The sequence below is a fragment of the Phyllobates terribilis genome, unplaced genomic scaffold (assembly GCF_046119375.1).
Source record: "Phyllobates terribilis strain yellow unplaced genomic scaffold, ASM4611937v1 Scaffold_8__6_contigs__length_399053987, whole genome shotgun sequence".
NCBI lineage: Eukaryota > Metazoa > Chordata > Amphibia > Anura > Dendrobatidae > Phyllobates > Phyllobates terribilis.
In genome coordinates this window covers 42377298-42521476 of record NW_027362768.1, presented here as the reverse complement: position 1 = coordinate 42521476, position 144179 = coordinate 42377298, and positions in this window count along the sequence as shown.

Here is a 144179-nt window from a genome sequence, read left to right as displayed (position 1 = left end):
CCAAATGCTGTGAAAAAAACTTGCACAGCACTGGCACAGACCTGCCTGGCAAAAACTGATAGGAACTCATGTAACCTAGTCCTGAAAAGGACTCCAATTACAATTAGTCTTTACTCCCACAACCTATCTATTTAAGAGCACAGACCTCCCTGATAAAAGTCGTAGGAAATGCTGTAACCTAGTCCTTAAAAGGACTGCAATCACAACTATTCCCTACTCCCAAGCTATCTGTATATTTGTGCGAAAATTGGCTTGAAATTAACAAGGTATAGCACACACAGCAACAGCGGTGCCGTCTAACACACAGCTGCAGCAGTGAGAAAATGGTGGCGACGGGGAAAATGGCTTGGTCTTATAGGGCAAGGACATGTGACATACACTGCCAATCACACATGCCCTTGCTTGTGTGAAAAAAAGCACTTTGCTCCGTGTGTGCGCTGCTGATAGGCTGACAGATTGCACCTCCCCACTGCAAATGCGGGAAAGAGAAAAAAAAATGGAGATCTTCATTGTTCCTGCAGAGATCCATCCCCTGCCCCTCCCCCCGCCCCGCTGTACACTCAAACTGCGTATTAACATTAATTTTCATCATTACTGAGAAAAAATCCAGTTATGATTTTGGTGCACGAACAGTAATCGAACATAACCTCGAACAGCCGAATTTTTCTCAAATTGTTCGTGTTCGCCGACCGGCTCGAACACCGCCCAAAACAGCTCGAATTTGAGATTGGCGAACAGTTCGAGTAGAACAACGCTCATCTCTAGTCAGTATAGATGGACTAATAGAACAAGTCCCACACACTGCTAGAAGCCCAAATATTTTTTCAGAGGTACTGTAGATGCAGATAAAAATTAGTTTTAATTTGCAACCTGATGGAGGTCAGTATAGATGGACTAATAGAGAAAGTCCGACACACTACTAGAAGGCCAAATATTTTTTCAGAGGTAGATGCAGAAAAAAATATATTCAGTTTGCAACCTGATGGAGGTCAGTATAGATGGACTAATAGAACAAGTCCCACACACTGCTAGAAGCCCAAATATTTTTTCAGAGGTTCTGTAGATGCAGATAAAAATTAGTTTTAATTTGCAACCTGATGGAGGTCAGTATAGATGGACTAATAGAGAAAGTCCGACACACTACTAGAAGGCCAAATATTTTTTCAGAGGTAGATGCAGAAAAAAATATATTCAGTTTGCAACCTGATGGAGGTCAGTATAGATGGACTAATACAACAAGTCCCGCACACAGCTAGAAGCCCAAATATTTTTTCAGAGGTACTGTAGATGCAGATAAAAATTATTTTTAATTTGCAAACTGATGGAGGTCAGTATAGATGGACTAATAGAGAAAGTCCGACACACTACTAGAAGGCCAAATATTTTTTCAGAGGTAGATGCAGAAAAAAATATATTCAGTTTGCAACCTGATGGAGGTCAGTATAGATGGACTAATACAACAAGTCCCACACACAGCTAGAAGCCCAAATATTTTTTCAGAGGTACTGTAGATGCAGATAAAAATTAGTTTTAATTTGCAACCTGATGGAGGTCAGTATAGATGGACTAATAGAGAAAGTCCGACACACTACTAGAAGGCCAAATATTTTTTCAGAGCTAGATGCAGAAAAAAATTATATTCAGTTTGCAACCTGATGGAGGTCAGTATAGATGGATTAATAGAACAAGACCCACACACAGCTAGAAGCCCAATATTTTTTCAGAGGTAGATGCAGAAAAAAATATATTCAGTTTGCAACCTGATGGAGGTCAGTATAGATGGACTAATAGAACAAGTCCCACACACTGCTAGAAGCCCAAATATTTTTTCAGAGGTACTGTAGATGCAGATAAAAATTAGTTTTAATTTGCAACCTGATGGAGGTCAGTATAGATGGACTAATAGAATGATGCTATGCCCAAAAGATTTTACTTCACTAGGTGCAGTAAAAAAATTGGTATTCTATACACAGGTGGTATATCTTGCAACACAGATAGGCTACTCCACTGACTAACACACTCTGCAATAGGCCAAAAAGGATTAGCTTTGCTAGATTCAGCCAAATGCTGTGAAAAAAACTTGCACAGCACTGGCACAGACCTGCCTGGCAAAAACTGATAGGAACTCATGTAACCTAGTCCTGAAAAGGACTCCAATTACAATTAGTCTTTACTCCCACAACCTATCTATTTAAGAGCACAGACCTCCCTGATAAAAGTCGTAGGAAATGCTGTAACCTAGTCCTTAAAAGGACTGCAATCACAACTATTCCCTACTCCCAAGCTATCTGTATATTTGTGCGAAAATTGGCTTGAAATTAACAAGGTATAGCGCACACAGCAACAGCGGTGCCGTCTAACACGCAGCTGCAGCAGTGAGAAAATGGTGGCGACGGGGAAAATGGCTTGGTCTTATAGGCAAGGACATGTGACATACACTGCCAATGACACATGCCCTTGCTTGTGTGAAAAAAAGCACTTCGCTCCGTGTGTGCGCTGCTGATAGGCTGACAGATTGCACCTCCCCACTGTAAATGCGGGAAAGAGAAAAAAAAATGGAGATCTTCATTGTTCCTGCAGAGATCCATCCCCTGCCCCTCCCCCCACCCCGCTGTACACTCAAACTGCGTATTAACATTAATTTTCATCATTACTGAGAAAAAATCCAGTTATGATTTTGGTGCACGAACAGTTATCGAACATAACCTCGAACAGCCGAATTTTTCTCAAATTGTTCGTGTTCGCCGAACGGCTCGAACACCGCCCAAAACAGCTCGAATTTGAGATTGGCGAACAGTTCGAGTAGAACAACGCTCATCTCTACTTAAATCGTACCCCGGGTTGCCAGATCTGCTCGTCAAAGTACGCCGCCAGTCAGCTCATTTTCGCAAGTCGGCTACAGCTTCCGCCGCCCTTGCTGTGTTGCAGCAGAGTTTGCCACTTCCGGCACACCGACTGGTGTGTGATGTCCCCTCACGTTGGAACTCTACCGTCCACATGTTGCAAAGGATTTGTGAGCACAAGAGATCAGTTGTGGAGTACCAGCTGAACAAGGCCGTCGATATTCAGGTCAGACTCCACAAATAAGACCTCAGGAGTGGACCTGGATGTCTGATATATGTACCATCCTGAAAAAATTTGAGGAGTCCACCAAGATGGTGAGTGGCGATGACGCCATCATTAACGTCAGCATCCCACTTGACTGTCTTTTGCAACGCTCTCTGCAGAGAATTAAAGAGGAGCCATTGCAGCCAGAGTATGATGAGATAGATCAAGAAGCCATAGCGGGCGATTACACACAGCCCTGCCTCATCTCATCCCAACGTGCATTGGGGGACAATGAGGGAGAGGCGGAGGAGGAGGAGGAAGAACAGGAGCTGGTATCAGTCGCTGTAGATGGTAGTAACTGTACAACTGTAATACCGTAAGTTCAGTGTGGGTGGCCTGAGGACAGGGGGGAGGAGGAGGAGGAGGAGGAGAGCATGGTCAGTCGTCATCTGGGTGAGGACACGGAAGTCTTGCCCATTACCAGTCTGGCACACATGGCTGACTTTATGTTACGCTGCCTTAAACGTGACCCTCGCGTTGTCAAATGTTAGGTGACAGTCATTACTGGTTGGTGACACTTTTAGACCCCTGCTACAAGGAGAACTTTCACTCTCTTATTCCTGAGGTGGAGAGGTCTACAAAAATGGGGCAGTACCAGAAGGCCCTTGCTGCTGAACTGTTAAAAAACTTCCCATCTGAACACGCTAGCGGCAGAGGTCACAGTTCGTTGACCAACCAAGGCGTACAGGTGAGAGAGACACAACTCCAATCCATCAGAGGCAGGGGAACACTGTCAATGTTCTGGGACAGTTTTCTGAGACCCACCCAGCTTATAGACCCTGAGGTGCGGGATACTCTCCCAAGGTGTGGAAAGTTTCAAAAGATGGTTAGGGAGTACCTTTCCGACTGTACCAGCGTCCTCCGTGATTCCTCTGTGCCTTTTAATTTTTGGGTATCCAAGCTGGACACTTGGAATGAACTCGCGATGTTCGCCTTGGAGGTCCTGGCCTGCCCTGCCGCTAGCGTGTTGTCGGAGCGTGTTTTTATTGCCGCTGGGGGAATTATAACTGATAAGCACACTTGCCTGTCAACTGATAATGCTGACAAGCTGACCCTAAACAAAATAAACAAGGGTTTGTACAAGGGCTGTATTGGGCCAGACTTCTCATCACCACCAAATAACAGCAGAGTAACATAAAGTCAAACCGTCTTGTTAAGCTACTGCGACCTCCACCACTCTACCAAGGGGCATTGAAATTGTATTTTTATTCCACTGTGACCTCCACGTCTCTTCCAAGGGGCATTTAAACCATCTTGTTAAGCTACTGTGACCTCCACGTCTCTTCCAAGGGGCATTTAACCACTTCGCGCCAGATCCTGTTTTTGCCTTCCTGACCAGGCCAATTTTTTCAATTCTGACCACTGTCACTTTATGAAGTAATTAATCTGGAACGCTTCAACACATTCCCCTGATTCTGAGAATATTTTTTCGTGACATATTGTCCTTCATTATGCTGTTAAAATTTCTTCAATATCACTTGCGTTTATTTGTGAAAAAATTGGAAATTTGGCAAAAATGTTGAAAATTTTGCAATTTTCAAACTTTGAATTTTCATGTCCTTAAATCAGAGAGATATGTCACACAAAATAGCTAAAAAATAACATTTCCCACATGTCTACTTTACATCAGCACAATTTTGGAACCAAAATTTTTTTTTGTTAGGAAGCTATAAGGGTTAAAAGTTGACCAGCGATTTCTCATTTTTCCAACAAAATTTACAAAAACATTTTTTTAGGGACCACATCTTATTTGAAGTGACTTTGAGGGGCCTTTATGACAGAAAATACCCAAAAGTGACACCATTCTAAAAACTGCACCCCTCAAGGTGCTCAAAACCACATTCAAGAAGTTTATTAACCCTTCAGGTGTTTCACTGGAATTTTTGGAATGTGGAAGAAAACAATGAACATTTAACTTTTTTTCACAAAAATGTTACTTTAGACCCAATATTTTTATTTTCACAAGGGTAACAGGAAAAAATGGAATACACAATTTGTAGTGCAATTTCTCATTAGCGCGCTGATAACCCATATATGAGGGAAAATCACTGTTTGGGCGCGGTGCAGGGTTCAGAAGAGAAGGAGCGCCATTTGACGTTTTGAATGTAAAATTTGCTTGAATAATTAGCGGACGCCATGTTGCATTTGGGGAGCCCCTGATGTGCCTAAACAGTGGAAACCCCCCACAAATTACACCATTTTGGAAACTAGACACCTTAGGGAACTTATCTAGATGTGTGGTGAGCACCTTGTACCCCCAGATGCTTCACAGAAGTTTATAATATTGAGCCATAAAAATAAAATTTTCACATTTTTCCAACAAAAAATGTTTTTCATCCCCTAATTTTGCATTATCATAAGGGTAACAGGAGAAATTGCACCATGAACTTTGCTGTGCAATTTCTCCTAAGTATGCCGATACCCCATATGTGGGGGAAAACCACTGTTTGGGTACACTACAGGGTTCGGAACGGAAGGAGCGCCATTTGACTTTTTGAATGTAAAATTTGCTTGAATAATTAGCAGACGCCATGTCGCATTTGGGGAGCCCCTAATGTGCCTAAACAGTGGAAACCCCCCACAAGTGACACCATTTTGGAAACTAGACCCCTTAGGGAACTTATCTAGATGTATGGTGACCACCTTGTACCCCCAGGTGCTTCACAGAAGTTTATAATATTGAGCCGTAAAAATAAAATTTTCACATTTTTCCCACAAAAATTTTTTTCATCCCCTAATTTTGCATTATAATAAGAATAACAGGAGAAATTGCAACATGAAATTTGTTGTGCAATTTCTCCTGAGTACGCCGATACCCCATATGTGGGGGAAAACCACTGCTTAGGTGTACGGCAGGGTTCGGAAGAGAAAGGAGCGCTATGTTTGCTGGGATAGGTTGCAGACACCATGTCACATTTGAAGAGTCGCTGACATGCCGAAACAGCAGAAACCCCCACAAATGACCCCATTTTTTTAGCTACACCTCTCAAGGAATTCATCTAGGAAAGTAGTGAATATTTTTTAATTTTTTAATTTATGCCTTTAGGCAGTGAAGAAAACATAATTTTATTTTTACTACAAAAAAAAGCTTTACCCTCAGATTTTACATTTTCACACAGGGCAATGGATAAAATGGTGCCGAAATGTCACGCAATTTCTTCTAAAAGTGGCAACACCCCATACGTGGCTGAATTGTACCGCTTAGCCATACGGCGAGATCTGGGAGGGACGGAGCGCTATTTGACAATTGGAGAACAAATTATTGTAGAATAGGCATTTGGATTTGGGAGCACAAAATATTCTGAATTTCTTTTGGGGGGCAAGGGCCACTTCGCTTTTCCAGAGCCTTTATGCTACCAGTAACTTGGAAGTCTCTTATATTTTTAACAGATGACGGACCTGAGTGGGGACTAGCTTTTTTTGAGGACTGAGTTGAAGCTTTTTTTGGGAACATTTTACATAACATTTACCCGGCGCTCTAGGCTGAGCACCTACATCGGGGTTTCCATCTAAATTTCCAAGTAATGTAATTCAGATGAAACCCCTGCGGGATCCATTCAATGTAATGAGGCAGCAGAGTTACTCTGGACTCCGTCTGGCCTCTGTTTAGCGGTGTCCTTTTATTCAGATGTGCACAATACTGTGGCCAACAGCACTTTTATGCACGCCTAAAAAAACTGACACCGTGGGATCACAGGCCAGATGGCATCCACAGAGGCCTATATCTGCCTCATTACAGGGAATTTTTGGTAGGCATTGCACTCACTGTATGCCCTAAAACTGTGTAGCCGAACCGCTCCTTTTGGTACAGAAATATATCCTACAAGACATGTGTGGTTGACTGGCCTGATATTGATGTGAATGGTCCCTGTTCCTTCTGCTCTTTCTCCTTTGCCAACACCTCATCCATCATTCATCACCTGAAGCTTTGTTTTAATGGGAGTCATAGAACTGGGATAGTAGCAGGAAAACATCCAAAAATCCTCGGAGGAGGTAGGATATGCGCCAAAATGCTGACCACCTCAGGCCTAGCCGCTGCTACATACATGCGCTTGCATTCCAGGGAACAGAAAGCTAAGGAGATGGATGGCCTCATGATCAGGAATAATTAACTCGTTATGTAGGAGGCCGACCACTGCTGCTGTCTACCTTCTGAACTTTGTGTTGAAGCCTGATTGACCCAGGAACCACAATCCTCTATGTCTGGAGGACATGTTGCATCCCAGTGTCCCACTGTGTCCCAGCTTCCAGAATATTAACCCAGTATGATGGCATCAGTGAGATGGACTATCCCTGGCCATATTCACTTGTCCACATGTCTGTGGTTAGGCTGTCCTTCAAATAGGGGTAGCTGGGGACCGTTTATGGACACCCGGCCACCCCCTGGCGGCTGGGGACCGAGTGCGTACACCCGGCCGCGGGGTGGCTGGGGACCGAGTATGGATACCAGGCCGCCGACACAGCCATGACGTGGTGGCCAGCGTCTGCCTCCACAAGCCTAAAAGGCCTCATTTCAAGTGCAAGCAAGCTATCAGTATGGTATTGCAGCCTGGGGGTGGGTGGGCGACAGGCTTCACCCTTAAGCTTGCATTCCCAGAAAACAAAGCAGGTGCTAACTTCTATCATCATCATCATGATCCTCACCTTGGCACTGTCAACTCCCCTGATGGAGAAGCCAGGGCCCACCGGAGCAGTCTGGATTTCTTGTGGGCTCAGCCAATGCTGCCCTAAAGCAGACTAGGCTAAGAAAAGTGTGGGGAAGGTTACCGGGACAAATAGGGGCGGCTGGGGACCGAGAGTGGACACCCGGCAGTGGGGTGGCTGGGGACAGAGTATGGACAACCGGCCGCCCCCTGGCGGCTGGGGACCAAGCGTGGACACCCAGCCGCCGGGCGGCTGGTGACTGAGTATGGATACCAGGCCGCCGACGCAGCCATGATGTGGTGGCCAGATTCCGCCTCCACATGCCTAAAAGGCCCAATTTCAAGTGCAACCAAGCTAGAAGTATGGTATTGCAGCCTGGGGGTGGGTGGGTGGCAGGCTTCACACTTACTCTTGCATTCCAAGAAAACAAAGCAGATGCTAACTTCTATCATCATCATCATGCTCCTCACCTTGGCACTCTCAACTCCCCTGATGGAGAAGCCAGGGCCCACCAGAGGAGTGTGGTTGTCTGGTGGGCTCGGCCAATGCTGCCCTAAAGCAGGCTAGGCTAAGAAAAGTGTGGGGAAGGTTACTGGGAGAAATAGGGGCGGCTGGGGACCGAGTATGGATACCAGGCCACCGACGCAGCCAGGACATGGTGGCTGGCGTCTGCCTCCACAAGGCTAAAAGGCCCCATTTCAAGTGCAAGTTAGCTAGCAGTAAGGTATTGCAGCCTGGGGGTGGGTGGGTGGCAGGCTGCATACTTGCGCATGCATTGCAAGGAATAGGGGAATGGGGGAGGTACAATTGAGCACTGCCCTGGGACAAGGACTTGCACGGGGATAGCTGCAAGTCTGCATCTTCTGATGCGGCAAGGATCACTTCTGATGGGCACACTTTTAGGCAGTGACCTGGGTGTCAGAGATGGTTCTAGGGGTCTTCCCCGTGCTGTTCCCATGTCTTTTCAGCACTGTATGCATGTGTCACACACCATATGGCCAGATAAGGTTGTAAAATGATAAAATGACATTTCCCGGTGAATGCTTTTGTCATGGTTGAAAGCAATACAAAAGTGCAAAAGCGCATAAAAAATGCTACTTGTGAACATAGCCCAAGGTGTGGAGAAGTATTTGTGTTTTTGGTTATTTATTTTACCTTATACACATGTCTTTACCCTGGAAAGGATGTTCCTTAACATATTTCACAGGAAAGCACTTTTAGTTTCGTTTTTGAATGTTTAATTGTGAGCCCGTAAAAGTGGCTTAATACCGCTGACCACATTGTTGACAGCAGTGACCTGGGGGTCAGAAATACTTACTGGGGCGATCCCCATGCTGTCCCCATGTCATTTGAGCACTATCACTATCGTTTTGGGCACTTGTTAGGCTTTTAAAACACTGCCGGGGGTGCCGCTGCAAAAATGCTCGGGTCTCCCATAGACTAACATTGGGCTCGTTACTCGGGTCGAGCACCTGAGTATCACGGTGAACTCGGCCCGAGCTTCGAGCACCCGAGCATTTTAGTGCTCGCTCAACACTAGTACACATAATAAAATTAAAATTGGTTTTCTTACTACCCTGCTATACAATGCTGGCTGTTAGGAATGTCTATTTCTTACACATTCCTCATATGTATTAAAGCTGTCAAATAGTTGCAAATCATGCGCGTGGGAGTGATACGAACATTTCACGGAGCAGCTGTAACTACTCGGTGCTCGGCCGAGCATACTCGGTGTTATGCACATGTAGCACCCTGAGGATTCGGCTGCTACAGGGGTATTGCACCTCAACCAGAGGTGTGATATTCCACTCCCGGGTAAGGATGGAGTGTGGACCTGAGCTCGGTAGGCTGCATGCACTACACACATCCCATTTCCGAGGAACAGGCCGACGGTACTCCCACTTAGAAATGTGCAGGTACGACCGAGTCTGTTCCTGGCTGGAGTGGGAGGGGGGTGGTACATCCCAAGTAGTGTAGGGGCAGATAGGGGGAGCAGCCTGGGTAAAGATAGGAGCTCATTGGGTGCTGGTCACCTGAGCTCACACATAGAGGGTGTATATAAGGTGGGCACCAACTAAGAACAGGGTCAGTTGCAGAGAGAAAGTCAGCGAGCGGAGGAGAAGAGAGACCCAGAGTGAGAGAGGAGAGAGAGAGACCCAGAGGGGGAAACAGAAGAAAGGACTCTAAGACCCCAAATTAAATCCCCGGGTGAAGAGTCGGCGCAGGGTACCGGAACCCAAGCTGGTGGGGGCAAAAACACACCCCAGCCAGAGACCGGAGGCCGTGGGCAGCGTTTGCCACGGCCACCCACCACATCCACCACGAAGGCACACCACGTGGAGGGTCAGGGAACCCAAGGCCAAGGGTCTCCCAACAGAAGGCCCGAGGGAGCTGGACCTGGGTGGATCTCTGGTGGGGACGGCCAGAGGAAAGGACAGAAGGAGAGCTCAGGGTCACGCTCCGGACTTATTTGGGGGTTGGCTGGATCCAGAACCTGGTGGACGCAGCACGGCTCGGGAGGTCACTCGAAGCTGGAGTGACCGGAACATCAGCAGTGAGTAAACATCCTAAACTGCATAACCCGACTCTGTCTCTGATTGCCGTCTACACTGCATCACCACAACCCCCATCCTCTGCACCTGATCCCCCTGAGGCTATACCCCACCCGTTGGGGGTTATACCACCAAAAGCTGCACCTACACCATCAGCCTCAGCGGACCCTGCTGCAGCGGCGGCCATAGTGACCGCAATACAACGGGTGGCGTAGTCGACAATAAAGAACTTATAACATCTGTAGGACTGCCACATACAACTGAGTTTGACACCCTGGGCACGGACCGGGTCACAGCCACTCGGAAGACTACAACCCCCATCTGATCCGGCTCCGGATATTCCCACTAAAGAATATGGCCCAGGGGGCGCGTCACACACGCCCGGACTGACTGGCGTGTGCGGGTGTTGTGGTTCCACTGGACCATGAACCGGAGAGTGCCTGGAGGGGCGTGACTAAGTATCTGGCCGATCCGACCAAGATGGCACGACGGCATACGACGCCAGTGCACCAGGGAGAAACCGGGCAGAGGGACCAGGTGCTACTCCAGGTCAAACTCCGGACACGGGGGTTGACCCACACAGGGATTACTGGAACAGGCTGGTTAGGCTGGCGCACAGACTGGAGGGTATAGGCAGGCACGACTGGTATGCAGGCAGGCGGGTAAAGGCAAGCGCAGCTAGAGTGCAGACAGGGAGGCACTAGCAGGTAGGAACACAGGCGGGATAGGACCCAGTACACACTGGGACTCAGGAACAATACAGGCAGAGGGGTACAGGCCGAAAGGACGGGCTGGAGCACAGAAAAGTTAAGACCCAGTACAGACTGGGTCACAGAACCGCAGATGCGGTAGACAACCACAGCAGAGAGGGAACGCCCGAAGCGGTGGGCAAGAACAGAGCAGGACGGGGCTGCAGGAGCAGCGGGCACAAGCAGGGCAGGACAGGACTGCCGGAGCAGCGGGCAGAAGCAGGGCAGGACAGGACTGCCGGAGCAGCGGGCAGAAGCAGGGCAGGACAGGACTGCCGGAGCAGCGGGCAGAAGCAGGGCAGGACAGGACTGCCGGAGCAGCGGGCAGAAGCAGGGCAGGACAGGACTGCCGGAGCAGCGGGCAGAAGCAGGGCAGGACAGGACTGCCGGAGCAGCGGGCAGAAGCAGGGCAGGACAGGACTGCCGGAGCAGTGAGCAAAAAGGGTCAGAGCGGAGCAAGGCTGCCGGAGCAGTGAGCAAAAGAGTCAGAGCAGACTAGAACCGCCGGAGCGGTGAGCAAAGGAGTCAGAGCAGGCTAGAACCGCCGGAGCGGTGAGCAAAGGAGTCAGAGCAGGCTAGAACCGCCGGAGCGGTGAGCAAAGGAGTCAGAGCAGGCTAGAACCGCCGGAGTGGTGAGCAAAGGAGTCAGAGCAGGCTAGAACTGCCGGAGCGGTGAGCAAAGGAGTCAGAGCAGGCTAGAACCGCCGGAGCGGTGAGCAAAGGAGTCAGAGCAGGCTAGAACCGCCGGAGCGGTGAGCAAAGGAGTCAGAGCAGGCTAGAACCGCCGGAGCGGTGAGCAAAGGAGTCAGAGCAGGCAAGGCTGAGTAGGGGGGACAGGGCTCTGTTCACACGGAACAGACAGGAAGGGAAAGGCAGAGCCAGACACCCACAGGGTACTAGCAGAGAAGTAGCGAGTGGACCACAAACTCACAAACGGGAGTACAGAGACAACAAGCAGGAGTTAGGTACGAGTTCAGACTCTGCAGAAAAAGGAAGGGAACGGACATAGAGGCAAAACAGGTAAAGGATAGGAGAGAGTTCAGACTGGAACTGAGTGTACGGAGGAGACCGACACTGCAGCGGAATACAGGAGCGGGTCTGGGAATACGGCCCCCAGAGAGGCAGGACGAACAGGCTAGGAGCGTGTTCAGACAGGACAGACAAGATACAGGAGCGGGTCTAGGTAATTGGCCCCTAGAAGGCAGGAGGAACAGGCTAGGAGCGTGTTCAGACAGGCCTGGAAATACAGCCTCCAGGATAGGCAGACAAGAGAACACAGAACGGGACCTGGCACCTTCAGAGTGCAAGCACACACTGAATGAAACACTATGCTCAGGCAGGGATAGATGGGAGCAGCTGATCTATATACCAGGTGACAGACAGCAATAGGCTGAGGACGCACAAGGGGTGTGACCCACAGCAGGTACAAAAAGCAGGAAGTGGTCGGGCGCCGCCCTTAAGCAGCAGAAACAGACACAAACAGACAGCATGGAGGGAAGCCAGAGAGACATTCTGGACTGGAGATCAAGTGCGCGCTCTTGCACAGTGGGAGATGGACCACCATGCAAGGACGCCGCCAGGTATGTTACACTCGGCGAAAGGGTTAACAGAAAATGCTCGCTCATCATTAGTTATAATTCTTTAGCGCTGAGATTCTGCTGTATCCAAGGCTCATCTGACGCGCCCCCTGGGCCTAGTGTGGACTTGTGTGGGTTACCCGGAGCCGGGTCTCTGGGGGGTTGTAGTCTCCGTGGTGGTGACCTGGTCCCGTGGCTAAGGGTGGTCAGGCCGATGGCAGTCTTTTATGGGGGGTTTTAGGTTAATTGTCCGACTACGCCACCCGTGGATTGCGGTCAGTGCGGACCGCCGCTGCAAGGCAGACCGCTGGGGCTGATGGTGTATGCAGCTGAGGTAGTGTGACTCCCCACGGGAAGAGTGCAGCCCCAGGGCAGTGTTGTTTATGGTGGGGGTGATAGTGCATGGGAGTCCCAGCACTAGTAGTGCTGGTGCGGCGATGAAGCAGGAACGACTCAGAGTCTTTGCAGTGCAGTTCAGGGTCTTTACTGGTGATATGAAGGCAGACCCTCCCGGGAGTACTGGCTAGCATAAGGGGCCTGGTCAGTCTGCGAGCAAGCAGGAGTTTCCCTGGCCAGGTGGAGTTGTAGGCCTCCCCGTCTATCTGCACTCTTTCTGGCTACCTTGCTGTAAGCGGGTAGAAGTAGCCCACGTCCCTGAGTATACCGTGTGGTGCTCACCCGTATGGCTGGTGACTTGAGGCCTTCTGTTAGCCTCCGCTCCTGGATGGCGGTGCTGGTCCCTTCCTTGTGACTGAGCCTCCGGGCTTCTATGGCCAGAGGACCTGGAATCCCCTGCCGGCTGGTTTCTGCTGCTGGGCGAATATCCGTCCCCACAGCCTCGGACTCCGGTGTCCGGTTATCAGATTCTTCTACCAGGGCGAGCTATATCTCTGCTTAGCGTCCATCCCCTGGTCTTCTGATCCTAGCTCCTACAGAGCTCCTGCTGTAACTTTCCCTCTCCTGGCTCTGACTCTACTAATCCTGCCCCAGACCCAGTTTATAAGGGCAGATTCCTCCCCTCCCAGGTCTGGGCAGAAAGTGTTGCATGCTTAAGGGCTCCTGGCCAGAGAAACCTCCCACTTGCTCTCAGACGTAATATTTCCATTACTGTGGCAACCAGACCCCTGGGGTGCCACATTCCCCCCTAGTAAATTTTAGTACTCCGGGACTAAACACATTTTTAAGAAAACACAAATACAGGGTATAAGCAATAATACAACAACATATATACAAGAAGCTTTAGTCTTTAGAGGTCACGGCGTGTCCGTAACCGTGTGTCCATGTCATCCAACAAGGTGAAGCTTTGGCACAGAGTAGGGGACCTGTCCAAAGCAAACCCCAAGCGCTGGCCCTGGGCGTGGCTGCAAGGCTAAGGCTAGCTACTTTGGGCCACAAGGAGGCCACGCCAGACAGGTTTTCTCTTCAGCGGCCATCTGCGCAAGAGGCACCGAGGTGCAACTATCTACAATGTAGTTCCGGTTACTCAGCATCCATAACCTGTCAGTCCAAATAAACCTGCAGGGTAACTAGAGAAACATAATTAGTAACCAGGTAACAAAAACATAAACCTTTTTCAACATTGGTAATTTACACGCAAATTCACATTACATTTAGATTCTCCAGCGAGCGGGCATTTGTCCTCTAGTGCTCCTGGTGGACTTACGTAACCCACTATCTGGTTCTGCACTACAGGGTGTAGGAGGTGTTACAGGCAGGCCTGGCAGCTTTCTGCGCACTCTTTGGCTTACTAGGGGCACGGCAGGCTCACTACTAGCAGAGGGTTGATTCTCCTGGTCTGCTGGTATGGATTCTTCTGCCTCCTGGGCCGGCTGCTCTTCTGACACTACCTGTTCTGTAGGTCCTTGATGGGCTGGCTGGAGAAAGGTGAGGACGGGTACCACGACTGCGTTGTTGATTTCAGTCCAGGACCGGGGAAAGTCTCTGAGTACGGTACTGATCATTTCTTCCCTTTCCTCTGCGGGTTGAGGGTTCTCTTGATCTTCATCAGGGCTTTGCAGCTGCTCGGGACATTTCTTCAGGTGGTCTCTGGAGACAATGGTTGTGGTCTCTCTTCCATCCTTACTGATGACACAGATTTTTGGGTTCTCATGGCTTGAGGGCAGTACGGTGTATGGGTCCTTCTCCCACTGGTCGTCCAACTTGTGGAGCAGCCTCTTTCTCTTCAAGACCTGCTCTCCAGGTACCAGGGAACAGCGGTAGCATACTGGATATAAGCCTTCTCTTGCCTTTCTCTTGCTTGAGACAGACTTTGCTCGACGCTCTCCTGTACTTTCCAATACTGCTGCTGCCGTTCTGTATCCCAGTCTGCCTCTGGCGAGGTGACCTCAGGTGTCAGGACTCCCATATCCAGGTCAATAGGCAGCTTACCAGGTCTTGCTCTCATTATGTAAGCCGGGGTACAGTTGGTGGAACATACAGGGATGTGATTATATAAGTCCACCAGATCAGGCAGTTTTTCAGGCCACAGACTGCGTTCTTCCAGGGGCAACGTTTTTAGCAAGTCTATCACCACCTGGTTCATTTTCTCACATAGTCCGTTGGTCTGAGCATAATAGGGCACTGTTCTTATCTTCTTGCAGCCATACAGGTTACAGAACTCCTGGAAGACCTCCGCTTCGAAGGCTGGTCCTTGGTCCGTCAACACTTGCTCCGGATACCCATGTGGATGGCAGAAGTTCAGCTGGAAGGCTCTGGCTGCTGTCTGAGCCATTAGGTCTTTGACAGGGACCACCACCAGGAACCGGGAGTAGTGATCTACGATGGTGAGGGCGTAAACGTATCCGGATTTTCTTGGAGCCAGTTTCACTTGGTCCAGGGCTACCAGTTCCAGTGGCTGCCTGGTGATGATGGGCTGCAGGGGACTCTTCTGGCTGGCACGGTCCTTTCTTCTTAGGTTGCATGGGCCACAGTCTCTGCACCACCTCTCGATGGCTCCTCTCATGCCTACCCAGTAGAACCGTTCACGCAACAAGAACTCCAGCTTTTTCTATCCGAAGAGTCCTGCTCCGTCGTGGTATGCCTCCAGAACCATAGCCGCGTCTCGTCTTGGAACCACTACCTGCCAGGTCAGCTCATGTGTTCGAGAGTTGACCATTCTCCGGCACAGCTTCTCCCTGTAGAGAAACAGCTTACTTTTCTCCTTCCACAGTTGCTTGGTCTCCTCCGGAGCGTCTGGGTCAAGATGGGCATCAGCCTGTGTCAGCATTTCCTTCACCAGACGGACTGCGGGATCACTGTCTTGTGTCTCCGCCCAGCTGTAGTGGGGTAAGGGATTGAATGTAGCAGAGCGCCTGTCCTTCACACAGTGGGAATACAGGGTAATCCCATGACGGTGGAACACAGGGAGTTCGACTTCTTCCAGATCTTCTGGATCTTCCCCTACGTCCGGTAAGTTTGGCATTCTGGACAGGGCATTAGCGTTGGCATTTGAGCGTCCCGTCCGGTATTTGATGGTGAATTCATAGTTGGACAGGCGGGCCATCCATCTCTGCTCCAGGGCACCAAGCCTTGCAGTGTCCAGGTGTGTCAACGGGTTGTTATCCGTGTACACGGTGAACTTGGAAGAGGCAAGGTAATGCTTGAAATGTTTGGTCACTGCCCACACCACTGCCAGGAACTCTAGCTTGAATGAGCTATAATTCTCAGGGTTTCTCTCCGTGGGCCATAGTTTTCGGCTGGCGTAAGCGATTACCCGTTCTTTCCCCTGCTGGATCTGGTACAGTACAGCTCCTAGACCGATGTTGCTTGCGTCAGTGTGGAAGATAAAGGGCTGGCTGTAGTCAGGGTATGCCAGGATTTCATCCCCCGTGAGGGCCATCTTCAGCTGGCAGAAGGACTCCTCTTCCAGCTTTTCCCACCTGAAGGGCGGCTTCTGGTTTTTGGCCTTCCTGGATTGACCTATCAGGAGGTCCTGCATAGGGGCTGCCATTTTGGTGAAACCGGGAATGAATCTTCGGTAGTAGCCTACCAACTCGAGGAACTGCCGAACTTCCTTTATGCTGGAGGGTCTTGGCCAGTCTTTAATCACGGTGATCTTATCGGGGTCGGGAGCCACTCCGTCAGCACTCACCACGTGTCCCAGGTACTGCACCTTTGGTTTCAGGAGGTGACACTTGGAGGGTTTCACCTTTAGGCCGTAGCTTGCCAGGGCGTCAAACACTTCTGCCAGGTGTTTCAGATGGTCCTCATAGGTTTTGGAATAGACGATGACATCATCCAGGTATAACAGGACCGTCTCGAAATTCCGGTGTCCCAGACAGCATTCCATCAACCGTTGGAAGGTTCCTGGTGCGTTGCAGAGCCCGAACGGCATACAGTTGAATTCGCTGCGACCCATCGGGGTGGTGAATGCGGTCTTCTCCTTGTCTGCCTCTGCTAAAGGAACCTGCCAGTACCCGCTAGTAAGATCCAAAGTGGAGAAGAAGTTAGCAGATTTTAATGTAGCTAAAGATTCTTCTATTCTAGGTAACGGGTAAGCATTTTTGTGTGTGATACGGTTGACCTTTCTGTAGTCTACACACATTCTCATTGTGCTGTCCTTCTTTTTCACTAGAACTAGTGGAGCTGCCCAGGGGCTACAGCTGTCCCTGATTACCCCAGCCTCCTTCATGTCCCGCAACATCCCCTTTGCATGCTGATAGTGTGCAGGGGGCACAGGTCGGTATCTTTCCTTTATGGGTGGATGGTCTCCTGTGGGGATGTGATGTTCTACCCCCTTTACTTGCCCGAAGTCTAGCGGGTGTTTACTAAAGACTCTTTCGTACTCCTGAACCACCCGGTAGACTCCCTGTTTTTGGTGTGAGGGAGTGGAGTCAGTACCCAAATGCAGTTGCTGACACCAGTCCTCCATTTGTTTCTTAGAGCCGTTACCTTCCTCTGGTTGAGATGGAGGCAAGGGTTCTACGGCCTTTACTGAATTTTGGTTTATGGTGAACAATTTGGCTAGCGCGGCATACCGGGGCTGGTATACTTCTCTCTCCCCGATATTTATGATGCCGACGGGCACCCTCCCATGGCGTACATCGACCACCCCCCGTGCTGTCAAAATGGTGGGCCTACTGTCTGAGTAGACGGGTTCTACCATTGCTTGGTAGTCTCTACCTCTTAGACCAGTAGCTGCCCGGCACCAGATCATCATCTCACTTTTCGGGGGCATGGCAATAGGGAACGGGTCACACATTCTCACGCTACCTATGTCACCACCAGATAGTTCCACTTGTTGCCGCTACATCAGTGCCCGGATCTCTTTTTGGAGCACACACTGCTGGCAGGAACTCGCGTTCTTGGCAACCTGCTGTAAAATGAGAATCACCTCTGCAAGACAATTTTCAATCACGTTAGTCCCTAAGGTTATTTTAGGGTGACTCTCATGACGGTCAATGTCCTCAATGATCAGTCCTTGTGCCGCCAGTTCGACCTTACTGACCTTAATGGTCACCTCTTTGAACCCCACCTGCGGCACGGGCTGACCATTGCTGGTGATGATACTCAGGTCGTCATCTGGGTAGCGGGTTATGTCCGAGTCATTCCAGTACCGCTTAAAGAGCACGTACGGGATGGTAGTCACTTGTGACCCAGTGTCCAGTAGGGCACTCATAGGAATGCCATCCAGTACCACAGGCAAGACCGGACATCCCCCTACGTATTTATCACGCCAGTTCGATGGGCCTGATGATCTTATGCCTGGGGGTTGGCCCTCTACCCCAAGTTGTGCCAGTTTAAATGACAGTACCTTGCCATATGTCCGGGTTGATTGCAGCGGTGGCAGATGGGTCGTACGTCCTCGTTGTATCTGTCGCTGGGTCTTCCTCTCTACGTTGGGATCCACGGGACATCCTCCGGTCCGGATGCCAGCTGGATCTTCCCTGGAGGAGAGACCTGTAAAGACTGCACAGTTCTGGTTAGCGCGGCTACACTTTTGGTTAGCTCTTGGACCTGATGGTGCAAGTCTGTAGCCGGGTCTCTATCCAAAGCCTGCGCATCAGCTCCCACAGGCTCTGCAGACAAGGGCGCCGCCTCCTGGTGATAGGTAATAGCAGGGCGCCGGTGGGTTACAGCGCTACCCGGTGCCGGTTCTCGGAGCACCCGGATGGCCCTGTCTTTGAATTTTGCATAGTCTAAACCAGGGTTCTGCAAGGCCATTGCACGTAACTGGGTTCGGTGGGCATTGGACAGCAGACCCTCAATGAATTGCTCAGTTAACAGTTCATCTGCATTCCGCACACTGTCAGGGTCTGCCTGTTTAATGGCTCCCAGGGCCTCTTGCCAGTTCAAAACATAGTCTCTTATACTGTTTTGGGCCCGCTGCTTGCACCCATAAAATTTCATTTTGATCTCTGCTGAGGTGCGGGTATCAAAAGTGTCTCTCAGACAGGTTAAGATCTCTTTTACAGTCTCCTTGTCCCGGACTGACCAGGACTTTACTTCACATTGGGCTGCCCCGGTTAGCTGGCCTACCAGTATGCTCACTTTTTGTCCCTCTGTCAGGGGGTACACTTTAAACAGGCTGTACAGTCTCTCTTTAAAGTCGCTTAGGGTATGCGACTCCCCTGAGTACTGGGGCAGCCAGGCCGCTCCGGGGATATAGGGCATTGTAAATGGCATTACTGCGGCAGCGGCCGTGCTGGTGGTAGAGGGTCCCTCCTTATCCGTCATCTTCCTCCCCCCTAGTTAAGTGTGGCCTACCTTCTGCTGCTTCTTCTCTGTAGGCCGCGGCTCCGCAGACGATCGTCAGGGTGGAGGACCTTGCGTCGCGCTCTGGTGACATCAGCGTCGCTCTCTCTTCCTTCCAGGACCTTGCGCAGCGTCGATGCATGGGGCGGAGCTTTGGGTCTCGCGCGCTTTCGGCATCCACGCCCCTCTTCTTCCCGCGCGGTGTCCCGAAGATGGCGTTTCGATGGCGGGAAAATGACTGCGGATGGCGGGAAACTTTTGAAGATGGCGGGAAAAGGGTCCGGATGGTGGGAACCTTCACCACGGCAGGTAGGACAGTCTTTTGAAGGCACGCAGTACCCGGTGGTTGCGAGCATGAAATCCTGCCGACTACGCCAAAGCTGACGCGCCCCCTGGGCCTAGTGTGGACTTGTGTGGGTTACCCGGAGCCGGGTCTCTTGGGGGATGTAGTCTCAGTGGCGGTGACCCGGTCCCGTGGCCCAGGGTGGTCAGGCCGATGGCAGTCTTTTATGGGGGGTTTTAGGTTAATTGTCCGACTACGCCACCCGTGGATTGCGGTCAGTGCGGACCGCCGCTGCAAGGCAGACCGCTGGGGCTGATGGTGTATGCAGCTGAGGTAGTGTGACTCCCCACGGGAACAGTGCAGCCCCAGGGCAGTGTTGTTGATGGTGGGGGTGATAGTGCACGGGAGTCCCAGCACTAGTAGTGCTGGTGCGGCGATGAAACAGGAACGACTCAGAGTCTTTGCAGTGAAGTTCAGGGTCTTTACTGGTGATATTAAGGCAGATCCTCCCGGGAGTACTGGCTAGCATAAGGGGCCTGGTCAGTCTGCGAGCAAGCAGGAGTTCCCCTGGCCAGGTGGAGTTGTAGGCCTCCCCGTCTATCTGCACTCTTTCTGGCTACCTTGCTGTAAGCGGGTAGAAGTAGCCCACGTCCCTGAGTATACCGTGTGGTGCTCACCCGTATGGCTGGTGACTTGGGGCCTTCTGTTAGCCTCTGCTCCTGGATGGCGGTGCTCGTCCCTTCCTTGTGACTGAGCCTCCGGGCTTCTATGGCCAGAGGACCTGGAATCCCCTGCCGGCTGGTTTCTGCTGCTGGGCGAATATCCATCCCCACAGCCTCGGACTCCGGTGTCCGGTTATCAGATTCTTCTGCCAGAGCGAGCTATATCTCTGCTTAGCTTCCAGCCCCTGGTCTTCTGCTCCTAGCTCCTGCTGTAACTTTCCCTCTCCAGGCTCTGACTCTACTAATCCCACCCCAGACCCAGTTTATAAGGGCAGATTCCTCCCCTCCCAGGTCTGGGCAGAAAGTATTGCATGCTTAAGGGCTCCTGGCCAGAGAAACCTCCCACTTGCTCTCAGAAGTAATATTTCTATTACTGTGGCAACCAGACCCCTGGGGTGCCACACATCCACTGTAAAAAATCTATTTTTTTCTGTTACTGCCGTGCTGCATAAAGCAGGCCACCTTTCATTTTTTAATTATTTTGTACAAGTATTGGGCTCTAGACAGGAGTCCACATATCACAATATAAATTCTTTGTGCTAATGAAACCATTTCAGATTTAAGCATTGGACAGGGCTTGGAGCAGTATTTCTAGCTTAAATTTTGATCAGTAACTGGTGGATGAGTGACAGGTGTAGGCCTTGTGCTCTGAGAGGGGAAATGCAAATGACAAAATTTACTTTTGCACCGTGGTTCGAACAGACTGGCAACCCAGTATTCAGCATTATTTCGAATCCTAACAATATGGGCAACAATCATGTTGCAGATAGTGCAGCAAAAAGGCGCTTATGGGTCGGTCTCTTTCATGATGTCCAAGTCCATAGTCTGTTGGTGGTGGGATAACCCTCAAACTTGCTTCCTCCATCTCCTCCTGGCAACCACAGACAACAGAGAGGGAATCATTATCCTTTTCATCATCTAACTGCTGCTTGTTCATCACCTCTTACTCTTCGTCCTTCACCATTTGTTCCTCCCATGGCAACTGCCTATGATACGACAGACTGGAACGTAGAGATATTGTTAACCCTTTTGCATCCTCCTCTGCATCCTCCTCTTCTCCTGGGAACACTACCACCTCCTCCCACAGACTATTCAAAGTGTTCTCCAGCATGCAAATGATTGGAATAGTGATGCTGATGATGGCATCGTCAGAGCTAACCATCTTAGTAGCCATTTAAACAATGTGCAGAAGGTTTCCACTCTGCACATCCAGGCGGTGATAGAGGCAGAGAAATTGCTGTACCATCAGGATGAGGATGCGAGCCATGCAAGGCACGTGTGTGAGGTTGTTCCAGCATAGGGCCGCCACCAGGTTTGCACTGTTATCACACATGGTTTTCCCTGGCCCCAGATTCAGTGGAGACAGCCATTGCTCAAACTCAGCATGAATACCTGTCCACAATTCTTGATCTGTATGACTGCGATATCCAAGGCATATTAATTTAAACACTGTCTGATTGTGGAGAGCCCTGGCTGTATGGAGGTGTAGGGGGGGATTCTTTCTGCAGTGTTGAAATGTGTGTCTCATTAACGCAGAGGATGAGTGTGCAGGTGGATGCCCTAGAGGATGTGAAGGAAGCAGAAGCACTGGAAGAAGTGTTAGACACAGAGGTTTGTCCCGCAAGCTATGGGGATTCCAAGACAAAAACAGCAGAAATGTCCACTTCCGTAGCATCTGACGGGCTCTCACTCACCCTGACTGTAGCAGGTAAACAAGTGGAGGTTCTGCGGCCGGAGACCTGTGTTAGAACACTTGCCACGGTAATGGAGGAGTAAGAAGCAGAAGATGCTGTTGATGGGGCGGCCAGTGGTTGGTGAGGTCCACTAGTCTGCATTTTAGCACAGTGAGATTCACAGATTAAGTCATGTTGATTACGCATGTGCCAGTTCATGCATGCAGTAGTCAAATGATTGCATTTTTTTTTACTTTACTTTGTCCTTTTTAACAAAGCTGGCAGATAACGTGAGTTGTGTCATTTTTTGTGGTTTCAAAAAAGACCCATGCTAGGCAACTGCAGACCAGCGAACGCTGCTGGCCACTGCCAGAGTTGGGGCTGAGGATGCAGTGCTTGTCGTGGTTGCTTAACTCTGTGTCAGTGTGGGAAGTCGCAATGTAACCTCCTCGTCTTCCTCCTTCTCCACCTCCTCTGCTGAGCTACTCAGCTGCATGCCTCTGGGTTCACACCAATTGGGATCTACAACCTCATCGTCATCCTCTCTGTTCTCCCACTCCTCACACTGAAAGTCACCCTCCTCCTCCTCCTGCCCTGACAGCACAGTACAGTCCACTTGTGCATCAAGTATCTGAGTCTAATCAGGATCTCCTCTACCCCCAGGGGTTAACGTCTGGTGACGAGGGTTTGGATTCTGCTCGGACGCTACTTTGTCCAGTCCCGGATCAAACTGAAAAAAATTTTGGATATTCCTGCACAAGCTTTCCCCTCTTGAATCTGTGAAGCTTTGGATCAGACCTCTGATGCCCCAGAATAGAATTTATGAATAGTGTTGAGCCACCCCCGTAGTGTTCGGGTTCGGATCGGTTCGTCGAACATCGGCATGTTCGCCAAACGGTTCGTCGAACACCATCGAACACTGTTAAAACAAATAGCAGGCAAACAAAAACACATAGAAACACATAGAAAACACATAGAAAACACCTTCAAAGGTGTCCAAAAGCTGACAAACTACTCAGAAGACACAACTAACACATGGAAAAGTGACAAGTACATATAGTCATGCGAAAAGAAAAGAGGTGGAGGAGTAAAAGGAGGAGGAGACACAGATATAGGCATGTCTTGCCCTTCTAAAATCAAGAAAGGCTGGAGTAAAAATTTAAAATCAGTCTACCAACACCCAGATGTCGTGAAAAGAAAATTAAAAAAATTAATATCTTTAGGTAGAATGGCGGTTCCATTCAGAACACTTTCCTTACAAGACGTAGTGGTATCCCCGTTTAGAGTCGTGCCAAAAATGGAACCCAACACATTCGGACTAATCTACCATTTGTCATATACAAGGGGCAGGTCAGTAAATGACAACATCGACGCGTAACCAAGTGCAGTAGTATATACTGTACCTCCTTTGACAAGGCAATCAGGCGGGTCAAGAAGTTTGGAAGTAGCACCCTAATGGCAAAAACAGACATTGAGGGGGTGTTTCGGTTACTTACTACTAGAGGTGAGCGATGTTCGACTCGAACTGTTCGCCAATCTCAAATTCGAGCTGTTTTTGGCAGTGTTCGAGTCGTTTGACGAACTCGAACGATTTGCAAAAAATTTGGCTGTTCGAGGTTATGTTCGATAACTGTTCATGCACCAAAAGCGTAACAGGATTTTTTCACAGTAATACTGTTAATTAGTAATGAGTGAGCATGCTCGCCACTACTCGGTACTCGCCCGTGCATCTCAGTACTCGAGATGCTCGGAGCTCGCCGAGTACTTTCGAGATGCTCGGGCGGGAGTTCGGGTCCCCATACTGCATGTCTGGCGCTATTTAGAGCACCAATCATGGAGGGATTGTCTGCCACTCACTGTAATGCCACAGTCATGGTGGTTGTGGCATTACAGTGGTTGCCCAAATCGATGGGAACAGTGCTCACAGTGAAACATGAAAAGCCGGCAATTCAGCAGCGGCATGCACCGGTACCGACAATTTAGAACAGAAAGAATAGAGCATCACACATATATTAGATAGATAGAAACATGTCAGTCACATATATAATAAGTACAGTGACAGTGTTGGTTACTGTACTTGTCATTTAGTGTTAAAATAAAGGATTTATTAAAAAAAAAAATTGGCGTGGGGTTCCCCGTAATTTTAGTCTCTAGCGGAGGTTAAGCAGACGACTGGGGCAGTTGTTTGAAGCCTGGGAAGAGGGTAATACCCATGGAGCTTCCCAGGCTACTAATATCAGCCCCTAGCTGAATACCTAGCCTTTACTAGCTATTAAAATGGGGGACCCCAAAAAAAAATTACGTGGGGTCCCCCCTATTTTAATAGCTAACAAAGGCTAGGCAGACAGCTGAGGGCTGATATTAATAGCCCAGGAAGGGTGCCATGAATATTGGCCCCCTCCCTGGCTCGAAACACCAGCCGTCAGCTGCCCCAGAAATGGCGCATCCATAGGATGTGCCAATTCTGGCACTTAGCCTTGCTCTTCCCACTGCCCTGTAGCGGTGGCAGTGGGGTAATAGGGTTAGGTTTGATATCAGCTTATAATGCCAGCTGATATCAAGCCCAGGATAGCACTGGAGAGGCGTCTATAAGACGCCCCCATTACTAACCCCATAGTGAAAGTAAAAAAAAAAACAAACACCCAGAATAAAGTCCTTTAATTGAAATAAAGACACATTCCTTTAAAGTTCTAAATTAAACTCATTCCAGATGAAGCCAACTATCTCCTGCAATAAAAGCAAAATAAATATATAATAAACCAACCTCATCCTTACCATTCCATGGTTCCAAGGACAGCTTCAGCTCTGCTACATTGACATGACAGGCTGGAGCGCAGCAGAACACTGCCATCCAGCTTGCCATGCCGCAGACACTGAAAAGCTCCTCAGTGAAGCTCCTCAGTATCTGGCTGTGACTGCATGCAGATGAGCCGAGTTCATGTCCAATGAACTCAGCTCACCTCATGCTCGTCACTAACAGCGTGGGATTATTCTCCTGCGCATGCAATGCCGGCAAATGACGTCACCGCTTGAGCAAGAGAATTCTCGCACGCTCAGATAGCATTGAGATGACAGGCTGGATCGCAGGAGAGTGCTACCATCCAGCTTGTCATCCTTCAGATACACTGCAGAGCGCAGGCATGCTTGCGCTCTGCAGTGTCTCTGAAGCGCTGGATAGCAGCAGAGCGCTACCATCTAGCTTGTCATCCTTCTGAGACACTGCAGAGCGCAAGGTTGAAAGGGGCAGTAATAGCCAATAAATCAGCAAGCGCTCTGCAGTGTCTCTGAAGGATGACAAGCTGGATGGTAGCACTCTGTTGCAATCCAGCACTTCAAAGACACTGCAGGTAGTGCTTCTGAGACTCTGCAGAGCGCAAGCATGCTTGCGCTCTGCAGTGTCTCTGAAGGATGACAAGCTGGATGGTAGCGCTCTTCTGCGATCCAGCCTGTCATCTCAATGCCATCCCAGCATGGGAGAATTCTCCGGCTCAAGCGGTGAGCGCAGGAGAATTCTCCCACGCTGTCAGTGACATGCATGAGGTGATCTGAGTTCATTGGACATGAACTTCGCTCATCTGGATGCCGTCACAGCCAGACACTGAGGAGCTTCACTGAGGAGCTTCTCAGTGTCTGCGGCATGTCAAGCTGGATGGCAGTGTTCTGCTGCGCTCCAGCCTGTCATGTCAATGTAGCAGAGCTGAAGCTGTCCTGGGAACCATGGAAAGGTAAGGATGAGGTTGGTTTATAATTTTATTTTTATTGCAGGAGATTGTTGGATTCAGCTCGAATGGGCGATACGGTAAGTAGGGTTTAATTTAGAACATTAAAGGAATGTGTCTTTATTTCAATTAAAGGACTTTATTCTGGGTGTTTGTTTTTTAACTTTGACTATGGGGTTAGTAATGGGGGTGTCTTATAGATGCCTCTTCATTACTCTCCTGGGCATGATGTCAGCTGGCATTATAAGCTGACATCAACCCCAACCCTATTACCCCACTGCCACCGCTACAGGGCAGTGGGAAGAGCAAGGCTAAGTGCCAGAATTGGCACATCCTGTGGATGCGCCATTTCTAGGACTGCTGATGGCTGGTGTTTCTAGCCCTGGAGGGAGCCAATATTCATGGCACCCTTCCTGGGCTATTAATATCAGCCCCCAGCTGTCTGCCTAGCCTTTGCTAGCTGTTAAAATAGGGGGGACCCCATGTCATTTTTTTTTGGGTCCCCCATTTTAATAGCTAGTAAAAGCTAGGTATTCAGCTAGGGGCTGATATTAGTAGCCTGGGAAGCTCCGTGGGTATTACCCTCTGCCCAGGCTTCAAACATCTGCCCCGCCGTCTTCTTAATCTCCGCTTGAGACTAAAATTACGGGGAACCCCACGCCAATTTTTTTTTTATTAAATCCATTATTTTAACACTAAATGACAAGTACAGTAACCAACACTGTCACTGTACTTATATATGTGACTGGCATGTTTCTATCTATCTAATCTATGTGTGATGCTCTATTCTTTCTGTTCTAAATTGTCGGTACTGGTGTATGCCGCTGCTGAGTTGTCTGCATTTTATGTTTCACTGTGAGCACTGTTCCCATTGATTTGGGCAACCACTGTAATGCCACAACCACGATGGCTGTGGCATTATAGTGAGTGGCAGACAATCCCTCCATGATTGGTGCTCTTAATAGCGCCAGACATGCAGGACGGGGACCCGAACTCACGCCCGAGCATCTCGAAAGTACTCGGCGAGCTCCGAGCATCTCGAGTACTGAGATGCTCGAATGAGTACCGAGCAGTGGCAAGCATGCTCGCTCATCACTATTTAACAGTATTACTGTGAAAAAATCCAGTTACGCTTTTGGTGCATGAACAGTTATCGAACATAACCTCGAACAGCCGAATTTTTTGCAAATCGGTCGAGTTCGTCAAACGACTCGAACACCGCCCAAAACAGCTCAAATTTATGAACAGCTCTGCAGACTCGCCCATCTGCGGCTCCCCACAGTCAATTGGGCGGTTGGAGTGTTGTGACGCGGGGGAAAACAAGGGTAATTGGAGTGCCACCTTGGAGGAGCGTACTGTGTGTGATGTTAAAGTGGAGGAAGAGGAACAGAGGCCACTTGATGCAGTGCTTGCCATCTTCTGGAGCTCATGTTCTTTCTGGCCCTCATCTACAAAGCGTACCGCTGTGCGGCTGCCAAAGAAAGGGAGTGAAGTAGCGCATCCAGTAACAGAAGTTGTCAAAATGCTGTGCAATTGCTCACTGCAGTAAAACAAACCTATTTCTCATCTCTTGTATCATACCTGTGTCACAATCCTAAACAGCTATTCAGTACTTTCAATTCTCTACTCTGTCCTCCAGCTCCCCCTTCCTCTCCTCTCATCTCAGCTGAAGACTTTGCCTTATTCTTCAAGCAGAAGATTGACAATGTAAGGCAAAGTTTTTGCTTAATGTCCCCACAGACCCACCTCATAACTACTCAACTCCCCTCCTCCAAAACCAGCTTCTCCGCCATCACAGAAGATCATCTTTACTCTCCAAATCACTTCTCACCACCTGTGAAATGGACCCAATACCATCCCACCTCATTCAAAACCTTACCACAGCCTTCATCCCAAGCCTAACCCACCTCTTAAACCTGTTACTAACAACTAATGTCTTCCCTTCATGATTCAAACATACCTCGATCACACCCATCCTCAAAAAACCCTCCCTGGACCCATCCTGTGTCTAGCTATTGCCCCATCTCACTTCTCGCCTATGCCTCCAAAATACTGTAAAAACATGTCCATTTTTAACTGTCCTCCCACCTCTCCTCCTGCTCCCTCTTTGAACGCTTACAATTTGGCTTCTGATTGCACCATTCCACTGAAACTTCCCTGACTAAAGTCACCATCGACATACTAACCACTAAATCAAAGCAATGCTAGTTTGTCCTCATCCTCCTGCATCTGGCATCTGCCTTTCACACAGTGGACCATTCCCTCTTACTACACACTTTCTGATCTCTTGGCATTACAGACTTGGCCCTTTGTTGGATCTCCTTGTACCTAACAGATAGGACATTCAGTGTCTCCCACTCACACAAAACCTCCTCATCTCACCCTCTTTGGGTCAGTGTCCCCCAAGGTTCACTTCTAGGGTCCCTGCTCTTCTGCATCTACACCTTCAGCCTAGGACAGCTCATAGAGTCTAACGGCTTTCAGTATCACCTCTATGTTGATAACACACAGATCTTCCTTTTAGGACCTGATATCACCTACATACTAACCAGAATCGCACAATCTGTGTCCGCTATTTCATCTATCTTCTATGCTAGATTTGTAAAACTTAACATGGATAAACCAGAATTCATCATCTTTCCACCATCTCCTTCATCCCCCCACCTGACCTATTCATCAATGTCAAAGGCTGCCCACTCTCTTCAGTCCTGCAAGCTTGACTTTTATCTCTCCTTCAAACGTTAGATCCAAGCCCTTTCCACTTTTTGCTCACTCCAACTCCAAAATATCTCCAGGATACGCACGTTCCTTAACTATGAATCTACAAAAACACCAGTGCATGCCCTCATCATCTCCCGCCTGAACTACTGCAGCCTCCTGCTCTGTTGGCTCCCTTCTACCAATCTTGCACCTCTTCAATCTATCTTAAACTGTGCTGGCCGAATAATCCACCTGTCACCCCACTATTCCCTGGCTTCTCCCCTCTGTCAATTCAATCCCTCCGCTGGCTCCCCATTGCTCAGAGACTCCAGTTGAAAAACCTAACTTTGGCATACAAAGCCATCCAAAACCTGTCTCCTCCATACTTCTGTGACCTAGTCTCCCTGGACTTACGTGCACGCAACCTCCTATCCTTACAAGATCTCCTTCTCTACTTCCCTCTTATCTCTTCTTGCCACAATCGCATACAAGATTTTTTCCCATGCATCTCTCCTACTGTGGAACTCTGTACCCCAACACATCAGACTCTCGACTACAGTGGAAACCTTCGAAAGGAAGCTGAAGACCCACTTCTTCCAACAAGTGTACAACCTGCAGTAACCCTCGCTCCACCATACCACTGCACGACCAGCCCTGCCCTCACCCATCCCTTGTAGACTGTTTGTGCGCCCTCGTGGGCAGGGTCCTCTCTCCTCTTGTACCAATCAGTGACCCCTTTTCAGAAATAAAGCGCCACGGAATAAATGGCGCTATAATAATAATTATACTACTTGTACTCTGGGTCAATTGATGCCACTTTCCTGGTGTCTGCCCCTAATTTTTTCTGGTTTGGCAGCTTTTGTGCCCATTTGAAGGTGTTGTGTAAGTGTTTGGTTTTGCCTTCCATTGAATCCAATGGTGTTCAGATATGTTCGTCGAATTAATCAGTGAAAATTGCAAATTTGGCGATCTGAAACCGAACCAAACATTGAAAATTGTTCCCACCTCGCTAGATGACCTGGTGTCAATGGCTACCCAGATCAAGCTCAGGTTTCAGGAGTGTTCCAATGAGGTGAAACAAAAGAGAAGATCTATGTGCTTTGCTCCCACTTTCCCAAGGCCTATATTGCTGCTGGCCTCAATTTTGACACCCTTCTTTTAATCCATGCAAAATCCACTGCTTGAAGCTGGCCAAGTATCGTCAGGAGGTACGTCATGCCAAGGGGAAGTGTTTCTACTATGGCAATCCCAAACATTTAATTCACTCCTGTTCTGAAAAAAAACAGGAAACTCCAAAGCCTAGGGTCTGTAGGATAGACTACCCTGGGCGAAGACTACACCTTTGCCCCACTGATTCTGTAAGTGTCCGTTTCCTGTGCTAACATTTTTTTCATTGAATTAGTCTCTCTGGACTCTGGTTTCGCAGGAAATTTCATTCAACAGGCCATTGTGGAGCGGTATCAGATACTCATCCAACGTCTACAGAGTCCTTTGGTGGTATCATCCATGGATTAGAAACCTCTATCCGAGGCCGTTCTTTTCATTTCCTAGCCTGTAGAACTTCAGGTCGGAGTTTTTCCCTCGGAGGAAATCCCTCTTTATGTACTATTGGGTCTGTCGCATCCTCTGCTCCTGCCATGGCTGCGTACAAACGAGCCTGTCTTGGATTAGAGATCTGGAAAAATACTTTGTTGGGGCCAGGCCTGTCACGAGGAATGTCTGTCCCCATTTGTCCTGCTCAACCTCAGCCTACTCCATCAAACTTACCTGGCTTGACTTCCGCTTATTGGACCTACACGAATGTTTTTGACAAAACAGAGACGGAGACATTACCACCACACAGGTTACACAACTGTCTTATAGACCTCCTCCCTGGCTCTTATCCTCCACAAGGCTGTATATACCAACTGTTCCAGGTTGAGACCCAAGCCGTGTCTGAATATATCAAAGAGAACCTAGCCAGGGGATTTATCACCGGCTGGAGCAGAATTATTCTTTGTAAAGATAAAGGACAGCTCACTTCATCCCTGAACAGACTATAAGGACCTCAACCAGATCAAGAATAAATATCCTCTGCGTCTCTTATAAGAGTTGTTTGATCGTCTCAAAATCTCCAGAGTCTTTACTAAACTGGATGGGGGACATATAACCTAATCCGTATACACCAGGGGGATGAGTGAAAGACTGCTTTTATCACCTGGCATGGCCGTTATGAGTGTCACCTAATGCCGTTTGGGCTCTGTAATGCCCCAGTAGTCTTCCATAAACTGGTGAACGATATCTTCCAGGTCCTTCTCTACTCATGTGTGTTGGTTTACCTGGATGACAGATTGGTGTTCTCTCCTGATATGCTCACACACAGGAGGAATGTCTGCCAGGTTCTACAGAGATTGAGGAAGAACCATTTGTACGTCAAGTTTTAAAAGTGCATCTTTGAACAAACCTCTCTTCCATTCTTAGGGTACATTCTGAGACTGAACTGAGGATGGATTCCGAGAAGGTGTCCGCCGTCCTGAAGTGTCCCCATCCTGACGGTCTGAAAACAATCCTGCAGTTTCTCGGATACACTTATCTCTAACACCAGTTCATTCCGCATTTCTCCTCTCTGACAGCCTCAATTTCAGCCCTGACCTGCAAAGGAGCTAAACATAGGGTGTGGACTCCAGGGGCTGAAAGCACCTTTGTCTCCTTAAAACAGATCTTCTCCTCCACTCCATTGCTGCATCAACCTGACTATAATAAGCAACTATTTTTAGAGGTGGATGCTTCTTCCTCTTGGGCAGCAGCCATCCCCACCCAGAAGTCTCCTTCCAGCCACATGGCAACCTGCAGTTTATTCTCCCAAGTGTTCTCGGCTCCAGAACGCAACTACTTCAAAGGCAATCAAGAACTGTTGGTGATTAAACTGGCTCTGGAGTAGTTGTGCTTTTTGCATTAAGGAGCAATCTATCGTATAATTGTTTACACTGACCACAAGAACTTAGCTTATCTGCAGTCCATACAGTGGCTAAATCCGCGTCAAGCCGGGTGATCTCTGTTCTCTGCCTGTTTTATTTTATTCTTCATTTTCGGCCGGCGAACAAGAATGTCACGGTGGATGCATTTTCTAGGTCTTTTCTGTCTTCTGACCAACAGAGAGAGTCTCAACACATCATTGAGTACTCCAAAATGGTTACTGTTGCTCTGGTGTATTTGTCCCTGGGTCGCTGGACCAGACAGGAAGTGGGTCATTCAGTGGGGTCACTCATCTAAATTGGCTGGTCATGCTGGACAGAAGAAAACATCTCTCCTCATTTTACGGCATTATTGGTAGCCATCCCTGCGCAAATATATTGTATATTTTGTCTCGGCTTGTCACTCCTATGCTCAGAATAAGACTCCGAAACAGCTTCCTTCCTCTGCCAGTACCATCAGCTCCCTGGCAGCACATTATGATGGACTTCATTACCAACCTCCCAGTGTTGGCCGGATGTACCTTTATTTGGGTAGTTGTGGATTGCTTTTCTAAGATGGCCCATTTTACTCCATTGTCTGGTGTCTAGTCTGCTCCTGTGTTTGCTGAGAAGTTCATCCAACATATCTTCCACTTTCATGGATTACACAGGTTTGCGACTAAAAAGCTGTTTGATTATTTTCATATAATTTCCATGTATTTTGGCGTTTTGATAACGAAAAAAATATTGAAAAAAATCCTAAACGTCAGGACTTGCCACAAACCTAGAGGTTCTTCTGCAAACTCTGGTGTGAATCATCGGCAGGCAGCTTATTTTCTTTCCCCATTAACATAAATAGGAACTGCGTGATTGGCTGTTGGCAGTCAGGTGGTTAGTGACATAATGAGAGGTCCTTATGCTTTCAAGAAACTTGCATTGGAATTTTATTCATCAACCGTGTTTTCCCAAATTAGCGTTATGGCTTTTCGGAAGTGTATTAATTCGCCTGACCATTTCTGTTTCATTTGTGGTGAATAGACAGGGTTGACCCAACAGCTGAATATTACAAAATTTGTGAAAAAATGTACTTTGCATACTTCGGACTAAAACTTGGAGATCAAGTTAAAGCTTAGGCGCCTCATAAAGTGTGCAAACGGTGTGTTGAGGACATCCAAAATTGGTTCAAGGGTAAGAAAAAAGCTTTCCATTATGGGATTCCTATGGTATGGCGAGAGTTAAGGGACCATAGTGACGACTGTTACTTTTGTTCATGCAATATGAAAGGGTATAATTCCAAATGGAAGCATTCCATTTCATTCCCCAATCTTCACTCAGCAATTTGTCCCATCCCCCATGGCACAGATATACCAGTACCCAACGCCCCTGCTACCTTGGAAGAGATACCTAGCAAATATGAAGGTGGAATCATACCTGAACCAGATGACAAATCAAGTTCTGACTTTGAAGATGATACAAGACCAAAATTTTTTTCCCAGGAGGAGATAAAGAATTTAGTAAGAGACTTGAATCTTCCCAAAGAAGCCGCTGGGTTACTCGGATCAAGGCTCAAAGGCAGGAATTTATTTTTACCAGAAGTATCTTTTTCATGGTTCAGACATCGTGAAAATGAGTTCCTTACTTTGCCCAGGAAGACAAGTTGGTTTATTGCATCAATGTCGAAGGTTTGATGGGTCAATTTAAAATCAAATATGATTCAGCGTAATGGCGTCTATTTATAGATTCTTCAAAAACATGTCTCAAAGCAGTTTTATTCCACAACGGCAGTTCTTACACTTCCATCCCTATAGGTCATTCTGTACACTTCAAGGAAATATACGAGAACTTGGAATTGGTTCTTCATAGACTTAAATATGAAGACCACGGTTGGCAAGTGTGTGGGATTTGAAGGTCTTGTGCATGCTGCTCAGGCAACAAGATGGGTATACCAAATAGCCTTGTTTTCTGTGTCTGTGGGAAAGTCGAGACCGACAAAATCACTGGACCAAGAAGAGTTGGCAGCCGAGGGTGCTCACAGTCGGTGAAAAAAAATGTCCTCTGAGAAACTTGGGAACCTGCCTATAAAATTCTTCTACCACCTCTCCACATAAAATTGGGCTTGATGAAGCAATTATTAAAATCACTTCCAAGAGATGGGAAATGTTTCAAATACTACAAGTTTCCAAGCCTCTCAGAGTCAAAATTGAAGGAAAGTGTGTTTGTCGGACCAGACATTAGAAGGCTTATAGCTGATAAAGAGTTTATCAATACCATGACAGATCCTCAAAAAGAAGGGTGGATTGCATTTAAGGAGGTCGTAGAGAAATTTTTAGGCAATAAAAAAGATCCTGACTACAAAAAGTTCGTCGGACGAATGCTGAAAGCATTTCAAGCTTTAGGTTGCCTGGTGAATTTGAAAGTGCATTTCCTTCATTCCCACATTGACTACTTTCCTGAAAATTTGAGAGCTGTGAGTGAAGAGCAAGGTAAACGATTCCACCAGGACATTAAACTGAAGGAAAGAAGATACCAGGGAAAATGGAGCATTACATTGATGGCAGACTACTATTGGATGCTTCAGAGAGACATTCCAGATGCTACTCACAAGCGTAAATGTACCAAGAGGAGCCTAACAGGGAAAAAAAATCAATTTTAGTAAGTGCTAGTGAGCTCATTTCTGTTCAAAAATGATTTTCATGAAAAATTTGTAATAAAAAATGTTATAAGTCTATTTTCATTTATTTTGCAGTATTGCCTTATTTAACATAGTTCCCTAAATTGTCAGAAAATGTGATGCCCTATGACAAAATGGAGGTCATTTTTGGATTCAGCGCACAAAAAAATATAAGGATTATGTAACCAAAACAGCTCTTGAAATTTTATTTTTTGCAGACCAGTGTTACCCTGCCATATAGTTTCTGATAGAGGTGTCCAGTTCACATCTCGCTTCTGGAGGGCTACCCGCAAAATACTAAATGTCACCTTGGACTTTTCTCAGCCTACCATTCACAATCCAATGGCCAGGTAGAGTGGGTCAATCAAATCCTAACCAACTTCCTACGGCATTTCATCAATTTCCACCACAGTGACTGGGCCGACCTCCTAACTTGGGCCGAATTCTCCTATAATAACCATGTGAGTCCTCAGCTAAATCTCCATTTTTCATTGTGTATGGTCAACTCCTCAATATTCCTCAATATTCCGTTCCCTGTGTCTATTACCACTGATATTCCTGTGGCTGAAAATCTCAGCAAGAGCTTCTCTAGAATCTAGGACACCAAGACCACATTAAAAATCTTCAGAACGGATGAAGAGACACACGGACAAGAGATGATTAGACTCACCTCTGTTCTGTCCTGGGGATAAAGTTTGGCTTTCTGCAAAGTTTGTTTGTCTTAAGCTACATTCGTACAAGTTGGATCATCACTTTATCTCTCCATTTGAGGCTCTCAAACAGATAAATGCCGTAGCTTACAAGCTCAAACTCCCAGCCTCTTTATGAATACCCAATTTATTCCACGTGTCTCTCCTTATGCCTGCCGTGTTCCACTGCTTCTTCAAGGACCCGGGTACCACTCCTGCTCCAGTCAGCTCTGAAGATGCTTTCGAGGGAGAGAATATTCTATATTACAATACAGCACATATTAGCTCAAAAAAACCTTGGATTTCATGGTTGGACAACATCTTTAAATTTGCTGATGCGCTGCTAATTATAGCTATGTTTTCAGTCAATCTAGCCTCAACATATTTTAAAACTTTTGCTATCTAGTAAATTTTAGAAAAATGTTTGCGAAGGCAAGCTTGTAATTGTATTCATTCAAGGGTACCATTTCATCCTATATTAATATAATAATAATCTTTTTATTTATATAGCGCCAACATATTCTGCAGCGCTTTACAATTCAGACAGTTTACAGACATTAGTTGGCACTGTCCCCATTGGGGCTCACAATCTACATTCCATATCAGTATGTCTTTGGAGTGTGAGAGGAAACTGGAGGAAACCCATGCAAACACGGGAAGAACATTAAATTTCATTGCAAATGTCCTTGGTGGGATTTGAATCCAGGACCCCAGAGCTGCAAGGCTGCAAGTGCTATCCACTGAGCCACCGTGCTGCCCTTAATATGCAATTCATGCTTTCTCGAAATGACCACCCTCTAACTACAATATATCTGAAAAAATATATTATGCAAATACTTACAATGAAAAAAAGAAAGGTCTTAGGATATAGAAGGGTAAACGCAATAAAAACATAATGCAATCCATTATTATAGGCCAGAATGCAAGCAGCATAATAGCAGTACATGAAATGATTTATGGGCTGACCCATTTTATGAATATTTAAGTTACCTTCCTTTTTTCTTAATCCAGCTCAAAGCTAGATTAAGAATTCTTTCACACATGAATCACCCAGTAGAATTTGGTACCAAGAAATATTTAAATGTTTGCTTCTGCAACTTGTTTTTAATATCTGTAATATTACAAACTCATCTTCTTATACCACTTTTCATCATGCTATTCTACCCTCACAATATTGGGTCTGCATTTATCCTCAACACTGTGTCATGCTATGGCTGATTGAAATTGTGTATTATTCTGCCAATCCAAAAATAATAATTCAAATGAAATAGGCAAATAGTCCCCCTACCACATATTGGTGCTTACAGTTAGCACCACATATAATTCCTTAAAAAATCCTTAAAACCATGATGCTGTTTGACCCCAATTTTTCTCAAACAAACCTCTGAGGCCTTCACAGAACAGCTGCAGTTATCTTGAGAATAAATGACATGCAGGTGGACTCAGTTTACTAATTATGTGACTTCTGAGCGCAATTTGTCACTCAGGCTTTTATTTAGGGATATCAGACAGCAGAGGTGTGAAGACACGAGGGTTAGTGGATGCTCACATCTGCTAGCCTGGCTGTCTTTAGAAATACCACATGGACCAGAGCTCATGCCACTGAATGCCCCTTCTCCTTCCCCGTGGGCAAAATACTACTCAGCCAACACAATGCGGTGATACTTTATTGGATCACTAACAGTCAATAACATAAAGTACAGTCCAAGCAAGTACATGAGATGGTGCAAATTACAGAGCCTCACCTTTCCACTGTCTTGCCGGGAAATAGAACATCTACAACTTCGGGGCTTCCTGGGCCAACTACCCCAACCAGCAGCACCTCGCTTTTGGTGGGCACCCACAGGGAGGAGGTAGCGGCAAGCTTAGGAAGCTAACAGAGCTCATTAAGGTACGTGTCCATGTGACCAATTGTCCCAACCTAGGTCCTCCAAACGTCTCCATTGGTTTAGTGATGGGCAGTGGATCAAATCTGTATTCCTCCAGTTGGAGCCATGATGCCTTGGCTGCTGTCCTCTGAAGACTCACTGTAGAAGAAGAAAGGTCCCTTTTTATAAACACAGCTGTCCTTCAGGCAATTATTCAAAAGTTTGGGGGAAGGTGGGAGGAGGTCATCTCTCACTGTTTGAGTGTTCAATTATTCTGCATATTTTGTTCTTCAATATTTTCAGATCGACAAGCTGCATGGACAGATAAAATAGGTAGTCAGCAGGTATTCACCAAATTAACAAACATCGATAGTTCAATTAACCAATTATCCTTGTTTCTCAAGAATAGCAGAACAATAGGCTGCAAGGACTGATACAATAGGTAGTCAGTAACCATTCAACAAGTCAACAAACATCAATTAAACCTTCAACATGTCAAAGCTCAGACTCATATGACAAATAGCTCATGTCCCTAGGCCAACTCAATAATTCGTTTACAAGAGAGCTGAATTCAAATGTACGTCACAATTTTCAGATTTATATTTTTAAAATAATTAGGAAACCATGTAGCATTTCCTTTACACTTAACAAATACTTAGTGTTGGTATATCGCATAAAATCTCCATAAAATATATGTAATTTTGTAGGTGTAATGTGAAAAATAGAGAAAAGTTCACAGGGTATGAATATTTTTTCAAGGCACAGTATACTTGGAACTCCAAATATTAGCTCAAGTAAAATATTTATAAAGAGTATCATATTAATAGTGTTTTAAATATTAGTGTCACAACTACCAAGTAGTCAGCTTTTCTAACATCACATTCAGTTATGCATGCAGAACTTTCATCCCAGATGTCTATGGAAGGATACAGGTGGACTCAATCTCATTAGCTGGTCCTTGTCAGTCTGTGTTAGAAACTAGGACTCTCTTGTGGTCCTCTTCTCAGCCAGAAGGCTAGAATGGTCTGTCTGCTGATACAGCTCTAGCAGTATAACAAGGATGAGGTTCTGTAAGTCTCAAAACAGAAGAAATGCTCACTATATTGATTTTTAAACCTCAGTAGTTTAACACAAAGTTTATTACAGCAGCAGCGCCAATAAACAATTAACTCCTTAGATTTTAGATTAGATGTTGTGGTCACTTTTGACAACTTATATCAATGCATCAATGTTCCTGATCTTGGGGACTGATGGATTGCCATTGCACTGCCACTCTCATGGCAGGTGTAAGACACATAAGTAGTTAAGAATATAATGTAAATTTGGTATAGTAATAATTGTACTACTTCTTAGGATAAAGTTATTATGTCATTTTTACTTCATGGCTCCTCACAACAAGACTTACATTGCGTAATCTGCAGATACTCAAATGTATAAAGAAAAGAATAATATTTATTACACATTGTGTCTCTTAATTGGTTTTAACTCCTTATTTGTATTTATGTAATAAAGATTATTAATTTTTTTTTCATAAATTTGAGTGTGCAAAAGCTTAAAGGGTTGCTTTCTAGGTATCATCTGAGCTGCTCATAGTCTCCTAACTCCCAGGTTCTTGGGGTGGTGGGCCCTCAACTTGAGTGACAGTTCTTGTCAGTTTCATGCTGCTTCTGTCATTGTTCTGAAGTTTACATTGTTATAGCTATGCTTACTTATAAAGTTAAATGTGCATTTGAACAAGTACACAGTTGAGAAAATGGAGAACAATAATTAGAACTGCTTTGGAAACTACTGATACAGTGGGCTGATTGTGATTATACTGGACTAATAAGAGCAGCTCAGTTGGAAACTGAGATAGTTGAGCAGATAACAGCTGTATAGAATTAATGGGATGACTGTGATCATAGGTGTTAAACCCTCTTTTGAAATGTAACTACTCCGAATATGCAAATTATCTCTTCAGAGAGGAGGAGGACCAGAACTCCAGTGCCACCTACAAGAAGTAGCAATCCTAAAAGTTAATAGTGACCCTTTAAGGAGCCTTATCAAATGATTTAGGATATAAGCCAGAACCAGAAACTCAATTTGCAGACAGTGTGTTTTGGGGTACTGCCCCTCGTCAGTGCAAAGTGTGAGTTCTGGTTTGGCTGGGTGAGAGGCATCAGACCGGTATCTAAGGGGTAACATTTCTACTTGCGAAGAGAGACATGTTAAGTATGTCACGGTGAGGAGACTTTTAAAGCCGAAATGCTCCTCTGGGAAATATGAAAATTGTTTCTTCAGAGGGGAAGAGGACCAGAACTCCAGTGCCGCCTACAGGAAGTAGCAATCCTAAAAGTCAATAGTGACGCTTTAAGGAGCCTTTTCACATGATTTAGGATATAAGCCAGAACCAGAAACTTAATTTGCAGATATTGTGTTTCGGGGTACTGCCCCTCGTCAGTGCAAAGTGTGAGTTCTGGTTTGGCGGCGCGTGGGGATCATCACCTATGTACACTATGCAATATAAAAGCTCAAACAGCAGGACAACAAAAGCATATAGCAAAGGTAAGTCAATTGCATACTTGCTTATTTCCATGCTAACTAAGTAATTTAATAAAATCAGAATCCTCTTTAATTAATGAAGCCTTATTGTCGGATCTCATTGTATTATTAGGTATTAGATTTTTGTTGCACTCCACGGGCTATATCTGTTTTTCTAGATTGTCTAAGTTTATACTGCATGGTTAACTCAGAAAAACAAAACACCCAAAACAATGTTGGCTCATTTCCACAGATCGAGACCCAAACCTTTGTCTGTCCTTATTCACACAGTTGTCAACTTTGACACATGGTAATGTTTTTAATGCTAGACAGAGTAGGACTATCCAGAACGGGTTCACCTTGTTGCTGGTGGGATAGCTTTCATAATATTTTTGATCAAAAACAGTGTTACTAAGAATCCTATTTTATTTTAATGCACTTGCTTTTTGTTTATTTACTGCAGAATTTATGTTCGTTTTGCTTCTTGTAGGTTTTTCTGATTCATGGCCATTGTGAAACATGCATTTATGTACTGTATGTATACAAACTTAAGCCAAGCTCGAATTTTGTGTTTTTTCACTCCCTAAATAGTTAAGTGTATAATGTAAATTTGGTATTGTAATAATCGTACTGATTCTCAGGAAAAAGTTAGTCATTTTTACTTCATGGCTCCTCACAACAAGACTTACACTACGTAACTCTGCAGATGCCCAAATGTATAAAGAACATAATAATATTTATTACACATTGTGTTTCTTAATTGGTTTTAAGTCATTATTTGTATTTATGAAATTAAGATTATTACATTTTTTTCATAAATTTGAATGTACAAAAGCTTAAACGGTTGCTCTCAAATTATCTTCTGAGCTGCACATATCTCTTCAGTCTCCTTACTTCCAGGTTCTTGGGGTGGGCCCTTGCCTTGAGTGACAGTTCTTGTCAGTTTCATTATGCTTCTGCCATTGTTCTGAAGTTTACATTGTTATGGCTATGTTTATTTATAAAGTTAAATGTGCATTTGAACATGTACACAGTTGAGAAAATGGAGAACCATAATTAGGAGAACTGCTCTGGAAACTACTGATACTGTGGGTTGATTGTGATTATGCTGGACAAATAAGAGCAGCTCAGTCTGGAGCTGAGAGGGACGCAGGTGAGCAGATAACTGCTGCATAGAATTAATGGGCTGACTGGGATCATAGGCGTTAAACCCTCTTCTGAAATGTAACTACTCCAAATATTTATTCAGGGTGTGGTGATCATCTTCTATGTACACTATGCAATATAAAAGCTCAAACAGCAGGACAATAAAAGCATATAGAAAAAGTAAGTCAATTGCAAATTTGCTTATTTCCATGCTGTCTAACTAAGTAAAGTAATTTAATAAAATGCGAATCCTCTTTAATTAATGTAAGCCTTATTGTCGGATCTCATTGTAATATTAGGTATTTGATTTTTGTCGCACTCTACTGGCTACATCGGTTTTTCTAGATTGTCTAAATTTAAACTGTATTGCTAATGCAGTAAAACAGAACACCCAAAACAATATTGGCATTTCCCTTTTTGACCTCCTAACCCCTCATTATTTTACAAACTTTAAGCAACACATTATATGCGTTTAAAAATTGTTACTTTAAAAATATGACTTTGCCCACAATAAACAAGTTTTCATACGGCCATGTTGATGAAAAAAGGCTCTTGGAATGTTGCAATGAAATAATAAAATAAATAGGACCCGTCACCAGGTAAAAAGTGGCCAATTTTTATTCTTATTGAATTCCTATTGCTCAGAAATGATGACTTTTTTGGTGGTATGGGGGGTAGGGAGGGGCATTGTTTTTGTAAGTTTAGAACTGACTTATGATTTAAAGATATAGGCATTTTTATTTAGTGCTCATTTTGACAGTCCTTATTAAGGGAAAGTTGCTCACAGGAGTCTCTGAGATTATAGACTCATCTGTGTCTGTGAACTATGCCCCACTGTTAAGACCATAAAACATACCACAAAATAAAAAGTCCCATATACCAGGAACTGTATGGCAGATTAAAAAAAGGCAAAACTCACAGGAGCAACAGCAATAAAATTGAAGCAATAACTGGCCACTTTTGATTTCATGACAAGTTTTCTTTAAAGGGCTTGTTTCCTATAAGAAAACTTTCTGCTATAAGATGTGGTCGTTATAAAAAAGCAAACTGAGTATTACTTACCCTCTCCAGGCCAGATCTCAACAACTGCAACAGTCTCTGTTGTTTGTCTGTAACATTGACATTATGTTAACAGCACTGCAGGCAATCAATGTTTTGGCTCAAGAAGTCTATATGTGCAAAGCGGCTGAGCTCAATGATTGGCTGCAGCTCTGTCTACATGATGTTAGCATTGCAGACAAACAACAGAGAATGGAAGAGCCACCTCTGGACTCCTGGAAAGAAAATAATATTCAGTTTCTTTTGTAATAATGACTTCTGCTTATAGCAGAAAATTTTCTGAAAGTCATGATTGCTGCAAACATTAGAACTCATCATGCATACCAGAAGAAATAAATTACTATTATAATTATAACTATAATAATATAGATTTCAGACGTATAATTGATCGTGTCTGCCTAACGTCTGATGATAAATACAATACGACTACAAGGACATTTTTTCTCATTATCAAAGAACATAAAGCAAATGCAGCACATTGATCATTCTTTGGTTTTCACTGTGTTTTCACCCACTCTACTCACTGAATATATACAATATATTGACCTTCACATTTCCAAGCAACCTGCCTTTGAGTTCCGCTGAGACATGTTTACCATCGATGTGTAACTGTATCCATATGATTCTAGTTTTCTGTATGAACCTCATTAGGGATACATGTCAAGCACTGATATTTCTGTGAATTAATGATATTAAATAAGTTCTACTTAGCAGTATAAGACTGATGGAGCTTAACTGCATAATAAAAAAATCACGCATTTGCCTAATTTCTGTTGGTTCAAACAAAAGATGCTAAATAGAGTAAGACTCATATCCCCATTACACATAGTGATTATAGGCAAGAAACACAAGTAGAATTAATACATATAATTAAGGAGATCTTTATATAAACTCTAGCACAAAAAAGTCCATTTATAATCTCCAAGTAAGTCTTTCTGTTTTAGAGTCTGTAGCACTGTGCTGTGTTGTGCTCACATTCTTCTATATTATTGCACTATAATCATTTATTTATATTAGGTAAAAAGCATTCATTCAAAGTTTAGATCCTTTAATGTTAATCCTAAAACCAATAAAGTTCATGAGAAATGATTGTGTAGGCTCATCCAGGAAGCTTAATATTTATTCCTTCTAATTAAAGAGGTATTCCATAGACTAGAGGAGAACTTAGTTACTGGGATAACTTACTGCAGCACAGTGCTCGGCTACTTCTAGTGATTCCATAGATAATGAATGGAGTAGAGTTTAAGCATGCACTCCACTGCTCCATTCCAAACTGGACTTGTTGAAACCCTCCAACAATCAGTAAGTCATTTTCTAAGTCTAGGATGAAGGATAACTAAGTTTTTCGAATAGCAATTTAACTGTATGCGACATATTATGTCCTGGTACGTGATAGGTCATGTAGTTGCCTTTGATGTGGGCTAGCAAGCCGACCACACATATTTCCCAGCAGATGATGGCTGAATCAATCAGCCATAGATTCTATGATGATTAAATCAATCAGCGATAGCCTCTAACAGCTGTGGATGGAGCAGAGCTCTAAACATGTTAAATGCCGCTGCCAATCTCTGACAGCGGCATTTAGCACAAAGCGGCAAGCACGTCATTGCATGTGCCTGTGACATGTTCGTGCCCTGCCAATGGGTTGCCATGACAACCTTGGGGCTGCTGAAGCCCACTGTGACTATCATTAAGATCCTCCTGTGAAAACCAGCATTTAGTTGGCGTTCACAGGAGATTGTGATATTAGTAATCATATATGATATTAGCAGATTATCTCAGCTTCAGGACTAACAAGTATAGTAAAAGTGAGAAAAAATGTTTAAAAAAATATATGAAAAAAAATACAAAAATTCAAAATAACCCCTTTTCCCTAATTAAAGATAAAACAGTAAAAAAGTACACAGATTCGGCATTGCCATATTTAGAAAAGTCTGATCTATCTAAATATAAAATAAATTAATTCAATCAGTAAATGGTGCAACAAGAAAAAAAATCGAAATTACCTTTTTTTTCCTGCTGTAACATTGCAATAAGTATCGTCACAAAAGTCAGCTCAGGGACCAAAAATGAGCCCTCTCACAGCCCCATATCCCAAGAATTGAAAATGTTATGAGTCTCTGAAAATGGCGACAAAAGCAATTTTTGTTATTACAAATTTCCATTTTTTTTTTCACCACTTACATAAAATAAAACAACTATACATGTTTGGTAACTGCGTAATCGTACTGCCGTAGAGAATCATATTGCCAGGTCAGTTTTACTGTGTATTAACATGATAAATATAAAACCCAAAAAACTATTGTGGAATTGCATTGTTCACACTTTCCAGTGTATCACAATCGCATGATAAAATGAATGGTGTCATTTAAAAGTACAACTCTTCCCACAAAAAAAAAATGCTCTCATATGGCTCTGTGGACAGAAAAATAAAAAAGTTATGACCTGTGGAAGAAGGGGAGGAAAAAACAAAAATGAAAACAAATAGAAAATATCTTGGTCATGAAGGAGTTAAATGATTATTCCTCCACATGCTAGTACCACTTGACATTATTTCTCTAAAACAGGCAATGGATTTCACTTCAAAGTAACATTAAGTACCTTAATACACATGGATTCTAAATAGGGTCTGCTTCACAGGATTAGTGTGTAACAAATGGGCTGGCAATTTTTAAAAAGGGATTAAAGTGTCTCCCTTTTTGAGTCCTCTACTGTGTAAGTGGGAAGTAAATACATAATAAAGGATAAAAAATGAACAGCAAGTCTACCTAGCCGCTGCTATGAAGGAGGCAAGATACAATTGTAAACTGGGTAAATATAATACGTTAAGCTTTATTATATGAAATAAAAATAATGCATTTCAGTGCAGTGTTTAATTTACCCAGTTTATCTTTTCCCTCTTCCATAGCAGAGTCCATGTAGATTGACTGTTCATTGTTTAGTATTTATTAGGTTATCAAATTTGAAATTATGAAGTTTATAATGGCTTAGAGGGTGGTCAATTTAAAATGTTCAAATATGCGAATGGACAGTACATAGACATGTCTAATGATCTGTTTATACCTAGAACTGCAGCCATGCCATTTCTAGAGGAAAGATTTCATCATTATTATAGATGAGGATTCCTTACTGTGCTGAGCAGCAAGACTATGCATCTCAATACCATACCTAGTTATTATTGTTACCTAATTTCTTGGGACTAAGAAACAAATCCTAGATATGTGTCAAATTGTATTGGCATCAGACAGAGGTTATTCTCTATTGAGGGTTTTAACTTTCTTTAGAACAATATAGTAGAATCACAGGTAGGGTGTAATTGACCAGTGCCTTGATCAATATTGTCAAATATGTAATGATATTTGTGTCAGATCTTCTTGCTTGACGGCTGTTTAACTCCACTCCATTAGTGCAGAGCTATGATCTGTGACTAAAGCTTAGCTACAGTGTCTAGAGAGGTGCTAAGGTGGTCAGAGACACACTTCCTAAATCATTATTGAGTGCTTTTCACTTCTCTGCTGCAGTTCTGCCTCTTCAGACTGCTGAACCACCACTGACAAAAAGTTAATCAAGTTATTGTTACACATATGATAATGCAAATAAGGATATATACACATACGAAAAAAAGGACAGATTATTCTGATTAGATTTTGATCAAACTTTGATGAGATTGGCTTCAGTGTTTCTCATACGTGGAAAGAAAAAAAAGGTTCTCCACCTTTTCCTTTCTGTAGGTCTGTGAAAATTGGACCACACTTGGATGTCATCAAAGTAATGTGCGATTTTTTTCCACGGACCCATAGATTTGCATTGCTGATTTTGATTCAACACTTGGATCAAAATCGGACATATCTCCAATCATTTCCTCAAATCGCTCAGTCCGAGGAAAAAATCAGACATGCACTGCCCCATACAATACCATAGGTATGAGTACTATATGTCAAAATCAGAAATAGCACTTGTATGAGAAAATTGGTCACATGCACAAGCCTTGTTCTATAAGTGAAACTAACTGGTTGGTCTCTTTGATTTGCTTTTAGCTTCTTTATGGGTAAGGTATCCAATAAAAACTTTTTCTTCAAGATGGTACTCTAGAATTGTTTTTAGTAAAAATGTTAAGCTGGTGTAATAATTAATGAACAATAGTATGTTAGTTTCTCATTGGTGTATTTATTAGAGATGAGCAGAGATAATCAAATTGATTTGCTGAAAAATAAAATAAGAGTTAAATTTGATGAAATTAGCAGATCCCAGCAAATTGGCACAATTTGCGATTTGAGTCATATGAATTACCAAAAAAGATGCCGCCACCATTTTACACATTGCATAAGATTTCAGCTGTCACACAAGGTTGACAGTGCCTTAGGTGGAACTGAGATGGCTTTCACATTATGCATTCTACTTTCACATTATGCTTTCTGCTATCACATTACATGGTACCGCCAATCAGAAGGGACTCAAAGCCTGTATAAAAGCCTAAGCAGAAAATTAAACAACCATTTTAAGGTGATTTTAGGTTAGTGAGTTTGTCAGAGTTAACACTTCTCCAAAAAGAGACATAAAAAGAAAGCCTTATAACGTTAGACTAGTACTTCAGATACTATACTAAAATGCTGAACAACCGCAGCAGTGAAGAAGATGAAAGTATTAGTTTGTGAATAATACAGAGTCAACTGATAAAGAAAAAGCAACATATGGGTGCCAGAAGCTGTCCAGTGCCATTGATCAGTGATATGTTATAGCTAGGATCTGTCATGCTGTATTTAGTGTTGAGCGAGTATGTTCTATAAACCCTTTCACCGAGTATGGTCGGGCAGAGCTCCGAGTATTTATAGCTGCTCGGTGATATGGTTGAATCGCTCCCGTGTGCATGATTTGCGACTGTTTGACGGTTTTATTACATGTGAGGAATGTCTATTTCTTACACATTCCTCACATGTAATAAACCTGTCAAACAGTCACAAATCATGCACACGGGAACGATTCAACCATATCACCGAGCAGCTATAAATACTCGGAGCTCGGCCCGAGCATACTCGGACAGAACATACCCGCTCAAAACTAGTTATTATGCCCAAAAAGTATTTTATTTGTATTTTAATCACAAATACACATTGTTATCTTTCTTTATACACTAAAAAGCAGAAGCAAGATAGCACAATAGTTTTTACAGAAAGCAAAATCTGAAATCTGTGTCATATAGTGTGTGTGCTTGTCACAAGTCACTGTACTGAGTTTTTTGCATTATCTCAACAATAGATAGTAAGAGTAGGTCCCAAAGATTTGGACAAATACTCCAAACAGTAATATGTTGAAAGACTGCAGATGAGAATAGTAGTCTGCAAATAACACAGAGTTTCAAATTATAGGACTGAGGTAGGAGATGCCAGCAGAAGTGCCAGTTTCAAATTCTAATTGCATCAAATCAATTCGATTATTTCTAGTGTTTATGTCTAGGATTATCATTTTATAGAAGATGTGTCTCCTGAATATCCTCCTGAGTCACCAGAATACGCGATATCTTCACATAACAGACAAACTTCTCCAAGACATTTTGCATCTTTAGCCTATTAACCCCTCTGGGTTCAGGTTTTTCTGGCTGCAAGATTTGGAGGAAGATGTTGTATCTCCATTTTATGTTATGTCCCTTTAACTAAGAAAAGCATCAACATGTTTTTGCTAGTTACTGATGAATGAGGATCCAGCACAATGTATTTCAAGTTTCACTGGAGATCTCAACTAGTAAGGTAGATTATTGTTACTAGTGTTGAGCCACCCCCGTAGTGTTCGAGTTCGGTTCGGTTCGTCGAACACCCGTGTGTTCGCCGAACTGTTCGTCGAACTGTTCGTCGAACATCTTCGAACACCGTTAAAACCAATGGCAGGCAAACAAAAACACATAGAAACACATAGAAAACACCTTCAAAGGTGTCCAAAAGCTGACAAACTGCTCAGAAGACACAACTAACACATGGAAAAGTGACAAGTACATATAGTCATGCGAAAAGAAAAGAGGTGGAGGAGTAAAAGGAGGGGGAGACACAGATATAGGCATGTCATGCCCTTCTAAAATCCAAAAAGTGAGAAGCCGAGACGGCCAGTCCGCTCCTGCCCGTGCCACCTCCGTGTCGCCGGGTTTGTGCCAGAGCCGCGGTGAACCCTGACGGCCAGCCCCCCTCTCCCAATACTGGTGCCTGTCCGCTGGTGGGTCGAGAGAGCCCCCCTGTGGTGGAGGCAGCTCTAAGCTTTTTAATTTAAATTGTCCCTCTAATTTGAATGAATACACTTTAAATCCATTTACAAGGATCTATTGGAGGGCAAGTCTCATGCCAGCAGCCGCGTAATTCCAGCTCCAGTAGCGTCCACTAAAGCTGCTGCAGTTAAAAAGCTTTTATAAGGATCGAGCTCGGCTGTCCACCGCAAGGCATCCTAGTGCCAGTCCCAGCCCATATGCCTTGGGGTGCCTCCTGATGCTCTTCACTAAGTATCCCGTGGTCCCGAAGCATTTCCTTTGAAAAAATTAAGTGTCCAAACTACAGGTGGTGTAGCTTGCTTAACAGCCGGGATAATCCGCTGACTAGCAGACACTGCTACTAGGCACAAAGTATTTCCTGGGCTAGATGCAGTTAAAAATTTGTAAGTAGATACTCTCGTTGGATGCTGAGAAAGCATTCCATAGAGTCTCCTGGCACGCCATATATGATTCTCTTAAAAAGCTTGGGGTAGGGGTCTAGGGGACCCTTTTATAGCCAAAATCACGGCCCTGTATCACAATACGTCACCTAGGCTGAAGATAAATGGAACTGTAGCACCGAGGGCTCGGTTGCTACAGACGTACTGCACCTCACCCAGAGGTGTGATATCTCACTCTCAGATAAGGATGGAGTGTGGATCAGGACCCGACACCTGCATGCATTACACCACATTGCCGTGGGGCAGGGCGACCAATATGCCCCTGAGATGGGCACGACAGTCCCTGTCCCTGGCTGGAGTGGGGGGAGGGAACACTGAGGAAGGGGAACCCTGCAGTGCAGGAGCAGGGAGGAAGCAGTTCCTGGGTGCATTGAGAAGGGAGTATAAAAGGTGGGCACCATCTTAGTTCAGTGCAGAGAAGTCTGAGCAGAAGTGGCAGGGAGCAGGGGCTCTGCATGAGCTCTGCTCCGGAGGCGGGCCTAGTAACAGAGGCCCAGGCCTGCAAGAGGGAGAAGGAAGGAAGAGGAGCGGAGAAGGCTCCAGGAACGAGGAATGAAGGGATCCCAGGGGTGCGGACGGGCGTGTCGCCACCGCACGCCCGAATCCACCTGCGTGGAGGGGTCAGGCCAAAGGGGGAGACCGGTCCCCGAACTAGTGGAGGCAGGAAACGACCCTCAGCTAGAAACCGGAGGCTCTGACATTTTATGTGGCGCAGCCCCTTGCTCCACCCGCTAGGAAGGCACCACATAGGGTCAGGGAAACTGGCGCCAAGTTTACCAAGAGGAGACCCGAGGCAGCCGGACAGAAGTGTTGGTAAGAAAGGCCAGACAAAGGACACACAAAGGGGGTCCTGTGAAGCGCTCCAAAGTTATCTGGGGGTTGTCTGAGCCCCTCACCTGGTGAGCACAGTACGACGTGGGCAGCCGTTACCTGCAGACGTGGTCTGGATAATAAGAACTGTGAGTAAAGGCCCTGAACTGCATCACTGACTCCGTGTCGTTACTGCTGCTGCCCTGCACCATCACCCCCATCCTCCGCATACACTGCCCTGAGGCTATACTCCTCCCGTGGGGAGTTATGCTACGCTCTGCTGCACCCACAACACCAGCCTTAGCGGTCTGCCCTGTAGCGGCGGTTCACTCTGACCGCAATCCACGGGTGGCGTAGTCGGACATTTAAACATCAAAACCACATAAATAGTTCCGCCACTGGTTTGACCGCCCTGAGCCACGGAACCGGATCGCCGCCACGAAGACTACAACCACCAGCATCCACCAAAAAGGGTCCGGCTCCGGGTGTCCCAAGGCCCAGGGGGTGCGTCAGAACATTTTCATCACCTTTCACAATCACCAATGGGACAAGGCAGGGATGTCCTCTGTCCCCTCTCTTATACATCCTAGTGACGGAGCACCTGCTCTCATCAATTCGCCATAACCCCAATATTAGGTGGATTGAGGTGGGAGGCACCGAGTACAAGTGCTCTCTATTTGCTGATGATGTCCTAGTATATATCACTCAATCACATATATCCATCCCTGCTGTTATGGCTGAAATAGATCACTTTGTTACATGGTAAAATTTTAAAATCAATGCAGCGAAGTCTGAGGCCCTCGATGTCTCCCTCCCTAAATCCATATAGGATTCCATCCAGTCCAACTTTCCCTTTGCCTGGCCCTCACAGGGTATCAAATACTTAGGAATTCCTATTCATAGAGACCTCTCCCATCTATGTTATCTTAATTTTGGGCCCTTTATTGAACAATTCCATACAGACCACGGTTGGCAAGTTAGAACTGTAAGATTCACTACGTGAACCACTGGTGTTTTGTGGAAAAGCACATGTACACCGCGTTCCAAATTATTATGCAAAAAGTGTTTAGGAGTGATAAGGGAAGAATTTGTTTGTTTGTCAGTTAAACTCATTGATGGTGATGTGTGTCAGGGCTCTTTATATCACTGTAAGCAATTGCAGACACCTGCGCTAATTAGTTTGGCAGGTGTGTCCAATGAAAGGCAAGACTACTTAAGAAGGCTCTCTCACATTATTAAGCAGCCTACATTTTCTGCCAAAATGGGAAAGAAAAAGGATGTGTCGGCTGCTGAGAAGCAACAAATTGTGGAGTGTTTAGGTCAAGGCATGACTACAATCAACATTGTGCGATGATCAGGATGAAGTGTCTTGGCAATCAAGAAGTATGTAGCTGATTCACAGTACACACGTGTGCGTGCTGATAAGGGCAAATTGAGGACTCTTTCCTACAGGCAATTACGTCAGGTTGAAAGAGCAGCGGCAAAAAAGCCTTGTCATAGCAGCAGACAAGTTTTTGAAGCTGCTTGTGCCTCCAACGTCCCCCGAACAACAAGATGCAGGGTCCTTCAGAGGTTTGCAGCTGTGCATACGCCATCCTGTCGACCTCCTCTATCCACTTCACACAAGCAGAAACGGCTCCAGTGGGCCAAACATTACATGAAGACTGATTTCAAAACTGTTTTGTTCACGGATGAGTGCTGTGCAGCGCTCGATGGTCCAGATGGATGGAGTGGAGGATGGCTGGTTGATGGACACCCCACGCAAACACGGCTACAGCGCCAACAAGGAGGAGGTGGAGTAATGTTTTGGGCTGGAATCATGGGGAGAGAGATTGTCGGCCCCTTTAGGATCCCTGAAGGCGCTAAAGATGAACTCCATAATGTATGTGGATTTTCTCAAACAGCACTTCCTGCCATGGTTCAAGAAGAAGAACCGTGTATTTCACAGCAAGATCATTTTTCTGCATGATAATGCACCTTCTCATGCCGCACATAAAACATCTGCATCTCTGGCTGATATGGGCATAAAAGGGGACAAACTTATGGTGTGACCCCCATGCTCCCCTGACCTCTACCCCATTCAGAACCTTTGGAGCATCTTTAAAAGGAGTCTCTATGATGGCGGGAGGCAGTTCACATCTAAGCAACAGCTCTGGGAGGGTATTCTGTCCTCATGCAAAACAATTGAAGCAGAAACCATCCAAAACCTGACAAATTCAATGGACGAGAGAGTTCAGAAGCTCCTTTCGAACAAGGGGTCCTATGTGAAAATGTAACATCACCTAGAATAAAGTTTTGAGTTGAAAACTGTTTGATTTCAGTTTCTAACAACCTGCTAATGCTTATAATTTCAAAAATGACCATTTTTTTGGTCTTTATTAAAATGAAAAGGTTGATCGAAAAGTTTGGGGGATCTAAGAGTGTGGCAACCCAGTAGTCATGATTACTTCGAATTCTGACAATATGAGGGTCATGCTGCAGGTAGTGCAGCAAGAAGGCACTTATGTGCCTTGCGCATCTCGGAGCCCCAAAATTATTTTCCGGGCTAGATGCAGCTAAAAATTATTTTTAATTTTAAATCTGGTGAAGCTTTAGTATAGATGGCCTAATAGGATCAGTGCTGCACACTGCTACAAAGCCCAAATTATTTTCCAGTCAAGATACAGATAAACATGATTAGTAATTTGAAAGCTTAAAATGGTTGGTAGGGTGATTTTAACCAATCATCAAGCTTTTACTCTCCCCAGGATGACACAGGGGTAGAAAAGTCGTTTCGGATCCATGATTTGTTCATCTTTATGAACGTGAGTCTGTCTACATTATCAGTGGAGAGCCGCGTGTGCTTATCTGTCAGCACACCACCAGCAGCGCTGAACACACGTTCAGTCAGAACGCTGGCTGCGGGGCATGACAAGATCTCTAAGGCGTAAGTGGCTAGCTCCGGCCATTTATCCAGATTGGAAGCCCAAAAAGAGCAAGGGTCCAGTGACACAGTCTTGGCTTCAATGTTTACTTGGAGATACTCCTGTACCATCGTCTCTAGGCGTTGACTATGTGTCAGACTTCTTGTCTCCTATGGCCTTGCAAAGGATGGGCTAAAAAAGTGGTGAAATGATTCCGCAAAATTGATGTTACCAGCAGATACTGTGGTTCTGTTACGGTTTGAGTGCTGAACACTTGACGGTCCCACGGTTGGCAAGTTGGAACTGTGAGATTCACTACGTGCACCACTGGTATTTTGTGGAAAAGCACATGTAAGATTCTGCAACAGTCTCTGCTGATACTCCTGCATGCGTGCATCCCTTTCTATGGCAGGAATAATTTCTGCAAATTTACTTTTGTACCGGGGATCTAACAGTGTGGCAACCCAGTAGTCAGGATTATTTCTAATTCTCACAATTCGAGGGTCATGTTGCAGGTAGTGCAGCAAGAAGGCACTCATGTGTGTTGCGCATCCAGGAGCACCAAGTCCCTGTTGTGTTGGTGGCGAGGTAACAATCATGCTTCCTTCCTCTGTCCTCTCCCCCCAACCTCGCACAACAGAAATGTGATCAAGGTCTCCCTCATCTGATGAGTCTTCCATCAGTTCGTCCTCCACTTCTTCCTGGGCTCCTGCACCTTCCTCACTAGTTTGGCTGCTACCATGCGCCCTGGTAAAACCATCTCCCCCACCCTCACATGCCTGCCGCCTTGGTGCTGCCGACCGTCTGGACCTTGCAGATGTTAGCCCTTCCGCATACAACTCCTCCTCCTCTACTTCCTCCACCTCCTCTTGTGCCACCACCTGACTCCGAATTCTGTTTAACATGTGCTCCAGCATGTAAATCACCGGAATAGTCATGCTGATAATGGCATCGTCAGCACTAAACATCTTCGTCGCCATTTCAAAACTGTGCAGAAGGGTGCATAGGTCCCTGATCTGAGACCACTCCTCCAGCGTGATTTGCCCCACCTCTGAATCTCGTTGTCCCAGGCTATACGTCAGAACGTATTGCACCAGGGCTTGTCGGTGCTGCCACAGTCGCTGCAACATGTGCAGAGTTGAATTCCACTGGGTAGGCACATCGCATTTTAGCCGGTGAAGTGGCAGGCCCAACGACTTCTGTAGAGATGTAAGTCGCTGAGCTGCGGGATGCGAACGGCGGAAGTGAGCACACAGCGACCGTGCCCTCTGCAGAAGGCCATCTAGTCTGGGATAGTGGGCTAAAAATTGCTGGACAACCAGGTTCAACACGTGAGCCATACAAGGCACGTGTGTGACATTGCCCCGGCGAAGGGCCGCACCCAGGTTTGCAGCATTGTCGCACACGGCCTTCCCTGGTTTCAGGTCCAGTGGAGACAACCATTCATGAAATTGGTTCTCCAGAGCTGACCACAACTCCTCAGCTGTGTGACTCACATTTCCCAGACATTTCAATGTAAAAACCGCCTGATGACGTTGAGCCCTACTGCCAGCATAGTAAGGAGGTGTGCAGGATCCCTTCTGCGCAGTTAGAAAGCTTGTGGCATGACCAGACAGGCTTTGGGTGCAGGTGGAAGACCGAGAGGAGGTTGAGGAGGCAGAAGCAGTGGAGGAACTTTGACATAAAGAGGATTGACGCACAACTCGTGGGGACGGCAAGACTTGGACAGCAGCCCCTTGTCCTGCTGTCACCATAGTTACCCAGTGCCCAGTCAGCGACATGTAACGCCCCTGTCCATGCCTACTCGTCCAAGTGTCTGTGGTGAAATGCACCCTGTCACACACAGAGTTTCTCAAAGAAGCGGTGATGTTGTGTGCGACATGCTGGTGGAGCGCAGGCACACCTTTCTTTGAGAAGTAGTGCCGACTGGGCATCTGGTACTGGGGCACTGCGACGGACATAAGGTCTCGAAAATCCTCTGTGTCCACCAGGCGGAAAGGCAGCATTTCTGTAGCCAAGAGCTTGCAGATGGTGAAATTCAACCTCTTAGCTTTCTCATGGCTAGGAGGAAATGGTCTTTTACTTGTCCACATCTGAGGGACCGAGGGCTGGCTATTGTGCTTAGACGGGGTTGATAAGGGTGTCCCCGGCAAACTGCCGGTCTGTGAGGAAGATGCAGGCGGACATGTTAGGTTGCCTTGATCCAAAGGTGGTGCTATCGATGTCGGACAGCGCTCAACACCAGCTGGTGTTACCACCTCCAAAGAAAATGATGACCTGCCAATCACGCTGGCTGTTGCGGGTAAAGAGGTGGCAGGTCTGCGCCCCAAAACAGGTGTGACTGCTGTCCCCCCAGTCACAGAGGATGAAGAGTCCGCGGATGCACAAGATATGGCAGACGGTGATTGGCCCGGCCGGCTAGGCCGCATTGTAGCACACTGAGCTTCCCACTGCAACTTATGCTTCATGTCCATGTGCCGGTTCATGCATGAAGTACTCAAACTATGTATTTTTTGGCCTCTACTTAGCTTTTGCTGACAAATGTTACAGATAACACGAGTTGGGTCATCTTTATCGATCTGAAAAAATGCCCAGGCTATGCAAGGCTTAGCACCCATGCGACCTGAAGAGCCACCACGACTTGTGGTGAGAGGCAGAGTTGTGTTTGAGGATGCAGTTGTTGACGTGCTTCCAGTACTACGTCTCTGTCCAGGAAGGCGCAACCTGACCTCGTCGTCACTAGCATCTTCCTCCACCTCCTCTGCTGACCTCATCTCTTGGCTGACTGTGGGTTGACAGTAAGTGGGATCTCCGACCTCATCATCATCACCCTGTGCGTTATCACACCCGTCGTCCTCAGAGCCAACCTGTTCCTGCCCTGACAAAAAACTAAAGTTGTCGCTCCAATCAGGTATTTGAGTCTTATCATCGTCTTCCTCATTGTCTCCACCAACAGGAGTTACAGTTTGGGAATGAGGGTCTACATTATGGTCAGAACCTTCTGCGTCTGGTCCTGGATCCGACTCATAAAGATTCTGGGCATCAGTGCAGATCATTTCCTCGTCTGGATTCACACAAGCGCTGGAGTCGACCTCTGATTCCCAGGCTATAGTATGAGTAAACAGCTCTGCAGACTCAACCATCTGTTATACCTCATACTCAGACGGGCAGCTGGAGATTTGGGAGCTGTGAGGAAGCAAGTGCGATTTGGGTGACACCTTTGAGGGCTGGAGTATTTGTGATGTTGAAGTTGATGTGGAGGAGAGCCCACTTAAAGGAGCACTTGATATCCGTTGAAGCACCTGCTGTTTTTGTGCCTCATCTGGAATTTGTAGCGATTGGCGTGGCCGTAAGAAAGGGATCTTATCACATTGTCCGCTAAAAGAAGTAGACATTTTAGTTTGGCTGGAAGATGGTCTTTCTTCTGCAGATGTTACTGTTGCTTTAACACCTAACCCACGGACACAACCTTTTTTCCCCTTCCCAACACGCCTATTCCCCTTTCCACCAGCAGCAGGCCTTTTTCCACTCATTTTGGTGGTTAACTAATTCACAACTCTGGAGTTGTTTGCACAAAAAAACAATGGATGGTAACCGAGCAGAGCTGAGTGGCCAAACTGTGGTATTAGGCCAAAACTATTGGCTGGGTTAGATGCAGAAAAAAATTATTTTGAATTTGCAACCTGATGGGGGTCAGTATAGATGGACTAATACAAATAGTCCCACACACTGCTAGAAGCCCAAATATTTTTTCAGAGGTACTGTAGATGCAGATAAAAATTATTTTTAATTTGCAACCTGATGGAGGTCAGTATAGATGGACTAATAGACCAAGTCCCACACACTGCTAGAAGCCCAAATATTTTTTCAGAGCTAGATGCAGAAAAAAATTATTTTTAATTTGCAACCTGATGGAGGTCAGTATAGATGGACTAATAGACCAAGTCCCACACACCGCTAGAAGCCCAACTATTTTTTCAGAGCTAGATGCAGAAAAAAATTATATTCAATTTGCAACCTGATGGAGGTCAGTATAGATGGACTAATAGACCAAGTCCCACACACTGCTAGAAGCCCAAATATTTTTTCAGAGCTAGATGCAGAAAAAAATTATTTTTAATTTGCAACCTGATGGAGGTCAGTATAGATGGACTAATAGACCAAGTCCCACACACTGCTAGAAGCCCAAATATTTTTTCAGAGCTAGATGCAGAAAAAAATTATTTTTAATTTGCAACATGATGGAGGTCAGTATAGATGGACTAATAGACCAAGTCCCACACACCGCTAGAAGCCCAAATATTTTTTCAGAGCTATATGCAGAAAAAAATTATTTTTAATTTGCAACCTGATGGAGGTCAGTATAGATGGACTAATAGACCAAGTCCCACACACTGCTAGAAGCCCAAATATTTTTTCAGAGCTAGATGCAGAAAAAAATTATATTCAGTTTGTCAGTATAGATGGACTAATAGAATGCTGCTATGCCCAAAAGATTTTACTTCACTAGGTGCAGTAAAAAAATTGGTATTCTATACACAGGTGTTATATCTTGCAACACAGATAGGCTACTCCACTGACTAACACACTCTGCAATAGGCCAAAAAGGATTAGCTTTGCTAGATTCAGCCAAATGCTGTGAAAAAAACTTGCACAGCACTGGCACAGACCTGCCTGGCAAAAACTGATAGGAACTCATGTAACCTAGTCCTGAAAAGGACTCCAATTACAATTAGTCTTTACTTCCACAACCTATCTATTTAAGAGCACAGACCTCCCTGATAAAAGTCGTAGGAAATGCTGTAACCTAGTCCTTAAAAGGACTGCAATCACAACTATTCCCTACTCCCAAGCTATCTGTATATTTGTGCGAAAATTGGCTTGAAATTAACAAGGTATAGCGCACACAGCAACAGCGGTGCCGTCTAACACGCAGCTGCAGCAGTGAGAAAATGGTGGCGACGGGGAAAATGGCTTGGTCTTATAGGGCAAGGACATGTGACATACACTGCCAATGACACATGCCCTTGCTTGTGTGAAAAAAAGCACTTCGCTCCGTGTGTGCGCTGCTGATAGGCTGACAGATTGCACCTCCCCACTGCAAATGCGGGAAAGAGAAAAAAAAATGGAGATCTTCATTGTTCCTGCAGAGATCCATCCCCTGCCCCTCCCCCCACCCCGCTGTACACTCAAACTGCGTATTAACATTAATTTTCATCATTACTGAGAAAAAATCCAGTTATGATTTTGGTGCACGAACAGTTATCGAACATAACCTCGAACAGCCGAATTTTTCTCAAATTGTTCGTGTTCGCCGTCCGGCTCGAACACCGCCCAAAACAGCTCGAATTTGAGATTGGCGAACAGTTCGAGTAGAACAACGCTCATCTCTAATTGTTACATTATATCCTGGTTATAATAACACATTTTTGTTTGTAGGCAACAATGAAGATTAATTAAGATTTTTCAAGGTTTTATATTTGGTTTAATATTTTCCTATCTCATATGTGATGTTCTGAGTAAACTGTAATATGGGAAGTACACTGTGAAAGGGATGATCACTAAAAGTAATCATGTCATACTCGTTAGAAGGTAGCAGCTGATGGAACTTCCAATGGGAACTTTTCATTTGTTTGCAATTGGTATTTGAAAACTGCTTACAGGGCAATAAACAGAATTGTGTATGCTTACAAACAGTGTGCATTTTTCTCCTGGAACTTGTAACTAAGAGGGCCTAATTCAACAATTTTGGCCTCACTGATTGTAAAGATCTGCAGTTGTGGGTTGTAAGTGTCCACCTAGGCAGGTTAAAGATGCAACAATATTTTATTGATCACAGCCATGGTAATAAAGCAATTCCAGGTAAATGGCCAAAATACAGTTCTCTCAATCCTCAAGTTCCGAATCTGGGTTCAGTAGTTCCACTTGCTTTGTATAAGGCCATATTCACTTTCTCCCAACTTTTGATTGGCCCACAGATTTCATATCTCCAGCCTGTATAATCTGTAGCCACAGTCCATGATTCTCTAGATGGCAGATAAAACGATGAAAGCACAGGTATCCAGTATCAACAGTCCTTTCAAGAAAGTTTAAATCCAAACAACATAATCCATAATTGTAACATGTTTATCCATCCATCCTTACAAGTCCTCTTCATCCTCTTCTTTCAATCCTTCCACACAACTCTTACAAAAACATGACTCTCCTTTCTTTCACTGGGATCAGTCCCCTCCCAGGTCAGAAGTGAACACTAGAGATGAGCGTTGTTCGACTCGAACTGTTTGCCAATCTCAAATTCGAGCTGTTTTGGGTGGTGTTCGAGCCGTTCGGCGAACACAAACGATTTGAGAAAAATTCGGCTGTTCGAGGTTATGTTCGATAACTGTTCGTGCACCAAAATCATAACTGGATTTTTTCTCAGTAATGATGAAAATTAATGTTAATACGCAGTTTGAGTGTACGGCGGGGTGGGGGGAGGGGCAGGGGATGGATCGCTGCAGGAATTATGAAGATCTCCATTTTTTTTTCTCTTTCCCGCATTTACAGTGGGGAGGTGCAATCTGTCAGCCTATTAGCAGCGCACACACGGAGCGAAGTGATTTTTTTCACACAAGCAAGGGCATGTGTCATTGGCAGTGTATGTCACATGTCCTTGCCCTATAAGACCAAGCCATTTTCCCCGTCGCCACCATTTTCTCACTGCTGCAGCTGCGTGTTAGACGGCACCGCTGTTGCTGTGTGCGCTATACCTTGTTAATTTCAAGCCAATTTTCGCACAAATCTACAGATAGCTTGTGAGTAGGGAATAGTTGTGGTTGCAGTCCTTTTAAGGACTAGGTTACAGCATTTCCTGCGACTTTTATCAGGCAGGTCTGTGCTCTTAAATAGATAGATTGTGGGAGTAAAGACTAATTGTAATTGCAGTCCTTTTCAGGACTAGGTTACATCAGTTCCTATCAGTTTTTGCCAGGCAGGTCTGTGCCAGTGCTGTGAAAGCTTTTTTCACAGCATTTGGCTGAATCTAGCAAAGCTAATCCTTTTTGGCCTATTGCAGAGTGTGTTAGTCAGTGGAGTAGCCTATCTGTGTTGCAAGATATACCACCTGTGTATAGAATACCAATTTTTTTACTGCACCTAGTGAAGTAAAATCTTTTGGGCATAGCATCATTCTATTAGTCCATCTATACTGACCTCCATCAGGTTGCAAATTGAATATAATTTTTTTCTGCATCTAGCTCTGAAAAAATATTTGGGCTTCTAGCAGTGTGTGGGACTTGTTCTATTAGTCCATCTATACTGACCTCCATCAGGTTGCAAACTGAATATAATTTTTTTCTGCATCTAGCTCTGAAAAAATATTTGGCCTTCTAGCTGTGTGTGGGACTTGTTCTATTAGTCCATCTATACTGACCTCCATCAAGGCTGCAAATTCAAAATAATTTTTTGTCTGCATCTAGCTCTGAAAAAATATTTGGCCTTCTAGCAGTGTGTGGGACTTTCTCTATTAGTCCATCTATACTGACCTCCATCAGGTTGCAAACTGAATATATTTTTTGGTGCATCTACCTCTGAAAAAATATTGGGCTTCTAGATGTGTGTGGGACTTGTTCTATTAATCCATCTATACAGACCTCCATCAGGTTGCAAACTGAATATAATTTTTTTCTGCATCTACCTCTGAAAAAATATTTGGGCTTCTAGCTGTGTGTGGGACTTGTTCTATTAATCCATCTATACAGACCTCCATCAGGTTGCAAACTGAATATAATTTTTTTCTGCATCTACCTCTGAAAAAATATTTGGGCTTCTAGCTGTGTGTGGGACTTGTTCTATTAGTCCATCTATACTGACCTCCATCAGGTTGCAAACTGAATATAATTTTTTTCTGCATCTAGCTCTGAAAAAATATTTGGCTTTCTAGCAGTGTGTGGGACTTTCTCTATTAGTCCATCTATACTGACCTCCATCAGGTTGCAAATTAAAAATTATTTTTATCTGCATCTAGCTCTGAAAAAATATTTGGCCTTCTAGCAGTGTGTGGGACTTTCTCTATTAGTCCATCTATACTAACCTCCATCAGGTTGCAAATTAAAAATAATTTTTTGTCTGCATCTAGCTCTGAAAAAATATTTGGCCTTCTAGCAGTGTGTGGGACTTACTCTATTAGTCCATCTATACTGACCTCCATCAGGTTGCAAACTGAATATATTTTTTTTCTGCATCTACCTCTGAAAAAATATTTGGGCTTCTAGCTGTGTGTAGGACTTGATCTATTAGTCCATCTATACTGACCTCCATCAGGTTGCAAACTGAATACAATTTTTTTCTGCATCTACCTCTGAAAAAATATTTGGGCTTCTAGCTGTGTGTGGGACTTGTTCTATTAGTCCATCTATACTGACCCCCATGAGGTTGCACATTGAATATAATTTTTTTCTGCATCTAACCCAGCCAATAGTTTTGGCCTAATACCACAGTTTGGCCAGTCAGCTCTGCTCGGTTCCCATCCATTGTTTTTTTGTGCAAACAACTCCAGAGTTGTGAATTAGTTAACCACCAAAATGAGTGGAAAAAGGCCTGCTGCTGGTGGAAAGGGGAATAGGCGTGTTGGGAAGGGGAAAAAAGATTGTGTCCTTTGGGTAGGTGTTAAAGCAACAGTAACATCTGCAGAAGAAAGACCATCTTCCAGCCAAACTAAAATGTCTACTTCTTTTAGCGGACAATGTGATAAGATCCCTTTCTTACGGCCACGCCAATCGCTACAAATTCCAGATGAGGCACAAAAACAGCAGGTGCTTCAACGGATATCAAGTGCTCCTTTAAGTGAGCTCTCCTCCACATCAACTTCAACATCACAAATACTCCAGTCCTCAAAGGTGTCACCCAAATCGCACTTGCTTCCTCACAGTTCCCAAATCTCCAGCTGCCCGTCTGAGTATGAGGTAGAACAGATGGTTGAGTCTGCAGAGCTGTTTACTCATACTATAGCCTGGGAATCAGAGGTCGACTCCAGCGCTTCTGTGAATCCAGATGAGGAAATGATCTGCACTGATGCCCAGAATCTTTATGAGTCGGATCCAGGACCAGACGCAGAAGGTTCTGACCATAATGTAGACCCTCATTCCCAAACTGTAACTCCTGTTGGTGGAGACAATGAGGAAGACGATGATGAAACTCAAATACCTGATTGGAGCGACAACTTTAGTTTTTTGTCAGGGCAGGAACAGGTTGGCTCTGAGGACGACGGGTGTGATAACGCACAGGGTGATGATGATGAGGTTGGAGATCCCACTTACTCTCAACCCACAGTCAGCCAAGAGATGAGGTCAGCAGAGGAGGTGGAGGAAGATGCTAGTGACGACGAGGTCAGTTTGCGCCTTCCTGGACAGAGACGTAGTACTGGAAGCACGTCAACAACTGCATCCTCAAACACAACTCTGCCTCTCACCACAAGTCGTGGTGGCTCTTCAGGTCGCATGGGTGCTAAGCCTTGCATAGCCTGGGCATTTTTTCAGATCGATAAAGATGACCCAACTCGTGTTATCTGTAACATTTGTCAGCAAAAGCTAAGTAGAGGCCAAAAAATACATAGTTTGAGTACTTCATGCATGAACCGGCACATGGACATGAAGCATAAGTTGCAGTGGGAAGCTCAGTGTGCTACAATGCGGCCTAGCCGGCCGGGCCAACCATCGTCTGCCATATCTTGTGCATCCGCAGCCTCTTCATCCTCTGTGACTGGGGGGACAGCAGTCACACCTGTTTTGGGGCGCAGACCTGCCACCTCTTTACCCGCAACAGCCAGCGTGATTGGCAGGTCATCATTTTCTTTGGAGGTGGTAACACCAGCTGGTGTTGAGCGCTGTCCGACATCGATAGCACCACCTTTGGATCAAGGCAACCTAACATGTCCGCCTGCATCTTCCTCACAGACCGGCAGTTTGCCGGGGACACCCTTATCAAACCCGTCTAAGCACAATAGCCAGCCCTCGGTCCCTCAGATGTGGACAAGTAAAAGACCATTTCCTCCTAGCCATGAGAAAGCTAAGAGGTTGAATTTCACCATCTGCAAGCTCTTGGCTACAGAAATGCTGCCTTTCCGCCTGGTGGACACAGAGGATTTTCGAGACCTTATGTCCGTCGCAGTGCCCCAGTACCAGATGCCCAGTTGGCACTACTTCTCAAAGAAAGGTGTGCCTGCGCTACACCAGCATGTCGCACACAACATCACCGCTTCTTTGAGAAACTCTGTGTGTGACAGGGTGCATTTCACCACAGACACTTGGACGAGTAGGCATGGACAGGGGCGTTACATGTCGCTGACTGGGCACTGGGTAACTATGGTGACAGCAGGACAAGGGGCTGCTGTCCAAGTCTTGCCGTCTACACGAGTTGTGCGTCAATCCTCTTTATGTCAAAGTTCCTCCACTGCTTCTGCCTCCTCAACCTCCTCTCGGTCTTCCACCTGCACCCAAAGCCTGTCTGGTCATGCCACAAGCTTTCTAACTGCGCAGAAGGGATCCTGCACACCTCCTTACTATGCTGGCAGTATGGCTCAACGTCATCAGGTGGTTTTTACTTTGAAATGTCTGGGAAATGTGAGTCACACAGCTGAGGAGTTGTGGTCAGCTCTGGAGAACCAATTTCATGAATGGTTGTCTCCACTGGACCTGAAACCAGGGAAGGCCGTGTGCGACAATGCTGCAAACCTGGGTGCGGCCCTTCGCCGGGGCAATGTCACACACGTGCCTTGTATGGCTCACGTGTTGAACCTGGTTGTCCAGCAATTTTTAGCCCACTATCCCAGACTAGATGGCCTTCTGCAGAGGGCACGGTCGCTGTGTGCTCACTTCCGCCGTTCGCATCCCGCAGCTCAGCGACTTACATCTCTACAGAAGTTGTTGGGCCTGCCACTTCACCGGCTAAAATGCGATGTGCCTACCCGGTGGAATTCAACTCTGTACATGTTGCAGCGACTGTGGCAGCACCGACAAGCCCTGGTGCAATACCTTCTGATGTATAGCCTGGGCCAACGAGATCCAGAGGTGGGGCAAATTACGCCGGAGGAGTCGTCTCAGATCAGGGACCTATGCACCCTTCTGCACAGTTTTGAAATGGCGACGAAGATGTTTAGTGCAGACGATGCCATTATCAGCATGACTATTCCGGTGATTTACATGCTGGAGCACATGTTAAACAGAATTCGGAGTCAGGTGGTGGCACAAGAGGAGGTGGAGGAAGTAGAGGAGGAGGAGTTGTATGCGGAAGGGCTAACATCTGCAAGGTCCAGACGGTCGGCAGCACCAAGGCGGCAGGCATGTGAGGGTGGGGGAGATGGTTTTACCAGGGCGAATAGTAGCAGACAAACTAGTGAGGAAGGTGCAGGAGCCCATGAAGAAGTGGAGAACGAACTGATGGAAGACTCATCAGATGAGGGAGAGCTTGATCACATTTCTGTTGTGCGAGGTTGGGGGGAGAGGACAGAGGAAGGAAGCATGATTGTTACCTCGCCACCAACACAACAGGGACTTGGTGCTCCTGGATGCACAACACACATGAGTGCCTTCTTGCTGCACTACCTGCAACATGACCCTCGAATTGTGAGAATTAGAAATAATCCTGACTACTGGGTTGCCACACTGTTAGATCCCCGGTACAAAAGTAAATTTGCAGAAATTATTCCTGCCATAGAAAGGGATGCACGCATGCAGGAGTATCAGCAGAGACTGTTGCAGAATCTTACATGTGCTTTTCCACAAAATACCAGTGGTGCACGTAGTGAATCTCACAGTTCCAACTTGCCAACCGTGGGACCGTCAAGTGTTCAGCACTCAAACCGTAACAGAACCACAGTATCTTCTGGTAACATCAATTTTGCGGAATCATTTCACCACTTTTTTAGCCCATCCTTTGCAAGGCCACAGGAGACAAGAAGTCTGACACATAGTCAACGCCTAGAGACGATGGTACAGGAGTATCTCCAAGTAAACATTGAAGCCATGACTGTGTCACTGGACCCTTGCTCTTTTTGGGCTTCCAATCTGGATAAATGGCCGGAGCTAGCCACTTACGCCTTGGAGCCAGCGTTCTGTCTGAACGTGTGTTCAGCGCTGCTGGTGGTGTGCTGACAGATAAGCGCTGATAATGTCTGTCAAATGTAGACAGACTCACGTTCATAAAGATGAACAAATCATGGATCCGAAACGACTTTTCTACCCCTGTGTCATCCTGGGGAGAGTAAAAGCTTGATGATTGGTTAAAATCACCCTACCAACCGTTTTAAGCTTTCAAATTACTAATCATGTTTATCTGTATCTTGGCTGGAAAATAATTTGGGCTTTGTAGCAGTATGCAGCACTGATTCTATTAGGCCATCTATAATAAGCTCCACCAGATTTAACCACTTCGCGCCAGAGCCTGTTTTTGCCTTCGTGACCGGGCCAATTTTTTCAATTCTGACCACTGTCAATTTATGAAGTAATCACTCTGGAATGCTTCAACGTATTCCCCTGATTCTGAGACTTTTTTTTCGTGACTTACTGTACTTCATGATATTGGTAAAATTTCTTCTATATAACTTGTGTTTATTTGTGAAAAAATCGGAAATTTGGCGAAAATGTTGAAAATTTTTCAATTTTCAAACTTTGAATTTTCATGCCCTTAAATCAGAGACATATGTCACACAAAATAGTTAATAAATAACATTTCCCACATGTCTACTTTACATCAGCACAATTTTGGAACCAAAATTTTTTTTTGTTAGGGAGCTATAAGGGTTAAAATTGACCAGCGATTTCTCATTTTTCCAACAAAATTTACAAAAACATTTTTTTAGGGACCACATCACATTTGAAGTCACTTTGAGGGGTCTTTATGACAGGAAATACCCAAAAGTGACACCATTCTAAAAACTGCACCCCTCAAGGTGCTCAAAACCACATTCAAGAAGTTTATTAACCCTTCAAGTGCTTCACAGGAATTTTTGGAATGTGGAAGAAAAAAATTAACATTTAACTTTTTTCACAAAAATGTTACTTTAGACCCAATTTTTTTTATTTTCACAGGGGTAACATGAAAAAATGGACCCCAAATTTTTTTGTGCAATTTCTCTTGAGCGTGCTGATACCCCATATGTGAGGGAACACCACTGTTTGGGCGCACGGCAGGGTTCGGAAGGGAAGGAGCGCCATTAGACTTTTTGAATGTAAAATTTGTCTGAATAATTAGCAGACGCTATGTTGCGTTTGGAGAGCTCCTGATGTGCCTAAACAGTGGAACCCCCCACAAGTGCCACCATTTTGGAAACTATACCCCTTAGGGAACTTATCTAGATGTGTGGTGAGCACCTAGCACCCCCAGCTGCTTCACAGAAGTTTATAATATTGAGCCGTAAAAATAAAATTTTCACATTTTTCCCATAAAAAATGTTTTTCATTCCCTAATTTTGCATTATCATAAGGGTAACAGGATAAATTGCACCATGAAATTTGTTGTACAATTTCTCCTGAGTACGCCGATACCCCATATATGGGGGAAAACCACTGCTTTTTTGTACGGCAGGGTTCGGAAGAGAAAGAAGCGCTATGTTGGCTGGGATAGGCAGCAGACACCATGTCACATTTGAAGATTCGCTGACATGCCAAAACAGCAGAAACCCCCACAAGTGACCCCATTTTGTAAACTACACCTCTCAAGGAATTCATCTAGGGAAGTAGTGAGCATTTTTTTATTTTTTAATTTATACCATTGGGCAGTGAAAAAAGCATAATTATATTTTTACCACAAAAAAATGTTTTACCCCCAGATTTTACATTTTCACACAGGGCAATGGGTAAAAATGGTGCCGAAATGTGTCACACAATTTCTTCTAAAAGTGTTAATACCCCATATGTGGCTGTATCGTACCACTTAGCCATACGGTGAGATTTGAGGGGGAAGGAGTGCTATTTGACAATTGGAGAACAAATTATTGTAGAATAGGCATTTGGATTTGGGAGAACAAAATTTTCTGAATTTCTTTTGGGGGCAAGGACCATTTTGCTTTTCCAGAGCCTTTCTGCTACCAGTAACTTGGAAGTCCCTTATATTTTTAACAGATGATGGACCTGAGTGGGGACTTGCTTTTTTTGAGGACTGAGTTGAAGCTTTTATTGGGAACATTTTACGTAACATTTATCCGGCGCTCTAGGCTGAGCACTTACATCGGGGTTTCCATCTAAATTTCCAAGTGATGTAATACAGATGAAACCCCTGCAGGATCCATTCACTATAATGAGGCAGCAGAGTTACTCTGGACTCCGTCTGGCCTCTGTTTAGTGGTGTCCTTTTTTTCAGAAGTGCACAAAACTGTGGCCAACCGCACTTTAATGCACGCCTAAAACAAATGACACCGTGGGATCCCAGGCTAGACGGCGTCCACAGTGGCCTATATCTGCCTCATTACAGGGAATCTTCCATCATGGGTTCTGGCTGAATCACGTATTTCAGAGATTTACACGGAAACTCTGGTGTAAGTGCTCAGCGCAGAGCACAGGATAAATGTGAGCAGAGCCTTACTGGGATCTTTGGGAGACATAATAAACAAATCAGTAGCAGGTGAATAATATTTGTTTTATTTATTTTTTATGCCGTTCCTAGTGTGATATAACTGATTAGATTACTTTATTCTTCGGGTCGGTGCGATTACAGAGATACCAGATTTATATCGGGTTTTTATGACTGACAGCTGTCACACACTAAAATACGCTTTTTTTGCAAAATCTAGTTTTTGCATCACCATATTTTGAGAGCTATAATTTTTCCATATTTCGGCCGATAGAGTCATGTGACGGCTTGTTTTTTGCGGGACGAGTTGACATTTTTATTGGAACCATTTTTGGGTACGTGACATTTTTTGATCGCTTTCTATTACGTTTTTTGGGAGGTAAAGTTAACAAAAACAAACACTTCAGGAATTGTTTTTTGAGTTTTTTTTTATGTCGTTCTGCGTGTGGTAAAAGTGATCAGGCAGCGTTATTCTTCGGGTCAGTACGTTTACAGCGATACTACACTTACTGTATTTTTTTTATGTTTTGGCGCTTTTACACAATAAAACAATTTTATAGAAAAAAAAATATTTTTTTTGCATTGCTTTATTCTGAGCGCTATAACTTTTTATTTTTCGGCTGATGGAGCTGTATGGCGGCTTTTTTTTGTGGAACAAGATGAAGTTTTCAGTGGTACCATTTTTATTTCTATTCTGCTTTTTGATCGCATTTTTTTCCACTTTTTGTTTGGCGATATGATGAAAAAGCATATTTTTTTGCTCCGTTTTTTATTTATTTTTATTATGGTGTGCACAGAAGGAGTTAATTAGTTTGACAGTTTTATAGCTCGGGTTGTTTCGGACGCGGCGATACCAAATATGTGTACTTTTTTGGGTTTTGTAATAATATACGGATTTATTGGTTTAATATTTTATTTATTTATTTTTATTTATTTTGTGATTTTTTTTTTAATAGTTTAAAAACTTTTTTTTTACTTTTTTTTACATTTTTACTTAGTCCCTGTATGGGACATTAATTTTTATTTTTCTGATCACTGATCTCATGTAATGTAGTAGACATATATTACATTACATGAGATCTTCACTGACTGTTTCAGTCAGTTTCCTGTCTGGCATCAGCTACATACAGGCTGAAGCCAGACAGGAAGGACACCATATATGGCAGAGCTGGAGGCGGTCATGTGACCTCCAGCTGCCATAGCAACCCCAGGTCCTCAAACGAAACGGAGGTCTTCGAAGGTAAGTAAGACGACCCCCTCTCTTCCTGCTGTCTCCTATATGCCGCGATCACTATAGATCGCAGCATATAGAAGACAGCAAAGGGTTAACATTAGTGTTGAGCATTCCGATACTGAAATATCGGGTATCGGCCGATATTCACTGTATCGGAATTCCGATACTTAATTCCGATACTTTTATAATATCGAATACCGGAATCGGAAGTTCTCATAATGCCTGCGCTCTGCAGTGTCTGTGAAGGATGACAAGCTGGATGGCAGCGCTCAGCTGCGATCCAGCTTGTCATCAGAATGCCATCCCAGCGTGGGAGAATTCTCCTGATTGTTTAAAAGCCGGCGCGCGGTAAAAAGCCGCCGGCTTTTAAACAATCACGCAGCCCCATACTGCTTCCCCGCAGCCTCCCACCCCGATCCTCCGCTCCCCTCGCCACCTCCAATCCCAATCGTAAATTAGGACCGGGCGGGGAGTGCAGCACCAAGGAGTGAAGGACCCGGGCGGGGAAGCCAGCAGTGAAAAGACTTCACCGCCGGCTTTCCCGTTCTGTGCTGCGCTTTCCCGCCGGTTATTTCAAATGAACAGCTGAGGTATCAGGTGATGCCGATCAGCTGTTCATTTGAAGTAGCCGCGGTGCCCTCAGAGGGTTCATGTGAGTTCATGCTTGACTGCATGAACTCACATCAACTTTCCCACGGCCGCACAGGTCAGCCACTCCTCCCAGACCCGTCATGATTAGTGTGTGCGGGGTGTGTGTGTGTGCGGGGTGTGTGTGTGTGCGGGGTGTCTGTGCGGGGTGTGTGTGTGTGCGGGGTGTGTGTGTGTGCGGGGTGTGTGTGTGTGCGGGGTGTGTGTGTGTGCGGGTGTGTGTGCGGGGTGTCTGTGCGTGCAGGCAGACATAGGCCGATGTGACACTACTACTCCCATCGGCCTATGTCTGTCCCCCGTCCACTCGTGCCAGCAGGATCAGCTCGATGGGAGCAGTAGTTCCCATCAGCCTGATCCTGCTATTTAAATTGCCCTACTGTGTCCCCAATAAATGTTAAATACATGTCATTGGTGGCCAGTGGTTACCTAAAAGAAATTAGTTCATACATTACCTGTCCCCACCGATCGCCACCTAAAATAAAGTAAAAAATAAAAAACTACACCTATACTCACCTAGACACCTAATTCCCCGAAGCCATCGATCTCCTGTAATAAAATATAAAATAATAAACCACAACCTTATCCTTACCCCTCCGTAGCAGTCCACGAGTGTCCCACGAAGATCTCCAGTTCAGAGCAGCCACATAGAATGTGACCGCTCTGAACCGCTGCCGCCGCTAGAATGACGGGGCCGTAAGGGTTCACCGGAGTTCAGGCAGCGCTGCTCCGGTTAGCTCCTTTACGGCACTGCTGTATCGTGAGAAATTCCCATGGTACAGCACTGCCGTAAAGGAGGTCTCCGGAGCTGCGCTGCCTGAATGCACTCCGGTGACCTCAGTCAGTGGCTCCCGCTGCCGGGAGCGGACGTGTTCCCGGCAGCGTGAGCTTACAGCAGCCATGCACAGCTGTCACCATCTCCAGATGTGACAGCTGTGCATGGGAGATCAGCGCAGGAACGTGGACAGGTAACTATTTTTTTTTTAGTAAACTAAGAATTAAATAAAATGGTGTTTTATTTCAAATAAATTATTTTTTTCTGGGTGTAGTGTGTTTTTTCTTTTTAACACTTTGTAGGTTAGTAATGGGGGTGTCATATAGACGGCCATCATTACTAACCTGGGCTTCATGGCAGCTGGCGCTGACATGAACCCCACCACTATTACCCCCTGCCACCGCACCAGGGCAGCGTGGAAGAGCGAGGCTAAGTGCCAGAATTGGCGCATCCTATGGATGCGCCATTTCTGGGGCGGCTGACGGCTGGTGTTTCTAGCCTGGGAGGGGGCCAATATTCATGGCACCCTTCCTGAGCTATTAATATCAGCCCCCAGCTGTCTGCCTAGCCTTTGCTAGCTATTAAAATAGGGGGGACCCCATGTCATTTTTTTGGGGGGGGTCCCCCATTTTAATAGCTAGTAAAGGCTAGGTATTCAGCTGGGGGCTGATATTAGTAGCCTGGGAAGCTCCGTGGGTTTTACCCCCTTCCCAGGCTTCAAACATCTGCCCCAGCCGTCTGCTTAACCTCCGCTAGAGACTAAAATTATGGGGGATCCCACGCCATTTTTTTTTAAAATAAATCCTTTATTTTAACACTAAATGACATTTGAGGACTTAATAAAGATGCAGTCCCTAAATTATTATTTATTTTTTAATTAATTTTTCCCAAAACTTTTGACGTGGGCTTCGCCATATTTTTGTATGCCAGCCAGGTACAGCATCCAGCTTCTATGAACGCGCCATTTTCCGGGGCGGCCGCGGACTGCAATTTTCAGCGGGGGGGGCAGAAAGCTTGGGCCTCCCTGCGCTGCAGATTCCATCCCCCAGCTGCCTAGTTGTACCTGGCTGGACACAAAAATAGGGAGAAGCTCCACGTTTTTTTTTTTTTAATTATTTCATGAAATTCATGAAATAATTAAAAAAAAATTATGTGGGGCTTCGCCCTATATTTGTGTCCAGCCAGGTACAGCAGGCAGGAACGGGCTGCCCCCAACCACCAGCTGCCTATTTGTACCTAGCCGGACACAACAATATAGGGAAGCCCTTTTTTTCTTAATTATTCCATGAATTTCATGAAATAATTAAAAAAAAGAATGTGTGGCGCTTCGCCCTATTTTTGTGTCCAGCCAGGTACAACTAGGCAGCTGGGGGCTGGAATCTGCAGCGCAGGGAGACCCAAGCTTTCTGGGCCCCACCCGCTGCAAATTGCAGTCCGCAGCCGCCCCGGAAAATGGCGCGTTCATAGAAGCGCCATCTTCTGGCGCTGTACCCAACTCATCCAGGGCCCTGGTGCGGTGGCTCACTGGGTAATAAAGGGGTTAAGGCCAGCTTGGCATTATCAGCTGGCCCTAAGCCCGAAATTCATGGGGTCACGCCAATATTAGACATGACCGCCATGAATTTCTAGTAAAGTATTTAAAAAAAACACAAACACCCAGAAAAAAGTCCTTTAATTGAAATAAAGACACAATTCTTTATTGTTCTAAATTAAACCATACTTACCGCCACGCCCATTCCAGCTGAAGCCAACGATCTCCTGCAATAAAAGTAAAATAATAAAGCAACCTCATCCTTACCTTTCCATGGTTCCCAGGACAGCTTCAGCTCTGCTACATCGAGATGACAGGCTGGACCGCAGCAGAACGCTGCCATCCAGCCTGTCATCCCGCGGACACTGAGAAGCGCAGGCATGCTTGCGCTCCTCAGTGTCTCTCTGTGACGTCATCCAGATGAGCCGAGGTCATGTCCAATGAACTCAGCTCACCTCATGCACGTCAATGACAGCGTGGGAAAATTCTCCTGCACTCAGCGCTTCAGCGTGAGAATTCTCCCACGCTGTCAGTGACGTGCATGAGGTGCGCCGAGTTCATTGGACATGACCTCACCTCATGCACGTCACTGACAGCGTGGGAAAGTTCTCACGCTGAAGCGCTGAGTGCAGGAGAATTCTCCCACGCTGTCAGTGACGTACATGAGGTGAGCCGAGTTCATTGTCGGCTCATCTGGATGCCGTCACAGCCAGACACTGAGGAGTGGAAGTATGCCTGCGCTTCTCAGTGTCTGCGGGATGACAGGCTGGATGGCAGCGTTCTGCTGCGGTCCAGCCTGTCATCTCGATGTAGCAGAGCTGGAGCCGTCGTGGGAGCCATGGAAAGGTAAGGATGAGGTTGCTTTATTATTTTTCTTTTATTGCAGGAGATCGTTGGCTTCAGCTGGAATGGGCGTGTTGGTAAGTATGGTTTAATTTAGAACAATAAAGAATTTTGTGTTTATTTCAATTAAAGGACTTTTTTCTGGGTGTTTGTGTTTTTTTTAAATACTTTACTAGAAATTCATGGTGGTCATGTCTAATATTGGCGTGACCCCATGAATTTCGGGCTTAGGGCCAGCTGATAATGCCAAGCTGGCCTTAACCCCTTTATTACCCAGTGAGCCACCGCACCAGGGCCCTGGATGAGTTGGGTACAGCGCCAGAAGATGGTGCTTCTATGAACGCGCCATTTTCCGGGGCGGCTGCGGACTGCAATTTGCAGCGGGTGGGGCCCAGAAAGCTTGGGCCTCCCTGCGCTGCAGATTCCAGCCCCCAGCTGCCTAGTTGTACCTGGCTGGACACAAAAATAGGGCGAAGCTCAACGTTTTTTTTTTTAAATTCATGAAATTCATGGAATAATTAAGAAAAAAAGGGCTTCCCTATATTGTTGTGTCCGGCTAGGTACAAATAGGCAGCTGGTGGTTGGGGGCAGCCCGTTCCTGCCTGCTGTACCTGACTGGACACAAATATAGGGCGAAGCCCCACATCAATTTTTTTTAATTATTTCATGAATTTCCTGAAATGATTTAAAAAAAATTGACGTGGGGCTTCGCACTATATTTGTGTCCAGCCAGGTACAGCAGGCAGGAACGGGCTGCCCCCAACCACCAGCTGCCTATTTGTACCTGGTTGGACACAACAATATAGGGAAGCCCTTTTTTTCTTAATTATTTCATGAATTTCATGAAATAATTTAAAAAAAAAAATACGTGAAGCTTCTCCCTATTTTTGTGTCCAGCCAGGTACAACTAGGCAGCTGGGGGATGGAATCTGCAGCGCAGGGAGGCCCAAGCTTTCTGCCCCCCCCCGCTGAAAATTGCAGTCCGCAGCCACCCCAGAAAATGGCGCATTCATAGAAGCTGGATGCTGTACCTGGCTGGCATACAAAAATATGGCGAAGCCCACGTCAAAAGTTTTGGGAAAAATTAATTAAAAAATAAATAATAATTTAGGGACTGCATCTTTATTAACTCCTCAAATGTCATTTAGTGTTAAAATAAAGGATTTATTTTTAAAAAAATTGACGTGGGGCTTCGCCCTATATTTGTGTCCAGCCAGGTACAGCAGGCAGGAACAGGCTGCCCCCAACCACCAGCTGCCTATTTGTACCTGGCCGGACACAACAATATAGGGAAGCCCTTTTTTAAAAAAATTATTTCATGAAATAATTAAAAAAAAATTGACTTGGGGCTTCGCACTATATTTGTGTCCAGCCAGGTACAGCAGGCAGGAATGGGCTGCCCCCAACCACCAGCTGCCTATTTGTACCTGGTTGGACACAACAATATAGGGAAGCCCTTTTTTTCTTAATTATTCCATGAATTTCATGAAATAATTTAAAAAAAAAATGCGTGGGGCTTCGCCCTATTTTTGTGCCCAGCCAGATACAACTAGGCAGCTGGGGGCTGGAATCCGCAGCGCAGGGAGACCCAAGCTTTCTGGGCCACCCCCGCTGCAAATTGCAGTCCGCAGCCGCCCCAGAAAATGGCGCGTTCATAGAAGCGCCATCTTCTGGCGCTGTACCCAACTCATCCAGGGCCCTGGTGCGGTGGCTCACTGGGTAATAAAGGGGTTAAGGCCAGCTTGGCATTATCAGCTGGCCCTAAGCCCAAAATTCATGGGGTCACGCCAATATTAAACATGACCACCATGAATTTCTAGTAAAGTATTTAAAAAACACAACACCCAGAAAAAAGTCCTTTAATTGAAATAAACACACAATTCTTTATTGTTCTAAATTAAACCATACTTACCACCACGCCCATTCCAGCTGAAGCCAACGATCTCCTGCAATAAAAGTAAAATAATAAAGCAACATCATCCTTACCTTTCCATGGCTCCCCCGACAGCTTCAGCTCTGCTACATCGAGATGACAGGCTGGACCGCAGCAGAACGCTGCCATCCATCCTGTCATCCCGCAGACACTGAGAAGCGCAGGCATACTTCCACTCCTCAGTGTCTCTCTGTGACGGCATCCAGATGAGCCGAGGTCACGTCCAATGAACTCAGCTCACCTCATGTACGTCACTGACAGCGTGGGAAAATTCTCCTGCACTCAGCACTTCAGCGTGAGAATTTTCCCACGCTGTCAGTGACGTGCATGAGGTGAGCTGAGTTCATTGGACATGACCTCACCTCATGTATGTCACTGACAGCGTGGGAGAATTCTCACGCTGAAGCACTGAGTGCAGGAGAATTTTCCCACGCTGTCAGTGACGTGCATGAGGTGAGCTGAGTTCATTGGACATGAACTCGGCTCATCTGGATGACGTCACAGAGAGACACTGAGGAGCGCAAGCATGCCTGCGCTTCTCAGTGTCTGCGGGATGACAGGCTGGATGGCAGCTTTCTGCTGCGGTCCAGCCTGTCATCTCGATGTAGCAGAGCTGGAGCTGTCCTGGGAACCATCGAAAGGTAAGGATGAGGTTGCTTTATTATTTTTCTTTTATTGCAGGAGATCGTTGGCTTCAGCTGGAATGGGCGTGATGGTAAGTATGGTTTAATTTAGAACAATAAAGAATTGTGTCTTTATTTCAATTAAAGGACTTTACTCTGGGTGTTTGTGTTTTCTTTTAACTTTGACTATGGGGTTAGTAATGGGGGTGTCTTATAGACGCCTCTCCATTACTAACCTGGGCTTGATGTCAGCTGGCATTATAAGCTGACATCAACCCCAACCCCATTACCCCCTGCCACCGCACCAGGGCAGCGTGGAAGAGCGAGGCTAAGTGCCAGAATTGGCGCATCCTATGGATGCGCCATTTCTGGGGCGGCTGACGGCTGGTGTTTCTAGCCTGGGAGGGGGCCAATATTCATGGCACCCTTCCTGGGCTATTAATATCAGCCCCCAGCTGTCTGCCTAGCCTGTGCTAGCTATTAAATTAGGGGGGACCCCACGTTATTTTTTTTGGGGGGTTCCCCCATTTTAATAGCTAGTAAAGGCTAGGTATTCAGCTGGGGGCTGATATTAGTAGCCTGGGAAGCTCCGTGGGTATTACCCCCTTCCCAGGCTTCAAACATTTGCCCCAGCTGTCTGCTTAACCTCCGCTAGAGCCTAAAATTAAGGGGAACCCCACGCCAATTTTTTTTTAAATAAATCCTTTATTTTAACACTAAATGACAAGTACAGTAATCAACACTGTCACTGTACTTCATATATATGTGACTGACATGTTTCTATCTATCTAATCTATGTGTGATTCTCTATTCCTTCTATTCTAAATTGTCGGGTACAGATGCTGATTTGCCGGCCGGCTTTCTTAAAGAGACGGTGCATGAAAACACTATTATTTTTTTAAATAAATCCTTTACACTAAATGACAAGTACAGTAAGCAACACTGTCACTGTACTTCATATATATGTGACTGACATGTTTCTATCTATCTAATCTATGTGTGAAGCTCTATTCTTTCTGTTATAAATTGTCGGGTACCGCTGCTGAATTGCCGGCCGGCTTTTTTAAAGAGACGGTGCACGAAAACACTAATATTTTTTTTAATAAATCCTTTACACTAAATGACAAGTTCTGTAAGCAACACTGTCACTGTACTTCTTATATATGTGACTGACATGTTTCTATCTATCTAATCTATGTTTGAAGCTCTATTCTGTCTGTTATAAATTGTCGGGTACCGCTGCTGAATTGCCGGCCGGCTTTTTTAAAGAGACGGTGCACGAAAACACTAATATTTTTTTTAATAAATCCTTTACACTAAATGACAAGTACAGTAAGCAACACTGTCACTGTACTTCATATATATGTGACTGACATGTTTCTATCTATCTAATCTATGTGTGAAGCTCTATTCTTTCTGTTGTAAATTGTCGGGTACCGGTGTATGCCGCTGATGAATTGCCGGCTTTTCATGTAATTCTACATTATTCTTAGTTGTTTTACTTCATGTAGAATTAACCTACAAGGAAAGAAAGGGTTTATTTTCATTCTGATATTTGTGTCCCATTGACTTGCATTGGTTTCCGGTATCGGAATCGGCGATATCCGATACTTTTTGGGTATCGGCCCGATCCAATCCGATACGATATTTCCTGATATCGGAAGGTATCGGTCAACACTAGTTAACATCACTGGGACCTGATCTAATCAGGTCCCGATGATGTACCCTGTCAGAGCTAACACTCTGCACCGGAATCGCAGTGCTTACAGGACCCTGGGAGTCCTGAGCACTGCGAGACCACCCACCGTTTTTAAACGTCGGCGCTGCACAGAGCCCAGGCAGCTCGGACGTTTATCTACAGTGGGCGGTCGGGAACCGGTTAAAATTAATAATCATGTTTATCGGTATCTTGACTGGAAAATAATTTGGGCTTTGTAGCAGTGTGCAGCACTGATCCTATTAGGCCATCTATACTAAGCTCCACCAGATTTAAAATTAATAATAATTTTTAGCTGCATCTAGCCCGGAAAATAATTTTGGGGCTCCGAGATGCGCAAGACACATAAGTGCCTTCTTGCTTCACTACCTGCAACATGACCCTCATATTGTCAGAATTCGAAGTAATTATGACTACTGGGTTGCCAGACTCTTAGATCCCCGAAACTTTTCGATCAACCTTTTCATTTTAATAAAGACCAAAAAAATGGTCATTTTTGAAATTATAAGCATTAGCAGGTTATTAGAAACTGAAATCAAACAGTTTTCACCTCAAAACTTTATTCTAGGTGATGTTACATTTTCACATAGGACCCCTTGTTCGAAAGGAGCTTCTGAACTCTCTCGTCCATTGAATTTGTCAGGTTTTGGATGGTTTCTGCTTCAATTGTTTTGCATGAGGACAGAATACCTTCCCAGAGATGTTGCTTAGATGTGAACTGCCTCCCGCCATCATAGACACTCCTTTTGATGATGCTCCAGAGGTTCTGAATGGGGTAGAGGTCAGGGGAGCATGGGGGTCACACCATAAGTTTGTCCCCTTTTATGCCCATATCAGCCAGAGATGCAGATGTTTTATGTGCAGCATGAGATGGTGCATTATCATGCAAAAATATGATCTTGCTGTGAAATACACGGTTCTTCTTCTTGAACCATGGCAGGAAGTGCTGTTTGAGAAAATCCACATACATTATGGAGTTCATCTTTAGCGCCTTCAGGGATCCTAAAGGGGCCGACAATCTCTCTCCCCATGATTTCAGCCCAAAACATTACTCCACCTCCTCCTTGGTGGTGCTGTAGCCGTGTTTGCGTGGGGTGTCCATCAACCAGCCATCCTCCACACCATCCATCTGGACCATCGAGCGCTGCACGGCACTCATCCGTGAACAAAACAGTTTTGAAATCAGTCTTCATGTAATGTTTGGCCCACTGGAGCCGTTTCTGCTTGTGTGAAGTGGATAGAGGAGGTCGACAGGATGGCGTATGCACAGCTGCAAACCTCTGAAGGACCCTGCATCTTGTTGTTCGGGGGACGTTGGAGGCACCAGCAGCTTCAAAAACTTGTCTGCTGCTATGACAAGTCTTTTTTGCCGCTGCTCTTTTAACCTGACGTAATTGCCTGTAGGAAAGAGTCCTCAATTTGCCCTTATCAGCACGCACATGTGTGTACTGTGAATCAGCTACATACTTCTTGATTGCCAAGACACTTCATCCTGATCATCGCACAATGTTGATTGTAGTCATGCCTTGACCTAAACACTCCACAATTTGTTGCTTCTCAGCAGCCGACACATCCTTTTTCTTTCCAATTTTGGCAGAAAATGTAGGCTGCTTAATAATGTGAGACAGCCTTCTTAAGTAGTCTTGCCTTTCATTGGATACACCTGCCAAACTAATTAGCACAGGTGTCTGCAATTGCTTACAGTGATATAAAGAGCCCTGACACACATCACCATCAATGAGTTTAACTGACAAACAAACAAATTCTTCCCTTATCACTCCTAAACACTTTTTGCATAATAATTTGGAGCACAGTGTACATGTGCTTTTCCACAAAACACCAGTGGTTCACGTAGTGAATCATACAGTTCTTACTTGCCAACCGTGGTCTTTATGGAGTTGTTCAATAAAGGGCCCAAAATTAACATAATATAGATGGCAGAGGTCTCTATGAATAGGAATTCCTAAGTATTTGATACCCTGTGAGGGCCAGGCAAAGGGAAAGTTGGACTGGATGGAATCCTATATGGATTTGGGGAGGGAGACATCGAGGGCCTCAGACTTCGCTGCATTGATTTTAAAATTTGACCATGTAACAAAGTGATCTATTTCAGCCATAACAGCATGGATGGATATATGTGATTGAGTGATATATACTAGGACATCATCAGCAAATAGAGAGCACTTGTACTCGGTGCCTCCCACCTCAATCCACCTAATATTGGGGTTATGGCGAATTGATGAGAGCAGGTGCTCCATCACTAGGATGTATAAGAGAGGGGACAGAGGACATCCCTGCCTTGTCCCATTGGTGATTTTGAAAAGTGATGAAAATGTTCTGATGCACCCCCTGGGCCTTGGGACACCCGGAGCCGGACCCTTTTTGGTGGATGCTGGTGGTTGTAGTCTTCGTGGCGGCGACCCTGTTCCGTGGCTCAGGGTGGTCAAACCAGTGGCGGAACTATTTATGTGGTTTTGATGTTTAAATGTCCGACTACGCCACCCGTGGATTGCGGTCAGAGTGAACTGCCGCTGCAGGGCAGACCGCTGAGGCTGGTGTTGTGGGTGCAGCAGAGCGTAGCATAACTCCCCACGGGAGGAGTATAGCCTCAGGGCAGTGTTTGCAGAGGATGGGGGTGATGGTGCAGGGCAGCAGCAGTAACGACACGGAGTCAGTGATGCAGTCCAGGGCCTTTACCTCCAGTTCTTATTATCCAGACCACGTCTGCAGATAACGGCTGCCCACGTCGTACTGTGCTCACCAGGTGAGGGGCTCAGACAACTCCAAGATAACTTTGGAGCGCTTCACAGGACCCCCTTTGTGTGTCCTTTGTCTGGCCTTTCTTACCAACCCATCTGTCCGGCTGACTCGGGCCTCCTCTTGGTAAACTTGGCGCCAGTTTCCCTGACCCTATGTGGTGCCTTCCTAGCGGGTGTAGCGAGGGGCTGCGCCACATAAAATGTCACAGCCTCCGGTTTCTAGCTGAGGGACGTTTCCTGCCTCCACTAGTTTCGGGGACTGGTCTCCCCCTTTGGCCTGACCCCTCCACGCAGGTGGATTCGGGCGTGCGGTGGCGACTCGCGCGTCCGCACCCCTGGGATCCCTTCATTCCTCGTTCCTGGAGCCTTCTCCGCTCCTCTTCCTTCCTTCTCCCTCTTCCAGGCCTGGGCCTCTGTTACTAGGCCCGCCTCCCGAGCAGAGCTCATGCAGAGCCCCTGCTCCCTGCCACTTCTGCTCAGACTTCTCTGCACTGAACTAAGATGGTGCCCACCTTTTATACTCCCTTCTCAATGCAAGCAGAAACTGCTTCCTCCCTGCTCCTGCACTACAGGGTTCCCCTTCCTCAGTGTTCCCTCCCCCCCACTTCAGCCAGGGACAGGGACTGTCGTGCCCATCTCAGAGGCATATTGGTCGCCCTGCCCCATGGCAATGTGGTGTAATGCATGCAGGTGTCGGGTCCTGATCCACACTCCATCCTTACCTGAGAGTGAGATATCGCACCTCTGGGTGAGGCGCAATACCTCTGTAGCAACCGAGCCCTTAGGGTGCTACAGTTCCATTTATCTTCAGCCTAGGTGACGTATTGTGATACAGGGCCGTGATTTTGCCTATAAAAGGGTTCCCTAGACCCCTTCCCCAAGCTTTTTAAGAGAATCATATATGGCGTGCCAGGAGACTCTATGGAATGCTTTCTCAGCATCCACCGAGAGTATCTAATTACAAATTTTTAACTGCATCTAGCCCAGGAAATACTTTGTGCCTAGTAGCAGTGTCTGCTAGTCAGCGGATTATCCCGGCTGTTAAGCAAGCTACACCACCTGTAGTTTGGACGCTTAATTTTTTCAAAGGAAATGCTTCGGGACCACGGGATACTCAGTGAAGAGCATCAGGAGGCACCCCAAGGCATAGGGGCTGGGACTGGCAGTAGGATGCCTTGCGGTGGTCAGCCAAGCTCGATCCTTATAAAAGCTTTTTAACTGCAGCAGCTTTAGTGGACGCTACTGGAGCTGGAATTACGCGGCTGCTGGCATGAGACTTGCCCACCAATAGATCCTTGTAAATGGATTTAAAGTGTATTCATTCAAATTAGAGAGACAATTTAAATTAAAAAGCTTAGAGCTGCCTCCACCACAGGGGGGCTCGCTCGACCCACCAGCGGACAGGCACCAGTATTGGGAGAGGGGGGCTGGCCGTCAGGGTTCACCGCGGCTCTGGCACAAACCCGGCGACACGGAGGTGGCACGGGCAGTAGCGGACTGAACGTGTCGGCTTCTCACTTTTTGGATTTTAGAAGGGCATGACATGCCTATATCTGTGTCTCCCCCTCCTTTTACTCCTCCACCTCTTTTCTTTTCGCATGACTATATGTACTTGTCACTTTTCCATGTGTTAGTTGTGTCTTCTGAGCAGTTTGTCAGCTTTTCGACACCTTTGAAGGTGTTTTCTATGTGTTTCTATGTGTTTTTGTTTGCCTGCAGTTGGTTTTAACGGTGTTCGAAGGTGTTCGACGAACAGTTCGACGAACATTTCGGCGAACACATGGGTGTTCGACGAACCGAACCGAACTCAAACACTACTGGGGTGGCTCAACACTAGTGAACACCCTCCGCCTTAAGCACAGCCAGACACTAAGGAGCGCAAGCATGCCTGTGCTTCTCAGTGTCTGGGGGATGACAGGCTGGATGGTAGCTTTCTGCTGCGGTCCAGCCTGTCATCTCGATGTAGCAGAGCTGGAGCTGTCCTGGGAACCATGGAAAGGTAAGGATGATGTGGCTTTATTATTTTTCTTTTATTGCAGGAGATCTTTGGCTTCAGCTGGAATTGGCGTGATGGTAAGTATTGTTTAATTTAGAACAATAAAGAATTGTGTGTTTATTTCAATTAAAGGACTTTATTCTGGGTGTTTGTGTTTTTTTTAACTTTGAATATGGGGTTAGTAATGGGGGTGTCTTATAGACGCCTCTCCATTACTAACCTGGGCTTGATGTCAGCTGGCATTATAAGCTGACATCAACCCCAGCCCTATTACCCCACTGCCACCGCTACAGGGCAGTGGGAAGAGCGAGGCTAAGTGCCTGAATTGGCGCATCCTATGGATGCGCCATTTCTGGGACGGCTGACGGCTGGTGTTTCTAGCCTGGGAGGGGGCGAATATTCATGGCACCCTTCCTGGCCTATTAATATCAGCCCCCAGCTGTCTGCCTAGCCTTTGCTAGCTATTAAAATAGGGTGGACCCCACGTCATTTTTTTTTGCGGGTCCCCCATTTTAATAGCTAGTAAAGGCTAGGTATTCAGCTGGGGGCTGATATTAGTAGCCTGGGAAACTCCATGGGTATTACCCCCTTCCCAGGCTTCAAACATCTGCCCCAGCCGTCTCCTTAACCTCCGCTAGAGACTAAAATTACGGGGAACCCTACACCAATTTTTTTTTTAATAAATTCTTTATTTTAACACTAAATGACAAGTACAGTAACCAACACTGTCACTGTGCTTATTATATATGTGACTGACATGTTTCTATCTATCTAATCTATGTGTGATGCTCTATCTTTCTGTTCTAAATTGTCGGGTACCGCTGCTGAATTGCCGGCCGGCTTTTTTAAAGAGACGGTGCACGAAAACACTAATATTTTTTTAAATAAATTCTTTACACTAAATGACAAGTACAGAAAGCAACACTTTCACTATACTTCTTATATATGTGGCTGACATGTTTCTATCTATCTAATCTATGTGTGAAGCTCTATTCTTTCTGTTCTAAATTGTCGGGTACCGGTGTATGCCGCTGATGAATTGCCGGCTTTTCATGTTTCACTGTGAGCACTGTTCCCATCGATTTGTCAACCACCTCCCCCAATACATTCTACATTATTGTTAGTTGTTTTCCTTCATGTAGAATTAACCTACAAGGAAAGAAAGGGTTTATTTTCATTCCGATATTTGTGTCCCATTGACTTGCATTGGTTTTACGGTATCGGAATCAGCGATATCCGATACTTTTTGAGTATCGGCCCGATCCAATCCAATCCGATATTTCCTGATATCGGAAGGTATCGCTCAAGACTAGTTACAACAGATGAGTCTGAAAAAAATAACAGATCTTAGTATCACTGTGGCCTCTCTGGAATGCATTTTAGGCTTTAGCACTTTATCCAGTCTTAGATTTATGTTCTACAGTGCTGCTCACCATTATTGGCACCCCTTCATTTTTTTTATAGATTGTACTATATCTTCAGAAATAAATGGAAGTGAACCAAAGTTATATCTTCAGGATTTTTTAATTAGTGATCCAAAGTAATACAACAATAAAACATTGTTTTTAAACTTCCATGTTGCTATTACAAAGAAGAAACAGAATAAAGAGCATGTGCAGCAATAAAGGCACCCTTTATTAATACTTGGTTGCACTCCCTTTGGCTTTGCAGACAGGCTGCAAATGTTTCTTTTAGCCATATATAAGCTTCTTGCGCTTCTCAGCTGGAATTTTCTCCCACTCTTACTTTGCAGTTTGTTCAAGCTATTGAATGTTTGCAGTGTTCTTTTTCCCAATGGCAGATTTCAGCTCACCCAAAAGATTTTCAGTGGGATTGAGGTCAGGACACATTGATGGCCATTTTAAAACAGTCCATTTTTTTCTTTTTCAAACATTTCTGTGTATTTTTAAATGCAAGCTTTGGGTCATTGTCTTGCTGGAAGACCCATGATCTCTGACTCAAACCAAGTTTTCTTACACTGGGTAGGACATTTCGCTCTAATATCTCTTGATAATTCTGTGATTTCATGATTCCCGTGATATGGTCAAGGCCTCCAGTACCAAATGCAGCAAAGCAGTAGATCCTCCACCATGCTTAACTATTGGTAAGGTGTTATTTTCCTTATAGGCTTCATTGTGTCGTCTGTAAACAAACTGTTGCTCTATTTTAGTTTCATCTGTCCACATAACATTTTCCCAGAAGGATTGTGGTTTGTCAAGGTACTCTTTTGCAAAGATCGATCGTTCCTTTTTATGTCTTCTCTAAAGCAATGGTTTCTTCCTTGGCCTTCACCCATAAAGCTCTGCTTGGTTTAGTGTGCAGCGTATGGTATTTCTTGAAACCATGACTCCAGACTGTTCCAGGTTGGCATTCAGGTATTTGGATTTTTGACGTGGTGTTTTCTCCACCATTCGCACCAACCTTCAAAGACATTTCTTGACAATTTTCCTCTTTCCCCCAAGTCCAGGGAGGTCCTCATCTTGCAGTAACATTCCCCATCCTGGTCCTCATCTTGGAGTAATGTGCTCCATCCTGGTGGTCCCTATCTTGTAGTAATGTGCCCCATCCTGGTGGTCCTCATCTTTCAGTAATGTGCCCCATCCTGGTCTTCATCTTGGAGTAATGTCCCCCATCCGGTAGTAATGCCCCATCCAGGTCCCCATCTTGTAGAATTGTCCCATGTGCTGTACTTCACACACACATAAAAGAGAAAAAGATTCATCTCACCTGTCCTCCGTTCCCTCAGTGTCCTTTATGTACATGCAGCCCGCAAGCACCACAGACCCCTGGACGATCCTGATCTGGTCCAGGAGGAGCCACCGACACCAGTGCTGCATTACCATGCTGAGACCGTCTCCCAGCACAGCATTTCTAGTGCCAGCCACCGGCCAATCAGAGGCCAACAGCTCACATCTGTGCATGGCAGTGACGTCATATGCCGCTGTGCTGTGACGCAGATATCAGCTGCTGGCTTCTGATAGGCTGGCATTGGAAATGCTGTGCTGGGAGACGGTATCTGCGCCGCAATGCAGCACTGCTGTCGGCGGCGCCTCCTGGACCAGGTCGAGATCGTCAAGGTGTCTGTGCCTGCGGGCCGCATAAAGCAGCCTCATGGGCCGCATGTGGTCCACGGGCCGCGTGTTTGAGACCTCTGCTCTAAGCTATGTAAGATATATTTTTATATATATATATATATATATGTGTGTATATATATAAATATATATATATTGTAAGGCGGCGGTGTTCACACCATGCAGTAACTGAGGCAGTGAGCAAAGCAAGTCCAACATAAACATCTTTATTCAGCAACTCACGGGTAAACAGGACAGTCCTCTGGTTCGCAGCCGGGTTAAAACAAGTCCTTAAACAATGGTTGCCGTGGGCAATGGCCGCACCGGTCCGCTCAAAGCCTGACAGGTGCAGAGCCTTCCCAGGCGGTGGTTCAGCCACACTCAATCCTGCTGAGCTTTCCTGCTATGCTCCTAGCAGGTTCCAACATAGAACAATACTAATCCTTAGTGCAGGGATTTTAAAGGACCTGTGGCAAGAGCCACTGGAAAACCCAGGTTGGAGGGAGGAGGCCGCCCCACTGCCTCCTGTGACCTCCTCCAAGAAATGAAGGCCCTGCCGGGTTTTACTTAATCTGCCTTAGCCACGTAGTCTGACCAGGTCATTGCTCACCTTCATTCCTGCATTGCAGCCGCAGCTGTGTCTGTGACTGCAATGCACTCCAATGGATTTAATAGGTCTCTGTACACATTCTGGGGGATATATAACGTCCCTCATATACGATCCCGGGCACTGCCTCGCAATATATATATACAGTATATAATAAATATATATACATATATGTGTGAAGGTCTGAGATTGATGGTTTTAATAATCACCTAGGCAGGTTAACGATGAAACAATAATTTATTCCTTACATCAAGATTTAACAACTCCAGGAAAATGGCCAAAATACAGTTCTCTCAATCCTCAGGTTCCCAACCAGGGATTAGTAGTTCCACTGCCCTTTTATCAGGCGATACTCACTGTCTCCCAACTTTTGGTTGGCCCACAGATTTCGTATCTCCAGCCAGTATAGTCTTTATTCATATTCCACGATCCTCCAGATGACAAATAAAAAAATAGAAGCACGTGTATCCAGTTGCAACAGTCCTTTAAGAAAGTTTATCAAATCCAGACTACAGATCCCACAACTGTAGCACTTTTATCCAGCTCAGTCTGCAACCGATCTCTACTCCTTATGCCATCGAGCCATCCATGGTCCAGGTCCTCAGACTAGATCCTATGCCTTCAACATCATTCCACCAACTCCCTGACTAAGCATGAGGCTTCTTTTTTCTCCTTCCCTGATCAGACCCCCCACCCCAAAGCTAAGTGTTGATTAGTGGTGGTATTTTTACTCAGGCTGAACCCATCAAGTGCGACTGCATGTGAGTCCCCCTGTGGTGACTGCTCCAGTGGGTCTACTATTGGCAGCTATACAATGGGACTAGTGGCTGTTAGAAAAATGGCTTGAGGCCCCCTGAGATAATAACGAGATTAATAGGATGATTGCTTTCCATGATTACAAATCTTGGGTCTGGCCTTATGTATACTTGCTGTCACTGAATGGAAGCATTGATTCTTGAGGCTGAACTAATGAGCAAATAAATCACTAATAAAATGTAACAAGTAAATCACTAATAAAACATAACAATAAGATCGATGGCACCAGTGATCCATGTTGGAAAAAGTCTCATAGTTTTAGTAAATGGTCAGCTCCTCACAATATGTATTTAGACAGTATTAAAATATCTTACTTGGTTTTAGTTAGCATTAGTGATGAGCGACCACTAAAATGCTCAAGTATTCGGAACTTGAATCGAGCAGGTCAGACGGGCTAGAGTAATAGGTATAATGGAAGTCAATGGGAAACTTGAGCATTTTGTGGAAGACCCTATCAGGAGGGCTAGGGAAGTAGGAAAATCACTTAAATGAATGGAAACAAGCGATCACATAGACTGGGAACATCATGGAGAAGATGCCTGGATGCAGCTCTGACTCCCAGGTCACTGCTGGGAACAATGTTGTCAGAGTATTACTCCAGTTTTATGGACTGACGATAAAACATACAAAACCAAAGATAAAATGGATTTTAAAGGAAAAAAATATTAGAATACATTCTTTCCAGTATAATAACTTGTATATAAGGCAAAATTAAAAAGAGGGAAAAACATGCCTCCTTCACCCCTTAAAATCCATGCAATCTCTCATCGTATTTCTCCATTGTCTATGACTACAGTGGATAACATAGTAGAGGGGGGAATATAGCTACACCCACCAGTAGTCACGAGTAAATATAATTTTAACATTTTACTAACTTATCTGTTCATGTGATGTGTGTGACATGGTCAGACACATCCTGTTTTATTAATGAAGGAGGGACTCTGAAACTCACAAAGCCAATGCTGACAATGCAAGAACTGCCAAAATTTAGAAGGAAGAGGGACTCTTGTATTAGACTTGAAGGAGGGCCTCATATACATTCTGTTAAAATTGTTAGGTAGTGGGACTCCTAGACTCATAAAGCCTTTGCACTAAGTGCAAGGGCTGCAAACCATTAGAATGAGGTACTGAAAAAACCCTGGGAGACACACAGAGGTGGGCCCCAGAAAATATTTGTATCCCATTTTTAAGGAGTAGGACTCAAGACTGGCAAAGCCTATACAGTAAGTGCAAGGGTTGAAATATATTTACCCCTGAGAGTATATATATATATATATATATATATATTTACTAGTGATGAGCGAGCATGCTCGACACTGCTCGGTACTCACCCGAGCATCTCACTACTCGGTATGTTCGGCGAGCACCGAGCATTTTCATGTTACTCGGGCGGGAGCTCGGGTCTCCGCCCTGCATGTTTGGTGCTCTTTACAGAGCCAATGACTGTAATGCCACAGTCATGTTGGTTGTGGGCATTACAGTGATTGGCTGGCCGCACAGCATCACCTAGAGTATTTAAAACTGGGCGCCGCCATCTTGGACACAGTCGCTCCGGATCAGACAGTGTAGGGAGAGTGCTGCTGAGCTAGGGAGAGATTTATACTGTGAAATAGTTAGTGTAGGGTCTCTAAAGCCTGCAAAATCAAACAAACCGTCCTTCTGAGGACTAATATCCATCCCACATAGACAAGGACTTGCATGGGGATAGTTGCAAGTTTGCATCTTCTGATGCGGCAAGGATCACTTCTGATGGGCACACTTTTAGGCAGTGACCTGGGTGTCAGAGATGCTTCCAGGGGTCTTCCCCATGCTGTTCCCATGTATTTTCAGCACTGTATTCATGTGTCACACAGCACATGGCCAGATAAGGTTGTAAAATGTTAAAATGACATTTCCCGGTGACTGCATTTGTCACGGTTGACAGCAATACAAAAGTGCAAAAACGCATGAAAAATGCTACTTGTGAACATAGCCCAAGGTGTGGAGGAGTATTTTTGTTTTTGGTTATTTATTTTACCTTATACACAAGTCTTTACCCTGGAAAGGATGTTCCTTAACATATTTCACAGGAAAACAGTTTCAGTTTCGTTTTTGAACCTTTTATTGTGAGCCCGTAAAAGTGGCTTAATACCTCTGACCACGTTGTTGGCAGCAGTGACCTGGGGGTCAGAAATGCTTCCTGGGGCGATCCACATGATGTCCCCATGTCATTTGAGCACTGTCACTATAGTTTTGGGCACTTTTTAGGCTTTCTACAGAATGCCGGGGGTGCCGCCGCAAAAATGCTCGGGTCTCCCATAGACTAACATTGGACTCGTTGCTCGGGTCGAGCACCCGTGTATCACGGTGAACTCGGCCTGAGCTTCGAGCACCCAAGCATTTTAGTGCTTGCTCAACACTAATATTTACATATATATATATATATATATATTGTGACAGTGTCACTGGTTTTATATGTGAGGGGAGGTATGCGTCACTCAGGATGCTCTCCTGTGTGAACTAAGACCTACTTTATTTTTCTGCCAGCGTGCTATATGCTGGTAGATTTACTCTGTTAAAGGGTGTGCGGTTTTATGGGAATGGCAAAGAGGGCGGGACGCCATTCCCCCTACCTCCCCTCAGGGTGTGGCTGAGCAATGTGTAAAAGCTCAGTCCTGTTTTTTTTTCTCTGTAGTGTGGTCTGGAGAGGGAAGTCTCCAGGCCATATTGTGGAAGCTGCAGAGCTTGTTACTTGGACTGTGCAGTTTATGTTACCGAGAGCGGGCGGAACCCACTCATCTATGGACTGAGCTAGACTTTGTTTATTGCTTTTTTCTCTCCTGCAAAACCCTGCTGGTTTTATGCCAGATAATAAACCAGCAGGAACGTAACCTGAGAACGTGTGTCCTGAGTCTGCCTCCGGGAGAGCCGAGCGAGTCGTCTTGCCACAGTTGGTGTGAGAGTGCGTGCAGGATTCCAGGAACACGTGTACCTGCCACAAAGACCGGTGGATGTCCTGGGTGAAGGCTGCCAGCCTGCCAGAGAAGTCCAGCAGCATGGAGGAGCTCATTAAGCACCTGGTCCAGGCCCAGCAGAGCATGCAGCAGCAACACCTACAGGCCCAGCAGAGCATGCAGCAGGCCCAGCAGAGTATACAGCAGCAGCACAAGGAGACGACCAAATTGCTGCTTCAGCAAATCCAGTTGCAGCAAAAGTCGCAGCAGCAGCACCAGCAGGAGGCGCAACAGCAGATACAGCTTTTGGCGGATGCCATCCAGAGCAGGGCGGCCGCCCCAACCCCAGGACCGACTGATGATTCTAACGTCAGGAAGGCGGTAAGGCGGGCCATGCAGAAGATGACCCCTGGGGATGATGTAGAAGCATTTCTGTTTTTGAGAGGGTGGCTGATCGTGAGAGACTTCCATCAGCACAGTGGGCAGAGGTTGTGGCGCCATATTTATCGGGTGAACCTCAGAAGGCGCATTTTGACTTGGCGCTGCAAGATGCTAAGGAGTATCCCAAACTAAAGACAGAGATCTTAGCACGTCTGGGAGTAAATATGGCGGTGAGAGCCCAACGAGTTCATCACTGGGCGTATGCTAGCGACAAACCCCCTCGCTCGCAGATGTTTGACCTACTGCATCTGGTTCAGAAGTGGCTACAACCGGAGTCCTCCACTCCGGCCCAGATGGCTGAGCGGGTGGTGATTGACAGATTCATGCATTCCCTTCCCAAGCCAGTACAGACCTGGGTTGCCCAGGGTGATCCCCAGAACGCAGATGACTTCATCGGCCTGGTAGAGAGGTACCAGGTAGTCGAGAGATCTCTTGGGAAACCGGATGCAGTCACTTCTCCCTACTGGAAACCCAAAGGGGGGCGGGTTCACCACGGAAGGGGTCTAGAGCCACCACTGGGGGGCGTCCCACTCCCACTGAAGGTGCCATTAGAACAGTTGGTAAAGATATAGTTTGCTGGCGGTGTCACAACCCTGGACTTGTAGCCGCCAGGTGTCAAATATCCCCTGAGCCCATGGACTGCAGCCTAGGCAGACGGGTCTCCTATTATGCCTATCCAGCCTGTAGCGTGGACTGTCGACCCGGTGAAGGGCCGCAGGTGTGTGCAGTGTCCATTAATGGAGTAAAAGTGCTTGGGCTGTTGGACTCCGGGAGTCTGGTGACCTTGATCAGAGCATCCCTTCCCCACCAGTTGATCCCTTCCAAAACCCTGGGCGTTTGGTGCATCCATGGTGATGCCAAGGACTAACCCGTGGCCACAGTAACAGTGGGGACAGACTGTGGTGCTCAGTCCCATGAAGTCAGGGTAGTAAAGGACCTGATACATCCCGTCATATTGGGCCGTGATTTTTCCTTATTCTGGGACTTGTGGGGGAAGGGAACTGGACTAAGTAGCATGGGGAAAAGCCAGGTCCTTGAAGAAGAACCCCAGACGAAGTCGCAGATGGAGGCGTTCCCACTGTGCGTCCTTGTCGGTGACGAGGGTGAGACGGTGACCGAGGAGGCCGACCTCCCTGCATTAGATATGTCCAGAGAGAACTTTGGGACTGCTCAAGTTCGAGACCTGACTTTAAAATGGGCGTTCGACCAGGTTACTGTATGTAATGGGGTTGCCCAAGAGCCGGGGGCCGACACCAGATTCCCCCACTTTGCAGTGCAGGGGGAGTTGCTATATCGGGTGGCCAAACTGAGGGGCGGTGAGATAGTGGAACAGCTGTTAGTGCGGGGCCATACAGACGGCGGGTGCTAGATATGGCCCATTCACATGTTCTGGGGGGACACCTAGGGGTCGAGAAAACTCAGGAGAGGATATTTAGAAGGTTTTATTGGCCAGGGTGTTATCGAGAAGTTCTAAACTATTGTAGGTCCTGCCCCAACAGCCAAATAACCACTCGCTCCTCCCTCTTCCGTAGCCCCTTAGTCCCACTACCTGTGATAGAGGTTCCCTTTGAGAGGATTGCCATGGACCTCGTGGGCCCCTTAGTTAAATCAGCTCGGGGCCACCAATATATCCTGGTCGTCATGGACTACGCGACTCGGTATCCGGAAGCGGTTCCCCTAAGGAACATGTCTAGTAAAAGTATAGCCCGAGAGCTGGTCCATATTTTCGCTCGGACAGGTCTACCAAAAGAGATTCTGACAGACCAAGGAACCCCCTTCATGAGCAAGGTGGTGAAGGAGCTTTGCAGAGTCCTTCAGGTAACTCAGCTTCGGACCTCGGTTTATCATCCACAGATGGACGGCCTAGTAGATCGCTTCAACAAGACCTTAAAGGCGATGCTCAAGAAGGTCGTTGAAAAGGATGGGCGAGACTGGGACTACCTGCTCCCATTTCTGCTTTTCTCGGTCAGAGAAGTTCCTCAAGCCTCTACTGGCTTCTCTCCATTTGAGCTCCTATATGGGCGGCATCCAAGAGGTCTCCTAGACATCGCCAAGGAAACTTGGGAGGCTGAAGTCACGCTACACCGGAGTATCATCGAACATGTCACCCAGTTACAGGAGAGAATGTCAAAGGTGATGCCCATCATGAAGGAACATCTCCCCCAGGCGCAGGAAGCCCAGGCGAGGGTCTATAACCGGTCAGCGAGACTAAGACAGTTCCAGCCCGGGGACCGTGTTTTGGTGCTGATCCCTACCGTCGAGAGCAAGTTCCTCGCCAAATGGCAAGGTCCATATGAGGTGGTGCAGAAGGTCAGCGAGGTTAATTGTAAAGTCCACCAGCCTGGCCGAAGAAAGCCGCATCAAATATATCATATAAATTTGCTCAAGCCGTGGCGGGACCGTGAACCTGTGGAAACTCCTTGCCTGGGAGCCGCACCAAAAGGCAAGGTGGAGGAGGTCACTATTGCAGAGACTCTATCACCGGCCCAGAAGCAACAGTGTCGAGAATTACTACAGCGGAATCGGGAGCTGTTCTCAGAGTTGCCGGGGCATACCCAGGTGGTAGAGCATGATGAGCTGACAGAGCCGCACGTACGAGTGAATCTGAAGCCGTATCGGATTCCGGAAGCACGCAAAGAAGTGATCTCGGCCGAGGTGAAGAGGATGTTAGACCTCGGAGAAATAGAGGAGTCAAAGAGTGGGTGGTCGAGCCCAATCGTCCTCGTGCCGAAACCCAATGGAGAATGGAGGTTTTGTAATGACTACCGCCGGCTGAATGAGGTATCCAAGTGTGACGCGTACCCGATGCCCCGCGTCGATGAACTCATCGAGAGGCTTGGACCGGTGAGGTACATCACCACTCTCGACCTGACAAAAGGCTACTGGCAGATCCTCATGTCCCAGATGGCTAAGGATAAGACAGCTTTCTCAACACCTGATGGGTGTTTTCAATACACGCGGATGCCGTTCGGACTACAGGGGGCCCAGCCACTTTCCAGAGGGCTATGGATCGGATCCTAGCCCCACATAAGAAGTATGCCGCAGCCTACCTCGACGACATTGTGGTCTTAGCCCAGACTGGGCTAGTCACCTACCTAAACTACAGGCCATTCTGGACGCGCTAAGGAAGGCAGGATTTACCATGAATTCGAGAAAGTGTGCCATCGGAAAAGAGGAGGCCAAGTACCTGGGCTATGTTGTTGGGAGAGGCGAAATAAACCGCAAATAAAGAAAGTGGAAGCAATTCAAACCTGGCCGCAACCACTCTCGAAGAAGCAGGTGAGAGCATTCCTAGGAATGGTGGGATACTACCGGTGGTATATCCCGAATTTCGCCATGATTGCCGCGCCACTAACGGATCTTCTAAAAGGCACCAAATCAACCATGGTGAAATGGACGGAAGAAACAGAGACCGCGTTTCAACTGTTGAAGCTAACACTGTGCAAGCAGCCGGTCCTGGTCGCGCCAGACTTCAAGAAAGAATTTGTGGTCCAGACGGACGCATCAGAGGTTGCTCTAGGGGCTGTACTCTCCCAAGAGATAAATGAGGAAGAACATCCCATTCTCTATCTAAGCCGAAAGCTGTCCTCCTGCGAGAAGAACTACTCCATAGTAGAGAAAGAGTGTTTAGCCATAAAATGGGCCGTGGATACACTGAAATATTACCTACTAGGCCGGAAGTTTAGATTAGTATCAGACCATGCCCCGTTGAGATGGTTGAGGGAGAAGAGGGGTAAAAATGCCAGGGTAACTAGATGGTTCCTAGGGCTTCAAGAGTTTAACTTTCACGTGGAGCATAGGCCCGGGAAGTTACATGGGAATGCAGATGCCCTCTCTAGGATTCCCTGCCTGGTGTCAGAAGGTGCCCAAACCCCCGGCTTTGGGCAGGGGGGGGGAATATGTGACAGTGTCACTGGTTTTATATGTGAGGGGAGGTATGTGTCACTCAGGATGCTCTCCTGTGTGAACTAAGACCTACTTTATTTTTCTGCCAGCGTGTTATATGCTGGTAGATTTACTCTGTTAAAGGGTGTGCGGTTTTATGGGAATGGCAAAGAGGGCGGGACGCCATTCCCCCTACCTCCCCTCAGGGTGTGGCTGAGCAATGTGTAAAAGCTCAGTCCTGTTTTTTTTTCTCTGGAGTGTGGTCTGGAGAGGGAAGTCTCCAGACCATATTGTGGAAGCTGCAGAGCTTGTTACTTGGACTGTGCAGTTTATGCTACCGAGAGCGGACGGAACAAGCTCATCTATGGACTGAGCTAGACTTTGTTTATTGTTTTTTTTTCCCCTGCAAAACCCTGCTGGTTTTATGCCAGATAATAAACCAGCAGGAACGTAACCTGAGAACGTGTGTCCTGAGTCTGCCTCCGGGAGAGCCGAGCGAGTCGTCTTGCCACAATATATATATATATATATATATATATATATATATATATATATATATATGAGAATTGTAGATGTAGGACTCATACACATCCTGTAAAAATTATGAAGGAGGGTATCATACACACCCTGGAAAAATTAAGAGCGAGGGTTGCATGATGACTCTCTAAAAAATATGAGTGAGAGCCACATGTTAACCCTTTAAAATTATGAGTGAGGGCCACATGATGACCTTGTAAAAATTTGGAACAATGATCGCATGATGACCCTTTAAAAATTTGAGGGAGGGCCACCTTATGACTCTTTAAAAATTTAGAGCAAGTGCCGCACGATTACCCTCTAAATATTAGGAAAGAGGATCAGGGTGAGGAATATGTGGTCCATATCCTTGGCTAGTGAGACTGGACTGTTTGGATGACAGGGTGGTTCTGGGAAACATACAGGAAGTGATGCGCCCCCGGGGCCCTGGGGTACTCGGTGCCGGGCCGGTCGTTGCTAGGGAGATGTCACAGTGGCAGTGACCCGGTCCGTGACTAGAGTTGAGCCACTCCCGTAGTGTTCGGTTCGGTTCGTCAAACACCAGTGTGTTCGTTGAACTGTTCGTTGAACACCGTCGAACACCATTAAAACCAATGGCAGGCAAACAAAAACACTTAGAAACACATAGAAAACACATTCAAAGGTGTCCAAAAGCTGACAAACTGCTCAGAAGACACAACTAACACATGGAAAAGTGACAAGTACATATAGTCATGCGAAAAGAAAAGAGGTGGAGGAGTAAAAGGAGGGGGAGACACAGATATAGGCATGTCATGCCCTTCTAAAATCAAGAGAACAAGTGCTGACAAAAAAACAGACACTCCTGGAACTCTTCCCAATAGTGGTAGCAATAGAAATATGGGGCGCGCGCCTGGCTAACAAAAATATGCGCTTCATAACAAAAAACACCAGCCTAGCGCACTGCATTAATAAGATGGCATCATCGTCTCTCCCAGTGCTAGGCCTACTATGCCGGCTAGCATTCCTTTGCCTAAAACACAATGTATGGGTCTGTGCTAGCCACGATGCTGAGGGGTCTAACGCTGCTGCTAACGCTTTATCACAATTCAATTGGCAGATTTTCACAGAGCTCTTCCACAACGCCCACCCATCAGGCAACAGTTGCCCACCCTCCCTATGGGATCTAGTGGCGAATAGCTGATGCCATTAATCAGAGCGTCAGTTGCCCCTTCGTCGTGGCAAGCATACGGTAAGGCATGGGAAGAGTGGACACGACTGGTAGCAGACAGACGGGTTGACCAATATGAACAAGCCAGATTACAAGTCACCATAGAATTTCTCCACCAGCTAATGATGAGGGGCATATCAGGGGCGTAAGCGCAGCGGTGTCTGACCGGAGTAGCATTTCACTTCCAACTACTGAATTGGGGAGATGTGACAAAGAGATTCATCATCAGACAATCCATAAAAGGGTGGAAAAGGGGTCAGCCAAGTCAGGAGTGTAGACGTCCCGTCCCGTCTCACTAAAACTGATTTCTCACATCATATCCCTAACACCATTAACATGACACTCACAATTTGAAGCAACACTACTGTCTACTGCATTTGCGATCGCCTTCTTCGGGGCGCTATGCATAAGCGAATTAGTCCCTCAATTCAAAATTACCACCAGTGGAGGCTTATTACACCAGGACGTAGTCATAGCCAATAATTCAATACGTCTACGCATATACGCAAATCGAAAACGGTTCTAGCGGGCAGGGGCACTTGGGTACTTCTACAACCCACAAACAGTACACTGAGTCAGGTAACAATAGTAAAAACATAAATAACCATCAGATCACAAAGTAATTTCTTCCTATCACACAATGATGGAACGCCATTATCAAGATACCAGTTCCAAGCTATATTTAATAAATGCCTAACATCGGCAGGGAACCACCCCAAAGATTACGGGACACACTCATTCCGCATAGGCGCGGCCACGGGAGCAGCAAGAGCAGGACTGTCAGAAACGGAAGTTCAGAGGATAGGGAGATGGCGATCCACGTGTTTGGCGAGATACATAAGACCGGACTTGTTATCCTAACGTGGTTTGTTTCTTTTACAGGTGACGCTAAGCCAACAGTGTGGGTGATAGGCCACTCGCATATATATTGGACAGAAGAAGGGCGAAAGTCCACCCAGGCGGGAGGAAATTAGAGTTTCATAACACATATTTCAACTGGAGAGGTATTAGAGGCCTGCAATGGCCACAGGTACTAATGGAGGCAATCAAGGTAGGGAGGGAGGCAAGAGGTCCGGTCATCTTATTTATACAGGCTGGGGGAAACGACCTACGTCATCACAAGAGCGCATGACTAATGGCAATAATGAAACTAGACACTGAGCTCTTCAGAGAATTTTTCACAAAACTAACTATAGTCTGGTCAGAGATTGTGCTGATAGTGGTATGGCAAGGTGCGCGAGACATCACGGCCATCGAATGGACAAGGCGGGTAATAAATATTCGGATGGCAAAATTTAGAAGAGACAGAGGCGGTGTAGTGATACTACACCGACAACTGGATGGAGATAAAGCAGGCCTCATACGGCCCGACGGTGTTCACTTAATGGATATTGGACTGGACATATTCCAGTCAGGATTCCAGGACGGAGTGGAACAAACGTTAAGAATGATGGATGTAGGTCAGAGTCCTGCATACGAGTACGCAGGATCCTCCATGGCCTGGAAATAGAAAGGACATGTTGGAGAGTTACACTTGTTGGCCAACTTGCCGGAGTGGAGACACAGGGCATGCTGCAACAAGCTGAATTATTTTAGAAATAAAATGCCTTTCTAATGGAATGAGTATTAAAGAGTTAATAAAGCTGTGACTGATCCTCACCCATCCAGTTCTAAGAGTTACATTATTGTATTGTCAAGGAAAGGGAGGCGGTAGGGTGGCTGAGCGTCTGGGTTTGGTTGGGGGTCCCCACAGTCTGCCAAGGCAAGATGCAGTTAAAAATTGTTATTAGATACACAGGCGGTGCAACTTGCTTTACAGCTGGGCTACTGCGCCCAAAGTATTGACTGGGCCAAATGCAGTTAAAAATTCTTATTAGATATACAGTCGGTGTAGCTTGCTTCAGAGCTGGGCTACTACGGTGACTAGCATACACTGAAGCTTTGGAGCAGACCTCTGAGTAAACAGCTCTTCAGACTCAACCATCTGTGTTATGCCAAGCCATAGTGTATGCAGTTTCTTACGGTTAAAAGGGGGGGGGGAGCGACCCAACCCACCTGGAATTGACAATGCCAACGTCACGTAAAATACAGCAAGGGGATTCCAAAAAGAGTCTCCATTTTTTCCAAAAATTGTGGCACAGACACCACTTAAGTGGCATCAATTGCCCCAGAGTGGCTTAAAATGGTTGGTGAGGTGATTTTACCAAATCCTCAAGCTTTTAGTCTCCCCAGGATGACACAGGGGTAGAAAAGTCCTTGCGGATCCATGATTTGTTCATTTTTATGAACGTGAGTCTGTCTACATTCTCAGTGGACAGCCGCGTGCGCTTATCTGTCAGCTCACCACTAGCAGCGCTGAACACACATTCAGAGAGAACTCTGGCTGCAGGGCATGACAAGATCTCCAAGGTGTGAGTGGTGAGCTCCGGACATTTTTCCAGATTGGAAGCCCAAAATGAGCAAGGGTCCAGTGACACAGTCATGGCTTCGATTTTCACTTGGAGAAAATCCTGTACCATCCTCTCTAGGCGTAGACTATGTGTCAGACTTCTTGTCTCCTGTTGCCTTGCAAAGATGGTCTAAAAAAGTGGTGAAACGATTCCACAAAATTGCTGTTACAAGCAGATACTGTGTTACTGTTACGGTTTGAGTGATGAAGACTCGGCAGTCCCACAGTTGGCAAGTTGGAACTGTGAGATTCACTACGTGCACCACTGGTGTTTTGTGGAAAATCACATGTAAGATTCTGCAACAGCCTATGCTCATACTCCTGCATGCGTGAATCCCTTTCTATTGCAGAAATTATTTCGGCAAATTTACTTTTGTAACGGGGATCTAAAAGTGTGGCAACTCAGTAGTCGGGATTACTTCGAATTCTGACAATCCGAGGGTCATGTTGCAGGTAGTGCAGCAAGAAGGCACTCATGTGTCTTGCGCATCCAGGAGGACCAAGTCCTTGTTGTGTTGGTAGCGAGGTAAGCATCAACCTTCCTTCCTCTGCCCTCTCCCCACAACCTCACACAACAGAAATGTGATCAAGGTCTCCCTCATCTGATGAGTCTTCCATGCCCATAGCCAGTACGTCCTCCACTTCTTCCTCGGCTCCTGCACCTTCCTCAACAGTTTGGCTGCTACCATGCGCCCTGGTTAATCCCTCTCCCCCACCCTCCCATGCCTGCCGCCTTGGTGCTGCCGACCGTCTGGACCTTGGAGATGTTATCCCTTCCACATACAACTCCTCCTCTACTTCCTCCACCTCCTCTTGTCCCACCACCTGACTCCGAATTATGTTTAACGTGTGCTCCAGCATGTGAATCACCGGAATAGTCATGCTGATAATGGCATCGTCAGCACTAAACATCTTCATCGCCATTTCGAAACTGTGCAGAAGGGTGCATAGGTCCCTGATCAGAGACCACTCCTGCAGCGCGATTAGCCGCACCTCTGGATCTCGTTGGCCCAGGCTATAAGTCAGAACATATTGCACTAGGGCTTGTCGGTGCTGCCACAGTCGCTGCAACATGTGCAGAGTTGATATCCACCGTGTCGGCACATCGCATTTCAGCCGGTGAAATGACAGGCCCAACGACTTCTGTAGAGATGTAAGTCGTTGAGCTGTGGGATGCGAACGGCGGAAGTGAGCACACAGCGACCGTGCCCTCTGCAGAAGGCCATCTTGTCCGGGATAGTGGGCTAAAAATTGCTGGACAACCAGGTTCAACATGTGAGCCATACAAGGCACGTGTGTGACATTGCCCTGGCGAAAGGTTGCACCCAGGTTTGCAGCATTGTCGCACACGGCCTTCCCTGGTTGCTGGTCCAGTGGAGACAACCATTCATGAAACTGGGTCTCCAGAGCTGACCACAACTCCTCAGCTGTGTGACTCACATTTCCCAGACATTTCAAAGTAAACACAGCCTGATGCTGTTCAGCCCTGCTGCCAGCATAGTAAGGAGGTGTGCAGGATTCCTTCTGCACAGTTAGAAAGCAGGTGGCATTACCAGACAGGCTTTGGCTGCAGGTGGAGGACCGAGAGGAGGTTGAAGAGGCAGAAGCAGTGGAGGAACATCTAGATAAAGAGGATTGACGCACAACTCGTGGGGACGGCAAGACTTGGACAGCAGCCCCTTGTCCTGCTGTCACCATAGTTACCAGTGCCCAGCCTGCGACATGTAATGCCCCTGAACATGCCTACTCGTCCAAGTGTCTGTGGTGAAATGCACCCTGTCACACATAGAGTTTCTCAAAGAAGACGTGATGTTGCGAGCGACATGCTGGTGTAAGGCAGGCACACCTTTCTTTGAGAAGTAGTGCAGACTGGGCATCTGGTACTGGGGCACTGCGACGGACAAAAGGTCTCGAAAATCCTCTGTGTCCACCAGGCGGAAAGGCAGCATTTCAATAGCCAACACCTTGCAGATGGTGAAATTCAACCTCTTAGCTTTGTCATGGCTAGGAGGAGATGGTCTTTTACTTGTCCATATTTGAGGGACCGAGGGCTGGCTGTTGTGCTTAGACGAGGGTTGAGTAGGGTGTCCCCTGCAAACTGCCGGTCTGTGAGAAAGATGCAGGCGGAAAAGTTAGGTTGCCTTGATCCAAAGGTGGTGCTCTCGATGTCGGAGAGCACTCAACACCAGCTGGTGTTTCCACTTCCAAATGAAATGATGACCTGCCATTCACACTGGCTGTTGCGGGTAAAGAGGTGGCCTGTCTACGTCCAAAAACATGTGTGACTGCTGTCCCCCCAGTCACAGAGGATGAAGAGGCCGCAGATGCACAAGATGGGGCAGACGGTGGTTGGCCCGGCCAGCTAGGCCGCATTGTAGCACAGTGAGTTTCCCACTGCAACTTAAGCTTCATATCCATGTGACGGTTCATGCATGAAGTACTCAAACTATGGATTTTTTGGCCTCTACTGAGCTTTTGGTGACAAATATTACTGATAACACGAGATGGGTCATCCTTATCGATCAGAAAAAATGCCCAGGCTATGCAAGGCTTGGAGCCCATGCAACCTGTAGAGCCACCACGACTTGCGGTCAGAGGCAGAGTTGTGGTTGAGGATGCAGTTGTTGACGTGCTTCCAGTACTCCGTCTCTCTCCAGGAAGGCGCAACCTAACCTCGTCATCAATAGCATCCTCCTCCACCTCCTCTGCTGACCTCATCGACTGGCTGACTGTGGGTTGACAGTAAGTGGGATCTCCAACCTCGTCATCATTACCCTGTGTGTTCTCACACCAGTCGTCCTCAGAGCCAACCTGTTCCTACCCTGACCGAAAAGTCAAGTTGTCACTCCAATCAGGTATTTGAGTCTTATCATCGTCTTCATCATTGTCTCCACCAACAGGAGTTACAGTTTGGGAACGAGGGTCTACATTATGCTCAGAACCTTCTTCATCTTGTCCTCGATCCGACTCATAAAGATTCTGGGCATCAGTGAAGATCATTTCCTCGTCTGGATTAACAGAAGCTCTGGAGCAGACCTCAGTTTCCCTGGCAATAGTATGAGTAAACAGCTCTGCAGACTCAACCATCTGTGTTACCCCATACTCAGACGGGTAGCTGGATACTTGTGAGCTGTGAGGAAGCAAGTGTGATTGGGGTAACACCTCTGAGGACTGGAGTATTTGTGATGTTGAAGTTGAGGTGGAGGAGAGCCCACTTGAAGGAGCACTTGATATCCATTGAAGCACCTGCTGTTTTTGTGCCTCATCTGAATTTGTAGCGATGGGCGTGTCCGTAAGAAAGGAATCGTATCACATTGTCCACGAAAAGAAGTAGACATCTTAGTTTGGCTGGAAGATGGTCTTTCTTCTGCAGATGTTACTGTTGCTTTAACACCTATCCCACGAACACAACCTTTTTTTCCCTTTCCAACACGCCTATTCCCCTTTCCACCAGCAGCAGGCCTTTTGCCACTCATTTTGGTGGTAAACAAATTGACAACTCTGTAGTTGTTTGCACAAAAAACAATGGATGGAAACCGAGCAAAGCTGAGTGGCCAAACTGTGGTACTAGCCCCAAATGATTGGCTGCATTAGATGCAGTAAAACAATTTTATTAGATACACAGGTGGTGTAGCTTGGTACAGATGGGCTACTACAATGAGTAGCAGACACTGCTACAGGCCCAAAAGTATTTACTGGGCTAGATGCAGTAAAAAATTGTTATTAAATACAAAGGTGGTGTATCTTGGTACAGATGGGATACTCCAATTAGTAACAGACACTGCTACAGGCCCAAAAAGTATTTACTGGGCTGGATGCAGTAAAAAATTGTTATTAAACACAAAGGTGGTTTAGCTTGGCACCGATGGGCTACTCCAATGACTAACAAACACTGCTACAGGCTCAAAAGGTTTTACTTGGCTAGATGCAGTAAACAATTGTTATTAAATACAAAGGTGGTGTAGCTTGCTACAGATGTGCTACTCCAATGAGTAAAAGACACTGCTACAGGCCCAAAAGTATTTACTGGTCTAGATGCAGTTAAAAAATTGGTATTAAATACAAAGGTGGTGTTGCTTGGTACAGATGGGCTACTACAATGAGTAACAGACACTGCTACAGGCCCAAAAGAATATATTGGGCTAGATGCAGTAAAAACTTGTTGTTAAATACAAAGGTGGTGTGGCTTGGTACAGATGGGCTACTAAAATGAGTAACAGACACTGCTACTATGCCCAAAAGGTTTTACTTGGCTACATGCAGTAAAAAATTGTTATTAAATACAAAGGTGGTGTAGCTTGGTACAGATGGGCTACTACATTGAGTAACAGACACTGCTACAGGCCCAAATGGATTTACTGGGCTAGATGCAGTAAAAAAATGTTTTTTAATACAAAGGTGGTGTAGTTTGGTACAGATGGGCTACTCCAATGAGTAACAGACACTGCTACTATGCCCAAAAGGTTTTACTTGGCTATATGCAGTAAAAAATTGTTATTAAATAAAAAGGTGGTGTAGCTTGGTACAGATGGGCTACTACAATGCGTAACAGACACTGCTACTGGCCGAAAAGTATTTACTGGGATAGATGCAGTAAGAAATTGTTATTAAATACAAAGGTGGTGTAGCTTGGTACAGATGGGCTACTACAATGAGTAACCGACACTGCTACCAGCCCAAAGGGATTTACTGGGCTAGATGCAGTAATAAATTGTTAATAAATACAAAGGTGGTGTAGCTTGGTACAGATGGGCTACTCCACTGACTACCAGACACTGCTACTATGCCTGATATGTTTTACTTGGCTAGATGCAGTAAAAAATTGTTATTAAATACAAGATGGGCTACTACAATGAGTAACAGACACTGCTACAATCCCAAAAGTATTTACTTGGCTAGATGCAGTAAAAAATTGTTATTAAATACAAAGGTGGTGTAGCTTGGTACAGATGGGCTACTACAGTGAGTAACAGACACTGCTACAGGCCCAAAAGTATTTACTGGGCTAGATGCAGTAAAAAATTGTTATTAAATACAAAGGTGGTGTAGCTTGGTACAGATTGGCTACTACAATGAGTAACAGACACTGCTACAGGCCCAAAAGTATTTACTGGGCTAGATGCAGTAAAAAATTGTTATTAAATACAAAGGTCGTGTAGCTTAGTACAGATGGGCTACTCCGATGAGTAACAGACACTGCTACAGGCCCAAAAGTATTTACTGGGCTAGATGCAGTAAAAAATTGTGATTAAAATTAAAGATGGTGTAGCTTGGTACAGATGGGCTACTCCAATGAGTAACAGACATTGCTACAGGCCCAAAATTATTTACTGGGCTAGATGCAGTAAAAAATTGTTATTAAATACAAAGGTGGTGTAGCTTAGTACAGATGGGCTACTACAATGAGTATCAGACACTGTTACAGGCCCAAAAGCATTTACTGGGCTAGATGCAGTAAAAAATTGTTATTAAATACAAAGGTGGTGTAGCTTGGTGCAGATGGGCTAGTACAATGAGTAACAGACACTGCTACAGGCTCAAAAGTATTTACTGGGCTAGATGTAGCAAAAAATTGTTGTTAAATACAAAGGTGGTGTAGCTTGGTACAGATGGGCTACTACAATGAGTAATAGACACTGCTACAGGCCCAAAAGTATTAACTGGGCTAGATGCAGTAAAAAATTGTTATTAAATACAAAGGTGGTGTAGCTTGGTAAAGATGGGCTACTGCAATGATTAACAGACACTGTTACAGGCGCAAAAGTATTTACTGGGCTAGATGCAGTAAAAAATTGTTATTAAATACAAAGGTGGTGTAGCTTGGTACAGATGGGCTACTCCAATGAGCAACAAACAATGCCACTATGCCAAAAAGGTTTTACTTGGCTAGGTACAGTAAAAAATTGGTGTTAGATACACAGGTGGTGTAGCTTGCAACACAGATAGGCTACTCCACTGACTAACACACACTGCTAGAGGCCCAAAAGGATTGGCTTAGCTAGATTTAGCCAAATGCTGTGAAAAAGACTTGCACAGCACTGGCACAGACCTGCCTGGCAAAAAGTGCTAGGAACTGCTGTAACTTAGCCTTCAAAAGGGCTGAAATTACAACTAGTCCCTACTCCCTAAACCTTTCTGTCTATTTAAGAGCAAATTCGCTTGCAATTCACACAGTTACAAAGTATAGCACCCACAGCAGCAACGGTTCCGTCTAACACTCAGCTGAAGCAGTGAGAAAATGGTGGCGACGGGGAAAATGGCTGAGTCTTATAGGGCAAGGACATGTGACATACACAGCCAATGACATATGCCCCTGCTTGTGTGAAAAAAAGCACCTCGCTGCTTGTGTGCGCTGCTGATAGGCTGACATACTGCACCTCCAATCTGTAAATGCGGGAAAAAAAAAAAATGGAGATCGGCATTATTTCTGCAGAGATCCATCCCCTGCCCCTCCCCCCACCCACTCTACACTGAAACTGTCTATTAACATTGATTAACAGTATTACTGTGAAAAAATCCAGTTACGATTTTGGTGCACGAACAGTTTACGAACATAACCTCGAACAGCGGGATTTTTTGCAAATCGTTCGGGTTCGTCGAACGGCTCGAACACCACCCAAAACAGCTCAAATTTGAGATTGGCGAACCGTTCGAGTCGAACACCGCTCATCTCTATCCGTGACCCAGGGCGGTCAATCAAAAGGGGATTATTTAAAGGGGATTTATAGTTTTTTATATACAGTTCGTGACGCCACCTGTGGTACGTGGCTAAAGGGAGCCGCCGCTGCGGAGCAGGTCCCCTGGAGCTGGAGTGAATGCAGCAGAGTTGGTTTAGCTCTCCACAGGTAGAGCTTAGCTCCAGGGCAGTGTAGATGTTGTAGTTATGAAATAGCACTCGTGGTGCAGTGTAGTGAGGGATTGATGGTGCAGCAGCAAAAACTGACAGAGACGGTGGGGTGCAGTCTTCAGGGTTTTACTCACGATTTTCAGACTCCAAGTTACCAGGGCCTGGGTAACTTCTCACGTCGTCCTGTGTTTACTCAGGGAGGGGTTCAGCCAACCCTCAGGTACCTCCGGAGTACATAGCGGGACCCCCTTCTGTGTGTTCCTTCTGGCCGTCTCCCTGCACCTCACACCTAGTGTCCCAATCCAGTGACCGCGGACCTTGGCGGGCGACGTCTTCTCTGTCCCCTGGGTCCTCTATGGCCACCTTCTTGGTGAGACAGACGTGGATTGTGGCTGCAGTACCTGAAATACTGCAGCCTCCGGTTTCCTAGTTGAGGCTTAAAAGAACTCTGCTAGTTTTAGGGACCGGTCCCCTCTGTGCGACCTGACCCCTTCACCGCCTGGCAGATTCGCGAGTACGGGTGGCCTCCAGCACTACCCGTACCCCTGGGGACCCGTCCACATTCCTGGAGCCTTTCTCCTGCTCCTCTCCTCTTCAGTCTGTCCTGGGCCTCTCTGGCTAGGCCCCCCTCCTGAGCTGAGCTCCTACAGAGCTCTTGCTCTTCTCACTGTCTTCCTCTGACTGACTGGCCACACACCCAAGATGGCCTTCCTCTTTATACTACTCCTAACAAGTGCTCCCCTGATGTTTTTCCTCCATCCACACCCACTACCTGGTTACCCCTTCTCTGGCTCCCCCCACTCCAGCCAGGGACAGGGCTCAGCAGGAAGTGCGACGCATCTTGCCCCTCCTGCTGGTCTGGAGTAGTGTAGTGTTGAATGCAGGTTTTAGGGTCCTTCCTTACCGGAGAGTGAGATACCACACTTCTGGGTGAGATGCAATACCTCTGTGGCGACTAAACCCGCAGGGGCGCCACAGAAGCATTAAAAGAGAAAAAGAGAGAAAAAACAGGATCCACAAGGTGCAAGCAACTTAAAATTTCATAAGCTTTATTCCATCAGGTTAAAAGCATAAGTGTGGATATCCAGACATTTTAAAAACAAGTAGTCATCTCTCTGACACGTTTCTGGGCAAAGCCCTTAGTTGTAGAATATATTCTACTACTAAAGGCTTCGACCAGAAAAGTGTCTGAGGAGGATGGAGGCCTGCATTTCTGGCAATTAGTGGCTCTGTATATGAAGGCAGCAAACTATTCTATGATAATTTGTTCTGAAAGAGTCGAATAGTGCTCCTTCCCTACCGAGTCTCACCATGTGGCTAAGCAATAATGTACAGTCACATATTAGGTATTGCCACATTCATCAGAAATTGTGTAACAAATTTTATTGCCAGTTTGTCTTATTTCCCCATGTGAAAATTAACAATTTTGGGCTAAAGCTAAATTGTTGTGGTAGAAATGTAATCATTTTTTCTTCAATGCCCAATGGTACAATATTCTATGACACATGCGTGGTTCTTCAGCCTTAGATTTATTAATTGAGAGATGTAGTTTGTAAAATGTGGTCACTTATGGGGGGTCCTGCTATTCTGGAACCTATGGAGCTCTTCCACTGGGTCACGGCATCCGCAAACTATAACAGCTAAATCTGCACTACAATTTGGCCCTCCTTCTTTTCTGAGCTTTCCACTGTGCCTGAAAAGTAGTTCCTGATAATATCTAGAGTAGAGGCATACTCAGGAGAAATTGCACAATAAAGGCATTCCTCACATGTATTAAAGCTGTCAAACAGTTGCAAATCATGTACACAGCGTGACTCAAACATAACACCCGAGCACGCTGAAGATACTGGGGGAACACCTGAGCATGCTCGTAGATCTTGAATAATGAGCATGCTTGCTCATTACTAGTAGGGGACTTAAGGGGTTACCTTTCAATGTACATGGATACACTGTGAATAGGCTTACAGTATTCAGACTTGTATTACATGTCTTTTTAGTTGAATATTTGCCATAAGCAAAATTCAGGGTCTGAATTTGAAACTGAAAATGAAATTGAATTGAAAATTTAAAGTGCCAAATTTAAAGTGCCAAAAGAATGCGTTTAAAAGGGTTAAAAAAAGCAATCAGACAGGATTGAAGGATAGATTTGTTTCTAGCATAAAAACAGCATTCCATGAGAAGTACCAAAAAATTTAGATAAAGGCTAAGTCCTTTATTTATAACTAGCCGTAATTACATTTATGTTAATTTTAGAGCAGTCGATTTAAATAAAGCATTAGTGTGAGAGCTTTTAATTATAACATATCAATGGATGAATCATTTGCTAATGATAAAGAAATAGCCCTACAGCAGCTTCTTAATAATCAGGTTGTGTTCTCAGATATGAAGAATATCACTTTTGAAGAGACAAATAAGATCATTTTTCCTCCTCACTAATTATTTTTGCTATTACAAGTGAATAAAACAGTTTACAAGGAGTAAAAAAAGTAGTTGTTCCTTTTAATACCATTCTTAATAGGTCATAATGTATAATGTATATTGCAAATGCAAAGTTGTCACAAAAATATAATGTCTCTTATTTCTCGTTGCTTATCTCAACTATTCTACAGTCAAATCGGTTCAGAGCCAAAAAAGGTTGAATTGAACTAATTTTGTGGTGCTGTAAACGAATATGTTGGTTAAATTTACTGATTGTCTCTAATTTACAAAATCCAGAGGAGGTTGTAATTACTTATGATACTTTTCATGCAGGCTTATAGAAAAAATGTGTCTTTATTATTTCATCCTCATTATTTTATTGTTAATAGCTAGTCTATTACATTATCTATTTAGGCTATTGAGTCTTAAGTAGTCTATCATCTTAGTGTGACCAATCAAAAAATGCCAACTCAGCTCCGATGACATAATCGTAATTACAGTTGCATCACCTACTTTTCTAAATGCACTCTGAATAAGGTATACCGTTTTGGGATTTCTTGGCTTATTTTCTTAGCATATTGACATGTTTCAATATGTTTTTTCAGATATGACTCATTCTTGCATTAACAAAATGGATAGTTTTTGCTACATATGCAAAGAAATCACTTTTGTGTCACAAAAGCGAAACTTGACTACCATGATAAGGAAAGCCTACAACCTATATTTTGGCTGCAGAACAGGAGATCAGAACAAACATTGGGCTCCACACATATGCTGTAATAGATGTGCATCACAGCTTATGCAGGGTTGCATGGGAAGAGGCAATCTATGCCTTTTGCAGTCCCAATGATCTTGAGAGAGCCAACTCATCATATTACCAATTGCTATTTCAGCATGGTGCCCTCTGTCAGGGCAACAGCGAGGAGATCATTCAAAATCCTACCACTGCCACAAATTTTTCAGGAATTTATTTTCCCAAATATCATAAATTCACATTATCACAGGTTGGTTATCGGAAACTAACAGTGAGTGTACGGCATATACACCTCCGTATTCCAACGCATAGAATATGTGTATATACTTCCGCACGATCACTGATAACTCCACGACAACCCCACAGTACTCGCTGCCACCATCAATCCGTTTTTTTTATATACAGGGTGATTGGACACCTGCTTTCTGGCAGCATATGGCTTTGGTGCGAGGCATGAATACAGAACAAAAGAAATAGAACTATTCAATTTTATACTTAGTCAAAAGGAAGGCTGTGTGTATGAAAAAATATACAAAAGATTTTACAAAGGCGACAAAACAATACAGCATATACAGTCACACAAACTAAAAGGGATTAACAGAAGAACTTACTATACTGATCGCAGAGACGATTCAGTTTAGCCAAAGGAGAACTCTTCGATTGGCCGTTTCGTGAACGGGGTCCCTGCATAAGCAAAAAATGCATCTCTCAGCACGAATCCAGATCATAATTTGGCTTAATCTTTTATCAGCCCATGATTTCCACTCACACCCCCCCTGTGATGACCTAACATGGGCCGGATTATGGGCTGGTCTCAGCCCTTTATTTTAAGAAATCCCCAACTTTTAAGAAAACTCCTCTTTGGAAGGTCTCAGAAGTTGGAGATTGATGGCATATTTTTATTGGGATTTTATCTTTACTTGGAGACCACGCATGGCATAGCAGTTGTCAGGTATCTTTTCACTGTCGATTTACAGTTCATCGGCAGGGCTACAGATTTGAAAAAATATGCATATTGTTCCCTAATTAGCCATGTTGCTAAAAATATGTCTCATCACAATCAGATATATAGAAATTCTTCTATTCTATATTTTATTTTGGTGCCTCATAATCCAGCATATACCTATGGATGAAATGAATGTGCCCCTGTGAAAGACAATGCTATTCTAACAAGGGTGATATATTTCCTTTGATTCTTAACAAGCGGTATCCCATCTATTCAATCTGTACTCTATGTGTATACGCAACACACATCCTTGTTCTGTCCTCTGGCCCATATGTTAAACTGTGTCTATGCTTCAACAAATGTTTCTATAGTTATCCAACTCTCTGAAGTCTCAATTACCTTTCAATTGTATAGCTCTTTGTCCTAAAAGAAACTCTTACATGTTAATTAACCTGGTTAATTAAGATTATCGCTTCTTTTGTACACTGCCATTTTACATAAAAGCAGCTTTAGATTGCTAGCTGTTAGAACCTTGTTCTTAGTTTTTTTCCTTTGCTGGTCACATGACCTTGTTGGCCTATTTAATCCTGCTCCGCCCTTCTGGCTTTGCTGGACATCATTGTATAACTACTTTCTAGCTAGCCTGTGCTCTGTATCTAACTCTGTTAGTTTGCTTGGTCTACGGACCTCTATGTTCTATATATTTTGTTTGTTCGTCTGTCTGCTACTATTTCTGTTAGGAGGTGTCCCATTTTCCTCCCAGTCCTTAGTACTTGTAGGGATTCCTTCCCCACATCTATAGGTCTCCGTACAGACTAGCTTAGGACTTTAGCAGGTCTGATCGCAGGATCAGGTTCCTTGTTATATCATAGGGATTCAGCTGAGTTCTATCGTAGGGACAGATCTCCTCTCTTTCCTTAGCTCTGGTAGCAGAACATAACAGTAAGTCCAGCCTGCAAATTCTCTAAGGAAAGATTTTTCTGTTCCATCATGGTGTCAGTTCAGGATTTGGCTCATCGCCTGCAGGGACTCTCTCTGGAGGTGGCCGAGCTCCGTCAGCACGTGAGTAACTGTCCTGGAGCACATTTCTTGGAGCCTAAGGTATGTTTGCTGGATTTATTTTTTGGTGAACACCGAGAATTTTTTTCAATTAAAAATGCTTGCTTATTGTGTTTTCGTTTGAGACCCAAGTCCTCTGGGGATGAATCCCAGCGCATAGGGTTCATAATGTCACTTTTGCGCAAAGAGCCTCAGGAGTGGGCCTTTTCTTTGCAACCTAGTGATACATGCTTCAGATCAGTGGATAGTTTTTTTTCTGCTTTGGGACTATTATATGATGATCCTGACCGTGTCGCATCAGCTGAGACTGAGTTGAGACGTTTGAAACAGGGATCAGGTAATGTGGAAAAATATTGTACTCATTTCCGTCGTTGGGCTACTCAAACAAGGTGGAACGATTCTGCTCTGAAAAGTCTATTTCTTGCTGGGCTCAATGAAAGGGTTAAAGACCTGCTAATTGCTTATCCTACACCTGAAGATTTGCAACAGGCTATGCAATTAGCTATACGGGTGGATAGGAGACTGCGTGCAAGGGTTAATGAGAGCAAATCCTCTGCTATGTCAGTTTCTGGTTATGAGAATGTGTGTACTAACAGTGGTGAACCGATGGAGATTGGATCGGTGGCACCTCGCTCTCAAGAAAAAGACCGTAGATTTTTTGAAGGCTTGTGTTTCTATTGCGGAAAATCTGGTCATTTGATTAAAGGCTGTGAGCTTCGTATGAAGAAAGAAAAAAAAATGGTCAGTCATGCCCGTATTGCCTGTTTAAATTCCAAGGGTGTATTTTTAGCTGCTTCCACGATTGCTCAGGAAAAATTAATGGAATTTCGGGTGTTTGTTGATTGTGGGTCTACTCTGAATGTAATTGATGGGGGATTCTTGGAAAGACTCAATTTAAAACCCGAACCTTTATCATCCCCCATTGCTGTGGTTTCTGTGGATGGTTCCCCTTTGAAGAATATTACTCTCAAGGTCTGTGAATTTCCTCTCACTATTAATGGTGTTCACCATGAGAAATTGGATTTGGTAGTTTTGAATAACTTGCCTTCTCCAGTAATATTGGGATTGCCCTGGTTAAAATTTCACAATCCTGTACTGGATTGGTCTACCAGTGAAATTAAATCCTGGAGCCATAAATGTTATGACAAGTGTTGTAACGGGCGTATTGCAGCTTTGGATAGGGGAGAATTGCCTGTTCCTATTCAGGATTTTTGGAGAGTATTTTCTGAGAAGGAATCGCAGGTTTTGCCTCCCCATAGAGACTATGATTGTTCTATTGAATTTGTCCCTGGAGCGACTCTTCCTAAAAGTCGTTTATTTAACCTTACTATTCCTGAGAGGAAGGCTTTGGAGGAATACATACAGACAAGTTTGGCCGCCGGTCACATTAGGCCTTCTAAGTCTCCTGTGGCGGTTGGATTTTCTTTTGTAAAAAAAAAGGACGGCGGTTTACGTCCTTGTCTGGATTTTCGTGAGATTAACAAAATTACTGTACGCAATCCTTACCCACTGCCATTGATTCCTGATCTGTTTAACCAGTTAATGGGGGCCAAGTGGTTCTCTAAAATTGACCTTAAGGGGGCATACAATCTGTTGCGCATGAAGGAGGGTGACGAATGGAAGACTGCTTTTAACACTCCTGTGGGTCATTTTGAGAATCTGGTTATGCCTTTTGGTCTTACTAATGCTCCTGCATTTTTTCAGAATCTTATTAATGACATCCTTAGACCTTTGATCGGCAAAAATGTGGTTGTGTATTTGGATGACATTTTGATTTATTCGCCGGATCTGGAGTCTCATTGGCGGAGCGTACGTGAGGTATTACAGTTATTAATGGACAATTCGCTTTTTGCTAAGCTGGAGAAATGTGAGTTCGCTGTACAGAGAATTAGTTTTTTGGGTTACATTATCTCCAGCGAAGGTTTTGAGATGGACCCGGTTAAAGTTCAAGCTGTACAGGAATGGCCTAGGCCTATTGGTTTGAAATCGATACAGAGGTTTTTAGGTTTCGCCAATTATTACAGAAAATTCATAAAAAATTTTTCTAGTATTGTCAAACCTCTGACCGATCTCACCAGGAAAGGTGCTGATGCTGTTCAGTGGTCTTCTGAGGCCATTGAAGCTTTTGTGTATCTCAAGGAGAGGTTCACCTCTGCTCCCATCCTTATGCAGCCTGATGTGACTAAGCCGTTTTTGGTTGAGGTTGATGCTTCCTCTGTGGGGGTTGGCGCAGTATTGTCTCAGGATAACGGGGATGGATTACATCCCTGTGCCTTTTTTTCAAAAAAATTTTTGGAGACTGAACTGAATTACGATATTGGTAATCGGGAATTATTGGCTATTAAACTCGCATTTGAACACTGGCGCCACTTCTTGGAAGGTGCGGAATTTCCCGTTCAGGTTCTTACGGATCATAAAAATCTTATATATCTTGATGCTGCCAAGCGCCTGAATGCCCGTCAGGCTAGGTGGGCACTGTTTTTCTCGCGGTTTAATTTCTCCGTTACTTACATCCCTGGTACTAAGAATGTTAAGGCGGATGCCTTGTCTCGCAGTTTTTCTCCCATAGTCGGTGCTGAGAAAGAAGAGAACATTTTACAAGAAGGTGTTGTGATAGCTGCTTTGGACTCCGTTTTGGAAGATGAGATTCTTAAAGCACAGGAGAATGCCCCATCTAACACTCCTCATGGGAGGTTGTTTGTGCCTGGGACCTTTAGGAGAGATTTGTTTGTTGAGTGTCACGAGTCTCGGTTGGCAGGTCATCCCGGAATCTCTGAGACCAAGAGTCTGGTGGGTCGCAGTTTTTGGTGGCCTGGATGGCAGAAGGAGGTCATTAAGTGGGTGCGTCAATGTACTATATGTGCTAGATCTAAGTCCTCACATACTCCTGCTGCGGGGTTGCTTTGTCCTTTGGAGGTTCCCAGTGCTCCTTGGACACATTTGGCTATGGACTTTATAACTGACCTTCCCCCCTCTGAGGGTTTTACTGTCATCTGGGTGGTCGTGGACCGTTTTAGCAAGATGTGTCACTTGGTTCCCTTCGTCAAACTGCCCTGCGCTAAAACTCTCGCTAAGGCCTTTGTCAAGGAAATTGTCAGACTTCATGGCGTTCCTACTGACATTGTTTCTGATAGGGGTCCTCAGTTCGTGGCTCGTTTTTGGCGTGCCTTTTGTGACAGGTTGGGAGTTCATTTGTCGTTCTCGTCCGGATATCATCCTGAATCTAATGGCTAGACAGAAAGGAAAAACCAGGATGTTGAGCAGTTCTTGCATTGTTTTGTGGCAGACAATCAAGAGGGGTGGTCTGAGTTTCTGCCACTTGCTGAATTTGCTCTGAACAATCATACATCTTCTTCTGCTGGTTGTTCGCCTTTTTTTTGTTGTTCTGGGAGACATCCGTCGTTTGGGTCGTTCTCCAAGTTGGGATCTGCCGTGCCTGAGGAGGAGAATTTTTCCGGTGATTTGGAGAGAGTTTGGACGGATGTGCGTGGTAATCTTCAGGAGGCCAACAGAAAATCTAAAGACTACTTTGATAGGAAACGACAGGAGGTTTTGTTCGCTGTTGGTGACATGGTTTGGTTGTCCTCTAGGAATCTGCGGTTGAGGATTCCTTCTAAGAAATTGGGTCCCAAGTTTGTAGGGCCCTTTAAGGTGCTTCAGGTTGTCAACCAATCTGCTGTTAGGTTGGAGGTTCCTACCTCCTGGAGAATTAATCCGGTATTTCATGTCTCTCTGTTGAAAAAAGCTGTTGTATCGGATTGTGACGCCTCTGCCTCTGTTCCTCCGGTGGTGGAGGACGGGGAATATGAAATTTCTCGCATTCTTAACTCTAGACAGTATAGAGGTAGTTTGCAGTATCTTGTGGCCTGGAAAGGTTTCGGACCCGAGGATAACTCTTGGGTGAGGTCGGATGATGTTTCCGCGTCCAGACTTATCAGAGCATTTCACAGAAGATTTCCTGATAAGCCTGGTCCTAGGGGATCCGGAGGATCCTCTTAGAAGGGGGGGTACTGTTAGAACCTTGTTCTTAGTTTTTTTCCTTTGCTGGTCACATGACCTTGTTGGCCTATTTAATCCTGCTCCGCCCTTCTGGCTTTGCTGGACATCATTGTATAACTACTTTCTAGCTAGCCTGTGCTCTGTATCTAACTCTGTTAGTTTGCTTGGTCTACGGACCTCTATGTTCTATATATTTTGTTTGTTCGTCTGTCTGCTACTATTTCTGTTAGGAGGTGTCCCATTTTCCTCCCAGTCCTTAGTACTTGTAGGGATTCCTTCCCCACATCTATAGGTCTCCGTACAGACTAGCTTAGGACTTTAGCAGGTCTGATCGCAGGATCAGGTTCCCTGTTACATCGTAGGGATTCAGCTGAGTTTTATCGTAGGGACAGATCTCCTCTCCTTCCTTAGCTCTGGTAGCAGAACATAACACTAGCAACTGTGTCCTTACTGCAAGTGGTATAGGGGAGGAAGGAGAGGGGTTTGGTATCTGGTCCTTTGTTACTATGACTGTCAGATATCTTTGCCCCTGCAATTTCATGTGATGTAGAGATGTTAATATCCTCTATGACACATATTTCCATGACACCCTCCCATTAGGAAAGGAGTTTCGAGGAAGAAGAAGTATCCAAACGTTCCATCAGCAATATGCCCAGTACCACATACAATAGAACTGCCGGTTCCAAAAGCACCAAAAACATTTTCAGCTGAGTCAACTGAGGAATAACAGGGCACTTGGTGTCGTAAAAAATCTTCCTCTGATGACCAAGAATTTCAGTCAGCATCCTCAACTGAACAACATCTTACAACACAAAGTGAACTGAATGATCTTGATAAGAGATTTGGACTTGCCCAACAGTAAGGCTAAGCTCTTAGGTTCCAGGCTACAGCTGTGGAATCTCCTAGCAGACAATGTTCAGATTTTTTGGTTCCACATCCGTGATAAAGATCTTGTCCAATACTTCTTCATGGAGGGTGACCTTGTGGCATTCAACAACATCAACAGTTTAATGGAAGCTCTGAAGATAACTCCTAATCCAGAGGAATGGATGCTTTTCATTGATTCATCCAAAACAAGCCTAAAAACTTGCTGCATAATGGCAAAGTGCTACCTTCAATTCCAGCAGGTTACGCAGTCAACATGAAAGAAACCTAAGACAACTCAAAACAGCTATTGAAGTGCCGGAACTATGATCAACATTTATGTTCCCTCTGTGGTGATTTAAAGGCGGTTGATCTTTTACTTGGTCTCTAGGATGGATACACAAAGTATTGCTGCTTTCTTTGTGAGTGGGAGTCATGCAAGATGTTACGCTCGCACCCGGACAGACTGGCGTGAGCGTGATTAGTGATCCCACTGTACCATGAACCGAGGAGTGCCTGGAGGGGCATAACTAAATATCAACCCGATCCGACCAAGGTTGCTCGGCAGTTCAGTCGACTCAGTGAACAAAGGAGGAACCGAGCAGAGGGACCAGGTGCTACTCCAGGTCAGACCTGGTCACAGCTGTTGACCCACACCAGGGAATGCAGGAACAGGCAGGATAGACTGGCATACAGGCAGGTGGGTATTGGAATGCATGTCTGGTATGCATACAGGTGGATACTGGTAAGCACGGCTGGTATGCAGACAGGTAGGTACTGACAAGCACGGCTGGTATGCAGACAGGTGGGCACTGGCAAGCATGGCTGGTATGCAGACAGGTGGGCACTGGCTAGCACGGCTGGTATGCAGACAGGTGGGTACTGGCAAGCATGGCTGGGGAGCAGACAGGGAGATACTGGCAAGCATTGCTGGATTACAGACAGGGAGGTACTAGCAGGTTGGATCGCAGGCTGGATAGGGTCCAGTACAGACTGGGAGACAGGAACAGAGCCGAAGATGCGGTAGACAAGCAGAGTTATGTGAAACCTCCGGAGCAGAGGACAAGGCAGAGCAGAGAGGAACCGCCAGTGCGGTGGGCAAGGCAGAGCAGAGCGGAACCGCCGAAACGGTGGACAAGGCAGAGCAGAGAGGAACTGCCGGAGCGGTGGTCAAGGTAGAGCAGAGAGGAACCACCGGAGCGGTGGCCTAGGGAGAGCAGAGGAGAACCGCCAGAGCAGTGGACAAGGCAGAGCACAGCGAAACCGCAGGTGTGGTGGACAAGGCAGAGCAGAGTGAAACCGCAGTTGCAGTGGACAAGGCAGAGAAGAGCGAAACCACAGGTGCAGTGGACAAGGCAGAGCAGAGCGAAACCGCAGGTATGGTGGTCAAGGCGGAGCAGAGCGAATCCGCTGGTGCTGTGGACAAGTCACAGCAGAGTGTAACCACTGGCGCGGTGAGCAAGCAGAGCAGAACAGGGCTGAAGGTGCAGGCAGAGAGGACAGGACTCTGATCACATGGAACAGACTGGAAAATACAGGAAGAAGGCTAAAACACAGGAAGTAGATACGGAGGAAGGGAAAAGGGACAAGCGGAACCAGATACACACAAGGTACTTAATATGAAGTAGCGCGTTGACACAAAACTCACAAACAGAAGTACAGAGACAATGAGTTGGAGTTAGGTGCAGGTTCAGACACTGCAAGAAAAGCGAAGGTATGGACATAGAGACAAACAGGTAACAGGCTAGGAGACAGTTCAGACAGGAACTGATACTGCAACGAGATACAAGAATGAGCCTGGGTATATAGCCCCCAGGGTGGCAGAAACAGAATAGAAGTCACAGGTAACAGGCCTGGGTATACAGCCCCCAGAGTGGCGGAAACAGACTAGAAGTCAGAGATAACCGGTCTGGGTATGCAGCCCCCAGAGTGGCAGAAACAGACTAGAAGTCAGAGATAACAGGTCTGGGTATGCAGCCCCCAGAGTGGCGGAAACAGACAAGATACAGGACAGGACCTGGCAATTCAGTTGCAAAGACAAACTGAGTGAAGGTGTTGCCAAGGCACCTCCTTCTGGGTGGAGGGGGATTAAATACGCAGTGTCTCACAGCAATAGGCTGGGGATGCATTAGGAGCGCGCCCATAGCAGCTATAAGAATCAGGAAGAAACCGGGCCGCCGCCCTAAGCAATCAGACAAGAGACATGCACACAGCATGAACTGGAGCATGGTTTGTAAGCTAGACTGATGGGTAAGATTGCGATCTTTCATAGTGGGAGGTGGTGCACTATGCAAGCACACAGCCAGGGATGTTACAGTACCCCCCCTTATGCCCCCTCTTCTTCAAGCCTGCAAGGGTCTTCTGCAGAGAATTTGGAGGCCAATCCTTCTCTTCAAGAGGATTACCTCTTCTGTCCATTAGAGGAAATTAAACTGGTCTCATCATCTTGGTGACTAGGATGCTTCTTCCTATCAAGCCATTCTCAGCAACAGATGAAGCGGGTGAAGTACCAGGAACAGCACACAGTAAAGTCTCTCTCCATTTGTTATCAGGTAACACCCTGGTGGATTCAGTAGACAACTGGAGGTCCTCTGCCTGGTTGGGGGGGTGCAGAGACTCGGGGGTAACCAACCCTTGACGTACACTTTGCCAAGCTTACTGGATGAAGTGGGCGGCGTACCAGGTACCTGGTTTAGTAAAGTCTCTCTCCGTTTATCAGGTAGCACCCCAGGAAATTCAAGAGACAACTGGAGGTCCTCCGCCTGGTTGGAGGGGTGCAGAGACTCGGGGGTAACCACCGACTTGACGCACACTTTGCCAAGCTTACTGGATAAAGTGGGCGGCGTACCAGGTACCGGGTGTAGGAAAGTCTCTCTCCATTTATCAGGTAGCACCCGGGGAAATTCAGGAGACAACTGGAGGTCCTCCGCCTGGTTGGAGGGGTGCAGAGACTCAGGGGTAATCACTGCTTCGAAGTTCATTTTGCCAAGCTTACTGGATGAAGTGGGTGGCGTAGCAAGTACCGGGTAGTGTTGAGCCACCCCGGAAGTGTTCGAGTTCGGTTCGGTTCGTCGAACACCCGTGTGTTCGCCGAACTGTTCGTCGAACTGCTCGTCGAACACCTTCGAACACCGTTAAAAGCAATGGCAGGCAAACAAAAACACATAGAAACACATAGAAAACACCTTCAAAGGTGTCCAAAAGCTGACAAACTGCTCAGAAGACACAACTAACACATGGAAAAGTGACAAGTACATATAGTCATGAGAAAAGAAAAGAGGTGGAGGAGTAAAAGGAGGGGGAGACACAGATATAGGCATGTCATGCCCTTCTAAAATCCAAAAAGTGAGAAGCCGACACGTTCAGTCCGCTCCTGCCCGTGCCACCTCCGTGTCGCCGGGTTTGTGCCAGAGCCGCGGTGAACCCTGACGGCCAGCCCCCCTCTCCCAATACTGGTGCCTGTCCACTGGTGGGTCGAGCGAGCCCCCCTGTGGTGGAGGCAGCTCTAAGCTTTTTAATTTAAATTGTCTCTCTAATTTGAATGAATACACTTTAAATCCATTTACAAGGATCTATTGGAGGGCAAGTCTCATGCCAGCAGCCCCTTAATTCCAGCTCCAATAGCGTCCACTAAAGCTGCTGCAGTTAAAAAGCTTTTATAAGGATTGAGCTCGGCTGTCCACCGCAAGGCATCCTACTGCCAGTCCGAGCCCCTATGCCTTGGGGTGCCTCCTGATGCTCTTCACTGAGTATCCCGTGGTCCCGAAGCATTTCCTTTGAAAAAATTAAGTGTCCAAACTACAGGTGGTGTAGCTTGCTTAACAGCCGGGATAATCCGCTGACTAGCAGACACTGCTACTAGGCACAAAGTATTTCCTGGGCTAGATGCAGTTAAAAATTTGTAATTAGATACTCTCGTTGGATGCTGAGAATGCATTCCATAGAGTCTCCTGGCATGCCATATATGATTCTCTTAAAAAGCTTGGGGTAGGAGTCTAGGGGACCCTTTTATAGCCAAAATCACGGCCCTGTATCGCAATACGTCACCTAGGCTGAAGATAAAAGGAACTGTAGCACCCTGAGGGCTCGGTTGCTACAGAGGTATTGCACCTCATCCAGAGGTGTGATATCTCACTCTCAGGTAAGGATGGAGTGTGGATCAGGACCCGACACCTACATGCATTACACCACATTGCCGTGGGGCAGGGCGACCAATATGCCCCTGAGATGGGCACGACAGTCCCTGTCCCTGGCTGGAGTGGGGGGAGGGAACACTGAGGAAGGGGAACCCTGTAGTGCAGGAGCAGGGAGGAAGCAGTTCCTGGGTGCATTGAGAAGGGAGTATAAAAGGTGGGCACCATCTTAGCTCAGTGCAGAGAAGTCTGAGCAGAAGTGGCAGGGAGCAGGGGCTCTGCATGAGCTCTGCTCCGGAGGCGGGCCTAGTAACAGAGGCCCAGGCCTGGAAGAGGGAGAAGGAAGGAAGAGGAGCGGAGAAGGCTCCAGGAACGAGGAACGAAGGGATCCCAGGGGTGAGGACGGGCGAGTCACCACCGCACGCCCGAATCCACCTGCATGGAGGGGTCAGGCCAAAGGGGGAGACCGGTCCCCGAAACTAGTGGAGGCAGGAAACGACCCTCAGCTAGAAACCGGAGGCTGTGACATTTTATGTGGCGCAGCCCCTCTCTACACCCGCTAGGAGGGCAGCACATAGGGTCAGGGAAACTGGCGGCAAGTTTACCAAGAGGAGGCCCGAGGCAGCCGGACAGAAGGGTTGGTAAGAAAGGCCAGACAAAGGACACACAAAGGGGGTCCTGTGAAGCGCTCCAAAGTTATCTGGGAGTTGTCTGAGCCCCTTACCTGGTGAGCACAGTACAACGTGGGCAGCCGTTACCTGCAGACGTGGTCTGGATAATAAGAACTGTGAGTAAAGGCCCTGGACTGCATCACTGACTCCGTGTCATTACTGCTGCTGCCCTGCACCATCACCCCCATCCTCCGCATACACTGCCCTGAGGCTATACTCCTCCCGTGGGGAGTTATGCTACGCTCTGCTGCACCCACAACACCAGCCTCAGCGGTCTGCCCTGCAGCGGCGGTTCACTCTGACCGCAATCCACGGGTGGCGTAGTCGGACATTTAAACATCAAAACCACATAAATAGTTCCGCCACTGGTTTGACCACCCTGAGCCACGGAACCGGATCGCCGCCACGAAGACTACAACCACCAGCATCCACCAAAAAGGGTCCAGCTCCGGCTGTCCCAAGGCCCAGGGGGTGCATCAGAATATTTTCATCACCTTTCACAATCACCAATGGGACAAGGCAGGGATGTCCTCTGTCCCCTCTCTTATACATCCTAGTGACGGAGCACCTGCTCTCATCAATTCGCCATAACCCCAATATTAGGTGGATTGAGGTGGGAGGCACTGAGTACAAGTGCTCTCTATTTGCTGATGATATACTAGTATATATCACTCAATCACATATATCCATCCATGCTGTTATGGCTGAAATAGATCACTTTGTTACATGGTCAAATTTTAAAATCAATGCAGCGAAGTCTGAGGCCCTCGATGTCTCCCTCCCCAAATCCATATAGGATTCCATCCAGTCCAACTTTCCCTTTGCCTGGCCCTCACAGGGTATCAAATACTTAGGAATTCCTATTCATAGAGACCTCTCCCATCTATGTTATCTTAATTTTGTGCCCTTTATTGAACAACTCCATACAGACCACGGTTGGCAAGTTAGAACTGTAAGATTCACTACGTGAACCACTGGTGTTTTGTGGAAAAGCACATGTACACTGTGTTCCAAATTATTTTGCAAAAAGTGTTTAGGAGTGATAAGGGAAGAATTTGTTTGTTTGTCAGTTCAACTCATTGATGGTGATGTGTGTCAGGGCTCTTTATATCACTGTAAGAAATTGCAGACACCTGTGCTAATTAGTTTGGCAGGTGTGTCCAATGAAAGGCAAGACTACTTAAGAAGGCTGTCTCACATTATTAAGCAGCCTACATTTTCTGCCAAAATTGGAAAGAAAAAGGATGTGTCGGCTGCTGAGAAGCAACAAATTGTGGAGTGTTTAGGTCAAGGCATGACTACAATCAACATTGTGCGATGATCAGGATGAAGTGTCTTGGCAATCAAGAAGTATGTAGCTGATTCACAGTACACACGTGTGCGTGCTGATAAGGGCAAATTGAGGACTCTTTCCTACAGGCAATTACGTCAGGTTAAAAGAGCAGCGGCAAACAAGCCTTGTCATAGCAGCAGACAAGTTTTTGAAGCTGCTGGTGCCTCCAACGACCCCCGAACAACAAGATGCAGGGTCCTTCAGAGGTTTGCAGCTGTGCATATGCCATCCTGTCGACCTCCTCTATCCACTTCACACAAGCAGAAACGGCTCCAGTGGGCCAAACATTACATGAAGACTGATTTCAAAACTGTTTTGTTCACGGATGAGTGCCGTGCAGCGCTCGATGGTCCAGATGGATGGTGTGGAGGATGGCTGGTTGATGGACACCCAACGCAAACACGGCTACAGCGCCAACAAGGAGGAGGTGGAGTAATGTTTTGGGCTGGAATCATGGGGAGAGGGATTGTCGGCCCCTTTAGGATCCCTGAAGGCGCTAAAGATGAACTCCATAATGTATGTGGATTTTCTCAAACAGCACTTCCTGCCATGGTTCAAGAAGAAGAACCATGTATTTCACAGCAAGATCATTTTTTTGATGATAATGCACCATCTCATGCTGCACATAAAACATCTGCATCTCTGGCTGATATGGGCATAAAAGGGGACAAACTTATGGTGTGACCCCCATGCTCCCCTGACCTCTACCCCATTCAGAACCTTTGGAGCATCATTAAAAGGAGTGTCTATGATGGCGGGAGGCAGTTCACATCTAAGCAACAGCTCTGGGAGGGTATTCTGTCCTCATGCAAAACAATTGAAGCAGAAGCCATCCAAAACCTGACAAATTCAATGGACGAGAGAGTTCAGAAGCTCCTTTCGAACAAGGGGTCCTATGTGAAAATGTAACATCACCTACAATAAAGGTTTGAGTTGAAAACTGTTTGATTTCAGTTTCTAACAACCTGCTAATGCTTATAATTTCAAAAATGACCATTTTTTTGGTCTTCATTAAAATGAAAAGGTTGATCGAAAAGTTTGGGGGATCTAAGAGTGTGGCAACCCAGTAGTCATGATTACTTTGAATTCTGACAATATGAGGGTCATGCTGCAGGTAGTGCAGCAAGAAGGCACTTATGTGTCTTGCGCATCTCGGAGCCCCAAAATTATTTTCCGGGCTAGATGCAGCTAAAAATTATTTTTAATTTTAAATCTGGTGGAGCTTATTATAGATGGCTAATAGGATCAGTGCTGCACACTGCTACAAAGCCCAAATTATTTTCCAGTCAAGATACAGATAAACATGATTAGTAATTTGAAAGCTTAAAACGGTTGGTAGGGTGATTTTAACCAATCATCAAGCTTTTACTCTCCCCAGGATGACACAGGGGTAGAAAAGTCGTTTCGGACCCATGATTTGTTCATCTTTATGAACGTGAGTCTGTCTACATTATCAGTGGAGAGCCGCGTGCGCTTATCTGTCAGCACACCACCAGCAGCGCTGAACACACGTTCAGACAGAACGCTGGCTGCGGGGCATGACAAGATCTCCAAGGCGTAAGTGGCTAGCTCCGGCCATTTATCCAGATTGGAAGCCCAGAAAGAGCAAGGGTCCAGTGACACAGTCGTGGCTTCAATGTTTACTTGGAGATACTCCTGTACCATCGTCTCTAGGCGTTGACTATGTGTCAGACTTCTTGTCTCCTGTGGCCTTGCAAAGGATGGGCTAAAAAAGTGGTGAAATGATTCCGCAAAATTGATGTTACCAGCAGATACTGTGGTTCTGTTACGGTTTGAGTGCTGAACACTTGACGGTCCCACGGTTGGCAAGTTGGAACTGTGAGATTCACTACGTGCACCACTGGTATTTTGTGGAAAAGCACATGTAAGATTCTGCAACAGTCTCTGCTGATACTCCTGCATGCGTGTATCCCTTTCTATGGCAGGAATAATCTCTGCAAATTTACATTTGTACCGGGGATCTAACAGTGTGGCAACCCAGTAGTCAGGATTATTTCTAATTCTCACAATTCGAGGGTCATGTTGCAGGTAGTGCAGCAAGAAGGCACTCATGTGTGTTGCGCATCCAGGAGCACCAAGTCCCTGTTGTGTTGGTGGCGAGGTAACAATCATGCTTCCTTCCTCTGTCCTCTCCCCCCAACCTCGCACAACAGAAATGTGATCAAGGTCTCCCTCATCTGATGAGTCTTCCATCAGTTCGTCCTCCACTTCTTCCTGGGCTCCTGCACCTTCCTCACTAGTTTGGCTGCTACCATGCGCCCTGGTAAAACCATCTCCCCCACCCTCACATGCCTGCCGCCTTGGTGCTGCCGACCGTCTGGACCTTGCAGATGTTAGCCCTTCCGCATACAACTCCTTCTCCTCTACTTCCTCCACCTCCTCTTGTGCCACCACCTGACTCCGAATTCTGTTTAACATGTGCTCCAGCATGTAAATCACCGGAATAGTCATGCTGATAATGGCATCGTCAGCACTAAACATCTTCGTCGCCATTTCAAAACTGTGCAGAAGGGTGCATAGGTCCCTGATCTGAGACCACTCCTCCAGCGTGATTTGCCCCACCTCTGAATCTCGTTGGCCCAGGCTATACGTCAGAACGTATTGCACCAGGGCTTGTCGGTGCTGCCACAGTCGATGCAACATGTGCAGAGTTGAATTCCACCGGTTAGGCACATCGCATTTTAGCCGGTGAAGTGGCAGGCCCAACGACTTCTGTAGAGATGTAAGTCGCTGAGCTGCGGGATGCGAACGGCGGAAGTGAGCACACAGTGACCGTGCCCTCTGCAGTAGGCCATCTAGTCTGGGATAGTGGGCTAAAAATTGCTGGACAACCAGGTTCAACACGTGAGCCATACAAGGCACGTGTGTGACATTGCCCCGGCGAAGGGCCGCACCCAGGTTTGCAGCATTGTCGCACACGGCCTTCCCTGGTTTCAGGTCCAGTGGAGACAACCATTCATGAAATTGGTTCTCCAGAGCTGACCACAACTCCTCAGCTGTGTGACTCACATTTCCCAGACATTTCAAAGTAAAAACCGCCTGATGACGTTGAGCCCTACTGCCAGCATAGTAAGGAGGTGTGCAGGATCCCTTCTGCGCAGTTAGAAAGCTTGTGGCATGACCAGACAGGCTTTGGGTGCAGGTGGAAGACCGAGAGGAGGTTGAGGAGGCAGAAGCAGTGGAGGAACTTTGACATAAAGAGGATTGACGCACAACTCGTGGGGACGGCAAGACTTGGACAGCAGCCCCTTGTCCTGCTGTCACCATAGTTACCCAGTGCCCAGTCAGCGACATGTAACGCCCCTGCCCATGCCTACTCGTCCAAGTGTCTGTGGTGAAATGCACCCTGTCACACACAGAGTTTCTCAAAGAAGCGGTGATGTTGTGTGCGACATGCTGGTGGAGCGCAGGCACACCTTTCTTTGAGAAGTAGTGCCGACTGGGCATCTGGTACTGGGGCACTGCGACGGACATAAGGTCTCGAAAATCCTCTGTGTCCACCAGGCGGAAAGGCAGCATTTCTGTAGCCAAGAGCTTGCAGATGGTGAAATTCAACCTCTTAGCTTTCTCATGGCTAGGAGGAAATGGTCTTTTACTTGTCCACATCTGAGGGACCGAGGGCTGGCTATTGTGCTTAGACTGGGTTGATAAGGGTGTCCCCGGCAAACTGCCGGTCTGTGAGGAAGATGCAGGCGGACATGTTAGGTTGCCTTGATCCAAAGGTGGTGCTATCGATGTCGGACAGCGCTCAACACTAGCTGGTGTTACCACCTCCAAAGAAAATGATGACCTGCCAATCACGCTGGCTGTTGCGGGTAAAGAGGTGGCAGGTCTGCGCCCCAAAACAGGTGTGACTGCTGTCCCCCCAGTCACAGAGGATGAAGAGGCCGCGGATGCACAAGATATGGCAGACGGTAGTTGGCCCGGCCGGCTAGGCCGCATTGTAGCACACTGAGCTTCCCACTGCAACTTATGCTTCAAGTCCATGTGCCGGTTCATGCATGAAGTACTCAAACTATGTATTTTTTGGCCTCTACTTAGCTTTTGCTGACAAATGTTACAGATAACACGAGTTGGGTCATCTTTATCGATCTGAAAAAATGCCCAGGCTATGCAAGGCTTAGCACCCATGCGACCTGAAGAGCCACCACGACTTGTGGTGAGAGGCAGAGTTGTGTTTGAGAATGCAGTTGTTGACGTGCTTCCAGTACTACGTCTCTGTCCAGGAAGTCGCAACCTGACCTCGTCGTCACTAGCATCTTCCTCCACCTCCTCTGCTGACCTCATCTCTTGGCTGACTGTGGGTTGACAGTAAGTGGGATCTCCAACCTCATCATCATCACCCTGTGCGTTATCACACCCGTCGTCCTCAGAGCCAACCTGTTCCTGCCCTGACAAAAAACTAAAGTTGTCGCTCCAATCAGGTATTTGAGTCTCATCATCGTCTTCCTCATTGTCTCCACCAACAGGAGTTACAGTTTGGGAATGAGGGTCTACATTATTGTCAGAACCTTCTGCGTCTGGTCCTGGATCCGATTCATAAAGATTCTGTGCATCAGTGCAGATCATTTCCTCGTCTGGATTCACAGAAGTGCTGGAGAAGACCTCTGATTCCCAGGCTATAGTATGAGTAAACAGCTCTGCAGACTCAACCATCTGTTCTACCTCATACTCAGACGGGCAGCTGGAGATTTGGGAGCTGTGAGGAAGCAAGTGCGATTGGGGTGACACCTTTGAGGACTGGAGTATTTGTGATGTTGAAGTTGATGTGGAGGAGAGCCCACTTAAAGGAGCACTTGATATCCGTTGAAGCACCTGCTGTTTTTGTGCCTCATCTGGAATTTGTATCGATTGGCGTGGCCGTAAGAAAGGGATCTTATCACATTGTCCGCTAAAAGAAGAAGACATTTTAGTTTGGCTGAAAGATGGTCTTTCTTCTGCAGATGTTACTGTTGCTTTAACACCTACCCCAGGGACACAACCTTTTTTACCCTTCCCAACACGCCTCTTCCCCTTTCCACCAGCAGCAGGCCTTTTTCCACTCATTTTGGTGGTTAACTAATTCACAACTCTGGAGTTGTTTGCACAAAAAAACAATGGATGGGAACCGAACAGAGCTGAGTGGACAAACTGTGGTATTAGGCCAAAACTATTGGCTTGGTTAGATGCAGAAAAAATTATATTCAATTTGCAACCTGATGGAGGTCAGTATAGATGGACTAATAGAGAATGTCCCACACACAGCTAGAAGCCCAAATATTTTTTCAGATGTAGATGCAGAAAAAAAATATATTCAGTTTGCAACCTGATGGAGGTCAGTATAGATGGACTAATAGAGAAAGTCCCACACACTGCTAGAAGGCCAAATATTTTTTCAGAGTTAGATGCAGAAAAAAATTATATTGAATTTGCAACCTGATGGAGGTCTGTATAGATGGATTAACAGAACAAGACCCACACACAGCTAGAAGCCCAAATATTTTTTTAGAGGTAGATGCAGATAAAAATTATTTTTAATATGCAACCTGATGGAGGTCAGTATAGATGGACTAATAGAGAAAGTCCCACACACTGCTAGAAGGCCAAATATTTTTTCAGAGATAGATGCAGACAAAAAATTATTTTCAGTTTGCAACCTGATGGAGGTCAGTATATATGGACTAATAGAGAAAGTCCCACACACTGCTAGAAGGCCAAATATTTTTTCAGAGCTAGATGCAGAAAAAAATTATATTCAGTTTGCAACCTGATGGAGGTCAGTATAGATTGACTAATAGAACAAGTCCCACACACAGCTAGAAGCCCAAATATTTTTTTAGAGGTAGATGCAGATAAAAATTATTTTTAATATGCAACCTGATGGAGGTCAGTATAGATGGACTAATAGAGAAAGTCCCACACACTGCTAGAAGGCCAAATATTTTTTCAGAGCTAGATGCAGACAAAAAAATATTTTTAATTTGCAACCTGATGGAGGTCAGTATAGATGGACTAATAGAGAAAGTCCCACACACTGCTAGAAGGCCAAATATTTTTTCAGAGCTGGATGCAGATAAAAATTATTTTTAATTTGCAACCTGATGGAGGTCAGTATAGATGGACTAATAGAGAAAGTCCCACACACTGCTAGAAGGCCAAATATTTTTTCAGAGCTAGATGCAGAAAAAAATTATATTCAGTTTGCAACCTGATGGAGGTCAGTATAGATGGACTAATAGAACAAGTCCCACACACAGCTAAAAGCCCAAATATTTTTTCAGAGGTAGATGCAGATAAAAATTATTTTTAATTTGCAACCTGATGGAGGTCAGTATAGATGGACTAATAGAACAAGTCCCACACACAGCTAGAAGCCCAAATATTTTTTCAGAGGTAGATGCAGAAAAAAATTATATTCAGTTTGCAACCTGATGGAGGTCAGTATAGATGGATTAATAGAACAAGTCCCACACACAGCTAGAAGCCCAATATTTTTTCAGAGGTAGATGCAGAAAAAAAATATATTCAGTTTGCAAACTGATGGAGGTCAGTATAGATGGACTAATAGAGAAAGTCCCACACACTGCTAGAAGGCCAAATATTTTTTCAGAGCTAGATGCAGAAAAAAATTATATTCAGTTTGCAACCTGATGGAGGTCAGTATAGATGGACTAATAGAACAAGTCCCACACACTGCTAGAAGCCCAAATATTTTTTCAGAGCTAGATGCAGAAAAAAATTATATTCAATTTGCAACCTGATGGAGGTCAATATAGATGGACTAATAGAATGATGCTATGCCCAAAAGATTTTACTTCACTAGGTGCAGTAAAAAAATTGGTATTCTATACACAGGTGGTATATCTTGCAACACAGATAGGCTACTCCACTGACTAACACACTCTGCAATAGGCCAAAAAGGATTAGCTTTGCTAGATTCAGCCAAATGCTGTGAAAAAAACTTGCACAGCACTGGCACAGACCTGCCTGGCAAAAACTGATAGGAACTGATGTAACCTAGTAATGAAAAGGACTGCAATTACAATTAGTCTTTGCTCCCACAATCTATCTATTTAAGAGCACAGACCTGCCTGATAAAAGTCGTAGGAAATGCTGTAACCTAGTCCTTAAAAGGACTGCAATCACAACTATTCCCTACTCCCAAGCTATCTGTAGATTTGTGCGAAAATTGGCATGAAATTAACAAGGTATAGCGCACACAGCAACAGCGGTGCCGTCTAACACGCAGCTGCAGCAGTGAGAAAATGGTGGCGACGGGGAAAATGGCTTGGTCTTATAGGGCAAGGACATGTGACATACACTGCCAATGACACATGCCCTTGCTTGTGTGAAAAAAGCACTTCGCTCCGTGTGTGCGCTGCTGATAGGCTGACAAATTGCACCTCCCCACTGTAAATGCGGGAAAGAGAAAAAAAAATGGAGATCTTCATTATTCCTGCAGAGATCCATCCCCTACCCCTCCCCCCACCCCGCTGTGCACTCAAACTGCGTATTAACATTAATTTTCATCATTACTGAGAAAAAATCCAGTTATGATTTTGGTGCACGAACAGTTATCGAACATAACCTCGAACAGCCGAATTTTTCTCAAATCGTTCGTGTTCGCCGAACGGCTCGAACACCGCCCAAAACAGCTCGAATTTGAGATTGGCGAACAGTTCGAGTAGAACAACGCTCATCTCTAGTACCGGGTGTAGGAAAGTCTCTTTCCATTTGTTATCAGGTAGCACCAGGGAGGATTCAGGAGACAACTGGAGGTCCTCCGCCTGGTTGGAGGGGTGCAGAGACTCGGGGGTAACCTCCGCCTTGATGGATGTAAGACCAGATTTATTAGAGACGGAGGGTCCTTGCTTTGGGACCATCTTCAATCTGGTTTCAGAGATGACATGTCTGTAAGGCGGGACGGTACCTGAAGCCAGATCATTGGTACAATCTTCGAGACTGTGTGGGGACATCGCCTCCGCTTCTCTTCCTTCAGAGACTCAGCGCACAGCGAGTCAGTGACTAGCAGATCTGGTAAAAAAAGAAGAAACTTCAGACTGGCCTGAAGATATGGGGACTGGACACCACTTTTACCTTAGCAGTCCCCCAGGATACACCATGCAGGATCTCCAGACCTGAGCGGGCACTAGATTTCTCGGCTCTGAACGACCTGTGGGTAAACCTGACAGCACCAGGAATGTGAACTTCTTCATGTGTAATGCTCCAATCTGGAGCTTAATTTGTACAGACATATTTTAACTGTTTCTGAGTAGGGCTCGTCCTTCTGCTGACAATGCCCAAACCGGCTTCAGGAGTTGTCGACGGGATTCAGACACCGACTCTTCAAGGCTTTAAGCCCGAAACTTCCAGTTAATCCAAGGCCTTCACTTACCACGGAGACAGTCATGGTCATCTGTGGAGAGGGAACACTAACGCCAAGGGCAGCCTCTCCTACAAGCCTAATGTCTTGGGATTCTCCAACCTTTGCTGGACAAAGACCGTCAGGGGGTCCCAAACCACTGCAGCGGGACCGCAATCCGATTTTGTGACTGAGTTCTGGCTTCTGCTTTGCCTGACGAACATAGTCATCCTTCATGGATTCTGTGCGGAAAGCTGCCTCTACAGGCTGGGGAACAGGAGGTCTTTGGGAGAACAGAACCTGGCGTGACGGTTTACCTCTACGCCTTGCACGTCTGGACTGCTTCTTGAGGTTGGGAAGAGAAGTATTCTGTGGAGCATAGTCATCCTGTGTGGATTCTGGGTGGGCAGCAGTCTCTTCGGGCTGGAGGACTGGTAGGCTACCTACACACATTACCCATCGGGGCTGCTCTGGGATATTGGGAAGGGAAGCTTTAGCAGAGGCTTCAGGATTAGGGTCATCGAAGACCATTATAAAGGCCACCAGGAATGCCTGCAGGTCAAAGATGATAGGATCCCATGCTTCCCATAGGGGGTGATCCATTTCAAGGCATCACCCGCTAGGTAGGACATCATGAATAGAGATGAGCGTTGTTCTACTCGAACTGTTCGCCAATCTCAAATTCAAGCTGTTTTGGGCGGTGTTCGAGCCGTTCGGCGAACACGAACAATTTGAGAAAAATTCGGCTGTTCGAGGTTATGTTCGATAACTGTTCGTGCACCAAAATCATAACTGGATTTTTTCTCAGTAATGATGAAAATTAATGTTAATACGCAGTTTGAGTATACAGCGGGGTGGGGGGAGGGGCAGGGGATGGATCTCTGCAGGAACAATGAAGATCTCCATTTTTTTTTCTCTTTCCCGCATTTGCAGTGGGGAGGTGCAATCTGTCAGCCTATCAGCAGCGCACACACGGAGCGAAGTGCTTTTTTTCACACAAGCAAGGGCATGTGTCATTGGCAGTGTATGTCACATGTCCTTGCCCTATAAGACCAAGCCATTTTCCCCGTCGCCACCATTTTCTCACTGCTGCAGCTGCGTGTTAGACGGCACTGCTGTTGCTGTGTGCGCTATACCTTGTTAATTTCAAGCCAATTTTCGCACAAATATACAGATAGCTTGGGAGTAGGGAATAGTTGTGATTGCAGTCCTTTTAAGGACTAGGTTACAGCATTTCCTACGACTTTAATCAGGGAGGTCTGTGCTCTTAAATAGATAGATTGTGGGAGTAAAGACTAATTGTAATTGGAGTCCTTTTCAGGACTAGGTTACATCAGTTCCTATCAGTTTTTGCCAGGCAGGTCTGTGCCAGTGCTGTGCAAGTTTTTTTCACAGCATTTGGCTGAATTTAGCAAAGCTATTCCTTTTTGGCCTATTGCAGAGTGTGTTAGTCAGTGGAATAGCCTATCTGTGTTGCAAGATATACTACCTGTGTATAGAATACCAATTTTTTTACTGCACCTAGTGAAGTAAAATCTTTTGGGCATAGCATCATTCTATTAGTCCATCTATACTGACCTCCATCAGGTTGCAAACTGAATATAATTTTTTTCTGCATCTAGCTCTGAAAAAATATTTGGCCTTCTAGCAGTGTGTCGGACTTTCTCTATTAGTCCATCTATACTGACCTCCATCAGGTTGCAAATTAAAAATAATATTTATCTGCATCTACAGTACCTCTGAAAAAATATTTGGGCTTCTAGCTGTGTGTGGGACTTGTTGTATTAGTTGTAACATACCTGGCGGCGTCCTTGCATGGTGGTCCATCTCCCACTGTGCAAGAGGGCGCACTTGATCTCCTGTCCAGAATGTCTCTCTGGCTTCCCTCCATGCTGTCTGTTTGTCTGTTTCTGCTGCTTAAGGGCGGCGCCCGATCACTTCCTGCTTTTTGTACCTGCTGTGGGTCACACCCCTTGTGCGTCCTCAGCCTATTGCTGTCTGACACTTGGTATATAGCTCAGCAGCTCCCTTCTATCCCTGCCTGAGCATAAGTGTTTTCCTTCAGTGTGTGCTTGCACTCTGAAGGTGCCAGGTCCCGTCTTTGTTTCCTTGTCTGCCTTTCCTGGAGGCTGTATTTCCAGGCCTGTCTGAACTTAGTCCTGTATGTCTCCTGCTTTGTGGTATTAGTTCCTGTGTCTGAACTAAGTCCTGTATGTCTCCTGCTTTGCGGTATCAGCTCCCGTGTCTGAACTGTGTCCTGTATGTCTCCTGCTTTGCGGTGTTAGTTCCCGTGTCTGAATTAGTCCTGTATGTCTCCTGCTTTGTGGTATTAGTTCCCGTGTCTGAACTAAGTCCTGTATGTCTCCTGCTTTGCGGTATCAGCTCCCGTGTCTGAACTGTGTCCTGTATGTCTCCTGCTTTGCGGTGTTAGTTCCCGTGTCTGAACTAGTCCTGTATGTCTCCTGCTTTGCGGTATTAGTTCCCGTGTCTGAACTGAGTCCTTTCTGTGTTCTCTTGTCTGTCCTGTCTGAACACGCTCCTAGCCTGTTCCTCCCGCCTTCTAGGGGCCGATTACCTAGACCCGCTCCTGTATCTTGTCTGTCCTGTCTGAACACGCTCCTAGCCTGTTCTTCCCGCCTTCTAGGGGCCGATTACCTAGACCCGCTCCTGTATCTTGTCTGTCCTGTCTGAACACGCTCCTTGCCTGTTCGTCCCGCCTCTCTGGGGGCAGTATTCCCAGACCCGCTCCTGTATCCCGCTGCAGTGTCGGTCTCCTCCGTACACTCAGTTCCAGTCTGAACTCTCTCCTATCCTTTACCTGTTTTGCCTCTATGTCCGTTCCCTTCCTTTTTCTGCAGAGTCTGAACTCGTACCTAACTCCTGCTTGTTGTCTCTGTACTCCCGTTTGTGAGTTTGTGGTCCACTCGCTACTTCACTGCAAGTACCCTGTGGGTGTCTGGCTCTGTCTTTCCCTTCCTGTCTGTTCCGTGTGAACAGAGTCCAGTCCTGCCCTGCTTCTGCCCGCTGCTCCGGCAGTCCAGTCCTGCCCTGCTTCTGCCCGCTGCTCCGGCAGTCCTGTCCTGCCCTGCTTCTGCCCGCTGCTCCGGCAGTCCTGTCCTGCCCTGCTTCTGCCCGCTGCTCCGGCAGTCCTGTCCAGCCCTGCTTCTGCCCGCTGCTCCGGCAGTCCTGTCCAGCCCTGCTTCTGCCCGCTGCTCCGGCAGTCCTGTCCTGCCCTGCCTGTACCCCTCTGCCTGTAATGTTCCTGAGTCCCAGTGTGTACTGGGCCCTATCCTGCCTGTATTGTTCCTGAGTCCCAGTGTGTACTGGGCCCTATCCTGCCTGTATTGTTCCTGAGTCCCAGTGTGTACTGGGCCCTATCCTGCCTGTATTGTTCCTGTGTCCTGGTGTGTACTGGGTTCTATCCCGCCTGTGTTCCTACCTGCTAGTGCCTCCCTGTCTGCACTCTAGCTGTGCTTGCCTTTACCCCCCTGCCTGCATACCCGCCTGCCTGCATACCAGTCGTGCCTGCCTATACCCACCAGTCTGTGTGCCAGCCTACCAGTCTGTTCCTGTATTCCCCTGTGTGGGTCAACAGCCGTGTCCGGGGTCTGTCCTGGAGTAGCACCTGGTCCCTCTGCTCGGTTCCTCCTTGGTGCACTGGCGTCGTATGCCGTCGTGCGACCCTGGTCGGATCGGGTGAATACCTAGTTACGCCCCTCCAGGCATTCACTCTCCGGCACGGTCCAGTGGAATCACTACCAATCACACGCACACGCCGCTTAGCCCGGGCGTGTGCATAACAGCATGCTCAGGCCATGGTTCCCGTTGAGCCCCACGGCCTTCGCTCTCTGAGAAGTTTTCCAGCGAATATATGCATTAAAATAAATAAATAATTTTTTTTTCCCTTAGCTGAGTTCCAGGCGAATTACGCACCGTCCAGATGGATCTATCAGCTCTCGTTCCTGCGGATCCGCCACGTTACTATGGGGATCCAAGACGGTGTCGTGCATTTGTGGAGCAATGCATGCTACACTTTAAGGCCTACCCTCTTTATTTTCCTTCCGATTGGGCTAAAGTGGCCTTTATGATGTCTTACCTGGCGGGTGATGCCTTGGAATGGATCAACCCCCTATATGAAACACAGGATCCGATCCTCCGGGACCTAATGGCCTTCCTGGTGGCCTTTCTAATGGTCTTCGATGATCCTAACCCGGAGGCTCCTGCTGAAGCTTCACTTCCCAATATCCCGGAGCAACCCCAATGGGTAATGTGTGTGGGTAGCGCAATAGTCCTCCAGCCCAATGAGACTACTGCCCACCCAGAATCCTCACAGGGTGACTACGCTTTCCGGAATACTTCTCTCAACCTCAAGAGGCAGTCCAGACGTGCTAGACTTAGAGGCAAGCCGTCACGCCAGGGTCTGTCCTCCCTGAGACCTCCTGACCCCAACCTTGAAGTCCCTACTGAAGCTTCATCTCCCTGTATCCCGGAGAAACCCCAATGGGTAATGTGCGTGGGTAGTGCACCAGTTCTCCTGCCCGAAGAGACTTCTGCCCATCCAGACTCCACACAGGAGAACTTCCTGCACCCGGCATCAGATGCTTCTCTCTCTTTAACCGGTGTGCATGTCCAAGGATGCTCCAAAGCTGTGGTTACCTCAGAGTCTGTGCACCTCTACTACCTGGCGGAGGATCCCCTGTTGCCTCCTGAACCCTCCGGGATACCACTCGATGACAAATGGAGAGAGACTTCTCTACACCCGGTACTCAATACTTTGTCTGCTTCGTCCTGTGAGCCTGACAATGGGTACCCCAAAGTGGTAGTTACCTCCGAGTCTCTACACCCCTCCGACCAGGCGGAGGATCTCCAGTTGTCTCCTGAACCCTTCGGGGTGCTACCTGGTAGCGAAAGGACAGAGACTCTCCTATACTCTGTACCTGATACCCCGCTCGCTTCGTCCAGTGAGTCCAACCTAGTGTACTCCGAAGCAGAGGTTACTCCCGAGTCTCTACACCCCTCCGACCAGGCGGAGGACCTCCAGTTGTGTTCAGAACCCTTCGGGGTGCCACCTGGTGGTGAATGGACAGAGACTTTCCTATACTCGGTACCCGATACCTCGCCTGCTTCCTCCAGTGAGTCCAACCTAGTGTACTCCGAAGCAGAGGTTACTCCCGAGTCTCTACACCCCTCCGACCAGGCGGAGGACCTCCAGTTGTGTTCAGAACCCTTCGGGGTGCCACCTGGTGGTGAATGGACAGAGACTTTCCTATACTCGGTACCCGATACCTCGCCTGCTTCCTCCAGTGAGTCCGACCTAGTGTACTCTGAAGCAGTTGTTTTCTCTGAGCCTCTGCACTCTTCTGACCCGGCGGAGGACCTCCAGTTGTTTCCTGAATCCTCCGGGATACCACCAGATAACAAAGAGACAGTGACTTTTCCTCATTATGTACCTGATAACCCGTCTATTTTTTCCTGTGAGCTTGACAAGATGTACCTCGAAGCAGAGATTACCCTCAAGTCTCTGTCCCCCTCCAACCCAGTGAACGACTGGTCCTCGAATTCCCTGCGGAAGATTCTGGCAGCCCTGAAGAAGAGGGGGCGTAAGGGGGGAGGTACTGTAACATACCTGGCGGCGTCCTTGCATGGTGGTCCATCTCCCACTGTGCAAGAGGGCGCACTTGATCTCCTGTCCAGAATGTCTCTCTGGCTTCCCTCCATGCTGTCTGTTTGTCTGTTTCTGCTGCTTAAGGGCGGCGCCCGATCACTTCCTGCTTTTTGTACCTGCTGTGGGTCACACCCCTTGTGCGTCCTCAGCCTATTGCTGTCTGACACTTGGTATATAGCTCAGCAGCTCCCTTCTATCCCTGCCTGAGCATAAGTGTTTTCCTTCAGTGTGTGCTTGCACTCTGAAGGTGCCAGGTCCCGTCTTTGTTTCCTTGTCTGCCTTTCCTGGAGGCTGTATTTCCAGGCCTGTCTGAACTTAGTCCTGTATGTCTCCTGCTTTGTGGTATTAGTTCCTGTGTCTGAACTAAGTCCTGTATGTCTCCTGCTTTGCGGTATCAGCTCCCGTGTCTGAACTGTGTCCTGTATGTCTCCTGCTTTGCGGTGTTAGTTCCCGTGTCTGAATTAGTCCTGTATGTCTCCTGCTTTGTGGTATTAGTTCCCGTGTCTGAACTAAGTCCTGTATGTCTCCTGCTTTGCGGTATCAGCTCCCGTGTCTGAACTGTGTCCTGTATGTCTCCTGCTTTGCGGTGTTAGTTCCCGTGTCTGAACTAGTCCTGTATGTCTCCTGCTTTGCGGTATTAGTTCCCGTGTCTGAACTGAGTCCTTTCTGTGTTCTCTTGTCTGTCCTGTCTGAACACGCTCCTAGCCTGTTCCTCCCGCCTTCTAGGGGCCGATTACCTAGACCCGCTCCTGTATCTTGTCTGTCCTGTCTGAACACGCTCCTAGCCTGTTCTTCCCGCCTTCTAGGGGCCGATTACCTAGACCCGCTCCTGTATCTTGTCTGTCCTGTCTGAACACGCTCCTTGCCTGTTCGTCCCGCCTCTCTGGGGGCAGTATTCCCAGACCCGCTCCTGTATCCCGCTGCAGTGTCGGTCTCCTCCGTACACTCAGTTCCAGTCTGAACTCTCTCCTATCCTTTACCTGTTTTGCCTCTATGTCCGTTCCCTTCCTTTTTCTGCAGAGTCTGAACTCGTACCTAACTCCTGCTTGTTGTCTCTGTACTCCCGTTTGTGAGTTTGTGGTCCACTCGCTACTTCACTGCAAGTACCCTGTGGGTGTCTGGCTCTGTCTTTCCCTTCCTGTCTGTTCCGTGTGAACAGAGTCCAGTCCTGCCCTGCTTCTGCCCGCTGCTCCGGCAGTCCAGTCCTGCCCTGCTTCTGCCCGCTGCTCCGGCAGTCCTGTCCTGCCCTGCTTCTGCCCGCTGCTCCGGCAGTCCTGTCCTGCCCTGCTTCTGCCCGCTGCTCCGGCAGTCCTGTCCAGCCCTGCTTCTGCCCGCTGCTCCGGCAGTCCTGTCCAGCCCTGCTTCTGCCCGCTGCTCCGGCAGTCCTGTCCTGCCCTGCCTGTACCCCTCTGCCTGTAATGTTCCTGAGTCCCAGTGTGTACTGGGCCCTATCCTGCCTGTATTGTTCCTGAGTCCCAGTGTGTACTGGGCCCTATCCTGCCTGTATTGTTCCTGAGTCCCAGTGTGTACTGGGCCCTATCCTGCCTGTATTGTTCCTGTGTCCTGGTGTGTACTGGGTTCTATCCCGCCTGTGTTCCTACCTGCTAGTGCCTCCCTGTCTGCACTCTAGCTGTGCTTGCCTTTACCCCCCTGCCTGCATACCCGCCTGCCTGCATACCAGTCGTGCCTGCCTATACCCACCAGTCTGTGTGCCAGCCTACCAGTCTGTTCCTGTATTCCCCTGTGTGGGTCAACAGCCGTGTCCGGGGTCTGTCCTGGAGTAGCACCTGGTCCCTCTGCTCGGTTCCTCCTTGGTGCACTGGCGTCGTATGCCGTCGTGCGACCCTGGTCGGATCGGGTGAATACCTAGTTACGCCCCTCCAGGCATTCACTCTCCGGCACGGTCCAGTGGAATCACTACCAATCACACGCACACGCCGCTTAGCCCGGGCGTGTGCATAACATTAGTCCATCTATACTGACCTCCATCAGGTTGCAAACTGAATATATTTTTTTCTGCATCTACCTCTGAAAAAATATTGGGCTTCTAGCTGTGTGTGGGACTTGTTGTATTAGTCCATCTATACTGACCTCCATCAGGTTGCAAACTGAATATATTTTTTTCTGCATCTACCTCTGAAAAAATATTGGGATTCTAGCTGTGTATGGGTCTTGTTATATTAATCCATCTATACAGACCTCCATCAGGTTGCAAACTGAATATAATTTTTTTCTGCATCTAGCTCTGAAAAAATATTTGGCCTTATAGCAGTGTGTGGGACTTTCTCTGTTAGTCCATCTATACTGACCTCCATCAGGTTGCAAACTGAATATAATTTTTTTCTGCATCTAGCTCTGAAAAAATATTTGGCCTTCTAGCAGTGTGTGGGACTTTCTCTGTTAGTCCATCTATACTGACCTCCATCAGGTTGCAAACTGAATATAATTTTTTTCTGCATCCAGCTCTGAAAAAATATTTGGCCTTCTAGCAGTGTGTCGGACTTTCTCTATTAGTCCATCTATACTGACCTCCATCAGGTTGCAAATTAAAAATAATTTTTATCTGCATCTACAGTACCTCTGAAAAAATATTTGGGCTTCTAGCTGTGTGTGGGACTTGTTGTATTAGTCCATCTATACTGACCTCCATCAGGTTGCAAACTGAATATATTTTTTTCTGCATCTACCTCTGAAAAAATATTGGGCTTCTAGCTGTGTGTGGGACTTGTTGTATTAGTCCATCTATACTGACCTCCATCAGGTTGCAAACTGAATATATTTTTTTCTGCATCTACCTCTGAAAAAATATTGGGCTTCTAGCTGTGTGTGGGTCTTGTTCTATTAATCCATCTATACAGACCTCCATCAGGTTGCAAACTGAATATAATTTTTTTCTGCATCTAGCTCTGAAAAAATATTTGGCCTTCTAGCAGTGTGTCGGACTTTCTCTATTACTCCATCTATACTGACCTCCATCAGGTTGCAAATTAAAAATAATTTTTATCTGCATCTACAGTACCTCTGAAAAAATATTTGGGCTTCTAGCTGTGTGTGGGACTTGTATTAGTCCATATATACTGACCTCCATCAGGTTGCAAACTGAATATATTTTTTTCTGCATCTACCTGTGAAAAAATATTGGGCTTCTAGATGTGTGTGGGACTTGTTGTATTAGTCCATCTATACAGACCTCCATCAGGTTGCAAACTGAATATATTTTTTTCTGCATCTACCTCTGAAAAAATATTGGGCTTCTAGCTGTGTGTGGGACTTGTTGTATTAGTCCATCTATACTGACCTCCAACAGGTTGCAAACTGAATATATTTTTTTCTGCATCTACCTCTGAAAAAATATTGGGCTTCTAGCTGTGTGTGGGACTTGTTGTATTAGTCCATCTATACTGACCTCCATCAGGTTGCAAACTGAATATATTTTTTCTGCATCTACCTCTGAAAAAATATTTGGGCTTCTAGCTGTGTCTGGGACTTTCTCTGTTAGTCCATCTATACTGATCTCCATCAGGTTGCAAACTGAATATAATTTTTTTCTGCATCTTGCTCTGAAAAAATATTTGGCCTTCTAGCAGTGTGTGGGACTTTCTCTGTTAGTCCATCTATACTGACCTCCATCAGGTTGCAAACTGAATATAATTTTTTTCTGCATCTAGCTCTGAAAAAATATTTGGGCTTCTAGCTGTGTGTGGGACTTGTTGTATTAGTCCATCTATACTGACCTCCATCAGGTTGCAAACTGAATATATTTTTTTCTGCATCTACCTCTGAAAAAATATTGGCCTTCTAGCTGTGTGTGGGACTTGTTGTATTAGTCCATCTATACTGACCTCCATCAGGTTGCAAACTGAATATATTTTTTTCTGCATCTACCTCTGAAAAAATATTGGGCTTCTAGCTGTGTGTAGGACTTGTTGTATTAGTCCATCTATACTGACCTCCATCAGGTTGCAAACTGAATATATTTTTTTCTGCATCTACCTCTGAAAAAATATTAGGCTTCTAGCTGTGTGTGGGTCTTGTTCTATTAATCCATCTATACAGACCTCCATCAGGTTGCAAACTGAATATAATTTTTTTCTGCATCTAGCTCTGAAAAAATATTTTGCCTTCTAGCAGTGTGTGGGACTTTCTCTGTTAGTCCATCTATACTGACCTCCATCAGGTTGCAAACTGAATATAATTTTTTTCTGCATCTAGCTCTGAAAAAATATTTGGCCTTCTAGCAGTGTGTGGGACTTTCTCTGTTAGTCCATCTATACTGACCTCCATCAGGTTGCAAACTGAATATAATTTTTTTCTGCATCTAGCTCTGAAAAAATATTTTACCTTCTAGCAGTGTGTCAGACTTTCTCTATTAGTCCATCTATACTGACCTCCATCAGGTTGCAAATTAAAAATAATTTTTATCTGCATCTACAGTACCTCTGAAAAAATATTTGGGCTTCTAGCTGTGTGTGGGACTTGTTGTATTAGTCCATCTATACTGACCTCCATCAGGTTGCAAACTGAATATATTTTTTTCTGCATCTACCTCTGACAAAATATTGGGCTTCTCGCTGTGTGTGGGACTTGTTGTATTAGTCCATCTATACTGACCTTCATCAGGTTGCAAATTGAATATAATTTTTTTCTGCATCTAACCCAGCCAATAGTTTTGGCCTAATACCACAGTTTGGCCACTCAGCTCTGCTCGGTTACCATCCATTGTTTTTTTGTGCAAACAACTCCAGAGTTGTGAATTAGTTAACCACCAAAATGAGTGGAAAAAGGCCTGCTGCTGGTGGAAAGGGGAATAGGCGTGTTGGGAAGGGGAAAAAAGGTTGTGTCCGTGGGGTAGGTGTTAAAACAACAGTAACATCTGCAGAAGAAAGACCATCTTCCAGCCAAACTAAAATGTCTACTTCTTTTAGCGGACAATGTGATAAGATACCTTTCTTACGGCCACGCCAATCGCTACAAATTCCAGATGAGGCACAAAAACAGCAGGTGCTTCAACGGATATCAAGTGCTCCTTTAAGTGGGCTCTCCTCCACATCAACTTCAACATCACAAATACTCCAGTCCTCAAAGGTGTCACCCCAATCGCACTTGCTTCCTCACAGCTCCCAAATCTCCAGCTGCCCGTCTGAGTATGAGGTAGAACAGATGGTTGAGTCTGCAGAGCTGTTTACTCATACTATAGCCTGGGAATCAGAGGTCGACTCCAGCGCTTCTGTGAATTCAGACGAGGAAATGATCTGCACTGATGCCCAGAATCTTTATGAGTCGGATCCAGGACCAGACGCAGAAGGTTCTGACCATAATGTAGACCCTCATTCCCAAACTGTAACTCCTGTTGGTGGAGACAATGAGGAAGACGATGATAAGACTCAAATACCTGATTGGAGCGACAACTTTAGTTTTTTGTCAGGGCAGGAACAGGTTGGCTCTGAGGACGACGGGTGTGATAACGCACAGGGTGATGATGATGAGGTTGGAGATCCCACTTACTGTCAACCCACAGTCAGCCAAGAGATGAGGTCAGCAGAGGAGGTGGAGGAAGATGCTAGTGACGACGAGGTCAGGTTGCGCCTTCCTGGACAGAGACATAGTACTGGAAGCACGTCAACAACTGCATCTTCAAACACAACTCTGCCTCTCACCACAAGTCGTGGTGGCTCTTCAGGTCGCATGGGTGCTAAGCCTTGCATAGCCTGGGCATTTTTTCAGATCGATAAAGATGACCCAACTCGTGTTATCTGCAACATTTGTCAGCAAAAGCTAAGTAGAGGCCAAAAAATACATAGTTTGAGTACTTCATGCATGAACCGGCACATGGACATGAAGCATAAGTTGCAGTGGGAAGCTCAGTGTGCTACAATGCGGCCTAGCCGGCCGGGCCAACCACCGTCTGCCATATCTTGTGCATCCGCGGCCTCTTCATCCTCTGTGACTGGGGGGACAGCAGTCACACCTGTTTTGGGGCGCAGACCTGCCACCTTTTTACCCCCAACAGCCAGCGTGATTGGCAGGTCATCATTTTCTTTGGAGGTGGGAACACCAGCTGGTGTTGAGCGCTGTCCGACATCGATAGCACCACCTTTGGATCAAGGCAACCTAACATGTCCGCCTGCATCTTCCTCACAGACCGGCAGTTTGCCGGGGACACCCTTATCAACCCCGTCTAAGCACAATAGCCAGCCCTCGATCCCTCAGATGTGGACAAGTAAAAGACCATTTCCTCCTAGCCATGAGAAAGCTAAGAGGTTGAATTTCACCATCTGCAAGCTCTTGGCTACAGAAATGCTGCCTTTCCGCCTGGTGGACACAGAGGATTTTCGAGACCTTATGTCCGTCGCAGTGCCCCAGTACCAGATGCCCAGTCGGCACTACTTCTCAAAGAAAGGTGTGCCTGCGCTCCACCAGCATGTTGCACACAACATCACCGTTTCTTTGAGAAACTCTGTGTGTGAAAGGGTGCATTTCACCACAGACACTTGGACGAGTAGGCATGGACAGGGGCGTTACATGTCGCTGACTGGGCACTGGGTAACTATGGTGACAGCAGGACAAGGGGCTGCTGTCCAAGTCTTGCCGTCCCCACGAGTTGTGTGTCAATCCTCTTTATGTCAAAGTTCCTCCACTGCTTCTGCCTCCTCAACCTCCTCTCGGTCTTCCACCTGCACCCAAAGCCTGTCTGGTCATGCCACCCGCTTTCTAACTGCGCAGAAGGGATCATGCACGCCTCCTTACTATGCTGGCAGTAGGGCTCAACGTCATCAGGCGGTTTTTACATTGAAATGTCTGGGAAATGTGTGTCACACAGCTGAGGAGTTGTGGTCAGCTCTGGAGAACCAATTTCATGAATGGTTGTCTCCACTGGACCTGAAACCAGGGAAGGCCGTGTGCGACAATGCTGCAAACCTGGGTGCGGCCCTTAGCCGGGGCAATGTCACACACGTGCCTTGTATGGCTCACGTGTTGAACCTGGTTGTCCATCAATTTTTAGCGTAACAGAACCACAGTATCTGCTGGTAACATCAATTTTGCGGAATCATTTCACCACTTTTTTAGCCCATCCTTTGCAAGGCCACAGGAGACAAGAAGTCTGACACATAGTCAACGCCTAGAGACGATGGTACAGGAGTATCTCCAAGTAAACATTGAAGCCACGACTGTGTCACTGGACCCTTGCTCTTTTTGGGCTTCCAATCTGGATAAATGGCCGGAGCTAGCCACTTACGCCTTGGAGATCTTGTCATGCCCCGCAGCCAGCGTTTTGTCTGAACGTGTGTTCAGCGCTGCTGGTGGTGTGCTGACAGATAAGCGCACGCGGCTCTCCACTGATAATGTAGACAGACTCACGTTCATAAAGATGAACAAATCATGGATCCGAAACGACTTTTCTACCCCTGTGTCATCCTGGGGAGAGTAAAAGCTTGATGATTGGTTAAAATCACCCTACCAACCGTTTTAAGCTTTCAAATTACTAATCATGTTTATCTGTATCTTGGCTGGAAAATAATTTGGGCTTTGTAGCAGTGTGCAGCACTGATCCTATTAGGCCATCTATACTAAAGCTTCGCCAGATTTAAAATTAAAAAAAATTTTTAGCTGCATCTAGCCCGGAAAATAATTTTGGGGCTCCGAGATGCGCAAGACACATAAGTGCCTTCTTGCTGCACTACCTGCAGCATGACCCTCATATTGTCAGAATTCGAAGTAATCATGACTACTGGGTTGCCACACTCTTAGATCCCCCAAACTTTTCGATCAACCTTTTCATTTTAATAAAGACCAAAAAAATGGTCATTTTTGAAATTATAAGCATTAGCAGGTTGTTAGAAACTGAAATCAAACAGTTTTCAACTCAAAACTTTATTCTAGGTGATGTTACATTTTCACATAAGACCCCTTGTTCGAAAGGAGCTTCTGAACTCTCTCGTCCATTGAATTTGTCAGGTTTTGGATGGTTTCTGCTTCAATTGTTTTGCATGAGGACAGAATACCCTCCCAGAGCTGTTGCTTAGATGTGAACTGCCTCCCACCATCATAGACAGTCCTTTTAATGATGCTCCAAAGGTTCTGAATGGGGTAGAGGTCAGGGGAGCATGGGGGTCACACCATAAGTTTGTCCCCTTTTATGTCCATATCAGCCAGAGATGCAGATGTTTTATGTGCAGCATGAGATGGTGCATTATCATGCAGAAAAATGATCTTGCTGTGAAATACACGGTTCTTCTTCTTGAACCATGGCAGGAAGTGCTGTTTGAGAAAATCCACATACATTATGGAGTTCATTTTTAGCGCCTTCAGGGATCCTAAAGGGGCCGACAATCTCTCTCCCCATGATTCCAGCCCAAAACATTACTCCACCTCCTCCTTGTTGGCGCTGTAGCCGTGTTTGCGTGGGGTGTCCATCAACCAGCCATCCTCCACTCCATCCATCTGGACCATCGAGCGCTGCACGGCACTCATCCATGAACAAAACTGTTTTGAAATCAGTCTTCATGTAATGTTTGGCCCACTGGAGCCGTTTCTGCTTGTGTGAAGTGGATAGAGGAGGTCGACAGGATGGCGTATGCACAGCTGCAAACCTCTGAAGGACCCTGCATCTTGTTGTTCGGGGGACGTTGGAGGCACAAGCAGCTTCAAAAACTTGTCTGCTGCTATGACAAGGCTTTTTTGCCGCTGCTCTTTCAACCTGACGTAATTGCCTGTAGGAAAGAGTCCTCAATTTGCCCTTATCAGCACGCACACGTGTGTACTGTGAATCAGCTACATACTTCTTGATTGCCAAGACACTTCATCCTGATCATCGCACAATGTTGATTGTAGTCATGCCTTGACCTAAACACTCCACAATTTGTTGCTTCTCAGCAGCCGACACATCCTTTTTCTTTCCCATTTTGGCAGAAAATGTAGGCTGCTTAATAATGTGAGAGAGCCTTTTTAAGTAGTCTTGCCTTTCATTGGACACACCTGCCAAACTAATTAGCACAGGTGTCTGCAAATGCTTACAGTGATACAAAGAGCCCTGACACACATCACCATCAATGAGTTTAACTGACAAACAAACAAATTCTTCCCTTATCACTCCTAAACACTTTTTGCATAATAATTTGGACCGCAGTGTACATGTGCTTTTCCACAAAACACCAGCGGTTCACGTAGTGAATCTTACAGTTCTAACTTGCCAACCGTGGTCTGTATGGAGTTGTTCAATAAAGGGCCCAAAATTAAGATAACATAGATGGGAGAGGTCTCTATGAATAGGAATTCCTAAGTATTTGATACCCTGTGAGGGCCAGGCAAAGGGAAAGTTGGACTGGATGGAATCCTATATGGATTTGGGGAGGGAGACATCGAGGGCCTCAGACTTCGCTGCATTGATTTTAAAATTTGACCATGTAACAAAGTGATCTATTTCAGCCATAACAGCATGGATGGATATATGTGATTGAGTGATATATACTAGGACATCATCAGCAAATAGAGAGCACTTGTACTCGGTGCCTCCCACCTCAATCCACCTAATATTGGGGTTATGGCGAATTGATGAGAGCAGGTGCTCCGTCACTAGGATGTATAAGAGAGGGGACAGAGGACATCCCTGCCTTGTCCCATTGGTGATTGTGAAAGGTGATGAAAATGTTCTGACGCACCCCCTGGGCCTTGGGACACCCGGAGCCGGACCCTTTTTGGTGGATGCTGGTGGTTGTAGTCTTCGTGGCGGCGACCCGGTTCCGTGGCTCAGGGCGGTCAAACCAGTGGCGGAACTATTTATGTGGTTTTGATGTTTAAATGTACGACTACGCCACCCGTGGATTGCGGTCAGAGTGAACCGCCGCTACAGGGCAGACCGCTGAGGCTGGTGTTGTGGGTGCAGCAGAGCATAGCATAACTCCCCACGGGATGAGTATAGCCTCAGGGCAGTGTATGCGGAGGATGGGGGTGATGGTGCAGGGCAGCAGCAGTAACGACACGGAGTCAGTGATGCAGTTCAGGGCCTTTACTCACAGTCCTTATTATCCAGACCATGTCTGCAGGTAACGGCTGCCCACGTCGTACTGTGCTCACCAGGTGAGGGGCTCAGACAACTCCCAGTTAACTTTGGAGCACTTCACAGGACCCCCTTTGTGTGTCCTTTGTATGGCCTTTCTTACCAACACTTCTGTCCGGCTGCCTCGGGCCTCCTCTTGGTAAACTTGGCGCCAGTTTCCCTGACCCTATGTGATGCCTTCCTAGCTGGTGTAGCGAGGGGCTGCGCCACATAAAATGTCAGAGCCTCCGGTTTCTAGCTGAGGGTCGTTTCCTGCCTCCACTAGTTCGGGGACCGGTCTCCCCCTTTGGCCTGACCCCTCCACGCAGGTGGATTCGGGCTTGCGGTGGCGACTCGCCCGTCCGCACCCCTGGGATCCCTTCATTCCTCGTTCCTGGAGCCTTCTCTGCTCCTCTTCCTTCCTTCTCCCTCTTCCAGGCCTGGGCCTCTGTTACTAGGCCCACCTCCGGAGCAGAGCTCATGCAGAGCCCCTGCTCCCTGCCACTTCTGCTCAGACTTCTCTGCACTGAACTAAGATGGTGCCCACCTTTTATACTCCCTTCTCAATGCACCCAGGAACTGCTTCCTCTCTGCTCCTACACTACAGGGTTCCCCTTCCTCGGTGTTCCCTCCCCCCACTCCAGCCAGGGACAGGGACTGTCGTGCCCATCTCAGGGGCATATTGGTCGCCCTGCCCCACGGCAATGTGGTGTAATGCATGCAGGTGTCGGGTCCTGATCCACACTACATCCTTACCTGAGAGTGAGATATCACACCTCTGGGTGAGGTGCAATACCTCTGTAGCAACCGTGCCCTCAGGGTGCTACAGTTCCATTTATCTTCAGCCTAGGTGAC